Source organism: Carettochelys insculpta, chromosome 28, assembly GCF_033958435.1.
Source record: "Carettochelys insculpta isolate YL-2023 chromosome 28, ASM3395843v1, whole genome shotgun sequence".
Taxonomy (NCBI): Eukaryota; Metazoa; Chordata; order Testudines; family Carettochelyidae; genus Carettochelys; species Carettochelys insculpta.
This window is the reverse complement of record NC_134164.1, coordinates 14,584,005-14,722,078: the sequence shown is the minus strand read 5'-3', so window position 1 is coordinate 14,722,078 and position 138,074 is coordinate 14,584,005. Positions and strand designations below refer to the sequence as shown.

The 138,074-nt window shown below is 61.8% G+C and overlaps 2 protein-coding genes across 2 annotated transcripts; both read left to right on the top strand.

The window, feature by feature from the left end:
• Positions 1-23,025: 23,025 nt before the first annotated feature.
• LOC142002831 (myosin light chain kinase, smooth muscle-like) lies at positions 23,026-46,736 on the top strand. The gene is made up of 9 exons (XM_074979261.1): positions 23,026-23,176; positions 28,566-28,662; positions 30,317-30,520; positions 31,105-31,322; positions 33,662-33,785; positions 33,868-34,020; positions 42,999-43,119; positions 43,368-43,464; positions 44,124-46,736. Exons 1-9 carry the CDS (start codon positions 23,161-23,163, stop codon positions 44,372-44,374), a joined length of 1,281 nt encoding a protein of 426 aa, XP_074835362.1. The 5' UTR covers positions 23,026-23,160; the 3' UTR covers positions 44,375-46,736.
• Positions 46,737-54,635: 7,899 nt separating this feature from the next.
• FMNL1 (formin like 1) lies at positions 54,636-135,645 on the top strand. Its single transcript, XM_074978747.1, has 26 exons — positions 54,636-55,093; positions 78,113-78,196; positions 84,195-84,278; positions 85,735-85,808; positions 87,062-87,145; positions 90,245-90,385; positions 93,194-93,302; positions 94,200-94,276; positions 95,857-95,950; positions 112,318-112,392; positions 113,451-113,561; positions 113,974-114,123; positions 114,593-114,694; positions 115,059-115,290; positions 115,586-115,918; positions 117,275-117,399; positions 117,710-117,912; positions 120,140-120,374; positions 124,924-124,992; positions 125,280-125,360; positions 128,818-128,947; positions 129,105-129,268; positions 129,659-129,760; positions 130,597-130,686; positions 130,975-131,098; positions 133,641-135,645. Exons 1-26 carry the CDS (start codon positions 54,950-54,952, stop codon positions 133,742-133,744), a joined length of 3,321 nt encoding a protein of 1,106 aa, XP_074834848.1. The 5' UTR covers positions 54,636-54,949; the 3' UTR covers positions 133,745-135,645.
• Positions 135,646-138,074: the final 2,429 nt, after the last annotated feature.

Here is a 138,074-nt window from a genome sequence, read left to right as displayed (position 1 = left end):
GCGCCGTCTGGGGCCGCTCCGCTGCTTGGCTTGCTGGGCGCCGTAAAAAACTACAGGTGGGCAGAGGGGAGCAGGCGTTCTGGTGAGCACCGGCCACGGGCTCGCACCACACCGCCGAGCCGACGGTCAATGGCGGAGAGGGGTGGGACAAGTATACAACATGGCCCCGATCCGGGGCACAAACCTGGCCCTGATCCAGGGTACAAACCTGGCCCTGACCCGGGGTACAAACCTGGCCCTGATCCAGGGTACAAACCTGGCCCTGACCCGGGGTACAAACCTGGCCCTGATCCGGGGCACAAACCTGGCCCTGATCCGGGGCACAAACCTGGCCCTGACCCGGGGTACAAACCTGGCCCCGATCCGGGGCACAAACCTGGCCCCGATCCGGGGCACAAACCTGGCCCTGACCCGGGGTACAAACCTGGCCCTGATCCGGGGTACAAACCTGGCCCTGATCCGGGGCACAAACCTGGCCCTGACCCAGGGTACAAACCTGGCCCTGATCTGGGGGCACAAACCTGGCCCTGACCCAGGGTACAAACCTGGCCCTGATCCAGGGTACAAACCTGGCCCTGATCCGGGGCACAAACCTGGCCCTGACCCGGGGTACAAACCTGGCCCTGACCCAGGGTACAAACCTGGCCCTGATCCGGGGCACAAACCTGGCCCTGACCCAGGGTACAAACCTGGCCCTGACCCAGGGTACAAACCTGGCCCTGATCCGGGGCACAAACCTGGCCCTGATCTGGGGGCATAAACCTGGCCCTGACCCAGGGTACAAACCTGGCCCTGATCTGGGGGCACAAACCTGGCCCTGACCCGGGGACAAACCTGGCCCTGATCCAGGGTACAAACCTGGCCCTGAGCTGGGGGCACAAACCTGGCCCTGCTCTGGAGCTGTCGCCGCTGGACAGTTGCCCACCAAAACAGGGTCCTGGACCACGGAGCTCTCCCAGGTGTTGCCCTAGTTCAGGGTTTCCCAGAACCATGTGGGATCCCTCAGCCCCCCTTCCCCCTCCCACCGGCTGTCAGCCCCTCAACTTCACGCCTTGTCCGGGTTGCCAGAGAGAGCAGCAGGTGGCCCCCACCCCTGGGGGATGGGCACCGGCCCCGAAGCCCCTAGGACCCACTGCTCCAGGCCGCAGCTGGGAAGCAAAGCAGGGGAGGCAGCGCTCTGTTCATGGCTGCAGGCACACACGTGCACTCACACGCATGTACGCACATGCACGCACATGAACGCACTCACACACACGTGCACTCACACACTCGCATGCACACACACAAACGCACTCACGCACATGTATGCACATGCACACACAAACGCACTCGCACACACATGCACACACGTACACACACGTGCACTCACACACGTATGCACATGCACACACATGAACGCACACATGTGCACTCACACACGTATGCACACACGCACACACAAATGCACTCACACACATGTGCACTCAAACACATATGCACATGCACACGCACTCACCCACATGTGCACATGCACACACATGAACGCACTCACACACATGCACTCACGTATCCACATGCACATACACAAACAAATGTGCACTCACACACATGTATGCACATGCACACACACAAACGCACTCTCACACACGTGCACTCACACACATGCATGCACATGCACACACATGCACACATGTGCACTCACACACATGTATGCACACACACACGTATGCACATGCACACACAAATGCACTCACACACACGTGCATGTGCACTCACATGCACTCAAGCACATGCTCTCGCACACACGTATGTACTCATGCACATGCACTCATGCACTCATGCACACACACACTCACACACATGCACATGCACACACACGAATGCACTCACGCACACGTGCACTCACATGCACTCAAGCCATGCTCTCGCACGCATGCATGCACTCATGCACACGCACTCATGCACTCACATGCACTCACGCACACACTCTCACATGCACTCGCACACGTGCACTCACGCACACATGCACTCATACACACATGCACTCAAGCACATGCTCTCGCACACACACATGCACTCACACACACGCATTCAGCACATGCACACGCACGGTCCTCCCCTGCTGCAGCTCAGGGGTTCCTTGCACACCGCCTGCAGGCCCTGGGGAAACGCTGGCAAAAGGACCAGCCCTAGACAAATCTACCCCCCATCTGTTGACAAGGTTGCTGCCGACAGGTCCTCAGCTGCATGCGGCGGGTGGGGAGCCGGGGGCCTGCTCTGCTCACAGAGCTCTCTCCTGGCCACCAGCCCCGGGGAGCAGCGCTGGCACTCAGGGCGTGCCGGGCCCAGGCCCTCCGGGCTCTGCGTGGGAGGGCAAGTGGGGCGGGAGGGAAGAGCTCACAGGCGGGCGGCTGAGGGAGGCAGAGGAGCTGGCCTGTTTTCATACCGCGCGGTGCCCTTGCTTGTCAGCTCGACAGCTCAGCCTAGTGGTCAGAGCAGGAGCCCAGGCTCCTGGACTGTGTCCCGCTCTGGAGAGGAGTCTGGCCTAGTGGTTAAGCACAGGTCTAGGCGCCAGCTGTCAGGAACTTGCTGCCAGCTCTGAGGCTGCTCTGACTCCTGCTGGAGCCCGGGCGGATGCAAGCCCAGGGTCTGGCCCAGCTCCAGGCCGGGCTGAGCCGGGCTGAGTGGGCCAGGAGGAGGTCGAAGGCCTGGGGTGTGTTTAGCTAGGGAGCGTGGGGACAGGCCGGCACCCCAGGTGTGTAACAGCCCCCTCAGGTGGCAGCAGAGACTGAGATGGGCCCGGCGCCCGTGTCAGCCACTTCCGGGCTCAGAGGCAACGTGGGGACGCTGAGCAGCGAGGGGCTGGAGGGGCCTTCCCGGGGCAGTCGTGCGGTCCGGCAGCAGGACAAGCCCCTGCCAGGCATGGTCGGGGCGACAGCCCTGCCTCGGGGCAGAGGGCTGGGCTAGAGGCTGTGCCTGGGGGAGCTTGGAGCAGGGCTCGGGAGCCAGAATCCAGAGGCAAGCGGGCTCAGTGCGGTGACTAGCCCCCGCCTGACCAACCCCCAGGGCTCCGTCTGTCCGTCCCTCCCAGGGCGGAGGAGACATCTCAGCGACACGTCTGTGCCTGGGCGCTGGCACGAGGGGGCTGGCGCTGCCGTGCCCAGCTGGGAGCGGGAGCCATCAAAGGCAGGTTTGCAGCTGGGCTCAGCAGCTCCCAGCTCCCCTCATCCGAGCTGGCCCGGCTGCTCCTTGGCCCTCGGCAGGGCCCGAGCAGAGCCGGGGCCTTGCGGGTCGGTTCCCGGCGGGAGGCAGCGGGTTTCTCCGGAGGTCAGCGGCCTCTGCACGTCTGAGGGCAGCACCCGCTTCCGCCCGCCAGCTGGGAGAGGGGAGCGCAGCCAGAGGGAGGCTGGCTCCGGGGCAGGAGCGCGTCCGGGCACTGGCAGTGGCGCCCCATGCCCCGTGCGGCCCCGGCCCCGGCCCCGGCCCCGGCTGCCTCGCCCCAGCCTCAGCCCCTTTGTCCCCATTGGCAGCCCCCATCCGCGTCCCTCTCCACGCCACCTTGGTCATTGGGGCAACACACATCGTAGCTCCTCGACCGCCCGTCTGCCCCCTGCGAGGCCTGTCTGGGGTGCCCCCCTCTATTTCAGAGACTACCTGCAACCCCCCACTGCCCCCTGCCTCCTCCTGCTGGGCTCCCCCCTTCTGCCCCCCGCCCCCTTCTGCCCCCCGTGCTGGGCTCCCCCCTTCTGCCCCCCGCCCCCTTCTGCCCCCTGTGCTGGGCTCCCTCCTTCTGCCCCCATGCCCCCTTCTGCCCCCCGTGCTGGGCTCCTCCCTTCTGCCCCCCGCCCCCTTCTGCCCCCATGCCCCCTTCTGCCCCCCGTGCTGGGCTCCCCCCTTCTGCCCCCCCACCCCCTTCTGCCCCCCGTGCTGGGTTCCCCCCTTCTGCCCCCATGCCCCCTTCTGCCCCCCGTGCTGGGCTCCTCCCTTCTGCCCCCCGCCCCCTTCTGCCCCCATGCCCCCTTCTGCCCCCCGTGCTGGGCTCCCCCCTTCTGCCCCCCCACCCCCTTCTGCCCCCCGTGCTGGGTTCCCCCCTTCTGCCCCCATGCCCCCTTCTGCCCCCCGTGCTGGGTTTCCCCCTTCTGCCCCCCACCCCCTTCTGCCCCCATGCCCCCTTCTGCCCCCCATGCCGGGCTCCCCCTCTTCCCACGATCTTTCTTGCCCTCAGGAGCTGTGTCTACACGTGCACGCTACTTCGAAGTAGCGGCACTAACTTCGAAATAGCGTCCGTCGCGGCTACACGCGTCGGGCGCTATTTCGAAGTTAACTTCGACGTTAGGCGGCGAGACGTCGAAGTCGCTAACCTCATGAGGGGATCGGAATAGCGCCCTACTTCGACGTTCAACGTCGAAGTAGGGACTGTGTAGACGATCCGCGTCCCGCAACGTCGAAATTGTGGGGTCCTCCATGGCAGCCATCAGCTGGGGGGTTGAGAGACGCTCTCTCTCCAGCCCCTGTGGGGCTCTATGGTCACCGTGTGCAGCAGCCCTTAGCCCAGGGCTTCTGGCTGCTGCTGCTGCAGCTGGGGATCCATGCTGCAGGCACAGGGTCTGCAACTCGTTGTCGGCTCTGTGTATCTTGTGCTGTTTAGTACAAGTGTGTCTGGGAGGGGCCCTTTAAGGGAGCAGCTGGCTGTTGAGTCCGCCCTGTGACCCTGTCTGCAGCTGTGCCTGGCACCCTTATTTCGATGTGTGCTACTTTGGCGTGTAGACGTTCCCTCGCAGCGCCTATTTCGATGTGGTGCCGCGCAACGTCGATGTTGAACATCGACGTTGGCAGCCCTGGAGGACGTGTAGACGTTATTCATCGAAATAGCCTATTTCGATGTCGCCACATCGAAATAGGCTACTTCGATGTAGGCTTCACGTGTAGACGTAGCTAGGGTGTCCCGACCGGACAGGCTGTTGGCAGACGGGCAGGGCTGACGTGGGCAGTGTGCTGCCACCACGGGCTCTCCTCGTGGGCCCCCCAGGTCCTGCTGGGTTTGGCCCTCTGAGGCCTACAACACAACCCCCAGCAGCTGATCGGCACCTGCCACCCCGAGCGACCGTAGGCACAGCCAGGCCGACGGGCCCTGCAAACTCCCCCAAGGACTTGCCCATTCCCACCAGCCCCTCAACGGTGCTGCCCATAGGCAATGGGGGGTGCACAGGGGGCCACATGCCCCCTACCGCCCCGCCCATTTGCCGTCAGTGCTGCGCCGCTTCCCGGGGTGCCGGGGCTGCCTGCCCCAGACCAGCATGGCCGGGGAAGAGCACAAGCTTCCTAGCTCTGGCCACGCTGCCCCGGGCCAGGGTGCAGCCCCGCGCGCCCCAGAAGTGGCACAGAACTCTCACAGTGAGAGGCGGGCGCAGGCGGAAGCAGGGCAGGGCAGGCCACGGGAAGTGACTGTCTAGCCGGGAGCACTGCGGAGAGGGACCTGGGGCCAGAGTGGACAACAAGCTACATGTGCGCCAAGAGCGTGATGCTGTTACAACAAATGCAGACGATGTGCTGGGCTGCACTCACGGGAGTGCTGTGAGCAGGGCCCGAGACCTCATTCGTCCGCTCCGCTCCGCTCCGCTCCGCGCTGGCCAGGCCGCAGCTGGAGGGATGTGTCCAGTTCTGGGCACCTCTCAGGAGGGGCGTGGAGAAACTGGAGAAGGTCCAGAGCAGAGCAACCAGAACTACTACGGGTCCAGAACAGGGTCAGCAGCCCCGGCACAGGTCCAGGAGCGGCACACAAGTTGATGTTCCTGGGCACGCGAGGCAGGAGCTCAGCTCTGCACCTCCTCCCCATGCAGCCAGCATCTTGCTCAAAGCCAGGCTGCCTGCGGGTTAGCAAAAGACCAGCTAATGCCACCAACCACCACCTCCAGGGGAAAGCTCTGCACCGGCAGTGATTTATGACTGACGCTGCTGTAAGCAGGACGATTAGTGACTTCCAAAAGGATCACGGGCACTGGGACCGGACACAGAGGTCAAAAGGTCACATTTCGGCCCTCCGCTGCCGGGAGGGTTGCTGACTCCTGGTCTAGAGCACGTGAGCTCTGAGGGAAGAGAGAAAGAACTGGGCTTGTTTAGGCTGGAGAAGAGACGACCGAGAGGGGACGTGACAGCGGTTTTCAAGTACCTCAAAGGTTGTCACGAGGAGGAGGGAGAAAACTTGTTCTCTTGGCCTCTGAGGACAGGGCAAGGAGCAATGGGCTTAGCCTGCAGCTGGGAGGTTTAGGCTGGAATTAGGAAAAACTCCCACCTGTCAGGGCGGTTCAGCAGTGGCCAAGGGAGGGTGTGGAATCTGCATCACTGGAGACATGTAAGGGCAGGTTAGACACGCACCTGTCAGCATCGGGGAGGCAGCCGTGTCAGTCTGCATCCACCACAACAACACGAAGCCCTGTGGCACCTCCCAGACTGATGGACACTTTGGAGCGTGAGCTTTCGTGGGCAAAGCCCGGCTTCGTCAGTGTCGTCCGCCAGCGATGCTCTGGAGCAGCGTTCCAGGCCAGGTGGAACCGTTAGGTCAGTGTTTCCCAATGGGGCTCTGTGAGAAAATTCCTTCACAGTGGCTGACTCCTGTGCAGCTCCTGACCTGCCGCCGCCGGAAGAGCAGAACAACATTTCATTGGTTTAACGGCCGGCAGGGCAGCAGGAGGGATCCGGCCATGAAACCAACAGAGTTTAGTTCCATTATGTCACTGGCGGCAGGGCAGGGAGCCCCAGAGAGCCCCTCGCGCGCCCCGCTACCTGAGCGGCCACACCCCTCCGGTGAGCATGGCTTGGCTCACCCCCACCAGTCGAACGCCTTCACGCCAGCCTGCCTTCCGCCAGCTGCACGTGGTCACCTGCCATTGGCTCCCCAGCCAGCGCTGCGGGTGGGTTAGTCCCAAGGGCTGGTTTGGGGCTGAGGCGGGTTAATCCTGGGGCTGGAGAGAGGGGGGCAGGTCTGAGGCTGAGAGGGGTTAAGCCTGGGAGTGGGGTGCCCCAAAATTCCTTCCAGTTTAAAAGGAGCAAATAAACTTGGGAAACACCGAGCTAGCCAGTGGTCGGACCTGCAGTGAGGGCAGGGGACCGGACTCCAGAGGTCCTTTCCAGTTCTAGTGTCTGTGACTCTACGATTCATTGCTGCTCGGACTTGCACATGACACAAAGGCTGGTGGAATGCCAACTAAAGACAGAGCCAAGTCACCTGTGTAAATTGATCAGGTAATCTGGGCTCACCTGAGCGTGTATTTTAATGCAGCTGAAGGAAAGGTCATTTCTAGAGTCAGAGAGTCCAAGGCCACGGTGATCCTATAGTCTGGCCTCTTTCATAACCCAGGCCACAGAATTTCCTCAAAATAATCCCCTGAATGGAGCTGTCTGAAAAACATCCCATCCGGATTCACAACTCACCACCGAGGGAGGACGGCCCTTGGTGAGCTCTTCCAAAGCTCAGTTCTCCTCATTGCTAGAAACTTATGTCTGTTTTCAGTCTGAATTCATCTGCAGTCAACTTGCAGCCACTGGACCATGCTACACCTTTGTCCACGAGATGGAAGTTATTTCCTCGCATCGGTCCCTATAAGCCGTGATCAAGTTAGTTTCTTAATTTCTCTTTGTTGAGCTGAAGGACGGGGGCTCCTCAGGCCTGTCCCTAGAAGGCAGGTTTCTGAACGCTCTCCCCATGCCTGGGGTTCTCTGAAGCTTCTCCAGTTCAGCAGCACCCTTCTAGAGACAAAGAGGGTAGGTCCACACCTAGGACGGGGACTCTCGTTTGAAAGTCCTGACCCAGAAAAACGGTGTTGGGCTCCTAGAGAAGCCAACAGCACATGAGCGCCTGGTGAATGTGGCTAACTGGCCAGGGTACAAGGAGCGGTTGTTACTTCTGGGTTCTGTGGTCAGTTCTGGTGCTCACACCTCAAACGGATGTCCCCATGGAAGGGGTCTGAAGGGAGCGACAAGGTGATTCTGCCCCACAGGGAGAAACAAGCCACGCTCCAGCCCAAGAGGCTGCCGAAGGGCTCTGTTGGTGGTGGCTGTGGTGAGCTTGCTGCCCGTCTGCAAACCCCTCCCACAGGTCCGGTCCATCCCCATGGGAGCTGGCCACGGAAGTCTTTCAAAATCAAACCCCTCAGGCACAAACCTGGCAACAAAAACCCTACATGCAGTGTTGTTCTGGGGCCGGGGGTCCAGGCACCCCTGGCAGAGGGACGCCAGGGCACCCATGTCCCTCAGGGTCAAAGGCCCACGGGCAAGAACTGCCCACGCCCACCCCAGCGAGAGCAGGAGCTTTCTGAGTGGTTTTCCTGCCCAGGTTTTTGTCTCTGAGTGACTGGGGAGAGCGGAGCCTTGTCAGACCTGCACAGCATGTCTTCTCCTCCAGGCTGTGGCCGTGCCTAGCTCCCACGCTGCCGCTGCACAGCTCCCGCTCTGCAGCCACTGCAGCACCCGCGCGGAGCAGCTTCCGGCAGCCGTGGCTGGGCAGGGAACGTTCCCTCTGCGTCTGCAGTGACCCACCGGAGCGAACCCCAGAATTCTCCCACTGACCCAGCCGCGTCCACGTCAGGGTTGGCTTGCCTGGGCTTCGTGGGGGCAGCTGCAGCTCCATCAACCTGCACGGTGCCATGCAGGGTCCAAGGGCGCTGTGCCAGGAGGGCGGGAGCGGGCAGCAGCCATGCGGACTGAGACGGTGCTCGCTCTCCTTCCTGTGCCCCGACTGCCAGGGGGCGAAGTGAAAGTGCACAGATGGTGAATGACTCCACTGCCCCTCCCCTTCCCCGCCAGCAGCGAGAGGCGTGCTCACAAGCCAGGGACTTTCCCCTCGCTCCCTGGCAGCCGGGGCATCAGAAGAAGAGCCAGCAGCATCCTGGGCCCCACTGCTGCTGCCTCCCAAATTGGCGCCTGTGCCTGGCTTGCCCCAGGACCATTTCCTCTCTACCCACCTCTGCCCCTGCAGTGCCCAGGGTCACTGGTCAGGTGGGTCTGTTTGGAAGAGGGTGACCAGGACCCCATCCTCCCAATTCCACAGGCCAGCCACCCGTGAGTGCCAGCCCAGGAGAGGGTTTCTGAGTGTGCCGGGGACGGTGGAGTGAAGGTAATTAGCCCCTAGGAAAACCTACCTGAGAGGTGGCAGATGCTCCATCTCTGGGGTCTTCAGAGCAAGAGGGTTACAAGGAGGAGGGAGAAAACTTGTTCTTCTTGGCCTCTGAGGACAGGACAAGGAGCAATGGGTTTAACCTGCAGCAAGGGAGGTTTAGACTGGACATTAGGGAAACCTTCCTAACTGCCAGGGTGGTCAAACACTGCAATAAGTTACCTGGGGAGGATGTGGAATCTCCATCCCTGCAGATATTTAAGAGCAGGTTAGACAGACACCTGTCGGGATGGTCCAGATGGCGCCTGGTCCTACCATTAGGGCAGGGAACTGGACGCAATGACCTCTCGAGGTCCCTTCCAGTTCCAGTGTTCTGTGATTCTAGTCTGTGATTTTTCGAAGACCCCTGCTCAGCTCATCCGGAAATGCTGGGCTTCAGGCAGGAACCCCTAATGATCTTTATTGGCCTTAAATAACAGTGGATAGTGCCATTGAGGAGGCTGGAATCAGAACCGCTCAGCTGTGTTCCTGGGCCCTATACCGCCATCCACTATGGGAGAGTCCCTTTTGGCTCCAGCAGGGCGGGCCTGGGGCACATGAAGCTTAACCCCTCGGGCACCAGGTTATTCGGAGTGGCAATGGAGGCTGAGGTTCTCCATCACCAGGGATTTATTATAATAAAAGGCCTGGAGCTCCGTCACCTGCTGGACTTACCTGGAGAGCCAAGTCCTACAGGTGGCACCTGGGCTCTTTTGCTGTGATTGTTCACCCCTTGGCTGGACTTGCAGGCGGTGTCTGGGGGTGCTGGTCATGCTGGCGTAATCAAGCAACGGAGCCCTCATTCCACGGTGTGCCAAGGCTGGGGCCCCGGTGAATCATAGAATCATAGAATACCGGACTGGAAGGGACCACGAGAGGCCATTAAGTCCAGCGCCCTGCCCCAATGGCAGGACCAAGTACTGTCTAAACCATCCCTGACAAACACTTATTGAACCTGTTCTTAAATATCTCCAGCGACGGAGATTCCACAACCTCCCTTGGCAATTTATTCCACTGTTTGACCACCCTGACAGTTAGGAACTTTTTCCTAATGTCCAACCTAAACCTCCCTTGCTGCAGTTTAAGCCCATTGCCTCTTGTTTTATCCTCAGAAGCCAAAAAGAACGAGTTTTCTCCCTCCTCCTTATGACTCCCTTTTAGATACCTGAAAACCGCTATCATGTCTCCCCTCAGTCTTCTTTTTTCCAAACTGAACAAGCCCAGTTCTTTCAGCCTTTCTTCATAGGTCACATTCTCTAGACCTTTAATCATTCTTGTCGCTGTTTTCTGGACCCTCTCTAATTTCTCCACATCTTTCTTGAACTGCGGTGCCCAGAACTGGACACAATACTCCAGCTGAGGCCTAACCAGCGCAGAGTAGGGCGGGAGAATGACTTCTCGTGTCTTGTTCACAACACACCTGTTAATGCCTCCCAGAATCACGTTTGCTTTTTTTGCAACAGCATCACACTGTTACTGATATTCAGCTTGTGGTGCACTATAACCCCTAGATCCCTTTCTGCTGTAGTGGTTCCTAGACAGTCTCTCCCCATTCTGTATGTGTGACACTGATTGTTCCTTCCCAAGTGGAGCGCTTTGCATTTGTCCTTATTAAACTTCATCCTGTTTACCTCAGCCCAGTTCTCCAGTTTATCCAGATCCTTTTGAATTATGACCCTCTCCTCCAGAGCAGTCGCAACCCCTCCCAGCTGGGTATCATCTGCAGACGTAATGAGCGCACTTTCTATGCCAATATCTAAATCGTTGATGAAGATGTTGAACAGAACCGGTCCTAACACAGAGCCCTGCGGAACCCCACTTGTTATACCTTCCCAGCTGGATTGAGAACCATTAAGAACCATTAAGAAGGGTGTACAAGGAGTCCTATGGCGGGGAGACGTCTTTCCCAGGTGCTACCTACAGGCAAGGTGGTGCAATGGTTAGAGAAGGGGCTGGGACCTAGGACTGCTGCGGTCTCCCAAAACCCAGAGGTGAGTGTAGGCTTGTGGAGAGCGGGACTCCTGCGTGGGTGGAGCAGGTGCATTGGCTCCTGCCGTGCCTGGCCCCTATACCCAGCCCTGCCTTGACTTGTGCTGTACCGGGGGCAGGTTGTGCCTCAGTTTCCCCATCTGTACCATGAGGGGAAACGGTGCCTGTTTCCCAGTGGCGCTGGAACGGTCAGGGGGCGAGCAGAGCACGTTGAGCTCCTCTGGGGAGAGGCCCGTGGAAAGGCAGAGCTGTAGCAACGCGGGAGTGAAACTGAAACTCTGGACCTGTGTCCCCTGCAGCTGGGGCAGGGCTGGCTTTGCATTTCCTTGGGCCTCTCTGGAACCAGCCTGGCCAGATGCCTGCGTACGGGTTGAACCTCTCTCATTCAGCTGCTCTCATCCACCAGCACCCGTCCGTGCTCCAGCGTGATTTTAGCCGGACAATCACTTGCCATGGGGCCAAGTTTCCCGCGGTCCCGGGAAGTTTGTTTCCAGCCACGGGTCCTGGTGCTCTGTGTTCTGTGCTGCCACTTCTCTCTCACTTACCCCTCAATGCCTTCTAAGAGCCCAGGAAGTGGGCCGAGTGTTGGTGATGTGCAGAGAGCGTTGACCTCCCACAGTCCAGCAAATTCTCTGCTTCCCCAGGAGAGAGGTTCAACCTGTACAATGGCCTGTCTTAGCGTCAGGCCGACAGTGACACCTGGTGGCCGTCACCCGTGTGCAGCCGTGTTCCTCTCTCGTGGCACGCACGTGGCTCACCTCTGCAGCGCCAGGCTCCTCGTCCCCTCCCCGCCCTGAGCAGCCTCAGGGGGTGCCAGCTTCTGTCGCTGGGAAGGGAGAGAGGAGCTGAGCTTCTTGTCGGGACTGTGCGGCTCACCAAGCCGTGCCTGGCGTGAGGGGGGCAGCACAGCAGCTGTTTAAGAGCACCCAGCGGGGCAGGCGGAAATCCCACCTTTGAACCCGCCGGGGAGCTTAGGGGGCGGGGGACAGGATGAAGTACGGGGCCTGGAGGGACAGGGACGGGTGAGGGAGTTTGGCCTCAGACTGGCTCAATGCACAGAGACCTGCCACCCACCTGCACCCCCCCAGTGCTCCTTGTAAGTTGCCCATCCACCTGCCGGCCTCCTCCCAGCTGTCCCACCCGGGGCTGGCTGTGGGGCTTTGTCCTCCCTGGGACCTGCCCCACAAGGACAGACGTCTGCAGCTGCCAGCTGGGCGCTCTCTCTGGGCGAGTCACTAGCACTGGTGACTGGGAGCAGTTGGCCCCGGCTACTGGCCCACGTGGGATCCACATACAGCCACAAGGCAATAAAGCCGCAGGGCCAAACTGCCTTACAAAAGAATCCTTGATGAGTTGGAGCCGGTGGCCCTGGACGGAGCAGGGCCCTGCCGAGCTGCTGGATGGTTACAGGAAGCTGCTACTCGGTGAATCCATCTCAAGTCACCCTTCCCGTCCAGCAGCGGGGGCAGACTCCAGCCTTCAGCTGGGCCTGGCTGGCCATTCCTGGCGGCTGGCTTGGCAGCACCGTGTGTCCCAATGTCACCATCTGCCGTGATGCTTCGTTAGTCTTGTTTCTACGGTGTTGTGGACGCTCCTTTTGGCTGTGTTACTTCCCTGCCCCTGACACACGGGTGGGCCCCTCTGTGTCTGGCCCACGCAAGATGTGAGTCTGTTACAGTCCCTGCCAGGGATCATTGGCATGTGCTGCAATAGCTCGGAGAGGACAGAATCCGCCCCAGTGGCTCCAGTCCCCACCAGTAGCATGGGGAGAACCACATCCCCCTCTCTCAGCTGCTCCCACCCTGGCTGCTCACCTTAGCTGCGTCTACACGTGCACGCTACTTCGAAGTAGCGGCACCAACTTCGACGTTAGGCGGCGAGACGTCGAAGTCGCTAACCTCATGAGGAGATAGGAATAGCGCCCTACTTCGACGTTCAACGTCGAAGTAGGGACTGTGTAGACGATCCGCGTCCCGCAACGTTGAAATTGCTGGGTCCTCCATGGCGGCCATCAGCTGGGGGGTTGAGAGATGCTCTCTCTCCAGCCCGTGCGGGGCTCTATGGTCACCGTGGGCAGCAGCCCTTAGCACAGGGCTTCTGGCTGCTTCTGCGGCAGCTGGGGATCTATGCTGCAGGCACAGGGTCTGCAACCAGTTGTCAGCTCTGTGTATCTTGTGTTGTTTAGTGCAACTGTGTCTGGGAGGGGCCCTTTAAGGTAGCGGCTGGCTGTTGAGTCTGCCCTGTGACCCTGTCTGCAGCTGTGCCTGGCATCCCTATTTCGATGTGTGCTACTTTGACGTGTAGACGTTCCCTCGCTGCGCCTATTTCGATGTTGGGCTGAGCAACGTCGAAGTTGAACATCGACGTTGCCGGCCCTGGAGGACGTGTAGACGTTATTCATCGAAATAGACTATTTCGATGTTGGCTGCACGTGTAGACGTAGCCCTTGGTTGCTCCTTGGGGCAGGGCCGGTCTGGCTGCACGTTGGGGCTCACTCTGATGTTCCACAGTCGCTCGGGGGAGTCACAAGGTGACAGTCCCACATTTTGGTGACAGGGGAATTCACAAGCCTCCCCTCAGCTGCCCCAGCTAGAGGAGGCCCTGCTTGCTCTGCAGGGGAAGGGCAGAGGTGCGGTGCATGGGGTGGGGGGGTCTGGGAGGGGAGGGAGAGCAGAGCCGAGCCTCACAAGCGCAGCTCCAGACATCCGGGGGCTGGCTTCCGCCTGCCTCTCCCCAGCCTCGCACAGGGAGCCAGGGGCTGCGGGCCGCGCTGGGCAGCACATGTCCCTTATGAAGCCCAGGCTTGGCGCTGCAGGAGCTCACCGGCTGCATGCACCCCACAGCGTGAGCTTCTGCCTGGCTGGGGAGCTCAGCCCTTCAGGGTGAGCGTGGGACCAGCCGTAACAGGCCCACTGACAATCCTCTGAGGCACTGGGTGCACCCTGCACTCACGCTCGCTGGGCCCACGGGTGCCTGCTGGGATTTCCACCCAAGACGCAGGAGGTGGCTCCTTGGCCAGGCCTGGCGAGAGGAGAGGTTCATCCCCCTTACCTGGGTCCCAGGCCCCTCTGGCTATTGGAAAGCGCCTCTCTGGCCCTGTTCTGCACGAGGGCTAGAGACAGGCGGGCCCCAGGCCCCAGCTCTCCCAGAGCAGCGGGCGCTGAGCCGGGCTCTGCTCTGCGAGGGGAAGCTAAGGCTCAGGCTCCAAGGTCACCCAGTTAATCAATGACAGAGCCAGCAATAGCAGCACTCGGCTGCTCTGATTTCCAGTCCTGAGCTTTAACCGCTAGCTGAGGCTCCCTCCTGGGTGCGGCTCTGGGTCGCCAGCTGCAGGGGGAGGGAGGAGGCTTGGCCAGGCCGCTGGGGGATAATTACGGCAGTAGCTTGGCCGTGGCACAGCCGAGGCAGGAGCTGGTTTCCTGGCCTGGAGCCGTCGGCGGGCTCAGCAGCAGGTCAGTGCGGTTTTACAGCAGGATGGGCGAGCGGCGCGGGCACAGCAAGGAGCCTGGCACCCAGCCCTGGGCCTGCCCCTTGCTTTGGCTGCTAGGGCCTCACAGCTCCTTGTGGCTTTTCCGCTGGGGAGCCGGCTGCGTTCCCCGGCACCCTGGGGCTGGGGCTGGGGTGCAGTTGCCGGGTCAGGCCCCTGCTCCAGCAGCTAGAAAGAATCCCCCCGGCTGAGTTCTGAGCTGGCTGCAAGGGCCCTTCTGGGAGCTGCTCCCCTTCCAGGGCCACCCTGGGCTGAGCGCACAAAAAGCCAAGTGAGCAGGGCCTGCCGAGCGGCAGGCGGAGCTGAGCCAGAGCCGGCAAGAGCTGGACGCCCAGGCCTGCAACGCTGGGTCTGACGGTGCTGCCAGCCCAGGGGGGCGCAGGCCTGGCCCCGCTGCTGCTGAGTGAGGAAATAATAGCCAGGACGAGGGGAGCACAGACCCCAGCTCAGGGGAGCCGTATAACCAGGCTGCACTGGGGCAGCAGGCCCATGGCACCCTGTCCTCACCATGATCCTTACCACCAAGGTAGGTTAAAGCTACGGTCAGCGTATTCACCAGCCAGCAGCAGCTGCTCTGATCCCGCCACAAATGGCCATACGGACGTGCTATGTTCCCCGTCCTCCCAGTCACACGACTGGCCGTGCGGACGCGCTCTGTTCCCCGTCCTCCCAGTCACACGACTGGCCATGCGGACGCGCTCTGTTCCCCGTCCTCCCAGTCACACGACTGGCCATGCGGACGCGCTCTGTTCCCCATCCTCCCAGTCACACGACTGGCCATGCGGACGCGCTCTGTTCCCCATCCTCCCAGTCACACGACTGGCCCTACGGACGCGCTCTGTTCCCCATCCTCCCAGTCACACGACTGGCCCTACGGACGCGCTCTGTTCCCCCACCTCCCAGTCACACGACTGGCCCTACGGACGCGCTCTGTTCCCCATCCTCCCAGTCACACGACTGGCCATGCGGACGCGCTCTGTTCCCCAACCTCCCAGTCACACGACTGGCCCTACGGACGCGCTCTGTTCCCCATCCTCCCAGTCACACGACTGGCCCTACGGACGCGCTCTGTTCCCCGTCCTCCCAGTCACACGACTGGCCCTACGGACACACTCTGTTCCCCGACCTCCCAGTCACACGACTGGCCATACGGACGCGCTCTGTTCCCCATCCTCCCAGTCACACGACTGGCCCTACGGACGCGCTCTGTTCCCCATCCTCCCAGTCACACGACTGGCCATGCGGACGCGCTCTGTTCCCCAACCTCCCAGTCACACGACTGGCCCTACGGACGCGCTCTGTTCCCCATCCTCCCAGTCACACGACTGGCCCTACGGACGCGCTCTGTTCCCCGTCCTCCCAGTCACACGACTGGCCCTACGGACACACTCTGTTCCCCGACCTCCCAGTCACACGACTGGCCATACGGACGCGCTCTGTTCCCCATCCTCCCAGTCACACGACTGGCCATACGGACGCGCTCTGTTCCCTGTCCTCCCAATCACACGACTGGCCATACGGACGCGCTCTGTTCCCCATCCTCCCAGTCACACGACTGGCCATGCGGACACGCTCTGTTCCCCGTCCTCCCAGTCACACGACTGGCCATGCGGACGCGCTCTGTTCCCCGTCCTCCCAATCACACGACTGGCCATACGGACGCGCTCTGTTCCCTGTCCTCCCAATCACACGACTGGCCATACGGACGCGCTCTGTTCCCCGTCCTCCCAGTCACACGACTGGCCATACGGACGCGCTCTGTTCCCTGTCCTCCCAATCACACGACTGGCCCTACGGACGCGCTCTGTTCCCCGTCCTCCCAGTCACACGACTGGCCCTACGGACGTGCTCTGTTCCCCGTCCTCCCAATCACACGACTGGCCATATGGACGCGCTCTGTTCCCCGTCCTCCCAATCAGACCACTGGCCCTACGGACGCGCTCTGTTCCCCGTCCTCCCAATCACACGACTGGCCATGCGGACGCGCTCTGTTCCCCGTCCTCCCAGTCACACGACTGGCCATGCGGATGCGCTCTGTTCCCCCTGCTCCCAGTCACACGACTGGCCATGCGGACGCGCTCTGTTCACTGTCCTCCCAATCACACGACTGGCCATACGGACGCGCTCTGTTCCCCGTCCTCCCAGTCACACGACTGGCCCTACGGACGCGCTCTGTTCCCCCTGCTCCCAGTCACAGGACTGGCCATGTGGACGCGCTCTGTTCCCCGTCCTGCCAGTCACACGACTGGCCATACGGACGCGCTCTGTTCCCCCTGCTCCCAGTCACACCACTGGCCATGCGGACACGCTCTGTTCCCCGTCCTCCCAGTCACACAACTGGCCATACGGACGCGCTCTGTTCCCCGTCCTCCCAGTCACACGACTGGCCATGCGGACGCGCTCTGTTCCCCGTCCTCCCAGTCACACGACTGGCCATACGGACGCGCTCTGTTCCCCCTGCTCCCAGTCACACGACTGGCCATGCGGACGCGCTCTGTTCCCCGTCCTCCCAGTCACACGACTGGCCCTACGGACGCGCTCTGTTCCCCGTCCTCCCAATCACACGACTGGCCATACGGACGCGCTCTGTTCCCCGTCCTCCCAATCACACGACTGGCCATACGGATGCGCTCTGTTCCCCGTCCTCCCAGTCACACCACTGGCCATACGGACGCGCTCTGTTCCCCGTCCTCCCAATCACACGACTGGCCATACGGACGCGCTCTGTTCCCCGTCCTCCCAGTCACACCACTGGCCATACGGACGCGCTCTGTTCCCCGTCCTCCCAATCACACGACTGGCCATACGGACGCGCTCTGTTCCCCGTCCTCCCAGTCACACCACTGGCCATACGGACGCGCTCTGTTCCCCGTCCTCCCAATCACACCACTGGCCATACGGACGCGCTCTGTTCCCCGTCCTCCCAGTCACACCACTGGCCATACGGACGCGCTCTGTTCCCCGTCCTCCCAATCACACGACTGGCCCTACGGACGCGCTCTGTTCCCCGTCCTCCCAATCACACGACTGGCCCTACGGACGCGCTCTGTTCCCCGTCCTCCCAATCACACGACTGGCCATGCGGACGCGCTCTGTTCCCCGTCCTCCCAATCACACGACTGGCCATACGGACGCGCTCTGTTCCCCGTCCTCCCAATCACACGACTGGCCCTACGGACGCGCTCTGTTCCCCGTCCTCCCAATCACACGACTGGCCATGCGGACGCGCTCTGTTCCCCGTCCTCCCAATCACACAACTGGCCATGCGGACGCGCTCTGTTCCCCGTCCTCCCAATCACACGACTGGCCATGAGGACGCGCTCTGTTCCCCGTCCTCCCAGTCACACGACTGGCCATGCAGACGCGCTCTGTTCCCCCTGCTCCCAGTCACACGACTGGCCATGCGGACGCGCTCTGTTCCCCGTCCTCCCAATCACACGACTAGCCCTACGGACGCGCTCTGTTCCCCCTGCTCCCAGTCACACGACTGGCCATGCGGACGCGCTCTGTTCCCCGTCCTCCCAATCACACGACTGGCCATACGGACGCGCTCTGTTCCCTGTCCTCCCAGTCACACGACTGGCCATGCGGACGCGCTCTGTTCCCCCTGCTCCCAGTCACACGACTGGCCATGCGGACGTGCTCTGTTCCCCGTCCTCCCAGTCACACGACTGGCCATGCGGACGCGCTCTGTTCCCCGTCCTCCCAGTCACACGACTGGCCATGCGGACGCGCTCTGTTCCCCGTCCTCCCAATCACACGACTGGCCCTACGGACGCGCTCTGTTCCCCCTGCTCCCAGTCACACCACTGGCCATGCGGACGCGCTCTGTTCCCCGTCCTCCCAGTCACACAACTGGCCATGCGGACGCGCTCTGTTCCCCGTCCTCCCAGTCACACGACTGGGCATACGGACGCGCTCTGTTCCCCGTCTTCCCAGTCACACGACTGGCCATGCGGACGCGCTCTGTTCCCCGCCCTCCCAGTCACACGACTGGCCATACGGACGTGCTCTGTTCCCCCTGCTCCCAGTCACACCACTGGCCATGCGGACGCGCTCTGTTCCCCGTCCTCCCAGTCACACGACTGGCCATACGGACGCGCTCTGTTCCCCGTCCTCCCAGTCACACGACTGGCCATACGGACGCGCTCTGTTCCCCCACCTCCCAGTCACACAACTGGCCATACGGACGCGCTCTGTTCCCCGTCCTCCCAGTCACACGACTGGCCATACGGACGCGCTCTGTTCCCCCTGCTCCCAGTAACACGACTGGCCCTACGGACGTGCTCTGTTCCCCGTCCTCCCAGTCACACGACTGGCCCTACGGACGCGCTCTTTTCCCCCTGCTCCCAGTCACACGACTGGCCATACGGACGCGCTCTGTTCCCCGTCCTCCCAATCACACGACTGGCCCTACGGACGCGCTCTGTTCCCCCACCTCCCAGTCACACGACTGGCCCTACGGACGCGCTCTGTTCCCCGTCCTCCCAGTCACACGACTGGCCATGCGGACGCGCTCTGTTCCCCGTCCTCCCAATCACACGACTGGCCATACGGACGCGCTCTGTTCCCCGTCCTCCCAGTCACACGACTGGCCCTACGGACGCGCTCTGTTCCCCCTGCTCCCAGTCACAGGACTGGCCATGCGGACGCGCTCTGTTCCCCGTCCTCCCAGTCACACGACTGGCCATACGGACGCGCTCTGTTCCCCCTGCTCCCAGTCACACCACTGGCCATGCAGACGCGCTCTGTTCCCCGTCCTCCCAGTCACACAACTGGCCATACGGACGCGCTCTGTTCCCCGTCCTCCCAGTCACACGACTGGCCATACGGACGCGCTCTGTTCCCCCACCTCCCAGTCACACAACTGGCCATGCGGACGCGCTCTGTTCCCCGTCCTCCCAGTCACACGACTGGCCATACGGACGCGCTCTGTTCCCCATCCTCCCAGTCACACGACTGGCCATACGGACGCGCTCTGTTCCCCGTCCTCCCAATCACACCACTGGCCCTACAGACGCGCTCTGTTCCCCGTCCTCCCAGTCACACGACTGGCCATACGGACGCGCTCTGTTCCCCCTGCTCCCAGTCACACGACTGGCCATACGGACGCGCTCTGTTCCCCCACCTCCCAATCACACCACTGGCCCTACGGACGCGCTCTGTTCCCCGTCCTCCCAGTCACACGACTGGCCCTACGGACGCACTCTGTTCCCCCACCTCCCAGTCACACGACTGGCCATACGGACGCGCTCTGTTCCCCCACCTCCCAGTCACACAACTGGCCATACGGACGCGCTCTGTTCCCCCACCTCCCAATCACACCACTGGCCCTACGGACGCGCTCTGTTCCCCCTGCTCCCAGTCACACAACTGGCCATGCGGACACACTCTCTGCCCAGCGCTCATTCCCACGCTGCCCTGTCTGGCTGCAGAAGTGCACTGTAGGGGTCAATGGGAGGGCCGTATCTGTACTTCAGTGGTCCCCATAACTGGGGTGCAGGCTCCTTGCTGGGGTCCCAGCTGTCTGGAACACCTGGTCCCAGTGATTCTGAGCAGCCCAAGACCAGGCCATTAAAAGTCCGGTTGGTCCCTGCCCTGCTTCTCAACTCCTGAGAAGTGGCTGGTACATCCCACTAGCTCAGGGGAGACCACAGGGGCTCTGCAGCTCCCATTGGCTGGGGACTGCGGCCGATGGGAGCTGCAAAGGCAGCGTTCACAGCCTCCTTCTGCGCGCCAGCCCTGCCCACAGGATCTCACTACCCCAGTGTCCCAGTACAGCGTCGCTCTGTCAGAGCGCAGGTTGGCTCTCCTGTGCCACACGTGGGCACTCGGGAGAGTTGGCCTCGCTTCTGAGTGCGGTTCCAGCCCCCGGGGTGAGTTCAGGTAAATAACAGCTTTGGCCCTTGCCTCAGTTTCCCCTTCACGGCATGGTGCCTGCTCACCAGATTTGGTGTGGTTTTGGGACTGCTCCAGAGCGTGCTGGACATGCCTCCGCTTCGGTGCAACCTAGAGGAAGAAATGGGAGGGTCTGGAGAGCTCGGCAGCCTGAGGCAGGAAATCACGGGAGAGGGGAGCTGGCAGACGTGGCTGTGGCTTGTTCCAGGGGATGGTCTGAGGCTGCTGGGCCCCATGGGGCCCGATTTTGTCAGGACACGGGCAGATGGCTCCCAGGGTGGGATTTGCACTCCAGCGGGTGAGGGGGCAGGGACAGTCCCAAGACCTCGTGTGCTGCTGTCTCTGGGCCACTGCTCGGTGCTGGAGTCCCTGAGCATGACAGCCGCTCGCCTGCCTGGTGCCCTGTTCTCCCCGGCTCTGCCCCACGCCCTGTCCCCTCCCCGCCAGTGGGGGGCAATGGAGCCCGCTCTTGGCTAGCACAGAGCATCACGGCCCAGGGCTCGGTCCCACAGACCAGCCTGCCAGGGCACTGCTGGGGGCCTGGGGCCTGGGCCTCAGGGGCACCCTCACAAGGGTGGCTGGGCTGCCGTGGTAACCTCCATCGCTGGCGTCTCTCCTAGGCCTCCCGCGGAGGCCGGGCGCTGCGGGGGGACAGTACGTAGCGGGCTGGGGGTGCTGGCTGCCCGCTGCAGAGCTGCTGCAGCACATGGTGGGGAGGTGCCCCCGGTACCCGAGCGGCAGCGGCTGAGGGGAGAGAGGAACGGGGCGAGGACTGGCCAAGCCTTGCAGCCTGGCTGGGCGCTGAGGCGCCCTCCCCCTTGCTGCGTGGGGGCTGTGGAGAGGTTCACTCCCCCCTTGGCAGCTGCCCTGGCACAAGGTGTCCAGCCTCCCCTGCGATGGGCTCCGGCCCCGTGGCCGTCTCTCCCCGGTGACTCAGCTCTCTGGCTGGGACCCGTCTCCCCAGCCTGCCTGCCCCAGTCGTGGCTGTGCCCCGAGCACAGAGAAACCCGTCCACGCTCGCCGGCCCTGCTTGCCTGGAGCCGGCAGGGGAACACGGCCCGTGCTGACCAGCCGTCCACGCCTTGCCCTGGGCCACGCCAGCCCCCCGGCTCTAGGCCACTTTCCTACAGCCTAAGCACCTACACCTCGACTTGGTGCTTCCCCTCGGGCCCCTCTCTGCCCCTGCTGAGCCAGGGTGTCTCCTGGCAGCCTTGCCTGGCGCTCTTCTCCCCCAGCCGTGCCGGGACTTCTCCCAGCCACGCTGCCTCACCCCCTTCTCCACAGCTGCCTGCCCTGTGGCCCGTTACAGGGCTGGCTCAGCCCCAGGTGAAGCCGCGCTCACCCAGGGACGGAGCCTGCAGCAGCGGGCGGGGTAGCACGAATGCCCCTGCGTTCCTGGCTGCACCCATTTCCCTGCCTCTCCCTCCCCAGTGAGTGTGGGTCTCCTCCGAGCCGCAGGGCTGTGCTGCCAGCCCCTGCCCTGGGAGTGGCACGTGCTGTCTGGGTGGCAGGAGTTGACCTAACCGGCCCAGCTCCTCTGCAGAGAATGGGGTGAGAAGCAACGTCCATCACCCGCTGGCTCCCTGGCCCGGGGTGGCGGGAGGAGCCTGTGGCTTGCTGGGCCCTAGCACCAGAGAGACGCGGGCCCAAAGCTCTGTGGACAGCCGCTGGCGGGCAGGGGGAGTGGCAGCCCTGGGGAGTGGTGGGACCAGCTGGACAGCAGCAGGGCTGATTCCCCTGGGCTGCCCTTGCCAGTGGCCCTCAGCAGGCGAAGGTGCCTGGCGGTGTCTGTGCCCGACCTGCCAAGGGAGCCCACTGCTCCTGCGGGTGCCCTGGAATTGAGCCCCCGCCCCTTCTTCTCTGGCTCTGGCTGACCACGCTGGGCGCCCGAGCGACAGGAGCCCCGGGCAGCTGGGACTCGCGTGCGTCTGGCTCTGGCGGCGGCAGACGGTTCGCGCAGGACGCCATCGGAGCAGCCTCGCGGCGGGGGAGGCGCCAGCTCTGCGGCTGTGCTTCCGGGCCTCCGCCTGTCCCGGGCCTCTTTGGCTGTCAGGCTGCTGTGAGCGGGGTCACCTGCCTGCGCGGGGCGAGGGACGGGGCCAGGCTGCTCCGGGGGAGTTCTGCTCCCTGGCACTCGGTGCCCAGGGGTTGTGAGGCGTTGCTGGACCAGAGAGGCTCACGTTGCGTGGGCGGCAGGAGCCGGCTGCACGCGAGTCCCAGATCACCAGGATGCTCCCGTCTCTGGGGTGTCCAGCGTGGGGCGGTGTCGGCAGGAGAGAAGGGGAGCCTCAGTTCCAGGACTGATCCCCACGCCCCCCTCTGAAGGGACAGCAGTGTGACCGCCAGGGCTCGTCCCCTCCGTGGGCTGTCTGCTGGGACCCAGCCTTCCTGGCCCAGCTCGGTAACAGCCGCCTGCCCTCCCTGTGGTTTTTCAGGCGCTCAGAGCTGCCAGCCACCTTCCTGCCCTCCGTCCAGGCACTCGGCCTGCCCTGGGCCGGACCGCACCCCGGCTGGAAGCACAGTCCAGGCGCCTGGGGGACCTGGTGGGACAGGACGTGCCCGAGCAGCGACAGAGCTGCCTGGGCTCGTGAGAGGAGACCCCGTGCTGAGCCAGCAGTGCGTCTGGGCTCTGTGCCCCCCGCCAGGTGCCGCTGGGATGTCCCAAGGAGAAGGTGAGGTGCTGAATGTCTGGGCTGACAGAGTCTATCCCATGGGCTCTCCCCTCCCACCACGTTCTTGGCCGCGGCCGCTGGGGAACGGGCTTACCAACCCGCCAGGCAGCGGGAGAGGTTCCTCGCCTCCCTTCCCCCATCTCCTCCTGGCTCCTGTGTCCATGGTCTCCCACACCCTCTCACTGCCCTGCAGCGCCTTCCCGCCTGGTGCCAGCACTGCTGCAGTGCCAGGGCCCGGGCTGTGCTAGGCACTGCAGAGTCTGTGCAAATATGGGCCCAGCCTCCACACGCCCCGACCCAAGATCCAGGCCCAAACCCAGCTGCATCCTGCTGGCTTCTTTTGATGGGGGAGCTACTGGTCCCAGACAGTGAAGGGTGCACAACACCACACTGCTCTGGGTGGGCAGGGGGCGGAGTACAAAACTTTGGCCCATCCAGTCCCCTGGCAAACCCACCAGACGCGTCCTGCCCACCTCCGGGCGCGGGCGGTTCCCCAGGACGAGGGAGAGACACAAACCCACCAGACGCGTCCTGCCCACCTCCGGGCGCGGGCGGTTCCCCAGGACGAGAGAGAGACACAAACCCACCAGATGCGTCCTGCCCACCTCCGGGCGCAGGCGGTTCCCCAGGACGAGGGAGAGACACAAACCCACCAGACGCGTCCTGCCCACCTCCGGGTGCAGGCGGTTCCCCAAGACGAGGGAGAGACACAAACCCACCAGACGCGTCCTGCCCACCTCCGGGTGCAGGCGGTTCCCCAAGACGAGGGAGAGACACAAACCCACCAGACGCGTCCTGCCCACCTCCGGGTGCAGGCGGTTCCCCAGGACGAGGGAGAGACACAAACCCACCAGTTGTGTCCTGCCCACCTCCGGGCGCGGGCGGTTCCCCAGGACGAGGGAGAGACACAAACCCACCAGACGCGTCCTGCCCACCTCCGGGCGCGGGCGGTTCCCCAGGACGAGAGAGAGACACAAACCCACCAGATGCGTCCTGCCCACCTCCGGGCGCAGGCGGTTCCCCAGGACGAGGGAGAGACACAAACCCACCAGACGTGTCCTGCCCACCTCCGGGTGCAGGCGGTTCCCCAAGACGAGGGAGAGACACAAACCCACCAGACGCGTCCTGCCCACCTCCGGGTGCAGGCGGTTCCCCAAGACGAGGGAGAGACACAAACCCACCAGACGCGTCCTGCCCACCTCCGGGCGCGGGCGGTTCCCCAGGACGAGGGAGAGACACAAACCCACCAGACGTGTCCTGCCCACCTCCGGGAGCAGGCGGTTCCCCAGGACGAGGGGGAGACACAAACCCACCCGACGCGTCCTGCCCACATCCGGGCGCGGGCGGTTCCCCAGGACGAGGGGGAGACACAAACCCACCAGACGCGTCCTGCCCACCTCCGGGTGCAGGCGGTTCCCCAGGACGAGGGAGAGACACAAACCCACCAGTTGTGTCCTGCCCACCTCCGGGCGCGGGCGGTTCCCCAGGACGAGAGAGAGACACAAACCCACCAGACGCGTCCTGCCCACCTCCGGGTGCAGGCGGTTCCCCAGGACGAGGGAGAGACACAAACCCACCAGGTGTGTCCTGCCCACATCCGGGCGCAGGCGGTTCCCCAGGACGAGGAGAGACACAAACCCACCAAACGCGTCCTGCCCACATCCGGGCGCAGGCGGTTCCCCAAGACGAGGGAGAGACACAAACCCACCATGTGTGTCCTGCCCACATCCGGGCGCGGGCGGTTCCCCAGGACGAGGGAGAGACACAAACCCGCCAGACACGTCCTGCCCACATCCAGGCGCAGGCGGTTCCCCAGGACGAGGGAGAGACACAAACCCGCCAGACGCGTCCTGCCCACCTCCAGGCACAGGCGGTTCCCCAGGACAAGGAGAGACACAAGCCCACCCGACACGTCCTGCCCACCTCCGGGTGCAGGTGGTTCCCCAGGATGAGGGAGAGACACAAACCCACCGGTTGTGTCCTGCCCACCTCTGGACGCAGGCGGTTCCCCAGGACAAGGAGAGACACAACCCCACCCGACACGTCCTGCCCACCTCCGGGTGCAGGTGGTTCCCCAGGACGAGGGAGAGACACAAACCCACCGGGTGTGTCCTGCCCACCTCCGGGCACGGGCGGTTCCCCAGGACGAGGGGGAGACACAAACCCACCAGGTGTGTCCTGCCCAGCTCCGGGCACGGGCGGTTCCCCAGGATGAGGGAGAGACACAAACCCACCAGTTGTGTCCTGCCCACCTCCGGGCGCAGGCGGTTCCCCAGGACGAGGGAGAGACACAAACCCACCAGGTGTGTCCTGCCCACCTCCGGGCATGGGCGGTTCCCCAGGACGAGGGGGAGACACAAACCCACCAGGTGTGTCCTGCCCACCTCCGGGCACGGGCGGTTCCCCAGGATGAGGGAGAGACACAAACCCACCAGTTGTGTCCTGCCCACCTCCGGGCGCAGGCGGTTCCCCAGGACGAGGGAGAGACACAAACCCACCAGTTGTGTCCTGCCCAGCTCTGGACGCAGGTGGTTCCCCAGGACGAGGGAGAGACACAAACCCACCAGACACGTCCTGCCCACCTCCGGGCGCAGGCGGTTCCCCAGGACGAGGGAGAGACACAAACCCACCAGACGCGTCCTGCCCACCTCCGGGCGCAGGCGGTTCCCCAGGATGAGGGAGAGACACAAACCCACCAGACGCGTCCTGCCCACTTCCGGGCGCAGGCGGTTCCCCAGGACGAGGGAGAGACACAAACCCACCGGGTGCGTCCTGCCCACGTCTGGGCACAGGTGGTTCCCCAGGACAAGAGAGACACAAGCCCACCCGACACGTCCTGCCCACCTCCGGGTGCAGGTGGTTCCCCAGGACGAGGGAGAGACACAAACCCACCGGGTGCGTCCTGCCCACGTCTGGGCACAGGCGGTTCCCCAGGACGAGGGGGAGACACAAATCCACCAGGTGTGTCCTGCCCACCTCCGGGTGCAGGTGGTTCCCCAGGATGGGGAAGAGACACAAACCCACCAGGTGTGTCCTGCCCACCTCCGGGTGCAGGTGGTTCCCCAGGACGAGGGGGAGACACAAACCCACCAGACACGTCCTGCCCACATCTGGGCGCAGGTGGTTCCCCAGGATGAGGGAGAGACACAAACCCACCAGGTGTGTCCTGCCCACATCTGGGCGCGGGCGGTTCCCCAGGACGAGGGGGAGACACAAACCCACCAGGTGTGTCCTGCCCACCTCCGGGTGCAGGTGGTTCCCCAGGACGAGGGAGAGACACAAACCCACCAGGTGTGTCCTGCCCACCTCCGGGCACGGGCGGTTCCCCAGTACGAGGGGGAGACACAAACCCACCAGGTGTGTCCTGCCCACCTCCGGGCACGGGCGGTTCCCCAGGACGAGGGGGAGACACAAACCCACCAGGTGTGTCCTGCCCACCTCCGGGCACGGGCGGTTCCCCAGGATGGGGAAGAGACACAAACCCACCAGACGCGTCCTGCCCACCTCCGGGCACGGGCGGTTCCCCAGGACGGGGAAGAGACACAAACCCACCAGGTGTGTCCTGCCACCTCCGGGTGCAGGCGGTTCCCCAGGACGAGGGAGAGACACCGGAGAGCAAAACCTAAAAGCACCTGAAGCCAAGACTGAACGAAATCAAAGCTGCAATCTGCAAACCAACTTCATCCAAATTCCTGCAAGTGCCCTGTCCCAGACCCCAGGGTCAGTGCTGCTCCCCATCTCGCACCCTCCTTTGGAAGAGCCTCTCTGTGTGCCTGGCACCCCTGGGGTCCTGCTCGGCCCTGTGGTCAGGCCTCCAAGCCCGGGCCTCCTAGTGCGCTACATCTACACTACAGAGTTATTTCGACATAACTTTGTTCATCTATGCTACGCACGCTAGTTCGAAGTGGGGAGCCCTCTTTGCAGGAGGCCCAAGGCCTCTCTTGAAGTAGACACATGATGGGGTTCAGGGTTCCCAGGCTCTGCATCCGTCCGCAGGCAGGAGTGACTCTCACGCAGCAGGAGAACAGCTGGTTTATTAGCTGACAGGGCACAGCGTCGTACAGAGGAGTCAGTGCAGCCGGCAGACAGCCAGTCCAATCCACGTTGGAGGGAGGAGGCCCCAAGGGGCCCCCAGAGCCGGGGCCTGTCCCCCTCTTTTGTCTCTCTCTCTCCCAGCCCAGACTCTCTGCTTCCAACTCCCAGTTCCAATTCAAACCCCTCAGGCTCCACCTCCCCCTTTGTCTGCAGCCCAGAGGCGTCACCTGGGCGCCATGTTGCCGTCAGCAGGAGCCCCCCACCCTGTGTGAGACACGCACACACACGCGCACACATGCACAGGCATCTCCCAGTCCATCACAACCCGGCCTGGCGCTAGTTTGGAATAAGCCGTGCCGGCAGCACCCGCACTAGCTCAGAATCGCGCTGCGCTGGGAAATGCTGCTTTGAAAACCGGCTGCTGGTTCTGCCTGTAGCTGCGTGAGTTTGAAATGAGAGATTTCAGCGTCTCTTATATCGAATCATATCCGTGGTGTAGCCGTAGCCGGGGTGAGCCCTTATTGGGGTCAAGCTGCTCCTCCGCCCCAGCACCAGACCAAGCCGCTGCTCCCTGAGCACTGGGCCAGCCTGAGCACGTGTCTGAACCAGCGGCTTCCCCCAGCGCTGGGCCAGGCTGCCGACAGCCTCCCCACGTGCAACGCAAACGTGGTACCTGCTGCCCACGCCAGGTGTGACAAAGGAGGCTTGTGGGGCTGTTAGGCCCCGGTGAGGCTGTGTGTGGTTCTCACTGTCATGTGTGGGCGCCTCGGTTTCCCTCCGTACAGCATCAATGCATGGTGGGGATGGGAGTTTCACTGTGATTACTTCTCACAGGTACACAACGCTTCCCCGCCCCAGGGCCTCTGTAACCCAGGCACCCAGGTGATGCCTTTTCCCTGGGGAAATGGGACAAAGGCGGGAGGAGGGGCCTGGCCGGCTGGAATTGGAACTGGGCGGCTGGGAATGGGGCAGTCTGGTCTGGCTGGGGAGGGAGGAAGGGGACCAGGACCTGGCTCAGGGAGCCCCTCTGGGCCCCTCTCCCCAGAGGGATGGTACCGACGGCTCCTGGTTCTGAGCTGACACGTCTGTTCTGTGCTGTGTCCCTGTCGCCCCAGAACCCAGCTGCTCTCCCTGCTCTCTGCCTGCGGCTGGGGGACAGGGCCAGAGACCCCCCTGCTCCATGACCCCAGGCAGCCTTTCCAGGCCCAAGCAGGGCTTGCAGCATCAGCTAGAAGGTGTCAGCGGCGGCCCGGGACAGGAGTTGCACGCTGCCCCCATCCCCGTGCAGCTGTGCCTCTGCGTGACGTGTGTCACTCCGCTGCCTGTGCCCCCCGTCTCTCTCCCTTCCCTGCAGGCGGCAGGCGCGAGGGGGCCTTCGAGCATCGCCACGTGACAGTGAGCACCGAGCAGACGGCGTCGGACCTGTACACCCAGCTCGAGAAACTTGGGGCGTAAGTCGCTGGAGGGGCTCCCCTGCAGCTCCGGGACGGTCCTGCCCCAGAGCTGCCCTCTGCTCTCGCCTGCGCTCCCCTGTCCCAGCTCCCTGTGTCCCCCGAGCTTCTGGCCTGGGCGTCGGGAGACCTGGGGTCGATTCCTGGGTCCTGTCCTGGAGGCACTTCCCTCTCTGGCCCTGCTGTTTTCACCCTCCGTCCGTGTGAGCTCTCTGGGCAGAGGCAGTCAGCGCAGCCAGGGGCCGGTGCGGTGCGGTGCGGTGCAGTGCCTGGAGGCTGCCATGGTGGCCGGCAGGCTGGGCCTGGCCGTTTGACCTGGTGGGAGGCTGTAGCTCCTGGATTTGCCTGTATTTCCTCTGGGCGCTGTGACTGGCAGGAGGGAGGTTTTGGGATGAGCTCCCGGGGTGGGACCGGCCCCCATCACCTTTCAGGAAGGAGTTGCTGCCTGATCACAGCTGCCCGAGTGCTGTTTACACTGAGGATCAGGAGTAGCTGGGCCCTGGGCGCTCGGCGAGTTTGTTCCCTCTGTGGCAGCCTGCCGGGCAGAGCCCAGCGCAACATGGGAGCTGAGGCTTCTTGCAGCGCAGGCAAGTCCCTGGCGGCTCACCCCACGGCAGCACAGCACCTGGGGTGAGACCAGGCTGCTCTGCTCTGGTGCTGTGGTCTCCCAGCCCTTGCCGCCTTCAGAGCCCCTCTCGCCGGCTGGCCAGGCAGGGGTGTGAGGGAGGCAGTGCCGTCCCTGCTGGGAACGGTGAGCCCAGCCCATGGGTGGGCAGGGTATGGCCCGGGTCCTGACCTGGCCCATGGTACAGCACAGGCGACCTGCCTGTCCTGCCCCTGCCCGCTGCTCAGAGTGGTTGCCTGCCGGGGCCTGTGCGTCTCTGAGCACCGCCGTGAGCTGGGTCGGGGACAGAGTTTGTGCACTGCTCTGGCCCCCAGCACCATCTCGTCGCTCCCGTTGGCCAGTAACCAGCCAATGGGGGCGACCAGGTTGTGCTGGGGGCGGGTCAGTGTGCCCCTCCCCCACGGCTCTCTGTGGTCAGAGCAGCACTTGGCCCCTGTGCGTGGGGCACGTGGGAGTGGGGCAGGCAGGCAGCCTGTCTGACGGTGCTGCTGGGAGCCGCCTGGACAGGCACTTTCCAGCCAGCATCTGCCCTGGGCTCCCCGGCCCCTCCCTGCATCCGAACTCCCTTCCAGCCCGTTCCGCTGCACCTCCGTGCCAGGCCCCGTGACGACTCCGTTAACGGCATGGAAGAGTCTGGCCCTCGGCCACTTGCCAAGTTGTTGGCATGCGCCCGCCCCCCCCCAAACGATTGCCCAGCCCGGCTTCAAGCGGTCCCTCGGAGACAGCACACGCTGGGAGCGGGAGCCAGAGAGAGCCACGGGGCCTGCCTGTGTTCAGCACAGGCCCCCACCCCACCCGCCTCAGGACCCTCCTGTTGGGCCTCACTTTCCCTGCAGCCCCACCCCGAGGCGGGATCCCACCTGGAAGCAGGGCTGTGGCTGGGATCTGGGGCCACGGCTGGGGAGGCAGGGCTGGAGCTGGACTGGGGACGGAGCAGAGTGGGGAGCACGTCCTCCCTGCCCGCTGGCTGGGGCCCTGCTGCACCCCCAAACCGTGCTCCACCTACCCCCCGTTCCCGTCTGTCTCCAGGGGGAAGTTCGGGGTGGTTTACAAGCTGCAGGAGAAGGCCACTGGGAAGATCCGGGCGGGGAAATACTTCCAGACGCGGACCGCCAAGGAGCAGGAGGCAGCCTACAGGGAGGTGCAGCTGATGAATCTGCTGCATCACCCCAGGCTGGTGCAGTGCCTGGCAGCCTTCCAGAGCCGGGAAGAGCTGGTCATGGTCATGGAGTAGTGAGTAGGGTGTGCCGGGCAGGCTCCGGGCGGGGGCCTGGTTACTGCATCCTCAGGTGACTTGCTCGCTGCCAGGCACTTGGCGCGGTGGGCACGGGGCACTGAGCTGGGCATGAAGGGGGTGGCAGACCTCCCAGCTGCACTGGCTCTGGCCCTGCTGCCCTGGGCTCATCGTGTCCTGGGGCACGTGCCTGGGGGCTCGCAGGTGATCGCTTGGCATCAGGTGAGAGGCTGAACCCCGGCCCCTCGCTGGCATTTGTTGGTCAGGGTGCGGATCCAGGCTGCTGGCTCTGGCAGAACCCCCGGCCTCTCCCTGCCTGAGCCCCTCCAGAGTGGGCCTGTGCCCTGGGCAGCTCCTCCTGGGAAGGGTGGGATCGGGGCTGGGCCAGGGCGGCTCACACGGGTTCCCATTTCAGTTGGGATTGGACCTGCTTGGGGTCTTTGCTCCCCACCCCCAGCCCTGCCCATCCCAGGGGCATCCCCCATACCTCTCCATGGAGTTTAGAGCTGGTGATAGGTCCCTGGCTGGCGCTGCCCTGGGCACAGAGAGTGAATCCCACCCAGCCGCCCTGTGCTCCTGGCAGTGTGGCCGGCGGGCAGCTCTTCGAGAGGATTGTGGATGATGACTTCGAGCACACGGAGCCCACCAGCGTGGTGTACATGCGGCAGATCCTGGAAGGGATCTGCTACGTCCATCAGCAGAGCATCGTCCACCCGGACCTCAAACCCGAGAACATCGTCTGCGTCAGCCGGGGCAGCCACTGGGTGAAAATCATCGACTTCGGCCTGGCCCAGAGACTGGGTGAGAGAGGCCTGCTGGAAGCTGTCCCCACGGCCCCGATTCAGCAGAGCGTGTGCTTCCAGCCTTGCTGAATGTGGGCCAGCAAGCAGAGACCCCCAGTGCCAGGCATAGGGGTGGGCAAAGGGTCCCAGGAAATCACCAGCCTGAGGCCTCGGCCAAAACTGCAGCCAGTCCTGCCTGGCTGGCGAGTCTGGGTTGGGTGCGCCCCCCTCCCCTGTCCCCAAGAGGCCCCCGGTTTCTGGCTCTCCAGGGACTCTGAGCACTTGCAGTGGCAGCCGATGTCGGAGCAGCCCTTCTCCACATACCTGCAAACCCACAGACTTCCCAGCTGCTCTGCCAGCCCAGACAACAGCCCCCGACTTCAGGTGAGCCATTATCAAACCTGTTTCACCAACTCCGCACAGAGTCTTCCAGGCCCTGGGCAATATACGTGGGGGTCTTACCCAAATCACCACGCCGATGCCAGTCCTTCAGATCGAAAAGCTAAAGGGTTATTCCCAAAGAAAGACAGAGCCGGGCGAGCAGGAGAATGATAAAGTGACACGTCACCCGAGGTCCCTTCCAGCGCTACGAGATGTGTATGTGTGTGTATACATCAGTCACAGCTACTGATGCAGCCAGCCACGTTCTCTGCAGAGAGTCTCTAAAATCACCCTCCCCCCGGGGGACAGCCCCAGCCTGGACAGGCTTAGCTCACAAGGACTGAAAGAACAGAATGGCCCCTGCCAGGGCCCTGCTTATAATTTTTCTAGTGGAAGGAAGAATTCAGGCACTGGTGGCCAGGGTCACCTGAGCCCGGCAGGCAGCTCTGGGACTCTGCCACTGGATGCATCCCAGGTGACAGTCCCACACTCCTGAGGGGTGTGTTGGCCGTCAGGGACTCTGGTCCTGTTTAGCCCATAGCCCAGGCTGGCGAGGGGATCACGCCTCCCATTGTGCACTCGTGGCTCTGAACGTTTCCACTGAAGCTGTAGAGCCAATATCTCTGACGGCGCAGAGAGTCAGGGTGCAGACAGACAAGCAACACAGACAGGGTCAGTGCGTCATCAGCTTTCATTAGACACCCCACTTGGGCCACCTAGCACAAGGTTCAGTGCCGCTCTGTGCCGTGGTGACAGAAATGGCTTCCATAGCCTAGTTAAAAACCCAGTCACACCACACGGGCTCCTTCCAAAGCTGGCACTTCTCAGGCACGGAGGCGGGGTGCCCAGCCTGCCCCCAGCCGCAGGCAGAGGCGACTCTCGCCCAGCGGGGAGAGCAGCTGGGTTCTGGGGTGACGGGGACACATCACAGAACAGAAGTTTATTAGGCGACAGAGGCCCAGCTCAGCACAGAGGTGTCAGTGCAGCCGGCAGAGACAGTCATTCCCCCCCACCAGGGAGAGGAGCCCGAGGGGGGCCCCTCTGGGGTGTAGCCTCCCCCTAGCCTGGGCTGGCTGCCTTCCCTCTCCCCAGCTTCCAACTGCCCCTCTGATTCAAACCCAGCTCAGCTCCTCCCTGCTCTGTGTTCAGGGCAGAGGTGTCACCTGCCAGCTTAGGTTACAGCCCCACCGGCAGCTGCTCCGCCTGTCTCTCTCTCTCTCTCTCTCTCTCTCTCTCACACACACACACACACACACACACAGAGCCTGACTCTCTCTCTCTCTCACATGCACACACACACACAGCCTGACTCTCTCTTGCGTGCATGCACACACACACTCTCTCTCTCTCTCTCTCTCACACACACACACACACAGCCTGACTCTCTCTCTCTCACACGCACACACACACACAGCCTGACTCTCTCTTGCGTGCACGCACACACACACTCTCTCTCTCTCTCACACACACTCTCTCTCTCTGACACACACACACTCTCTCTCTCTCTCTCTCCATCACACTGATTTCCCAACTCTATTGCAAGTGAGCTGCTGGACTCTGCCTAGGCACTTGGCATGGGAGAGAGCCAAGCCAGCTGCTGCTGACGCCGCCTGCAGTCCTGTCTCCCCCGCAGCGCAGCCCCCGGTCACATTCCATGTCAGTGCGGCTGGCTCTAGGGCAGAGCTCAGGAGCATGTGAGCAAGAGCAGACCAGCGCTGTATCCCGGGGGCCCTGGGGGAGTCTCCCCAGGCCTGTTTCCTCTTTGGCCCTTTGTGGATTGAGGCTGCCAGCTCTTTGGGCAGGGCCCGAGCAACGGGCTGCAGTATTGGTTGTGGCCTCTCAAAGTTGCTCCCCTGCCCACGGGAGTAGGATCTGCAGCCACACGTTGCCATGGGGATGCCAGGGACCTGGGCACTGGGAGGCCGTCCTGCCCCCTGCCTTGCTGGATGCTGGACCGCTCTTCTCTTGTCCCTCCAGACCCCCACGCCCCCGTGAAATTGCTGCACGGCACCCCGGAGTTCATGGCCCCGGAAGTGATCGCCTTTGAGCCGGTGGGATTCACCACGGACATGTGGAGTATCGGCGTGATCTGCTACATGCTGTAGGTGGGCTCCCCACTGCGAGCCTGTGTGCCAGAGATCCCGGCTGAGTCACTAACAGCCTCATCTCTCCCCTGCCCCCAGGCTGAGCGGGGACTCCCCTTTCCAGGGGGACAGCGACATGGAGACACTGCACAACGTCACAGCAGCCCAGTGGGACTTTGACGAGGAGACCTTCTCCGAGATCTCCGAGGAGGCCAAGGACTTCATCAGCCAGCTGCTGCAGAAGGACAGCCGGTGGAGTAGCTGAGGCTGGGGCAGGGGGCCTGGTGGTGGGTGGAGAGGGTAGAACAGCACCAGACAGAGCATGTTGGGGGGCTGTGACTGAGAGGCTGCCCCCTTCTCAACACACACAGCACCTGCCCCAGACATCAGCAGGGGGCTGAGAGGGACACCCCCCTGGGGAGACAGGCCTGGGTGGGGATGAGTGCCCAGAAAGTGAGCAGGGGCATTTGCCAACTCCTGGGAGAACGGGCGACACCGGACAAGAACATACAAATGGCCACAGTCCACCTGACCCGGCAGCCTGGCTGCTGGTGGTGGCCAAAGCCAGGTGCCCCAGAAGGAATGAACAGGGTGGGCAACCATGAAGATTGTCACCCGTTCCCAGCACGTGGCACACGCCACCCCTGCCCATCCTGGCCAACAGCCGCTGAGGGACCCCTCCGCTACGAGTTTGTCTCGTCCTTTGGTGAACCCCGTTGAAGTTCCAGCTGTCACGACGTCCTGCGGCGAGGAGCTCCACGGGCTGCCGGTGACTGTGGGGATGGTCACAGTACAGTCGACTCCAGACATCAGCGACCATGAGTCAGAACCCTGGAAGTCCCCAGCATCATTTAGAACCAATCAAGTAGCGGGTGTTAGTCCGCCTGCACGTTCTCTCCTACTCCCCAGTTGATAGCAGATGGAGAGAGAGAGTCAGGGTGTGCATCCTGGAGGGGCTCAGATCATCCTCAGAGAATTAGAAGAGAGACGAAGCAAAACGTTTCAGCCTTGTTTTACTTGGATTAGTCATAAGCAACAAGAGCAGCATTGCCTGTGAGCTGAGCACTTGGGCAGCCTCCAGCAGAGATTCAGGTGCTGCCAGCTGATTAGCAGAGCCACCCAGGCGGGCAACACGTGTTTTCGTTGGCGGTGCACATCCACACATGCCTTAGCGCACAGAACAAAAATTATTCCACCAACAGATGGAAAAAATTAGAGGGAACCTTGGACAAGAGACTTATCTCAGGATCATTGTAATGCTCCTGTTGATGGCTACAGCTGTGGCTTGTGACAAGTGGTGTCACTGATAGGGAGCTATGGAGGGAAAAGACCATTTCCTAACTCACAAAGGCAAGAAAGAAAACGAAGGGGAAAGAGAGCCCATTGGCTCCTGTTAGAAATAAATGTGGGATGAGGAGAACTGGCAGAATGAGAACATGGCAGCTAAACTGAGGGGCGTTAGAGCAGGCGGGAGGCAGGCACTTGGAGGAGGAAGAAAACCAGGAGGACCCCTGTGCCATACGACTCATAGAATCCTAGGGCTGGAAGAGACCTCAGGGGTCATCGAGTCGGAGATGGCGGAAGTCAGATTCCAGATTCCCACAGAACTGTAACCCCATTGGTACCTAAGCTCCTACTTGCCACAGGGGGCTACAGTAGTGGTACCCTTCACGCCCCCAGCAATATTGCCAATCTAGCCAAGCACATGCTCCGCCCAGCAGAAGCGTTGGCCCTGTCTCATAGAATCATAGAACAATAGAGCTAGAAGAGACCTAACAAAGCCATCAAGTCCAGTCCCCTGCCCTAGGCAGGACCAAACTCATCAGATCAGCCCAGCCAGGGCTTTGTCGAGGCGAGACTTAAACACCTCCAGGGATGGAGACTCCACTGCTTCCCTGGGGAGACCATTCCAATGCTTCACCACCCTCCTAGTGAAAAAGTTTTTCCTGTTGTTCAATCTGGACCTTCCCAACTGCAACTTGAGACCATTGTTCCATGTTCTGCCATCTGTGACCACTGTGAACAGCTTCTTTGCAGCCTCCCTTCAGTAAGCTGAAGGCTGTTATCAAGTCCCCCCTCAGTCTTCTCTTCTGCAGACTAAACAGGCCCAGTTCCCTCAACCTTTCTTCATAGGTCATATGCTCCAGCCCCCTAATTATTTTGGTCGCCCTCCCCTGGACCCTCTCCAGTGTATCCACATCCTTCCTATAATTGGGGCCCCAGAACTGGACACAGTACTCCAGATGCAGCCTCACCAAAGCCCAATAAAGAGGAACAATCACTTCTCTGGATCTACTGGCAATGCTTCTCTTGATGCAACCTAATATGCCATTAGCCTTCTTGGCTACAACAGCACACTGTTGACTCCTGTCCAGCTTCTCATCCACTACAACCCCCAGGTCCTTTTCTGCAGAACTACTCCTGAGCCAGTCGGACCCCAGCCTGTAACAATGCTTGGGATTCTTCCGGCCCAAGTGCAGGACTCTACACTTGTCCTTATTAAACCTCATCAGATTTCTTGCAGCCCAGTCTTCCAATTTGTCTAAGTCATTCTGGATCCTGTCCTTACCCTCCAGTGTATCTACCTCTCCCCCTAGCTTAGTGTCATCTGCAAATTTGCTGAGGGTGCAATCCAACCCCTCATCCAGGTCGTTGATAAATACGTTGAACAGAGCAGGACCCAGAACTGAACCTTGGGGCACTTCACTAGAAACCGACTGCCATCCCGACATCGAACCGTTGATCACTACCCGCTGGGCCAGACCTTCTAGCCAGCTTTCTATCCGTCTTACCGTCCATTTATCCAATCCACATTCCTTTAACTTGCCGACAAGAGTATTCTGGGAGACTGTGTCAAAAGCTTTGCTAAAGTCAAGATAAATCATATCCATTGATTTTCCCCTATCCACAGAGCCAGTTATCTCATCATAGAAACTAATCAGATTGGTCAGGCATGACTTGCCCTTCATTAATCCATGCTGACTATTCCTGATCACTTTCTCCTCCTCCAAGTGCCTCAAAATGACTTCCTTGGGGAGCTCCTCTATGATTTTTCCAGGGACTGATGTAAGACTGACCAGACTATAGTTCCCTGGATCATCCTCCTTCCCTTTTTTAAAGATGGGCACTACGTTTGCCTTTTTCCAATCATCCGGGATCTCTCCCAATCTCCACGACTTTTCAGAGATAACGGCCAAGGGCTCGTCAACAACATACGCCAACTCCCTCAGAACCCTCAGATAAATTAGGTCCAGGCCCATGGATTTATGCATGTTTAGCTTTTTCAGATAGCTCCTAACCTGTTCTTTCCACATCAAAGGCTGTCCACCCTCATCCCACAGTGCATCACTTATCGCATTAGTCCGGGAGCTGTCCTTGTCCGTGAAGACAGAGGCAAAGAAAGCATTAAGTACTTCAGCTTTCCCTACCTCATCTGTCACTGGGTTACCTCCCTCACCCAGTAGTGGCCTCACACCCTCTCTGATCACCTTCTTCTTGCTAACATGCCTGTAGAAACTTTTCTTGTTATCCTTCACATTCCTTGCGAGTCGCAATTCCAGTTGCGTTTTCGCCTTCCTGATCACTCCCCTGCAATCTCGAGCTATACATTTATATCCCTCCCCAGACATCTGTCCAAGTTTCCACTTTTTGTAAGCTCCCTTTTTGTGCCTAAGTTTTCCAAGGATTTCCCCAGTAAGCCAGTCTGGTCTCCTACCATATTTACTTCTCTTGCTGCGCATTGGGATGGTTTCTTCCTTCACCTTCAATAGGGCTTTCTTAAAATACTGCCAGTTTTCCTGGACTCCTTTTCCCTACATGGTAGTGTCCCAGGGGATTCTGCCCATCAGGTTCCTGAAGGAGTCAAAGTCTGCTTTTCTGAAGTCCAAGGTGTGTAATTCGCTGCTCTCTTTCCTTCCTTTGGTCAGGGTCCTGAAGTCTACCATCTCATGATCACTGCTTCCCAGGTTGTCACCCACCTCGACCTTCCCTATTAGTTCCTCCCTGCTTGTAAGCAGCAAGTCGAGCTGCGCACAACCTCTGGTCGGGTCCTTCAGCACTTGTACCAAGAAGTGATCCCCAACATTCTCCAGAAATTTCCTGGACTGCTTGTGTACCACGGTATTAGTCTCCCAACAGATGTCAGGGTAACTGAAGTCCCCCACGATAACGAGAGCCTGCGATCCAGAAACTTCTCTCGGTTGTCCAAAAAAAGCCTCATCTACCGCAACATCCTGATTTGGCGGCCTGTAGCAGACACCAGCCACCACTAAGCTTGACCCATAGATTCTCAACAGGCTTTTCTCCTTGTGTGTACTGGAGTTCCAAGCAATCACAGTGCTCTCTTACATACAGTGCAACTCCTCCTCCTTTTCTCCCTTGCTCGTTCTTCCGGAAACAGTTTATACCCTTTCATGACAGCGCTCCAGTCATGCGAGTCATCCCACCAAGTCTCTGTTATCCCAATCAAGTCGTGGTTCTTGGACTGGGCCAGGGCTTCTAATTCCTCCTGCTTGTTACCCAGGCTTCTGGCACTGGTGTACAAACACTTTAGATAACCAAAAAAGCAGTCAAGTAGCACTTTAAAGACTAGCAAAATGGTTTATTAGGTGAGCTTTTGTGGGACAGACCCACTTCTTCAGACCATAGCCAGACCAGAACAGACTCAATATTTAAGGCACAGAGAACCAAAAACAGTAAGCAAGGAGGACAAATCAGAAAAAGATAATCCAGGTGAGCAAATCAGAGAGTGGAGGGGTGGGGGGGGAAGGTCAAGAATTAGATTGAGCCAAGTATGCAGACGAGCCCCTATAGTGACTCAGAAAGTTCCCATCACAATTTAAACTATGTGTTAATGTGCCGAATTTGAATATAAAAGCCAGCTCAGATGTTTCTCTTTCCAAAACGGAGCGATAATGTCTCTTCAGTAACACACATACCTTGAGGTCATTGACAGAATGCCCCATTCCATTAAAATGTTGACTAACTGGTTTGTGGATCTGGAGCGTTTTGATGTCTGTTTTGTGCCCATTGACCCTTTGTCTAAGGGAGTTAGAAGTCTGTCCAATATACAAAGCACCTGGGCATCGCTGGCACATCATGGCACATATGATGTTAGTAGAGGAGCATGAGGAAGTGCCCGTGATTCTGTGAGTAACCTGGTTAGGTCCAGTGATGGTATTTCCAGAGAAGATATGTGGACAAAGCTGGCAGCAGGCTTTGTTGCAGGGAAAGGTTCCAGGACTGGTATTCCTGGGGTGTAGACTGTGGCTGTTAGTGAGGATCCTCATGAGGTTGGGAGGTTGTCTGTAGGAGAGAACAGGCCTGTCACCCAGGGCCTTCTGGAGTGTGGCATCCTGATTAAGAATAGGTTGTAGGTCTTTAATATCGTTGCAGTGGTCTGAGTTGGGGGCTGTAGGTGATGACCAGTGGTGTTCTGTTCTTGGCTTTTTTGGGCCGATCTTGGAGTAGCTGGTCTCTGGGTATGCGTCTGGCCCTGTCGATTTGTTTTTTTACTTCTCCTGGTGGGTAATTCAGGTTTATGAATATTTGGTAAAGTTCTTGTAGTTTTTGGTCTCTGTCAGTTGGATCAGAGCAAATGCGATCGTACCTAAGAGCTTGACTGTAAACAATGGATCTAGTCACGTGTGCAGGATGGAAACTAGAAGGGTGTAGATAAGTATAGTGATCAGTAGGTTTTCGGTACAGTGTGGTACTGATCAGGCCATCCCTGATTAGTACTGTAGCGTCCAGGAAATGTATCTCTTGCATGTTGTAATCGAGGCATATAGTGTATAGACTAGCACGGCTTCCTCTTTGTTACTTTAGATAATCAGTCGATCTCCCTGCCCTCTCTACTCGAACCAGGGGTCCACTTTTGTTGTAGATTCCTCTTTTCATTTCTTCCCAATCTCCAAGTTCCTTTCTCCCCTCAGGGTTTTGGTCAACGTCTCCCAGCAAACCTAGTTTAAAGCTCTTGTCACTAAGTTTGCAAACCTACTTGGGAAAATGCTCCTTCCTCTCTTGGTTAGGTGGACCCATCTCTTCTCAATAATCCTTGTGCCCAGAACAGTGTCTTGGAGACTCTCTTTTTGCCCCACCACCCCCACAAACTTGATACAGTTTTGTGAGGATCTGGAAGCCTACTTTCACTGTCTCCAATTTAAGGAATACTTCCAACATGAGACTGAACAGCGCACTGACCTACAGGTACCTCCCACCTACGCTGCAAGAAGAATTCTTCATCGACTCCCCCTCTGGGCAACATGACAAACTGGACCTATGCACAGAATACTTCCGCCAATGTTCACAGGCAGAAATTGTGGAAAAGCGGCATCGCCTACCCCATAACCTCAGCCGTGCAGAATGCAACGCCATCAACAGCCTCAGAAACAACTCTGGCATTGTCACCCAAGAGGCCGACAAAGGAGGTGCTGTTGTCAGATGAATAGGACAGACTACCAAAAGGAGGCTGCCAGGCAACTCTCCAATGCCACATTCTACAAGCCTCTGTCCCAGGATCCCTCTGAGGAATACACAAAGAAACTACAGCATCTGCTCAAGACCCTCCCTATAAAAACACAGGAACAAATCTACACAGCCACATCCCTAGAACCCCAACAAGGTTTATTCTGCCTTCTACCCAAGATCCATAAACCTGGGAATCCTGGACCCCCCATCATCTCAGGCATTGGCACTCTCACTGCAGGACTCTCTGGATATGTGGACTCTCTACTCAGACCCTATGCTACCAGCACTCCCAGCTTTCTTCAAGATACCACCGACTTCCTTAGGAAACTACAGGTCATTGGTGACCTTCCTGAAAACACCATCCTGGCCACCATGGATGTAGAGGTCCTTTATGCCAATATCCCACATGAAGATGGACTTCAAGCTGTTAGGAACATTATCCCTGATGAGACCGAGGCACAGATGGTTGTGGAGCCTTGTGACTTTGTCCTCACCCACAACTATTTCAGATTTGAGGACAATTTATACCTTCAAATCAGTGGCGCTGCTATGGGCACCCACATGGCCCCACAGTCTGCCAACATTTTTATGGCTGACCTGGAACAACGCTTCCTCAGTTCTCGTCCCCTAGCGCCCCTCCTCCACTTGCGCTACATGGATGACATCTTCATCGTCTGGACCCATGGGAAGGAGGCTGTAGAAGAGTTCCACTGTGATCTCAACATTTTCCACCTCACCATCAACCTCAGCCTGGACCAGTCTGCACAAGAGATCCATATCCTGGATGCTGCTGTGCAAATAAGTGATGGTCACATAAACACCACCGTATACTGGAAACCCATGGACCGCTATGCTTACCTACATGCTTCCAGCTTCCAGCTCCCAGCTCCCAGCTTCCATCCTGGGCGCACCATGCAATCCATTGTCTACAGCCAAACACTAAGGCACAACTGCATTTGCTCCAATCCCTCAGACAGAGACAAACATCTACAAGAACTTTACCAAACTTTCCTGAAACTACAGTACCCACCTAAGGAAGTGAGGAAACAGATTGACAGAGCCAGACATGCACCCAGAATCCACCTTCTACAAGACAGGCCTAACAAGGCAAATAACTTCAAAAACAGACTCCAAAGAGAAACTGCAGAGCTGCAATTCATTTGCAAGTTTGACACCATCAATCAAGGGCTGAACAGAGACTGGGCATGGCTGGCCACCTACAAAAGCAGTTTCCCCTCTCTTGGTGTTCACACCTCCACATCAGCTGCTGGAAGTGGGCCATATCCTCCCTGACCGAATTCGTCTCATCAGCTCTGGCCTTCCTGGTGCCTGGTACTCCCTTCTTTTCATGAACCTGTGTAATTAGACCTGCCTCTGGAATCTCCATTCCAATGATCTGACGAAGCAGGTCCTTGCCCATGAAAGCTTGGGCTCCACAAAAATTCTGTTAGTCTATAAGGTGCCACAGGACTTCTTGTTGTTTTTGTCTTGTCCAGAGCGCGTACGGTGGAGATACAACCCACAGCTATAAGAGAATGTCCAGTAACAGCTGCCCCAGACCAGGGGTCACGCTGTCCTTTAGGGTGTGCTGATACTCTAGGAAGGGAGCCCTAGACTATGCTATTTGCTCATGCCAGAGCAGTGTGTGCTGAAGACTGGGCAGCTGTGCAAACCACCTTCTGAATGGTGGCAACCCAGTTTTGAGGAGGCTGGACTTAGGAACATCTGGGAGACTTTGCCTGTGATGGCAGGGGAGCAGGACTTGCCAAGGAGGATGCTGCAGACAGAGAATGAAACCCCCAAGCACTCTCTCTCCGGCTCACCTTCTCCTAACATTTTTCAGCCAAAGTTTATGTGAGTGGCCAAGGTCACTCCATGCAAGAATACCTTTCCAACCGTGCCCTTCCCAGAGCTCTCTGTAAGTCAGGAGCCAGGCACGGTCTGGGTTTAGAACCCCCAAATGTTCTTAGTTTTTAAAATATTCGATTCAGTCGCAATCAAAGCATTTTTAAAACAACACCCGAGTGCGTATACCTGCTTCACCCAGCAATTGCGACATGTTATTTAGTTTGGAATAAAATCTCAAGTTGTCCAGGTCACTGATCGGTCCCACGCACAGATCGTGCTGATCAGGCCATACACGAGCCAAACAGCTAAAAATAATTTGGTTGCATTTTTAATTCTTTTCCCCTCTCCCCTCTGCCTCCTCTCTGCCCCTCATTTCCCAGGGCAGCTCCCTGGGCTCCTTGCCCGGCTCTGTCCTTTCCCAGGCTGGTCTGGGGGGAGGGTGATCAGCTGTGGCCCTTCCTGCCCTGCTTGCTCACTGGGGAGCAGAGGAGCTCTGAGCTGCTGGGCTTTCTGCTCCCTTCCCCACTCCCTCCAGGGCCGATGCTTCCAGCAGGGCTGAGCTCTGGGAGGGCCTGGGGCTTCTGGCAGTCTCTCCTTATGGGCCCCAGGCTCCACAAGTGCTGGCAAGTCTGGGCTAAAGGGGAGTGTGAGCTGGCGTGTGGGGCCTTGTGCTCAGGGGGCCTCGGGGGCAGGCAGGGCTGCTGAGGGGACAGGACCTGAAGCTGCAGGTATTGCCCTGCCCTGCTCAGACCGAGACCACAGCACCCCGCAGAGGGGTCCGTGAGGGGGAACCTCCTCCCAGGTCGGAGCCTGGAGCTCACCGCAGAGGGGGCTGCCTGTCCCCAGAGGGCAGCGAGTTCGGGCCTCTCTCCTGCACCAGGCAGTGGTACTAACCCCCCTGCTCTCGCCCCCAGCCGCCGGCTGCCCAGCGAGGCGGCCCTCGCGCACCCCTGGCTGCAGAGGACAGAGCAGAGCAGTGCGAAGCCACTGCCCAAGGAGAGGATGAGGCGATTCCTGGCCCGCCAGAAGTGGCAGGTGCGTCTGGTGCCGGCTGGGCGGGCGTGGGCATATTGCGCCTGCTGGACAGGTGTGGCCTGTGCCCCTGTTGGGAAGGGGGCTTCTGGAGAGAGCCCCCCAGAGCCAGGGCTGCCCAGGCTGCTCTCCCGGGGGAGCAGGGAGCCCCCGGCCCTTTGGAAGGGGCTGGGGAGGGTGGGAGCGCGAGGGCTCGCTGCCAGCTGGCTGGGTGTTCAGTGTGCAACCTTCGTGCCTTCTCTCCTCACCAGAAAACAGGCAATGCTGTGCTGGCCCTGCGGAGGCTGTCCGGGTTGGCCCACAAGCAGCAGGCCCCAGTGCCCAGCCCTGGCACCCAGGAGCAGGGAGGTAATGGCCCAGCCCCTCAGAACGTGTTACCCTCCACGACACAGCCAGCCCCTGGGGCCCTCCCCGTCGCATCCACAGGCTCACACAGCCACGGCTCCCGCCTCCTCTGGCCACCCGCCCGCTCCCCCAGCCTCTGCCTCAGAGCCCGGCATGGCAGTGCCCCAATTCCCCACCCCACCGGGGCTCCTGCCCCACTCCCTTGTGACCTGAGCGCTGGCAGGGGCGCAGCTCCCCCGAGGTCTCTGAGTGCCTTTGCAGGAAGCTCTGGAGGAAGCTCCGGGCTGCAGCTGTCTGAAGCGACTGCCTCGGAGAGCCTGCCCTCCCCGCCATCCTCGGCATGACCCCGGGGCCCGGCCCAGCGGCCGCTCACACACGGGCTCTGCAGGGTGCAGGGGGGCCTGGTACCCGAGTGGGGCTGCACGCCGGTCATCCAGTCCCCTGCTGCAGCCCGACGGCCGTGTGGGTCACACCCTGGCCAGCTAAGCAGCGTCCGTGCTGGGAGCAGACTTTGGCGGGCCATGGGGCGCTCTGGGCAGGAGCTGGGCTGTGCAGCGGTGGATAGGGAGCGGAGGCCATGGTGGCACACCCCACGTGGGAGACATCGTCCCCACAGCCACCGGTGGACGCTGGCCCCTCACCGTCGCCTTCTCCCCCGGCAGGTCATCCCCAGCCAGAGGGGACGTGGCCGTGGACCGACACCCCTGGCCAGGGACGTGCTCGGCGCCACGGGGCCCGTGAGGAGAACGGAAGCTGCTCCCTCGCCCTGGCAGGGCTCTCGCTGGAGGACAAGGGGCGCGCCGTAGGCAGTGCCCTCGGGGAGACGGCACCCGGTGCCAGGCTGACCGTACTGCGAGGCAGCAAGACGCAGGCGCTGGGTGCGGAGCAGGGCCCTGGGACTGAACAGCCATGAGAGCCGCGGCCATGGGCTCGCTGCCTGCAGGGTCCGCACGGCCTGTGGGAGGCGCTCTGCTCTGCTCCCAGGCCTGCTCCTTCTCTTCTCCAGCCTTCCTTGTGGGTGCAGCGCTGGGCGGCAGGCGCGAGTGCAGCTGCCCTCTGCCTCCTGCTGGGCCGCCACTGGGCAGGTAGCTGCAGAGCAGACACCCTGCAGTCTCCAGCCAGCCAACCCCCCGCACTCCAGCTCCGGGGCAGGGAGCTGGGTCTTCGAGAGGGCCGCAGCATCGAGCCCTAAGTGCTTGGACCAGCCGCTTGCAAGGCTGGGAACTTGGGGCTCAGCTGCAAGGCAGCAGGGGGGCGGTTCCCAGATCTCTGCAACCTCCCTGGGCCGTGGGTCCCACTAAGCTTGGGGCAAAGTGCAAAGCCGAGGGGCCGGTTGCTCCCCTGCCCTCCCCGGGGTTATAATAAACTCCTCTGTAGCTCTCGTTAAATCCCAGTACCCCGGCTTCGGCCACAAGTGTATCGGGGTGTCGCTAAAGTATCCAGGCTGGTGGTAGAACAGCCCCACCCTCAAGCTGTGTGAGGGACTGACACACACACCCCGAAGGCTGCACAGCCTGAGCAGTGCTGCTGGCGCCTCTGGCCGTAGGTGTCCCTTTGTCCTGCCAGGTGCCCACAAGCCCTCAGGCCTGCTCTCCCTGCCCACAGTCCGGCCACTCCCGCCGGCGCGCATGCAATCCCGCTTGGGTCTGGCGTCGCCAGCAGCAGCTGCTTCGCCGTCTGTCTTACCTGCTCCTCAGCTGGCTCCTGCCCACCTGCAGAGACATAGCTGCAGCGCCCACAGTCTGCAGGAGCCCTCAGCTCACTGGGCTCTTGCAGGGATGCTGGGAGCACGACAGAGTGAGGTTTACCCTGGGACTGAAGACGCAGGCCCCCGGCAGGGCCAGAGAAACGGCTGGGCCTGGCCTGGAGCAGGGCAGGCCATTGGCTAGAGCCCAGTTTGAGAGGTCTGATGAGGGCTGGTGCTGAGTCCATCCTCCACGAGCTGCTAGGCCTGAGCCTGGTCCCCAGGGGAGATAGCTGGGCTCCCCATACTGTTAGGCTCCATTCACCCCGCGGGGGGGACATGCAAAGCCCGGCAGGAGCCGGGTGGCCAGGATAGCCCTGACAGGTGGGTGAGCAGCAGGGGGAGAATGCCATTAAGCCAGTTCGGGGATGGGGGAGCCATTTCCACACTGATGATGAAGGGCTCGGGAAGAGCCCCATGTTATGGAGGGTAGGGGTCCCCAGCCCCTACCCCTGTTAGATGTTGGGGTTTCTGGGCACAGCTATAGAACTCAAACCAGGTTATCTTTGCTTAAAATTCTGCCACTTCCAGCCCCAGGCTGGGATTTCCTTCTCAATAAGGCAAATCCAACCAGACACAGAAATACTTCTGCCAGCCCCACGGACCTCCCAGCTGCTTTACCCACTCGGACCAAGAGCCCCAAACTCAGGTGAGAAGTTCTTAAACCTGTTTCACCCAACTGCACAGATTCTTCTGGGCCCCAAAGGGTCCAGCCACAGTCCCTGGACAATATATACTTGGATCTTACCCAAATCACCAGGCTCGCCAATCCTACAGATCTAAATATCTAAATGTTTATTAATAAGCAAGAAAGAACAGGGTTAGAGAGAAAAATGGTTAAAGCAACACTTCATATGCATCGACCGCAGTTATTGATACAGCCAGCAATGTTATTTGCTGATTCTTGCAAGTCTCTGAAAGTCCATTTCAGATTGCAGAGTTTCAGTTACTGGAGCATTGTAGATCCGGCTGCTGGGGTCCACACGCTGGACACGGACCCCTGGAGACAGGCCCAGGTGCCAAAAGACAAAAAGATCCCAGATGGGCATTGCTCAGGCCACATCACGGTTCCCTCTCTGTGTTCAGGGACAAAGCCCTTTCTTCTTCCCATAGACCCTTGAGGGGCCGCCCCTACCTGACCCAGTTGAGCTGTGGGGGCAAACTGCCATTGGATGAATTCTTAGACGTGTATTGTCCTGTGTCTCGGTCAAGTCCCCTGGCTGGGCTGGCAATCACACCTCCCATTGTGTACTTCGGGCCCTGAATATTCCGAATACAACTAGAGAGCTAAAACCCATAACGCTACCTACAAACATGACCCAGATGTATAAGTAACACACGCAGATTCGGGGCATCCTCAGCTTTCATTACACGCCTCACAAGGCCTCCCTGGCCCAATGTTTGGGGTTAATTAGACACACGGGGCATGTAAAATGGCTTCCACATCCAATATAAAAACCCAGTTGTGTGACACCCTGCATCCGCAGTCAGATGTGACTCTCACTCCGCAGAGGGAGAACAGGTTTATCAGGCGACAGGGACGCAGCGCGGAACAGACGTGTCAGCACAGAACCAGGAGCCGTCGGTACCATCCAGCTGGGGAGAGGGGCACAGAGGGGGTCCCCAAGCTGGGCCCTGGTCCCCTTCTTCCCTCCCCAGCCAGACGAGACTGCCCCCCCCTCAACAGCCCTGTTCCAATTCCAGCCCTCCTCCCGCCTCTGGGCTGTTCCCCTGGGAAAAGGTGTCCCCTGGTTGCCTGGGTCACAAAGAACCTGGAGGGCCATTGTGTGTGACACGCCGTCGCACCAAAACTCCCATCCCCCATGCACTGACGGGAAACTGAGGCACCCACCTCTGGTTGCTACAGGACTGTAGGAAACACCTGCAACCGAACCAGGGGAATCAAACCCTCACCCCGCACTGCATCCCAGGGGATGTGGGGGCTGGGAGGGAGTGAGAGTGCAGGCCGGGGTTCTGAGCGGGACAGGGCACTGGGGAGCTGGGCTCTGGCCAGGCAGCGGTAAGGTTGCTCCTTGCCTGCTCTGGCTCCACACTGCTCCGGAACCATTTAACACACGAGCCCCAGGCAGAGGTGCAGTTATGGGGCTCTTTGCAGTGTGGCCCTCGGGAGAACCCCCCCGCAGGAGGGAACTTGGGGACCTCGTCCTGCTTCCAGGCCTCAGAGTCCCATGCCCCAGGGTCCAGCATGTCACCCCCAGCTGCCTGCAAAGTCGTTCCCAGTGCCACATGCTCAGGCCATAGAGCTCTGTGTCCCCCGGTGGTCCAGCACCCCCAGAGCCCTGCCTGTGCTCTGTCCTGCTGCTTCTCAGCACAAGGTCACCTGTGGGTGCGACCCTGGGGAAGCTGGGGGGCAGGAGGAGGGGGCGAGCTTGGCCCTACTTTGAGGCAGGTGCTGTCAGCTACCTACTTTGTCTGGGGGCAGAAGAGGGTTTATATTTTCTTCTTTCACTGGCAGAGGCCCCCACCCCAGAGTCTGGGGCAAAAAAGCTTCTAAAAGCGGCTTTTTGAAAAAGCTCCCAGAGAACACCTGGGCAGGCCAGAGCATTCCCAGTCGCTAGCGCTGGTCCCTTGCCGAAACCAGCTGAAACAAGTTGGGAGAAAATTGGTAAAAAAAACAACAACTAACAGCTTTTGTAAAACCTGGGAAATTTTCACTTCAAAACCTCAGCAAAGCCTGAAGCTTGAAGGGACCCCTGTCCCTTGCTTTCAACCCTCCAGACACAGGCTGCAGAATCACCAGGCCGAAGAGTGAGTCCAGGGCAAAGCGCTCCCTTCAGCAGTCCTGCAGGAGAGAGGCCCAGGCAGGCCTGGACACAGGGAACACTGAACCAGTGCGCACAGTTTGGCTCTGAGATTTGGAGGAAAGAAGGGCAATCCAGGAAACTAGAGACCAGTCAGTGTTACCTCAATCCCTGGGAAACTCAGCCTCAAGGAATCCATTTTGGAGCACTTGGAAGAGGGGAAAGTGCTCAAGAGTAGTCAACATGGATTCATCAGGGCAAGTCCTGCCTGACCAAGCTTCTATGATGAGGTAACAAGCTCTGTGGACATGGGGAAGTCAGTGGATGTGATACACCTTGACTTCAGCAAGGCTTTTGATACGGTCTCCCACAACATTCTTGTCCATAAGTTAAGGAAATATGGATTGGATCCTTGGACTATAAGATGGATAGAAAGCTGGCTTGATGGTCGGGCCCAACGGGTAGTGGTCAATGGCCCAATATCTGGATGGCGGTCTGTTTCAAGCGGAGTGCCGCAAGGCTCGGTTCTGGGGCCAGTGTTATTCAACATCTTTATTAATGACCTGGGTGAGGGACTGGATTGCACCCTCAGCAAGTTTGTGGATGACACAAAACTAGGGGGTGGGGTAGATTTGTTGGAGGGTAGAGAGAGAATCCAGAGGGACCTGGATAACTTGGAGGACTGGGCCAAAAGAAATCTGATGCGGTTCAATAAGGAGAAGTGTAGAGTCCTGCACCTGGGGCGGAAGAATCCCAAGCATTGTTACAGGCTGGGGACCGACTGGCTCAGCAGCAGTACGATGGAAAGGGACCTAGAGGTTATGGTGGGTGAAAGGCTGGATATGAGCAAACAGTGTGCCCTTGCAGCCAAGAAGGCTAACAGCGTATTGGGGTGCGTTAGGAGGAGCATTTCGAGCAGTTCTAGAGAGGTTGTTGTTCCCCTCTATTCGGCACTGGTGAGGCCACATCTGGAATATTGTGTCCAGTTTTGGACCCTGCAGCGCACAAAGGATGTGGATGTGCTGGAGCAAGTTCAGCAGATGGCAATGAAAATGATTAAGAGGCCTGGAGCACATGACCTGTGAAGAGAGTCTGAGGAATTTGGGCTTATTTAGTTTACAGAAGATAAGAGTGAAACTTCCTGAAGGGGAGCTCTAAAGAGGCTGGAGAGAGGCTGTTCTCGGTGGTGACAGATGGCAGAACAAGGAGCAATGGTCTGAAGTTACAGAAGGAGAGGAGTAGGTTGGATATTAGGAAAAACTAGTTCCCCAGGAGAATGGTGAAGCACTGGAATGTGTTGCCTAGAGAGGTGGTGGATTCTCCATCCCTGGGGGTTTTCAAGTCCCGGCTTGAGAAGGTCCTGGCTGGGATGACTTAGTTGGGGTTGATCCTGCTTTGGGCAGGGGGCTGGACTAAATGGCCTCCTGAGGTCCCAGGGTTCTAGGATTTTATGATTGTGTTCTGGGGCCCAGCCTGGCTGCCCTGCTCGCAATGGGAAGGAGCAAAGAAAAGTGATCCAAAGTCCTTCTCGCTGAGGAGTGGTTGGTTCCACGACCTCCAGCCTTGGGGTCGTTGTTAGACGGGGGATGAACCCGGCGAGCAAGTTCCATGAAGGGGAAGAAGTTGCCAGACTTGCCCCTGGTTGCTGACCCCTCTCAGCCTCACTTGCCCTTCCTGCAAGCTGGGGAAGGACACACTCACTGCCTCTTCAGCTCAGTGCAAAGACCCCTTTCCTGGGGGCTGCGAGGGTTGGTGGGTGATGTTTGAAGTTGCTGGATTTAGGATGAGCCAAAGTTCAGCAAACTCTCTGGCCAAAGCAGGCAGCCGGCCCAGGAGGCCACATCCCCACCACTCTGATCGGTGGTCGGAGCCGGCAGGCAGGGCTCTGGCAGATGGAGCCATGTGCAGGTGCGCTCCAGCACGAGAAACACAGGCTGCTGGGCACGGGCACTGTGGGCGCTTGGCTAATCAGCTGGCCCACGACTCTCTCCTGGGTGGCCGCCCAAGTGCCCAGCTTGCAGGGAACGCAGTTGTCAGGGGACGTGCATGCTGTGAGTCCCTGGTGGCCCCCGTCGGAGCTACCCATTGTGCCATGCCCAGAACAAGGCTTGTTCCCGGCGTTTCTCTGGCCCTGCTCTGCCCAGGGCTGACTCCCTCCGGAGAGCTCTGCCCCCGCTGATCACCTCTTGCAGCCAGCCCCGACCCACGGAGCAGAGGCCCAGCCAGAGGGCTGGCTGGGGGCTTTGCTGTACCTCACCCACAGGCCCAGCAGGGGGCAGTAAGATCTCACTGCACCATCCCCACCCCAGGGCTCCAGCCTGCCCTGCCCGGGTGCCAGGAGCGCTGGCTGTCCCTGTGCGCGGGGGTAGCGTGGGAGTCGTGGCTTTTGTCACACACTACAGGGCGAGCAGCGCCCGGCGCTCCCACCCAGGCCTTGCCCTAGGAAAGCAGGGGCAGGATGCAATGAGGGCTTTAGAAGTGACCATCGACTAATGCCAGGCCTGAACCCTGCAAGGCGACAGGGCAGCTCCTGCACACACACCCCTTGCTGGCTGTGGCCCACTGGGGCTGTTTGCTAATGGAGAAAAGCAGCCGAAGGGGGAGTTGTTTGCTGGGCTGCTCGTTAAATGGGGGTTGAGATATGATGACTAACGAGGTCTCACCCCAGCCATGGCCAGACAGAACCAGACACTGGTCTGGTCCCTGCCCCAAGGCGCTGCCGGCCCTGCAGATTCTTTTCTGTAGCAATATCAACTTGTAGCTCCCAGGGTGACAAAGTGGCTCCCAGAAAGCCTAGGCTGGAGGCTAAGCCAAACTCCGAGACTCCCCAAAGCAAAGGCCACTTTTGACCGGCCCCTTGGGCCCAGGGCGTTTACTGCTGGGAGACACCTGCTTCTGGCACTTGGACGCTGGTATTGTGCTGCCTCAGCTCCTCCAGGGGGCGCCAGCACTGCACCCCATCACTGAGCGCGACTGCGCGCACTGGGCAGGTGGGAGTGAAATGCAGAGAGCGCCAGACACAGAGGGCCGCGCAGCCCTGGCCTGCAGCCCCCAGCCGTGTGCACAGGCCGCTCGGTGCCACAGACCTGGAGAAGTCAAACAAAAAGCAGCCCAGTAGCACTTTAGAGACTAACAAATCATGTACGAGGTGATGAGCTCTCCTGGGACAGGCCCACTTGTGGGTCCCAGCTGCTCTGCAGAAGTGGGGCCGTCCCACGAAAGCTCATCACCGAATAAATGATTGTGTTAGTCTCTGAAGTGCTACTGGGCTGCTTTTTTGTTTTGATAGTCTATAGCCTAGCGTGGCTCCCTCGCTGTTACTGGATAAGTCAGTGCCCCTCTCTGGCTTGGCTGCCCTGTCTGCGGCATGGGGGGGCTGGCAGCTCTGGCGGGCTGAGGAAACAAGCCCCTCTGTGGGCGCTGGAGACCCTCGCAGCACTAGGGGTGCTGTGCCTGCTGGGATCTTGGCACTGCTCAGTGCTGGAGGAAGGGAAGTGTAGTCACAAGCCCTCACGCCTTCTTGTGCCTCTCTTTGTTCCCAGCTGCCGCTGTAGCAATGCATGTTTCTGGAAGTGACTTTCCAACAGCCCTTGGCAAATGGGAGCCCTCCCCCTGCTCCCAGGGCAGGGGGAATTGCCCTCCACCTGCACGCGTGCCGGGAGACACCAGCTGCAGTGGCTTGCTCAGGCTCACAGCATGTGGCAGGATGAGAGCCCAGGAGTTGTGCCAGCCTCCCAGGCCCTGCTCAGGCCGCTAACAGACCTGCCCTCCTCTCCCCTTGGGCTGAGTGCTCTGCTGCCGAGGGGTGGGTGTGCCCAGGGGCCAGGCTGCATGGCGCTGACGGGAAATGACAGGCAAGCGGAGGCAGCTAATAGCCTGCAACGTCTGGGGCAGAGATGGAACAAGCCTTCGCCGCTCCTCCACTTGACACTGCGGCCAGGCTCAGAACCTGACAGCGTCCTCGCGGCTGGGCAGCCAGGCCGCTGCAGGGCAGCTGGCTCGGCCGTTAGCCCAGCAAGGGCGGGGTAGGTTGGCGGAGCTCCCTTAGCTCACACATCCCCTGACCTCTCTGGCACTCCACTTGCGCCTCCCCCTGCCGGCCCCCCCGGAGGACCGCACAGCCCAACAGGCCCTGCCGCCTCCGGGGCAAGGCATCTCGCCTGGGAGGAGCAGCGTGCATGACCCTGCAGTGCTCCAGAACTAGACCCCGCGGTCCTGGACCAAGGGATGTGGGGTGATGCAGAACCCCTGGCTTGAAGGGGCTGCCGTGATAGACAAGATTTAGCGTTTAGGTCAGCGGGTCTCTGCACCCCCTACAAAAGCTGTTCTAGCCGCTGAACAGACCCTTCAAAGCGCAGGCCGCTACCCGGAATGCGATTGCTCCATTAGCTGGCAGCCTGCCCGAAGGCACTGGGCAGGGCCGGGCCTGAGGCACCCCCTCCCCCACCACAGGCCTCACCCCTCCCCTGCTTCACCCCTCTACCACCTCCCCCAGGGCACTCATTCTTTGTTGTCCTCAGGACCCCCCTTCCTTCAGGGTGCTGGAGTGACGGTGCTGGAGGAGGAAGAGGCAGAGCTGGGGAGCGAATGGGACCTCTTATGATTCAGGGCTTCACACCCGTCTTCCCTTGGGCACCAGCCAGCTCCTCCACCATCAGGCCTTTAGGCAAAGACCTGCCTCTCTCCCATGTTCCCAGCCGACCCAGCTCCCGGCCAGGGCTGCCCACGCCTACTGCTTTTACTTTGCTCCCAGGGACCAAAGCTGGTGGAGCTGCCCAGCCCTTTCTAAGCAAGCCCATTTATTCCTCAGGTAAGAGCACTGCTGAGAAAAGAGATTAAAACCAGTGACAGAATCGGCGTGCCAGCTAATAACTTAGCAGACACCACCCCATCCACATGCACAACTGCGTCGTGGTGCTGGCAGGAGCCAGGTCTTCAGACCCCCCTGCCCCCGGGGTCACAAGCTGATAACAGCCCCAGCTCAGAACAAGCAGCGTCAGGCTCGTGGGACCGCGTAGGCCAACGTGTCTCCAGCCTGCTGAGGAAGGCCTGGGAGCCCTGGGACATGGGCCTGTCTGTTTGCTGCATCGGGAGGGAGGCCCACAGGCAGTTTGAACCAAGGCCATTTCCCCACAAGTGTGTGGGCGGCTGGTCTCTGGCAGGGCTGGCATTAGACACACTGGGGCGCAAGGGGGAGACTAAGGATCGGGCCCTGCCCTGCTGGAGCTGAGCCCTGAGGTGCCTGGTGTGACTCCGCTGGCCTCCCGCAGTGCAGAGCGGGCCCCGGCGTCTGGAAAGCTCCGTGTGATTTGTTTCCTCTTTTCCAGGCGCAACGACAGCCGGCCTCGCGGTGCGTTTCCCACCGGCTCGCGAGAGATGATGTAACTTCGCTTCTCAGAGCCGCCTGGGCCCCAGTCCGTTGCCTGCTTGTTACCCTGCGCACCGGCCCAGCTCGCTGGGGAGTCCAGCCGGAGCCAACAGAGGCTGGGAACTGGGACGTGCCAGAGGGCGCTGGCATGGTGGCCTGGCCTCTAGTCGGTTACCGAGCACTGCAGGACGCCTTTCCTACCTCTCCCTGGGGCTCTCTGATAGGTCTCCAGAGGCCCACAACCTTTGCACTTGGCAGGCCGCTTACCATGCAGTTCTCCTGCTCACCACAAGCACTTTGCAGCCCCAGGGCCAACCCCAGCCCGGCGGCTCCTACAGGATGGCAGTCCCCCCCGTGACCCCCACTCCATGTTCCCACTGAGCTTTGCCATCCGTGTGCGGAATAAGATTTTCCATGTGCACCGAGGCCTGCGCCGATGTGCTCCACCGGCACAAACACAGAGCTGCGGGCACACGGCTCGGGAGCTGGGCGGCTTTGGAATCTCCCCCGAGACGCCAAACAAGCGCCCAGCCAGCCGGGAGGGCTGCCCTCAACGAGACGGACACGTAGCGCCACCGGGGTGGCCAGGGCAGCGCTGCACCAGGCGCGGCTCTGTGCAGGACGCGTGCCCCACTAGCTGTAGAGCCTGGGGTGTGGGTGGGCAGCAAGGCAGGCGCCAGCAGCAATGTGATGCCAGGCGGCAGGGCAGCAGCTGGGCAGCTTGGTCCTGCCACGATGGCCGGGACTGGACTCGATGGCTCGCGAGGTCCCTTCCATTTCCAGTGTTCTGTGATTCTAGGTGGTGCCGCTCAGGGCCGGTGTCCCCAGAGCCCGGCTAGCCGCAGCAGAAGCGTCTCTAGTGCAGGGTTCCCTGCCAGCTGAGTGCTTGGGTGTCTCCCCAGGACAGTCAAGTGCTGCCTGGTTAGCAGAGCCCGTGTGTCTCCCGGTGGTGCACTTCCGCCCAGGCCTTGGTGCACGCAACAAAATTCATTCCGCCCACGGATGCAGAAATTGGAGGGGCTGCTCGTGTGCCGCCCTGACCCGCCCCTTTGCCCGGGGACAGTCAGGCTGCGGGGCGGGGGGGGGCAGCCGGGGGGAGTGAAGGGGAAAATGACGATCCCCCAGGGCAGGAGGCGGGGGCAGCTGTTTCGGGAGCAGAACCGGGGCCTTCGCTCGGACCTGGGCTGTAACGGGCCCCGCAGCGCCAGCCCCGGGGTGAGATGAGATTGTCGGGTCTCAGCTCCCGTCTCGGGCCAGCCCCGGCCCTGAGCCGGTTCGGCTGCAGCGCCGATGGGCGCTGGGACCCCGCGGTTCCGGGCAGCCGCAGGTGCCTGGGCTGGGCTGGGCCGGGCCGGGCCCCTCGCAGGGCGGCGCAGCCCCGCCTGGGCGGGGAGGGGCCCGCGCCGGAGCGCCCCGAAGGTGCCGCGGCTGCAGCTGCGCTTCCTGCCGAGCGAGCGAGCGCCCGGGGACCGCAGCCCGCAGCGCCGCGCAGCGCCCCGCCCGGCCGGCCATGCAGCCCCGCGCCAGCCCCGCCGCGCCCGGCCCGCGCTGCTGATCCGCTCCCCGCCCGGGTCCCCGCCCGGCTGCGCTCTGGCGTTGGGCAGGAGCCGCACCATGGGCAACGCGGCCGGCAGCGCGGAGCAGCCTCCGCCCAAGAGCCCCCTGCCCGCCGCGGCGCTGCCCCCCAAGCAGCCCGCGCCCCCCAAGCAGCCCATGCCCAGCGCCGGCGAGCTGGAGGAGAGGTTCACCCATGTGCTGGTAAGTCGCAGGGACCCTCCCCCTGCTCCCCGGGGCCGCCCGCCTCTCCGTCCCCAGCACGGCGCCCCAGGGCCTCCCGGCACCCGCCTCTCCGTCCCCAGCCCCTCCGTCCCTAGCATGGCACCCCAGGGCCTTCCGCTACCCACTGCTCCGTCCCCAGCATGGCACCCTGGGGCCACCCGCCCCTCGGTCCCCACCACGGCGCCCCAAGGCCTCCTGCCATCTTCCCCTCAGTCCCCAGCACGGCGCCCCAGGGCCTCCCGGCACCCGCCTCTCCGTCCCCAGCTCCTCCGTCCCTAGCATGGCACCCCAGGGCCTTCTGCTACCCACTGCTCCGTCCCCAGCATGGCACCCTGGGGCCACCCGCCCCTCGGTCCCCACCACGGCGCTCCAAGGCCTCCTGCCATCTGCCCCTTGGTCCCCAGCACGGTGCCCTTAGGGCCGCCCGCCACCCACCGCTCCGTCCCCAGTGGGTCCCTGCAGGGAGCGCGGAACAGTGACAGCAGCTGGTGCTCTGCTGCCCCCCTGTCTGGGGCTGCACGTAGGCAGGGGCCGGCGGCCTTCCCTCTGCTGGGCCTGCACCACACCTGTCTGGAAGTGCCCAAGGAGCAGGGCGGGCTGGTGGCTCCATGTCACTGTGGCGGTGGGGCCAGCCCAGGACCGGCCAGCCCAGCCCCATTTCAGTCCCAGCAGGAGGGTCCTGGGTGCTATGTCCTTTGGCTCCCTCCCCCGAGCTGTGGGGTGGCCCCTCTCACGCTCGGGGAGGGGATATCGGCTGTCCGGAGGCGTTGTTCTGTGGGCGGCCGGGTGAGAGCAAGGGAAGAGCCGGCTGGCAGCGTGGCACCTGTGAGGAAGGCCCACCGCCCGCCTACCCCATAACTTTTCACTCCGGGGTTGGTGCCGCACGACCGTTGCTGGCTGGGAGGGCCCACGCCTTGCCGGCGGAAGCAGCTCGCTCACTCTGGGCTCACAAATAGGAGAGCCGGGCTGGCTCACAGCGTCAGTTTAAAATGGACGGGCGCTGGCTGGGGGAATCCCCAGATGGGCTCCAGACTCCTCGCGCCTCTTTTTATGTGCAGTTTGGTTCTGTGCCTTGACCTGGGAGGCTGTGGGGAGACAGGCCTGGGCGGAAGGGGTTAAATCCTAACCCCAAGGTTTAGGGCGTGGGCGTTTGGGGAGCCATTGTTTGCCAGGTTGCAGCATTGGTCCTGCCTGGCCCCGGCGGTTCCTGGAAGATGCTTCTCTGTGCACATGTAACGTTTGCAAAGCCGCATGGCAGAGCGGAAGCGCTGTTCCTTTCTGACCCCGGCCTCCAGCAGCTCACGGCCTGGGCTTGCATGGCTGTGCCTCGCTGGTGTTTGGGATTTGATTCTCGGACCTCCTGCGGCAGGGAGTTCCACACGTTCTGTATACGCCACTTCAATGCACTGTCCTCTCGTCTAACTGCTTGGCTTCCCAGCCCTGCATCCAGCTGTGGGCCAAGCACCCGTGAGAGCTCTTTGAAATCTTCCACCTCTCAGCCAAGCTCCTGCCGGCCGGGTTTTGGATTCCCTGTTTTGGAGGGACCTCCCAGTTCTGCTCTTGCCCCAGCTTTGCAACCCGGGCTCTGGGCCAGTGCAAGGGGCCAGAAACAGCCCTGAGCTGCTGCCAGGGACCCGCTCATGCTGGAATTAGGAAGCCATAATTACACGAGACTTTTCCCCATTGAGCCTGTTCAGTTTCATCTGCTGCTCCCTAGTCCTTCGCTGGGATTCTCCTAACCTGGGCACGTGACATTTGCTGCTGCAAGGGGAGCACGACCGCAGGCGCGGGGCGTGTGTGTGACGTTTTCAGAAGGGCCTAAGGGAGGCCTACGTCCCTTTGCAAGTGGGAGTTTGGCTCCTCACCCCCTGGGACTGAGCTGCGTGCGATGCCCGTTGCAGGGGTGGTGCTTGTGTTGCGCAGACCTGCTGGGGCCAGGTGCCTTAAGCACTCCCCTGAGCTGCTCCTTCCCCCCCGTCCAGCTGCCCGGTCCCTCGGGATGCTCCCCTCCTCTCCCCTCCCCTCGCTGTTTCTCACCATCTCCTGTGTTGAGCTGGTTTGTATTTTTAAAGGCTGTGGAGACTTGTAATGAGGGCACAGGGCTGGGAATGAGCAAAGGGTGTGTGTGTGTCTGTGTGTGTGTGTGTGTGTAAAGGGTGGGGGGAATGAGCAAAGGGTGTGTGTGTGTCTGTGTGTGTGTGTGTAAAGGGTGGGGGAATGAGCAAAGGGTGTGTGTGTGTGTGTGTGTGTGTAAAGGGTGGGGGAATGAGCAAAGGGTGTGTGTGTGTGTAAAGGGTGGGGGAATGAGCAAAGGGTGTGTGTGTGTGTAAAGGGTGGGGGGAACGAGCAAAGGGTGTGTGTGTGTGTATAAAGGGAGGGGGGAATGAGCAAAGGGTGTGCGTGTGAGTGAATGTGTGTAAAGGGTGGGGGAATGAGCAAAGTGTGTGTGTAAAGGGTGGAGAATAAGCAAAGGGTGTGTGTGTGAATGTGTGTAAAGGATGGGGGAATGAGCAAAGGGTGTGTGTGTGAGTGAGTGTGTGTGTAAAGGGTGGGGGGAATGAGCAAAGGGTGTGTGTGTAAAGGGTGGGGGGAATGAGCAAAGGGTGTGTGTGTGAATGTGTGTAAAGGGTGGGGGGAATGAGCAAAGGGTGTGTGTGTGTAAAGGGTGGGGGAATGAGCAAAGGGTGTGTGTGTGAGTGAGTGTGTGTGTAAAGGGTGGGGGGAATGAGCAAAGGGTGTGTGTGTGAATGTGTGTAAAGGGTGGGGGGAATGAGCAAAGGGTGTGTGTGTGTAAAGGGTGGGGGAATGAGCAAAGGGTGTGTGTGTGTGAGTGAATGTCTGTGCAAAGGGTGGGGGAATGAGCAAAGGGTGTGTGTGAGTCAATGTGTGTGTAAAGGGTGGGGGGAATGAGCAAAGGGTGTGTGTGTCTAAGGGTGGGGGGAATGAGCAAACGGGGTGTGTGTGTAAAGGGTGGGGGAATGAGAAAAGGGTGTGTATGAGTGAATGTGTGTGTAAAGGGTGGGGAGAATGAGCAAAGTGTGTGTGTATGTCTAAGGGTGGGGGGAATGAGCAAAGGGTGTGTGTGTGTGTATAAAGGGAGGGGGGAATGAGCAAAGGGTGTGCGTGTAAGTGAATGTGTGTAAAGGGTGGGGGGAATGAGCAAAGTGTGTGTAAAGGGTGGGGAATAAACAAAGGAGGTGTGTGTGAATGTGTGTAAAGGGTGGGGGAATGAGCAAAGGGTGTGTGTGTGAGTGAGTGTGTGTGTAAAGGGTGGGGGGAATGAGCAAAGGGTGTGTGTGTAAAGGGTGGGGGGAATGAGCAAAGGGTGTGTGTGTGTAAAGGGTGGGGGAATGATCAAAGGGGGTGTGTGTGAGTCAATGTGTGTGTAAAGGGTGGGGGAATGAGCAAAGGGTGTGTGTGTGTCTAAGGGTGGGGGGAATGAGCAAAGGGGGTGTGTGTGTGTAAAGGGTGGGGGAATGAGCAAAGTGTGTGTGTGTGTAAAGGGTGGGGGGAATGAGCAAAGGGTGTGTGTGTGTAAAGGGTGGGGGGAATAAGCAAAGGGTGGGTGTGTGTGTAAAGGGTGGGGGAATGCGCAAAGTGTGTGTGTGTGTGTAAAGGGTGGGGGGAATTAGCAAAGGGTGTGTGTGTGTAAAGGGTGGGGGAATGAGCAAAGGGTGGGTGTGTGAGTGAATGTGTGTGTAAAGGGTGGGGGGAATGAGCAAAGGGGGTGTGTGAGTGTGAATGTGTGTGTAAAGGGTGGGGGAATGAGCAAAGGGGGTGTGTGAGTGTGAATGTGTGTGTAAAGGGTGGGGGAATGAGCAAAGGGGGTGTGTGAGTGTAAATGTGTGTGTAAAGGGTGGGGGGAATGAGGAAGGGGGTGTGTGAATGTGTGTAAAGGGTGGGGGGATGAGCAAAGGGGGGTGTGAGTGTGAATGTGTGTAAAGGGTGGGGGAATGAGGAAGGGTGTGTGTGAGTGTGAATGTGTGTGTAAAGGGTGGGGGGATGAGCAAATGGGGGGTGTGAGTGTGAATGTGTGTGTAAAGGGTGGGGGAATGAGGAAGGGTATGTGTGAATGTGTGTGTAAAGGGTGGGGGGAATGAGAAAAGGGTGTGCATGTGAGGGAATGTGTGTGTAAAGGGTGGGGGAATGAGCAACGGGTGTGTGTGTATGAATATGTGTGTAAAGGGTGGGGGGAATGAGGAAGGGTGTGTGTGAATGTGTGTAAAGGGTGGGGGGATGAGCAAAGGGTGTGTGTGTGTGTAAAGGGTGGGGGAATGCGCAAAGGGTGTGTGTGTGTGTAAAGGGTGGGGGGAATTAGCAAAGGGTGTGTGTGTGTGTAAAGGGTGGGGGAATGAGCAAAGGATGTGTGTGTGTGTAAAGGGTGGGGGGAATGAGCAAAGGGTGTGTGTGTGTAAAGGGTGGGGGAATGAGCAAAGGGTGTGTGTGTGAGTGAATGTGTGTGTAAAGGGTGGGGGGAATGAGCAAAGGGGGTGTGTGAGTGTGAATGTGTGTGTAAAGGGTGGGGGAATGAGCAAAGGGGGTGTGTGAGTGTGAATGTGTGTGTAAAGGGTGGGGGAATGAGCAAAGGGGGTGTGTGAGTGTAAATGTGTGTGTAAAGGGTGGGGGGAATGAGGAAGGGGGTGTGTGAATGTGTGTAAAGGGTGGGGGGATGAGCAAAGGGGGGTGTGAGTGTGAATGTGTGTAAAGGGTGGGGGAATGAGGAAGGGTGTGTGTGAGTGTGAATGTGTGTGTAAAGGGTGGGGGAATGAGGAAGGGTATGTGTGAATGTGTGTGTAAAGGGTGGGGGGAATGAGAAAAGGGTGTGCATGTGAGGGAATGTGTGTGTAAAGGGTGGGGGAATGAGCAACGGGTGTGTGTGTATGAATATGTGTGTAAAGGGTGGGGGGAATGAGGAAGGGTGTGTGTGAATGTGTGTAAAGGGTGGGGGGATGAGCAAAGGGTGTGTGTGTGTGTAAAGGGTGGGGGAATGCGCAAAGGGTGTGTGTGTGTGTAAAGGGTGGGGGGAATTAGCAAAGGGTGTGTGTGTGTGTAAAGGGTGGGGGAATGAGCAAAGGATGTGTGTGTGTGTAAAGGGTGGGGGGAATGAGCAAAGGGTGTGTGTGTGTAAAGGGTGGGGGAATGAGCAAAGGGTGTCTGTGTGTGTAAAGGGTGGGGGAATGAGCAAAGGATGTGTGTGTGTGTAAAGGGTGGGGGGAATGAGCAAAGGGTGTGTGTGTGTAAAGGGTGGGGGAATGAGCAAAGGGTGTGTGTGTGAGTGAATGTGTGTGTAAAGGGTGGGGGGAATGAGCAAAGGGTGTGTGTGAGTGAATGTGTGTGTAAAGGGTGGGGGAATGAGCAAGGGGTGTGTGTGAATGTGTGTAAAGGGTGGGGGGATGAGCAAAGGGGGTGTGAGTGTGAATGTGTGTGTAAAGGGTGGGGGATGAGCAAAGGGGGTGTGTGAGTGTGAATGTGTGTGTAAAGGGTGGGGGATGAGTAAAGGGGGTGTGTGAGTGTGAATGTGTGTGTAAAGGGTGGGGGAATGAGGAAGGGTGTGTGTGAATGTGTGTAAAGGGTGGGGGGATGAGCAAAGGGGGGTGTGAGTGTGAATGTGTGTAAAGGGTGGGGGAATGAGGAAGGGGGTGTGTGAGTGTGAATGTGTGTGTAAAGGGTGGGGGATGAGTAAAGGGGGTGTGTGAGTGTGAATGTGTGTGTAAAGGGTGGGGGGAATGAGGAAGGGGGTGTGTGAATGTGTGTAAAGCGTGGGGGGATGAGCAAAGGGGGGTGTGAGTGTGAATGTGTGTAAAGGGTGGGGGAATGAGGAAGGGGTGTGTGAGTGTGAATGTGTGTGTAAAGGGTGGGGGGATGAGCAAATGGGGGGTGTGAGTGTGAATGTGTGTGTAAAGGGTGGGGGAATGAGGAAGGGTACGTGTGAATGTGTGTGTAAAGGGTGGGGGGAATGAGAAAAGGGTGTGCATGTGAGGGAATGTGTGTGTAAAGGGTGGGGGAATGAGCAAAGGGTGTGTGTGTGTGAATATGTGTGTAAAGGGTGGGGGGAATGAGGAAGGGTGTGTGTGAATGTGTGTAAAGGGTGGGGGGATGAGCAAAGGGGGTGTGTGTGAATGTGTGTGTAAAGGGTGGAGGGAATGAGCAAAGGGTATGTGTGAGTGTGAATGTGTGTGTAAAGGGTGGGGGGAATGAGAAAAGGGTGTGCATGTGAGGGAATGTGTGTGTAAAGGGTGGGGGAATGAGCAAAGTGTGTGTGTGTGTGTGTGAATATGGCTATGTCTACACGTGCAGCCAACATCGAAATAGTCTATTTCGATGAATAACGTCTACACGTCCTCCAGGGCCGGCAACGTCGATGTTCAACTTCGACGTTGCTCAGCCCAACATCGAAATAGGCGCAGCGAGGGAACGTCTACACGTCAAAGTAGCACACATCGAAATAGGGATGCCAGGCACAGCTGCAGACAGGGTCACAGGGCGGACTCAACAGCAAGCCGCTCCCTTAAAGGGCCCCTCCCAGACACAGTTGCACTGAACAACACAAGATACACAGAGCTGACAACTGGTTGCAGACCCTGTGCCTGCAGCATGGATCCCCAGCTGCCGCAGAAGCAGCCAGAAGCCCTGGGCTAAGGGCTGCTGCCCACAGTGACCATAGAGCCCCGCAGGGGCTGGAGAGAGAGCGTCTCTCAACCCCCCAGCTGATGGCCGCCATGGAGGACCCGGCAATTTCGACGTTGCGGGACGCGGATCGTCTACACCGTCCCTACTTCGACGTTGAACGTCGAAGTAGGGCGCTATTCCTATCTCCTCATGAGGTTAGCGACTTCGACGTCTTGCCGCCTAACGTCGAAGTTGGTGCCGCTACTTCGAAGTAGTGTGCACGTGTAGACGCAGCTTATGTGTGTAAAGGGTGGGGGGAATGAGGAAGGGTGTGTGTGAATGTGTGTAAAGGGTGGGGGGATGAGCAAAGGGGGTGTGTGAGTGTGAATGTGTGTGTAAAGGGTGGGGGGATGAGCAAAGGGGGGTGTGAGTGTGAATGTGTGTGTAAAGGGTGGGGGATGAGCAAAGGGGGTGTGTGAGTGTGAATGTGTGTGTAAAGGGTGGGGGGATGAGCAAAGGGGGTGTGTGAGTGTGAATGTGTGTGTAAAGGGTGGGGGGATGAGCAAAGGGGGTGAGAGTGTGAATGTGTGTGTAAAGGGTGGGGGGGATGAGCCAAGGGGGGGTGTGAGTGTGAATGTGTGTGTAAAGGGTGGGGGATGCGCAAAGGGGGCGGGTGTTGCTGTGCAGCAGTCCCTTTTCCTTCCCAAGCCTGCACTTCCCCATCTGCGGCCTGGGGATAAGCTTCCCGGCAGCAGGGCAAGTTGTGCCCAGCACCTAGCGCAGGCTGCTGCTACTCGGGCAAGTGACCTTTCCTCAGCCAAACAAACCACCTTGGGGCCCCCTCAGTGAATGGGATGGTCCAGGCCTGTGCTCTCGGTGGCTTCCCTCCCTCTGCGGTGCAGCTGCTCACGGTGACCCTTTGTTTCCTGTCAGCTAACCAGAGCCTAACGTACAACGGCAGCTTTCCCCTTTGCTGGGCTATTACTTCCCGTACTGCGCTCTGTGGAGTCGTGGAGTCTGAGGCGAGAGCCTTCTAATCTGACCCCCTAGGCCTCAGGCAACCTTGTCCAGGGAGTCTGGAACTCTGGCCTGGGCTCCGACACAGGAAGGATCCTTGCAGGGGCTTGTTTTGATCTGATTTTGACAGGAGCCCTGGCTGTGCACCTCCCAAAGATGGGGAGGGAGCACCACTGCCATTCCGTGAGACCAGGAGCGTGTAGGCAGCTTAGGTTTGCAGTCCCTGTGTGCCTGGGAAGAGCCATTTTCTCACTTCACCTGGCTTGGGGAGCCTCTAATTTGTCCACCTTGTGCAGAATAAATTTTGTTATGCGCACTGAGGCAGGTGCTGATGCGCACCACCAGCTGTGGGCACTCTGCCGAGCAGCTGGGCAGCACCCGAATCTCTCCTGGGTGTCCACACAGGTGCTCAGCGTCCAGGGAACACTGCCCCTGGCCCAGCCTTCCAGTCCTGCTGCTTTTGCTGTAAACATACAAAGCTCCTGGCAGCTACCGACGGGGAGCAAAGATTATACCCGAGCCCCTGGTGCCACCCAGCAGGGCGCTGGGATGTCCCTCATGCAGAGCCCAGTGAAGCTGACGGGTCTGTGGTCCATTTTCTGTCTTGCTGTTCAGCACTGGGCAGCCCTGAAACTGACTGGGCTCCTGTAGGTTTCACTCTGTCACAGGTGAGGAAAGTTCTGGGAAGAGCTGATTGATTCCTTTCTGTGCTTTGCTGTTTCTTAAACTGATTGTGGGAGGGAGCAGGGCTTTGCGAGCAGCACCAGGCCCGAAAATGCCTGCCTGGACTGGAACCCAGCCTGCGTTCCAGGCAAGGCAGGCATTTCGGGCCTGGTGCTGGTCACGGAGTCCCCAGACCATTTGTTCCCTGGCTCTGCCATTGGTCCCTGGGATCTTGGCAATTGGGAGCGTGTGTCTTTCCAGTGGGACCTGCTAAAACAAGGCACTGCCTGGAGCACTGCTCCCTTGGATGTGGGGGTTGGCCTCTTCCTTCAAAACTTGCTTTCCATGGCTGGAAGGGATGCATTCCTACGGTGCTGGGTTCGTAGGGTCTGCGTGGCTGGGGAAGGGGCAGGGTAAGCTGAGGGTAAGATGACTGGCTCAGCAGCAGTACAGCAGAAAGGGACCTAGGGGTTATGGTGGACGAGAGGCTGGGTATGAGTAAACACTGCCCTTGTAGCCAAGAAGGCTAACGGCATCGTGGGGTGCATTAGGAGCAGCCAGTTCGAGCAGATCTAGCGAGGTTGTTGTTCCCCTCTATTCAGCACTGGTGAGGCCACATCTGGAGTACTGTGTCCAGTTCTGGGCCCCCCAGTACAGAAAGGATGTGGATGTGCTGGAGCAGGTTCAGCGGAGGGCAATGAAAATGATTAAGGGGCTGGAGAACATGGCCTGTGAGGAGAGGCTGAGGGATTTGGGCTTGTTTAGTTTACAGAAGAGAAGAGTGAGGGGTGATTTAATAGCAGCCTTTAGCTTCCTGAAGGGGAGCTCTAAAGAGGAGGGTGAGAAACTGTTCTTGGTGGTGACAGATGGCAGAACACAATGGTCTGAAGTTGAAGAGGGAGAGGAGTAGGTTGGATATTAGGAAAATCGACTCCCCCAGGAGGGAGGTGAAGCCCTGGAATGCGTTGCCTAGAGAAGTGGTGGAATCTCCATCCCTCGAGGTTTTAAGTCTTGGTTTGGCAAAGTCCTGACTGGGATGATTTAGTTGGGACTCATCCTGCTTGGGGCAGGGGGCTGGACTCAATCCAGCCCTGGGATTCCATGATTCTGTGGTTACGTCTACAGTGTGCTCCTAGGGTACATTGCTCCAAGCACTGAAGGCTGAGCACCGCCATCTGGTTACATCAGGGCCTGGGGGTCAGGATTTCTGTCTTCTGTTCCTCCCTGGCTGGGGGGCTGCGGGCTGCTGCTGGGCCCTCCGAAGGCTGCACGGGCTGGACTGGCCCGCGAGGTGATGGAATGCCAGGGAAGCAGTTGGAGATGCTGGCCTGAAAGCTGTGTGATTAGAATGGCCGGTCTGGGTCTCCGCTGGGTCCCCAGCCCCAGCCCTGCCGGCGGGGTTGGCAGTCAGGTGCCGGCAGCTGTCACGTGGGAACGCCACACTTGTGAAAGGTTGGCGATGTCTCAGTCGCTCTTCCTCCTTCCCACGGACTCTCCCAGGCCGTTTCCGATGACCGAGCCTGCCCCAAAGCTGGGCTGGGTTTCACTGCCCAAGCAGGGGTTGGGCCTGGGCCTGTTTTTTGTCTGGGCCTCTGTCATTCCAAACCTGCTTGTGAACATTCTCAGCTCTCTCTAAAGGCTCCTCCATACCCATCAGTCCAGGGGTGCAGCGTGGCCCTCCGTGCAGTGGGCCTGCCTGCCGGTCAGAGCGAAGCTTGCTCTGGGGAGCTGCTTTGTGAGTGCAGTTCATGTGCGTACCACCCTGGCTCTCGGGCAGCTCCCGATGGCTGTAGCTGCCTCAGCAGTCACCTGGTCACGTCTGGAGGTGAAAATGTTGGGGTTTGGCTGTGCAGTGCTTTGCCAGCAGCTGCAAGGGTGCTACAGCCTCGTGGACGAGAACCAGCCAGGCTTTTGGGTAGACACAGAGAGATTTTGCCCAGTGTGGGCTAAGCACGTGGCTCTTTCAGCCGGATGCATCCGCCTTTCACCCCAGAGACCTGGGCTGTAACTGGAGTGAGGTCACTGGCAGGGAGCGGCTGACCCCCTCTCATGCCATCAGACATCACTTAGGAGGACAAAGCTCTGCCACCCTTGTCTGTGTTTGTCCTCTCGGTGCGTCCCCAGTGCTGGGAAGTCCCTCATGGGGACTGCCCCTCGACGCTGGGAAGATTTGTGTGTTCCCATCACCCTGCAAGCTGTAATTCCTTAAAGGTCTGCAGGCCAGACAGGGCCAAGGGTAGGGACCGGGACCAGGCCCAGGCCCAGACCCGTCACGTCACAGAGGCTGAGGCCAGGGCTGAGGTCATAGTCACTGTGCAATGTGAGTGCACCAGGGGGCAGGAGCAGCCAGGCCTGGGAATTGCAGGAATCCTGCAGGAGATGGCAAAGGGACAGGCTGAACTGGGGGGAGGGACTGAGGACTGGGGTAGCAAGGGGATTGGACCAACGTTCCCTCTTATTTGTTTCCATCTGTGGGTGGAATAAATTTTGTTATGTGCACCAAGGTATGTGGATGTGCACCACCAAATAGAGCCATGTGCTGCCGACTGTAGGCCCTCTGCTAATCATCTGGGCAGCATCTCCTGGGGGCTCTCCTGGGGCTGCCCAAGTGCTCAGCTGATGGGGAACAGTGGCTAGGACTGTAGGTCCATGGGCGGTGCCTGCATTTGCCCCTGCCCCGTGTTCGAGGAGGCTGGAACCCCGTCCTGCGTCTTCACCGCGAGAGGCAGTCCCGCTCCAGCCTTTCGCCCTTCTGGCCAGCTGGTGCCCAGAGAGGCCCCGATCCCCAGCCGGCACCGGGATTGGTCCAGAGGAGCTCCGAGTCAGAGCTGGCTGGCCAATGCTGAGCCCTGAGCCTGGGCCATCCAGAGGAGCTCTGAGCACCGCCCCAGTCTGGCTCCAGGGCTGCGGAAGCGAACGTTGGCTTGGCCTTCTCCAGCCTCTGTTACACACCGCCCATGTGTGGCTCTGCAGTGAGATTCTTTGGCAGAGCTGGAGGTGGGATCCTCTGGAAAACTGGCTCTGATGCCCACAGCAGGGGCTGAGCCCTTTGGAAAATCTGCCCCAGGGCAGCTCTCTTGAAAGCTGGCTGCAGGCAAATGGGAAGATCAGCACCGCACAAAATAGCGCAGCCAAAGCGGGCCAGCGGATCGCTCTCCAGCAGAAGCTGTTACGGTGACAGCCTCCGGCCGGGGTGTTCGCAGTGGGGCCCACTGCATTGGTCCTTGGCTCATGGCTGCTCACTGGCGGTGTCGATGACCTGGGAGAAATGACACAGCCTTAGTCAGCTGATGAGAGACGTCGGGGGGCACAGAGTGATGTAGACGGGTTGCTGACGCAGAGCGAGTGGGGTCGCATGGTAGGATGGTCTCACCTGGACAGCCTGTCTGAATGCAGCCTGCTGGAAGGGGAGACCCCTCAGAACCAGGAACGTATGTCATGCTCACGAGACGGGGCTGTGCTCTGGCGCCAGTGATGCTGCAGAGGACTGAGGGGTTGTGGTAGAAACCACCTGAACAGGTGCTCCCAGTGCTGGGCCCCATGGCCTGCTCTGCCCAGGCGTTTACTGGCATGGTGTGTCCGGTGGGAGTGCGAGAAACCTCGCAGCTAACCGACCTCGCACCCCTGGCAGAAGCCCCCGGGGAGACACCATTGGAAAACGTCCTTCTCCCAGCACAGCTCGTTCTTGAGGGGTCAGCCGAAGCCGCATCTGTCCCGCTTGCCAGAGAGAGGGTGAAGAGGTGATGTACGGGCACGTGGCGGGGAGCCGCGCTGCTGCGGTGGCCGAGTGGTTACGGTGATGGATTGCTAGCCTTGTGCGCTGTTTGGTTGGATCCAAGGGCCATCTTCATCACGTGCTTATGGTTGGTGGCAGTATGAGCTAGTGGTTAGAACCCTGGGTCAGGAGCCATGGGTTCTGTTCCTGGTTCTGCCACTGGCCTGCGGGCTAAGCCTTTGCGATGGTTTCTGTAGTGTGGTGCTTTACACATAAAAGCTCCTGGGTTCCAAGCCAGGTGGAAATAGTGTTGCTCACTCTCATTTGGGGGCTGGACACAATGACCTCCTGAGGTCTCTTCCAGCCCTTGGATTCCAAGGTTCCTGATAGCAGGAGGTGCTTTAATTTTGTACAAGAAGTTTGCCTGGCAAGGAGCTGGAGCCAGGTAAAAACAAGGCACAGCTGATTAATATTGGCCGTAGCTAACCATTGGGGCAACTGAGGGAGGAGCCTGTGGCCTGCAGCCACACATCATCACATGTCTCCTTCTTCTGGCTGGCTGCACTGACCCCTGGTCAGGTTCTCTAGGCTGGGTTATGCAGGAGACCAGACCATTCTGGCAGCAAGTCCAGGCAAATTTCTGTTCCAGGCAGTGGCCTGTTCCCAGTGTCCTTTTATACAACTCCTCCATAGCTGGGTAGTTTGACTCATGAACATAAGAACATAATGGCCATGCTAGGTCAGACCAAAGGTCCATCCAGCCCAGGGTCCGGTCTGCCCAGTGTCCAATGCCTGGTGCCCCAGAGGGAGTGAACAGAACAGGGAATAATCAAGTGATCCACCCCCTGCCCCCCAGTCTCAGCTTGGGGCCCCATCCCTACCCACCCTGGCTAACAGCCGTTGAGGGACCTGCCCCCTGGCACTCACCTAGCTCTTTTTTGAACTCCGTTGTAGTCTTGGGTGTCACAACGTCTTCTGGCAAGGAGATCCGCAGGCCGTCTGTTTTGTTTTCGATCTACTGTCTGTGAATGTCATTGGGAGACCCCAGTTCTTGTGTTACGAGGAGCAAATAGCACTTCCCGACTTAATTTCTCCACGCCAGCTGTGATTTCAGAGCCCTCAGCCACGTCCCCTTTAGTTCTCCCTTTTCCAGGCTGAGAACTCGGCATCTCACTGACCCCTCCTCATGCAGAAGCCCATCCGCACCCCGACCAGCTTTTGTTGTCCTTTTCTGCTTCCAGTCTCGGTTGAGATGAGGTGACCACATCCCCGCGTGTTACTCAAGAGGGTTTGGAGCTGTGTAGAGGCCATCTGATCTTTCCTGGCTTCTCCCTCCCTTTCTCAGTGATCCCAACATGCAGGTCACACGGGTTTGACTGTTGCTATACACCGAATGGATGTTTTCAGAGAACCGTCCCCAGTGACTCCGAGATCATCCTCTTCCGCTCTTGAGCAGTCACAGCTAGTTCAGACCCCAGCACTGTAGGTGTACAGCTGGGATGCTGGTTTCCAACGTGCATTACTTTGCATTGATCGACATTGAATTTCATCCGCCATTTTATTGCCCAGTCACCCAGTTTTGTGAAATCCTTTTGACGTGCTTCACAGTCTGTTTTGGATTAACTATGGCGCGTGGTTTTGTATCATCTGCAGACATTGCGCCCTTTCTGCGTACCTCGTTCTCCAGACCACTTACAAATAGGTCAACTGGGACTGGTGCCGGTATGGGCCCACTGGTTACCGCTCTCTGGTCTGAACACATTCCATGGATTCCCCCTTTGTTTCCTGTCTTTAAGCAGTCACCAGGCCAGGGACGACCTTCCCTCTAATCCCATGACCACTCTCTTTGCTTAAGAGCCTTTGCGGGACCTTGTCAAAGGTGCTCTGGGGCCTCCCACTGCTATCGCTCCCCGAAATGACTGAGCAGGTTAGAAGCACCTGCCCTCCGTAAGATCCCACCCTGGAGCAGAGCCGAGCCAAGTGGGAAGAGGCCGTGCTCCCCAGCACCCGGACTGGAGCGAATCCCTTTGCAGCGGCCCCTGGCCACTGTCCCTGCCTCGTCTGCCCCCTCCGCACAACTTCCCCTCCCGTGTGCCCGTGCGCAGCCGCACCCTGAGCTGTGGGCGCACGCGGCCTCGGCAGCATCCGCAGGCCGGGAATCGGGGCCCGGGAGCCCCGGGGGATGTGGGGAGTGAGTGGGAGGCTGCGACTCGAGGGCGGCTGAGGAACCAAATTTACCCCGTGCAGAGAGAAGCTGCAGCTCTCTTAAAATAGAGCTGGGAGGCTGCTCAGTCCCAGCAATGTGCAAAGCAGCCTCCACTTCCTGGTGCTGCGGCAGATGGAGCGTGAGCGGCGGCGGCTCGTTCTGGCGTCAGCAGCCCGGGCAGGGCGAGGGGATGCCAGCGCTGGCGCCGTCGGGGGAGGGCAGCGCTCCAGGCCGGGGGACCCGCTTGCCTTGGAGGGGAGGGAGACCTGATCCCAGCCTTGGCTTTGGAAATCCCCTAGGCTGGCTGCCTGCACCCTTTCCCCCAGCCCCACCCCTGCCCCACCTCTTCACTCCACTTCTGCCCCATGGCTGCTCTCGCTCCAGGGCCTATTCCTGGCGCAGAGGGGTCCGTGGTTTGGGGTGTGGAGGCTGCTTAGCTGAGGCCTTTGGGCACAGAAATAGGCCCCCAGCAGCCCTTCTGCGTGCTCGGCACCGCGCTGAGCTCTGGGACAGCACCTGGGCTTCTGGGCGTCTGGCCTGGGGTTAATGCACTTCCTACCTACTGAACTGACTCTGAATTTGGGAGGGGGCTGGAGGCTGTTTCTGCTCCCCCCAGGCAGGTTGGGGGGTGCCCCTGCAGGTCTCAGCCCAGAGCCGCAGGGGTTTGTATTACAGTAGCACTAGAGACCCCAGTGTGACGGGGACCCACCGTGCTGGGTGCTGCAGACACCGGCTGCGTCCTAAAGAGCTGGCCCCTGCCCCAGCGGCTGAGTGTTCAGCTCAGGAGCAGGAGCCTGGTCAGTGGTGGGCAGCCTGGGCTTGTGGCGACCACGCTGTCTGCCGGGACAGGGCGGCACTGGCAGAATCGTGGGCAACAATAAGCAAAGGGCCACACCCGGACCCCAGGGCTGCAGGTTACACGTCTCGCGGAACTGGAGGTCACTGAGTCCAGTCCCCGGCCTCTTGGCAGGTTGCTCACCGCTGGGCTGGGCGGCTCTGACCCTTGTGTGGCCGTGCGTGCAGGTGGGCTGGAGAGTCCCTGGGGGCCCCCCAGAGGTGCTCAGAAAGGTAATCCTTCCTCCTCTCCCTCTTGGCGTTGGTGCAGCCACGTGGGTGCTGAGTGGCTGTAACCAGAGTGCCTGTGGCTCTGTGCCGTGGCTCTGGGCTGCCCCGAGGGTCAGTGGGGCCCAGGACCCAGCACGGCAGCCAAGTGCTTCCCCAGGTCCCTGTCCTCGGCACCATAGCAGGAGGGCGGGCAGCACGTGGGGAGTGCGGCGCCTCCCTCTCCCTGCAGCGGGGCGCCAGTGGGGGCCAGGCGGCTGCCTCTGCTGAGCGACCCTCCCTCCCTGGGGGAAGGACTGGACCTGGGGCCCCATCAGTGCTGCATCGACAGGTGCGACTGGCTGCTGCCCGCCCCAGGGCCAGGGCTGGAGGAGCTCGAGGGAGGGCGGGGAGGGGACCGCACGGGCGATGAAGTCCGTGGGGCCTGTTGAGTCTCTGCAGGGGTGGGCAGGCCGGGGGTGGGGCCCTCGGACACCAGCGTCTCCAAAAGGCAGCACGGGCTGGGGCGGGGGAGGGGACCCGTCAGTGCCAGGAGCTGGGGATTCCCCCAAGGAGCCCACACTGGGGTTGCCCCATCCGGGTCCCCTCCCTGCCGCTCCCACCTCTGGGCACCCTAGGGTGCTCCTGCATCCGCCCTCCTGCACCCCTCCCCCCCGAGCCGCCGGCCGCCGTGCGCACGGCTCGCAGCAGGAAGCCGAAGCCACAGGGAGGGGCCCAGTACCTTCGTGCTCAGCAGCTTGGCCCACGTGGCAGCTGCCGTTCGCTTCCTGCCCCCGCTGCCAGGGCAGCCCTCGGCGAGGGGGGGAGGGGGATCCCCAGCTGCCACAGCCCCGGCCCAGCTGCTGCCCAGCCGGCTCCAGCTCCGGCCCCGATGTGGAGAAGGCCTGGGCTGGTGCCGAGCAGCCTGACCCACGGCCGGGTCTGCTCCCCATGGGCTCAGGGCACCGCGCGCGGCTGTTGGCAGCACGCCGAGCCTGGCTCTCCATCGTGTGGCTGTGCCTGGCCCTGGCGGTGGGGAGGGCTGGTCAGAGCGGGGCCTCTCGCAGCTGCAGCCACACCAGCAGGAGCACGCCCACGGCTGCGCTTCCCGCTGTCCCCTGCTCCACGGCCGGGCGAAGGGAGCTGGCCTAACCCGCCTGCAGCGGGGCTCTAGCTGAACGCCCCGGCAGCCGCTCGCTGCTGGAGGTTGCAAGCCACACACGAGCCCCTCTGTAGGGGACGCAGGGCTCAGGCAGGTGGGCGTCAGTGGACCCAGCACCGTCACGCGCTGGTCCCAGATCATCATCATGTCACAGAGCTGGAAGGGGCCCACCCAGCCCTCGTGGCAGGGCCAAGCGCCGTCCCTGGCAGGCTTGGTCTTAAATCTAACCTACCCCAGGCCCTTGCCAGGCCTTCGCAGGAACTGAGCTCCCAGCTCTGGGTTCACAAGGCCGGGGCTCTAACCACTGAGCTCTCTGCCCTGAGCTGCAGCTTGGCCTCTCTCCTGGTCTCGGGTCCCCTCCACCAGCAGCTGATGAGGCTCAGTGGACGAGCTGGCCCAGGGCGGACTAGCCTGACCCTTATCGGGCAGGGTGATTGCTCTGAGGCGGGGGGTGTCTGGTGCAGGGCAGGATCATGAGGGGCCGCTCCTGGCCTGAGCCGGGCGGGCGTTGAGTTGGGCTGCGGGGGGAGCCCGGAGCGACAAGTCCAATTACAGGATCGGAACCAGGAGCCCAGCTCTGATCCCCAGCACACCCCCGCCCAGAGCACAGCAGAGCTGAGGTGCACGTTGTCTGCCATGCCCGGCTGGCAGCCGAGGGGAGGCCGTGCCAGACGCGCGCACAGCCCTGCCCAGCACAGGCTGGTGCTTCTCTGGCTCGGCTGTGGGACAGGGCCAGCGCCCCTCGTGAGCCTGCCCCCAAATGGGCGAGAGCTGCCAGCCCAACCACGCGCCCTTGTGCCAGGGGAACAGGGAGCTGCCGCTCCTCCCTGTGTCTGGCTGAGCTGAAGTGCGAGGGAGGTGCTGTTGCTGCCAGAACTAGGACAGGCTTCTCGGGGGAGGCAGCTGCTGCTCGCAGGCCTCAGGCGACTGCGCACCATGCGGCTCAGCGCAGAGCTTCTGGGGGTGGGATCTGGGGCGCTGGAGGGCCCTTGCCACCGCCCCCCAACACACACTACGGCCTGAGGAGTGGCAGCAGAGCTCCCAGTGCAGGGCAGCCCCTGCTTGTGGGAGAAGCTGTTTCAGGCTCTCTGCAGACTCCGGCTGTCACACTGAGGTCACGGTTTCAACCTTTTTTTTTGTCACACCTGCCAGGGCTGGAAATGTAATGTTGTCAACCGCCAGCAGAGGTGCGGGGAGCCTCGCCACGGGGCTGTGCACCCTGCGGCATAATCCCGGTCCGGCTGCAATGGTACTGAGCACCTGGCTGGTTCTGGCTCCTCGCCCTGGTGAGCCACTGCCGTGCTGTGCCGAGTGGTGCGGGGTGGCCTGGAGCTGTGGGTTGCACGGGCTGACCGGCGCCGAGAGGCAGTGCTCGCTCACGCAACCGACAGCTGACTGGTGGCACTCATTGCTGGGGTGTTTCAGAGGCCAAAGGTATAAGTGAGTGTTTAAAAACTTGGATAAGTTCTTGGGGGCTTGTTCCACTCGTGGCTATTAGCCCAGACAGGGATACAGCCCTGTGCTCACTTGGGGTGACCCTACGCTGCTGGCTGCCAGGAGAGGAAGACGTGGGGTGGGGGAGTCACTCCAGAATTGCCCTGTTCTGTACACTGCCCTGGTGCTATGAAGCTGGCTGCTGTTGGACAGAGGACTGGGGCTGGGTGGACAGCTGGTTGGACCCCGTGTGGCAGCTCCGACGCTCTTCTATTCACACCCCGCCGAGGTAGGGGCCCTGCTGGGAATCTGAACCCCTAGGCTGGAGTAACCCACAAAGGCTTGCGCCCCAGAGCTATCAAATGTCTGGACGGCACGTACAGATGTTGCCAGGAGTGCTGATGTGCCGGGGGCGTGGCCCTGGGGCCTGGCAATTCAGAGCCCTGGGCCCTTTAAATCGCCACGCAGAGCTCCTGGGGTAACTCTGAGGACCGCTGTGTGCGGGGACAGAGTACTCCAGGGGGCACAGCACCGCCCCTTCTGTTCACCGCCCTGCCCCTTCCAGGAGCGCAGAGTCGCTCCTCCACGCGGTGACCAGAGACCCAGTAAGACCGTCAGCGCCGCGGGCTGTGGTAATTGGCAGGCAGTTCACCGGCATTTGCTTCTGTTGCAGCTCCTTGTCTGACTTCCACTTAGAGGTCTCCTTTGCTCCCACAGCGCTGCGCCTGCCATTCACCCAGCACTGAATGCAGCTACCTCTGGGCTGGAACAGGGGCAGCCCTTAGTTTAGAGCAGGAAGTCAGGGAGGGTTCCTGGTGCAGCCTCCACGGCCAGGAAGTTGTGGGGGCTCAGACATAACCCAGCAGCCTGGAACTGGGCCAGGACAGCAGGTTCAAATGACCCTTCCCCTTGCCACAGGCCCAGGGCGTCAGCCTGCATCCCTTGTGAGCTCTGACCAGTGGCTGGCTGGGGTAGAGGGTCGGTGCGTTCACTGCCCTCTGCTTGGGGAACATTCTCGGATCCCCCATCCTCTGTTCGGCATCCACCTGCCTGGGCACAGACACCCGGAGCACGTGCCCGGGGCTGCCTGGCCTTCCCAGGGTGCCCTGCCGTGCCATGCACCCTCAGCCCATGCGAGAGGTGCAGAGGTGCTGATAGTCCCAGCATAGAATCCTAGGGCTGGAAGGGACCTCAGGAGTCACTGAGTCCAGCCCCCTGCCCCAAGCAGGACCGACCCCAACTAAACCATCCCAGCCAGGGCTTTGTCAAACCGGGACTTAAAAACCTCCAGGGGTGGAGAATCCGCCACCTCTCTAGGCAACGCATTCCAGTGCTTCACCACCCGCCTGGGGAAAGAGTTTTTCCTACTGTCCAACCTACACCTCCCCCTCTGTAACTTCAGACCATTACTCCTTGTTCTGCCATCTGACAACCCTGAGAACAGTTTCTCCCCCTCCTCCTTAGAGCTCCCCTTCAAGAAGTTGAAGGCTGCTATTAAATCACCCTCAGTCTTCTCTTCTGCAAACTAGATAAGCCCAGCAGGATGGAACCAAAGCAGTGCTGAGCTGGAGGCATGGGGAGGCCTCAGACTGTGTGCTCCTCTGCTCCTGAGGTCACAAGCTGGTGAACTTCAGGACCAGGGACTCCTTTGTTGGGGGCTTTCAGACCATGGCTGTCCCAGGCAGCAGAGTCTGGGCCAGGGGCCGGTGAGGAGCTGGCAGCTCAACTGGAGTTGCGGGAGCACGGCCGGCTGCTCTGGCGGGGTGAGCCAAAGGGGGGCAAGCGCCAGGTTGCACTTTGGGACCTGCACGAAGCAGCAAGCGAGCTGCCCACGCGATTGTCCTGGGGGACAGAGCCCAGGAGTGGCTCCAGCCTGTCCCTGGAGAGGCCAGCCTGGGCCTGTGTCTGCACGCCGGCACTCTGTCCTTCCCGGGCGCCCCAGGTGCACTGAATGGGACAGTAGGCTGAAGTGGGGCTCCCTGTGTCACAGAGTGGGGGGGTCCCCCAGCCCTGCACCCCACCCGCAGTCTGGTGTGGCTCCCAGCCAGCAGGGAGAGCAGCCAGGTTCTGGGGTGACAGGGACACAGCACAGAACAGATGTGTCAGCACAGAACCACGAGCCATAGGCACCATCCAGCTGGGGACGGGCGCAGAGGGGACCCTGAGCCGGGCCCTGGTCCCCTTCCTCCCTTCCCCAGCCAGACGAGACGCCCCCCGCCCCCAACAGCCCGGTTCCAATTCCAGCCGGCCAGGCCCCTCCTCCTGCCTTCGTGCTGTTTCCCGGACAAAAAGTGTCACCTGATTGTACAAACAGCAGGGAGCCCCATTGCTGAGGTGTGAGAAGTCATCACACCGACTCTCCTGTCACCACTATGCACTGCTGCTGTGCCTAGGGAAACTGAGGCACCCACCGGGGGTTACTGCAGGATGGTGGGAACCACCTGCGACGTTAGCTGGGGAAGGAAACCCTCCCCCACCTGCTGCATCAAAGCCTGCGTTGCTGGGACTTAGGGACCCAGGCTTCCTGAGGGCCTGGTTGTGGCTGGGGCTTTGGGAAGCCATAGGCAGCCCTGCCAACCGCAGAGCTCTGTGCCATGAGTTAACAGACCTACTGCACTGGCCTGTGTACCCGCAGTTCCCTGGGACAAGGCGGCACCGTGCGTGTAACCCACATCCCCTCTGGCCCGGGGGGAGGCGCCTTCCTTATGGCAGTGGCTAGCGCAGGTGCTGCTTTCCTGCTCCCACCCTGGGCCGTGAGCGGCGGAGCTGGCGACTGGGCTCAGGGAGGCTATTTCTGTTTCTAGCTTCACAACCTAATTTTAGCCGCCCTGCTGGGCTCGGCTCTGCACAGCTGCGGGAGGGGGAGGGATGGCCCAGCCAGATGCTCACTCCTCTGTTTCCAAAGCGAGTGGGCCGCGTGAGCCAGTGGGATGGGATGACCTGGAGGAGTGCATCCCATGGGACCCGGGTCGACCCAGCGGTGGCAGGAGCGAGGTGCTCCCCCAGCCCGGGGCTTCCCCACTGCGGGAGGATCCCGGAGCCCTCTTGTGCGGTGGCTGCAGGTCCTCGGCGGGATCTTGTCTCCTCTCAGTCGCACACGTGGGCTCTGACAGCCTCATTCATCCCGACTGCGCCACGGTGGGCACTGAGGTGCAATTAGCGGGTGCTGAGATTTCCGCTCCCTGAGTGCATCTGGCTTGGCAGGTCTCCTGGCCGCCTGGCTCCCAAGTGAGGCAATTGGTTTATTCTTGAGCAGTTTGGTTTTAAGCCCAAAACCCTCCGGGAGCTGGTTCTGGTGATCTCTGCTCCGAGCCTGCTCTGCCTGTCTTGCCCGGCTTTGTCAGGGAGCTTGATGATGCAGGCCATGAGTGCTAGCTGCCCTCTGCCCGAGCCGCAGGAGACATCCACAGGCACTTCGCGCGTCACTGTCACCACTGGGTCATGGCGGCAGAGGAGCTAGAACTCAGCTCTGGCTGCCCCCAAAGCAGAAGCCCAGCACCCTTGTTGATGGTGAGAATCCCTCGGAGCAGTGTGGAGACTGTGACTCACAATAGAGCAGTTTTCAGTCCAGCCGGCAGAGGGCAGTGGTTCACATTCGATGGTGGTGCAGCCCATGAGCACCATCTGCCATTTCTCCTGCCTGCCCGGGCCAATGGAGCGTGTCAGCGAGGGCTGCCCCGGGCTGGGGCCCTGGTTCCCAGCTTCTGAGCGGTTTGGGGGAAATGTGACGCTTTTCTCGAGAACCAGGAAAATAACTAACCTGCCTGTGGGAACTGTTGGGCTTCGTATCCGGAGCAGGAGCTGCGTCTGCCAGCCATGTGCCCACGGCTCCTTTCCTGGCTACAGCCCCATTGCCCCCTCCCCCGAGTCGGGAACCCAAGGGTGGGCCGGCTCTGCTCACGTGCCGTGGCTGAGCCTGGCACGCTGGGAGCCACAGGGTCCGTGGGGCCTGGGGAGCAGTACTTTGGCCTGATGGGTCCCTGGCGTCAGCACTCAGGGAGAGGCTGAGGCTATTGGGCCCGAGCCCTCCCCCAGCCGCCGAGCAGAAGGAGAAGTAAAGTCCTCTGTGCTCCCTGTTTGGAAAGGGGAAGTGATGTCACATCCCATTACGGACTCGCAAGCCCAGGGCAACCTCGGGAGAAGCCCGCCACATGCAGCAGTTACCACACAAGGGGCCCTGGGACACGCAGAGCTGCCCCGGCCCACGCTGACTCCCCATCTCTCTGGACGGGGCCCTAACTGCCACTGCCACCGCCACCGGACAGGGAAGCAGGAAGTAGCTGGGTTGAGCAACATCAGTGCTGAGAACACCACATCATGCAACATCCTGCCGCTGAGATAAGGCCTCCAAAAAGGCACTGATTTCATGGGCCGAGGCCCATCACGCACCTGTCAGCTGCCGTGTCTGGTGGGGAGAGCACCAGCCACTCTGAACTCAGCCTTTGGGGGCAATGTCCAGCAGCAGTTGCTGGGGGCCGGGAGCCAGGACTCCTGGGTGATACACCCCGCCCTGTTCATTATGTGCACGTAGGCGACTCACGCCCTCACCTGTGCCTCAGTTTCCCTGTTGATAATATGGGTGATAGCGACACTGACCCACCAGGCGGGGCCAGCTGCAAGGCTTGAGACTCCAGCTGCAGTTCGCCCTGTCCGAGGTGTGGCCTTGTTGGGTGTTGGCTGGGGGCCTGGAGGAGGCTGGACCCAGCTTTGTTGACCCTGTCTGTGCTGCGGAGGCATGTGGGGGTTCTGGCCTGTCCCCTCCTACACTGTGCGTAGTGTGGATCCCGAGGGGGGCTGCTGGCTCCGGTGTGGTGCTGACGAGTACTGGGGGGGACCTTGTGCTGCAGCCGTGTCCGAGGTCACCACCTGTGTAGGGCGGACTGGCTGCATCTGTGTCCCCGGGGCTGGGCAGGTCTGGCTGGTGGTGGAGCAGCCTAAGCACTCCCTGAATTGGAGCTGGCACTCGGGGTCTTTGGAGGTGGACGGGAGGGTGGGGCGTAGGGGCGCAATGGTGGGTGGAGACCTGCATCCTGCCCCTTGGTACGGGGCACTGGAGGAAGGTGAGGAGACATCACCTGTGAGTCCTGCATGGTCTGGGATGTAACTCATGCTACCCCCCACTCCAGTCTCATCCCGTCTGTCTCCCCCCAGGACTCGATGAACCTGCCGCCTGACAAGATGAAGCTGCTGAGCCAGTATGACAACGAGAAGAAGTGGGAGCTGATCTGTGACCAGGTGAGGCTGAGGTGCCCGGTCGTGGGCAGTGCCCAGGGGCTGTGGGCGCCCTTGCGCCCCTCTCCCCAGGCTGCGCTAGAACCTGCTGCAAGACTCTCAGCTTCCTCCCTTGCCTGCTGCTCACGCCAGCACCCACTGCAGGAAGCTCACACCCAGCCACTTCCCCCCAGCCTCTTCCTGTGTTGCTCAGGTTGGTACCTGAGTGACTCATGCTGGCCAGGCCTGAGCAGGGGGAGTCACGCTTACGGCTCCAGCCCACTGAGGTTCCCAGTGCCGAGGGGACGTGAGCCCGGCAGGCACAGCTCCCTGGGGATGGTCCGAGGACTGGTTCCGTTCCCTGCCAGTGCCGTGCCCACCTCGTCCGAGGCGCCCTGCTGAGGAGTGAGGAGCCGAGGAGGGTAATCCTGGCACTGCCTCCATGAGTCATCTCTCTCCCCTTCTGTCAGTCAGTTCCTCATCAGCAGAAAGAGTCACTTTGCTGCAGGGCTGGGCCGGCTGCCAGAGGCATTCGCTGGGCCTTGCCCCAGGCCGGCTGTTGGTGCTGAGAGGCCTGTGGGTGCCCCCGTTCTAATCTCCCAGGGGAAGGGATGGGGCATGTGGGTGCCCCTGTTCTTATCGCCCGGGGGTGGGGAAGAACCAGGGCCCGCTCCATGCCCTTAAAATCAGCCAGCGTCTCTGAGGCTGCAAATGCAGCACAAATGCTGAGTGTTGCTAGAAACCAGAGAAAGCTCAAACGCCTCGGCAAACCCTGCAAAGGATGCAGCTCACGGGGAGGGGCCGGTCCTTGGTGATAGCGCTGGGCATTTGAACCAGCCTCTGCGATTGCTGTGGTGACTCCAGATTTTGCTTTTGGGGGTCAGTGTTGAGCAAACCCCTCAGGCCTGGTGGGGGCTCGGGGTGAGGGTGGAGGCCGAGCGTTAGAGCCGTGAGGCCCTGGGCTGACTTGGGTTGGCCGTGGCTGCTGGGCAGTGCTGCCCCAGACTGCCTTGGCTCCATCTCCAGGAGACACAGAGGAGATGATGAAGCGGCCTTCTCACTACCAGGGCTGCGGCTGAAGACAGACCCAGTGGAGAGACCTGGGAGCCTGAGCTCCCTGGCCCCCTGGGGCTGTCCCTCCACCCGGAGTTCAGCTCGGTGCCCTGAGAGTCGAGCTGTCTGTGTGCTCTGAATACATGGGGGCTGTGGGGTGTCACTGCGACGGACTGTGGGGTCCCCAGGCCCTGCCCCCATCCTCAGCCAGATGTGACTCTCATCCAGCAGGGAGAACAGACGGGTTATTGGGAAACGGGGACAGCATAGAATAGACTTGTCAGCACAGAACCAAAAGCCATCGGTACCATCCATCCTGGGGACAGGAGGCCCAGAGGGGGTCCCCGAGCCGGGTCCAGGCCCTTCTTCCTCCCTCCCCAGCCAGACGAGACTGATCCCTCAACAGCCCAGTTCCAGTTACGACCAGCAAGGTCCCTCCTTCCACCTCTGTGCTGTTTCCTGGGGATGAAAGGTGCCCCTGGTTGCCTGGGTCCCAAAGAACCTTGAGCACCATTGTGTGCGACAAACCATCGCACCGAAACTCCCATCAACCCACGTGCTGATGCTGTGCCTAGGGAAACTGAGGCCCCCACCTCTGGTTGCTCCAGGACACTGGAAAACACATGCAACCAAACCAGGGGAGTAAAATCCTCACACAGCCACGTCACGACACTCACCCAGTTCAGGATTCTCCAGATCTGATGAAGTGGGTCTGTCCCATAAAAGCTCATCGCCTAATAAATAACATTGTTAGTCTTTAAGGTGCTGCAGGGCTGCTTTTGTGTTTTGTGAAGACACAGAATCACAGAGCTGGAAGGGACCTCAGGAGGTCATCTAGTCCAGCCCCCTGCTTCAAGCAGGATCAACCCCCACTAAGTCATCCCAGCCTGGACCTTGTCCAGCCAGGACTTAAAAACCTCAAGGGATGGAGAATCCACCAACTCTCTAGGCAACACATTCCAGTGCTTCACCACCCTCCTGGGGAAGTAGTTTTTCCTAATATCTAACCTACATCTCTCCCTCTTCAACTTCAGACCATTACTCCTTGTTCTGCCATCTGACACCACTGAAAACAGTTTCTCACCCTCCTCTTTACAGCTCCCCTTCAGGAAGTTGAAGGCTGCTATTAAATCACCCCTCAGTCTTTTCTTCTGTAACCTAAACAAGCCCAAACCCCTCAGCCTCTCCTCATAGGTCTTGTGCTCCAGACACTTAATCATTGTTGTTGCCCTTTGCTGAACCTGCTCCAGCACATCCACATCCTTTTTATACTGAGGGACTCAAAACTGGACACAGTATTCCAGATGTGGCCTCACCAGTGCCCAATAGAGGGGAATAATTACTTCTCTAGATCTGCTTGAAATGCTCCTCCTAATGCACCCTAGTATGCCGTTAGCCTTCTTGGCTGCAAGGACACGCTGTTTACTCATATCCAGCCTTTCATCCACCATAACCCCTAGGTCCCTTTCCATCTTACTGCTGCTGAGCCAGTCGGTCCCCAGCCTGTAACAATGTTTGGGATTCTTCCACCACAGGTGCAGAACTCTACACTTCTCCTTATTGAACCGCATCAGATTTCTTTTGACCCAGTCCTCCAAGTTATCCAGATCACTCTGGATTCTCTCTCTACCCTCCAACTTATCTACCTCTCCCCCTAGTTTTGTGTCATCCCCAAACTTGCTGAGGGTGCAGTCCAGTCTCTCATCCAGTTGAATAACACCGACTCCAGAACTGAGCCTTGTGGCACTTTGCTTGAAACCGACCGCTGTCCAGATATTGAGCCATTGACCGCTACCCGTTGGGCCCGACCATCAAGCCAGCTTTCCATTCATCTTATAGTCCAGGGATCCAATCCATATTTCCTTAACTTATGGACAAGAACGTTGTGGGAGACCGTATCAAAAGCTTTGCTGAAGTCAAGGTACCTCACATCCACTGACTTCCCCATGTCCACAGAGCTTGTTACCTCATCATAGAAGCTAATCAGATTGGTCAGGCAGGACTTGCCCCTGGTAAATCCATGTTGGCTACTTTTGATCACTTTCCCCTCTTCCAAGTGCTCCAAAATGGATTCCTTGAGGATTCCCTCCATTATTTTCCCAGGGATTGAGGTAAGGGTGACGGGTCTATAGTTCCCTGGATTGTCCTTCTTTCCTTTTCTAAAGATGGGCATCACATTTGCCTTCTTCCAGTCATCCGGTATCTCCCCCGATCTCCAAGAGTCTTCAAGGATAATGGCCAAAAGTTCAGCAATGACCTCTGCCAATTCCCTCAGTACCCTGGGGTGCATTAAGTCCAGACCCATGGACTTGTGCACATCTAGTTTTTCTAGATAGCTCAGAACTTGTTCCTTCCCCACAGATGGCTGCCCTCCACCTTCCCATACTGCATCGTCTAGGACTGTCATGTGGAAGTTGACTTTGTCCATGAACACTGAGGCAAAAGAGGTGTTGAGTACTTCAGCTTTTCCTATGTCATCTGACACAGACTAACCTGGCCAGCTCTCTCAGACTATTCACCCAGCACCCTCCTCTTTGGCCCTTGTCCAGAGCTGTCCTCAGGTCCCAGAGCTGCACAAGTCCTCACTAAAGCGGCCTGCCTGTGGCCTGGCCATGGCCTATCGTTCCCGGTGCCTGAGCCTTGCCAGAGCTCACCAGGCTGGCTGGCCCACACTTGCTCCCTGGGGAGACAGTGCAGGGCAGGTGCCATTGCATGCTGCTGAGGGTACCCCGCAGTTCTGCAGCCAGGGCCGCAGGCCTGGAGTCTGGCCATTTGCCCTCATAGCACAGCCCGGGACAGCTGCCAGGAGACCAGCACCTCCAGGGCGGGGTGGGGGGGCGCGGGGCAGGGCTGTGTATTCTGAGGGCCCAGGCCAGAAGGGACCATGGTGATCTTCCAGCCCGACCCTGCATAGCACAGGCCAGAGGCCTGGCCTGCCCCACAGTCATCCTGAGGGCCAGGCTTTTAGAAGCCCCATCTTGATCTGGTCTGTGATGGAGAATCCACTGGTGAGGTTGTCCCAGTGGGCTGTTTCCCTCGCTGTTAAAAGGTCCACCGGGTTTCCGGGCAGAATTCGTCTGGTTCCCGCTTCCAGCCACTGGAACGAGTTACCCTGTTCTCTGCTGGATCCAAGAGCCCCTCAGCAGGCATGTGGGGACCAGCCTGTGCCCCAGGGCTGTCATGTCCCTTTCTTGTGCCCATTGCCCTTGCAGTGCACCTGGAAGGAGAGGTGTGATGGGGTTCAGGGGTCCCCCTGCACTGCACCCCGTCTGCTGGCAGGAGAGACTCTCACTCAGCAGGTACAACAGGAGGTTTATTAGGCAACAGAGACCCAGTTTCTCACAGAAGCGACAGTACAGCAGCCAGAGACAGTCCTTCCAACCCGTCCTGGGGAGAAGACCCCGAGGGGTGCCCCTCTGGGGTGTAGCTTTCCCCTCCTCAGGCTGGCTGCCTTCCAGCTCTCCCTTTTCCTCGCCTCTAACTGCCGCCCCCAATTCAAAACCCCTCTCAGCTCCTCCCTCCTCTTTGTTCAGGCAGAGGTGTCACCTGCCAGTTGTAGCCCCAGGGTCATCCTTAGCCACTGGGAGCTGCTGCTTGCCTCAGACATCCAGCCTGACTCACATGTGCACTCCCCCCACTCCATCACAAGAGGTCCCGCAGGACTCGGAGGGAAGGGGCCCCAGGTGCCCTGCCTGTGCCAGCACAGCACTCAGTGCAATCCCATTAGAGAAAGGGGTGTCCCTGCCGCTACGGGCGATGCCACACTCAGACTGCCTCGGTGCTCCAGCGGCAGGGGAGACGGCGATGGGGCCCCCGATTGGGCACAGCCTCCCTGCATGGTTAGGTGGACACAGGCTGCCTTGCCACCACCTAGGCGCGGAAGGGTCCTCACTTAAGCCCACGTCCTGCTGACACCAGCGCAGCTCTGTGACGAGAGCCCCGGTCGCTGCCGTCAGGTGGGCAGGGCAGGCGCTCCATGGCTTGCGTGGGCTGGTGCTGGCTCTCAGGGCCCGTCCCACCGCGTCCCACCCTGATGATCCAAGTGCTCCTGGAGAGCTCATGCGCGGCTGGCGGCTAACACCGGCGGGGGCTGTGCCGTGTCAGTGAGATAGCAGTGAGTGGATCCGAGCCTAGTTAAGCTGCTTCCCCGCAGGGTGGCAGCAAGGCTAGCAGAGAACTGCCCCGTGGGCCTAGCAGTCCAGCCGGCGTGGGTCTCACGGCAGCACCTGTCAGCTGCATGCGCGTCTCACACCCCTGCTTCGTGGCTAGGCCCCTGTCAGCTGCCAGGGCAAACCGAGCAGCTCCCGCCAGTGAGCAGTGTGCCTGGTCTGAGGGACGTGAGGACACGGCTGAGTGATGGGGGCTCTGCTCACCGCCACTCAATCCCTCTGGCACGCTGTGATACCAGGGGGCAGGCCCAGGGCTGTGCCATAGGGCAGGCGCAGGCCCAGATCTCTGCCCGTGGGGGACAGGTCCAGCGCTGTGCCATGCAGGGTCTGGGTCTGGTGCCACGTCAGGTGGTGGGGAAGAAGCAGGGTCTGTGGCTGGGCCCAGGGCTGGACACCACAAGAGCTGGGTTCTGACTTTACCAGGGCCAGCACTTGGCTCCCTCTGCTCTGAGCAGTGGGGATGGCACTGCCCGGGGCCGGGGCCTGTGGGGCTGGCAGCGGGGGCGAAAGCGCTGGGGCAGGCTGGCCGGGAGGGTTTCCACGCTTGTCCCCAGCTGGGCAGCAGCAAGGGCTGGCGGTGGTGAGACACGAGGCAGGACCGGAGAGCGCCGGGCTGTGCCCTGGGGCAAGGGGACAATCAGGGGCAGCTTCTGGTCACCTCCACGGCGGTGGCTCCCGCGCTGGGGCGGGGTCCCTGTGCCGTCTGCCCAGCCTCCCGCGGGCGCCGAGGGGCACACGCATTGCACGAGTGCTCAGGGCTGTGTGGAGCAGGGTCTGAAACTCTCCTTCTCGCCCCACAGGAACGGTTCCAGGTCAAGAACCCCCCCTCGGCCTACATCCAGAAACTGAAGAGCTACCTGGACACGGGCGGGGTCAGCAGAAAGGTGACCTCGCATTGGCCAACTGTCTTGGTGTTCTGGTCCTCCCATTTTCATGGCCAGCTCCCCTCCCCGGCCCACTGAGGGCCCCACGCTGGGGGTTGTGCACTTCAGGGGCCTGGAGCTGTCGGAAGTGGGGCAGTGCCGCAGGGTGAGGAGGAGGCGAGCCTGGCGTGGACAAGCCCTTTCCATGCCATGACCCCTAGAAGGACACAGGTGTTGTCCTGGGATTGGGTCAAGTGTCCATCAGGCGGTACCGTCCTGACTCTGCAGCCCACCAGCCAGCTGACCCCCAGCCGAGGGAGGGCAGGAGGGAGCCTGCCTGAGTCACAGCCCAGCCCCCAAGGCTTGGCTGGGACCCCAGAACCAAGGGGAACAAACAAGCAAGTCCCAGACCAAGGGAGGCTCTGGGGGGTGGTTCTGGCACCTGGATGTCTGTGGGCTGGGGAAGCCGGCCTGAGTCACAGCCCAGCCCCTAGGAGAAGGGCTGTGGCGTCCCTTTGCCATGGGAAAGGGGTTGAGTACGGGGACCAGGGCAGAGGGAGACCCAGGGAAGGTGCTCCAGAGAGGACAGGGGCTGAAAGAGCTGCTTGGCCCAGAGCAAAGGGAAGGAGCCCTGGGATGAGAGTGAACCAGAGCTGGAGCTGCCTGATGCCAGGTGTGGCGTCCTCGCTTCCAGCCTGGGCTCCTTGTCCCTCCCCTCTGAGGCCCACCCCTCGCACCCCCCAGTGCCCTCCCCTTGGTCTAACCTCCTTAATGGGCTTCCCAGCTCACCACACTGTTCCTAACTTCAGGAACTTTCCCCTTCTGCACTGGGATGAAAGTGACAGGCTCGACATTTCTCACAAAACCCTCAGCACGACCCCCCCAACCCTGCGGTGCCCAAACACTCCTCAACAGCCAGGAGCCTGGCGTCAGGGCACGCCCCTGGGACGTGACAGCCCCGGGGCTGTTCTCAGGCTGCGCGGGGAGGGCGGGGGGGCTGCGTCTCCCTCACGCTGTAAATGGAAATTCCGCCCAGGGCCTGAGGACCCTCACGAAAGGTTCGTCAAATGTGGAACATTCCTGCGGAAAGTGGGGGATTTACCAGTTTGGCGTTTTCTGATGAAAACCCATTCAGGCAAAAACTTGCCAGTCCCCTCTGAGCCCACGCCTGCAGCCCTGGCCCCGGCAGCCCCAGCCAAACCAGGCAGCTGTGAAACTTACTTCCTCTTGGCTCTGTGAACACTTAAGCCTGCTACGGCCTCCAACACCTGCGCACAAGAAGGCGCTGCCTGCCCGAGGGATGCCAGAGCGGGTGGGACGTGCGGGCTAGTGCCTGGGGTGGCCAGTGGCACTGGGCCCCTGTTGGGAAGGCTGGGAGCCCTGCGGAGGTGTGGCGATCGCTGCCCTGAGGTGAGGCTGCAAGGCTGCTGGTGCCACCGCGGCCCGGCCTGACTGCCCTTTGCTTTCTGAACCACAGTTTAAGAGGCGAGTGCAGGAGTCCACGCAGGTGCTCCGAGAGCTGGAGATCTCGCTGCGGACCAACTACATTGGGTGAGTGTCTGTGGCCCACGAGCCCCTCTCCCGGGTTAGAGCAATCGGCGCCGAAGTCTCTCTGGGAGTGGGGGACAGGGGACAGGGGACAGGAGCTCTCGGTCAGCGCGTGCGGCCCGGGAGTAACTGTGCCGTGGGAGAAGCCGGAAAAGAGCCTCCTGGCTGTCCCTGGGGGTGCAGCCCCGCATAGGCCCCAGCTGGAAAGTGAACCTCTCGGCTCCTGTGAAACCTGCACGCACACCCCAGCATGCTGGGCCAGGCCGAGCTGCCACCATCCACAGCCTCCAAAGGCTGGGACCCAGTTCTGTCCTCCCCCCATGCTGTAGGGGCCTAGGCCAGTGGGGAGAGAGCTGGGCTGTGGGGAGACGCAGCCCTGCCCCACAGCTCAGGTTGTGGGGGGCAGATGACTTAATCCCAGCTGCTGTGAGCGGTGTGTTGAGGGGCAGAGCCAACGTGTGTCCAGCCTGCTTTGCCCCTACCCTGCCCCTGGCTGGAGTGGGGCAGTGCTGGGGGAGCCGCTGTCACGGAGTGTGGGGTGCCCAGGCTCTGCCCCCACCCGCAGGCAGAGGCGACTCTCGCCCAGCAGGGAGAGCAGCTGGGTTCTGGGGTGACAGGGACACAGCGCAGAACAGACGTGTCAGCACAGAACCAGGAGCCGTCGGTACCATCCCTCTGGGGACAGGGGTGCAGAGGTGGTCCCTGAGCCCCTTCCTCCCTCCCCAGCCAGGCCAGACTGCCCCATTCCCAGCCACCCAGTTCCAATTCCAGCCGGCCAGGCCCCTCCTCCTGCCTCTGGGCTCTTTCCAGGGAAAGAGGAGTCCCCTGGTTGCCTGGGTTCCCAATGGCACACAGGCCATTGCCTACATGTGAGATGTCAGCACACTCAAGCGCCCCTCGCCGCCATGTGCTGGTGCTGGGCCCAGGGAAACTGAGGCACCCACCTGGGGTTACTGCAGGACAGTTAGAAACACCTGCGACCGACACAGGAAATCAGACCCTCGCGCACATGGTCACAGCTGCCCCCGTGCCCCCCATCATTCAGGCTGAGCAGAGGTAGCCTTGGGCAGGGACGCTGGCACCCTGGGCGGAGCGGGGGAGGAGGCGCCAGCCTGCAGCGGGGGAGGTGCTGTCACAGGAAGCCAAGGGGTGGCGGATGGGCTGTGGGGTGGGGAGGCGAAGGAAGCGGGGGGGCGGGTGCAGCAGGGCCATCCCTGCTGCCCCCCGGCCCAGGCTGAGGCTCTGGGTCTCCCCAGCTGGGTGCAGGAGTTCCTGAACAAGGAGAACAAGGGGCTGGACGTGCTGCTGGAATACCTCGCCTTCGCCCAGTGCGCCGTCACGTAAGTGGCCACCGAGCTCTGCTTGTTCCCGGTGCCGGGAAAGGGGGATGGAATGGCGGGACTTTGCCCGGCGCGTCCGCTGCTTGCATCAGCCCTGCTGCACAGCAGCGTGGAGAGGCGGAGCCGTAAGCACGCCCGTTGTGCCCGTGATGTTGTGCCTAAAGCCAGAGACCTCGTGTGCCCCATGCCACACGGAAGCCCTGCTCTGCAAGGACAGGCCTGGCTCCCACCCTAGGCTGCTGGAGGGTCGCAGGTCGTGCTGGCAGGACTTCGGGAGATGGGCCCCCATCCCATGCTAGCAGCCAGTGGGGCCCACCAAGGAGCAGGGGCGGGTGGCCCAGCCAGGAGCCACAGTCTGGAGCAGTCGTCGCAGGGCAGGAGCCTTCTGCCAGGGCAGTGGGGTTGTGTCCTCTGGCAGCGAAGGCCTGGATGTAACACGGGGAGCGCCAGCCCCACTGCTGGCAGCTTCCAAGCAGGGGCCTGGATCCCAGAGGCTGGTCGCCCGCTGACGAGGGACTTTCCCACACAGGACAGGGCCATCAAAACAAAAACGCAGTCCAGCAGCACTTTAAAGACTAACAAAATAATGCATTAGGTGATGAGCTTTCATGGGACAGACCCACTTCGTCAGACCAGAGCCAGACCAGAACAGACTCAATATTTAAGGCACAGAGAACCAAAAATAGTAATCAAGGTGGACAAATCAGAAAAATTATTATCAAGGTGAGCAAATCAGAGAGCAGAGGGGCAGAAGGGGCCGGGGCGGGGGGGTAGTCAAGAATTAGATAAAGCAAAGTATGTGAAGAAGTCCTTATAATGACACAGATAATTGCCATCCCGGTTCAAACCGCAGGTTAATGTGTCGAATTTGAATATAAAAGAGACTTCAGCAGTCTCTGTTTCCAAAAGGCTGTTAAAGTTCCTTTTCAGTAAAACACAGACCTTCAGGTCATTAACAGAATGGCCCGCTCCATTAAAGTGCTGGCTGGCAGGTTTGTGAATCAGGAGTGTGTTTGTCTGTTTTGTGCCCATTAACTCTTTGTCTAAGAGAGTTAGAAGTCTGTCCAATATACAAAGCTTGTGGGCATTGTTGGCACGTGATGGCATATATGATGTTAGTTGAGGAATGTGAAACTGTGCCCGTGATTCTGTGACTAACCTGGTTAGGTCCAGTGATGGTATCCCCAGAATAGATATGTGGACAAAGCTGGCAACGGGCTTTGTTGCAAGGAAAAGTCCCAGGACTGGTGTTCCTGCGGTACAGACTGTGGCTGGTGGTGAGAATCCTCATAAGGTTGGGCGGTTGTCTATAGGAGAGAACAGGCCTGTCACCTAGGGCCTTCTGGAGTGTAGCATCCTGATTTAGGATACGTTACAGCCTACAGTTCTTTAACGACGCGTTGCAGTGGTCTGAGTTGGGGGCTGTAGGTGCTGACCAGTGGTGTTCTGTTCTTGGCTTTTTTGGGCCGATCTTGGAGTAGCTGGTCTCTGGGTATTCGTCTGGCCCTGTCAATTTGTTTTTTTGTTTCTTCTGGTGGGTAATTCAGGTTTATGAATATTTGGTGGAGATCTTGTAGTTTTCGGTCTCTGTCAGTAGGATCAGAGCAAATGTTTTATAGATTTCTTGTCTCGTATAAGTAAAGTCTTGTTCTGTGGGATCTCTTTGATTTGCTCGCCTTGAAAATATTTTTCTGATTTGTCAATCCAGATTACTATTTTTGCTTCTCTGTGCCTTAAATATTGAGTCTGTTCTGGTCTGGCTATGATCTGCAGAAGTGGGTCTGTCCCACGAAAGCTCACTTAATAAATTATTTTGTTCGTCTTTAAAGTGCTACTTGACTGCTTTTTCGTTTTGATAGTGTACGGACTAGCACGGCTCCCTCTCTGTTACTATTCAACATGACAGGACTGTGTGTGAAGGGGAGGTGCCACATGAGCCTGGCTCGTGCAACGGGAGGGCTGGGGCCCGGCTCAGCAGGGGAGGCCGGCAGGGTCTCGGGTTGTGGGAACTGGGCTCGCTTGGCGCTGCTTGCCCAGGAGCGGGTTTCTGAGAGCAGAGGAGCCTGGGATGGAGCAGCCAGGCAGAATGAGGCCCGAGGGTGAGGAGTGGAAGCCAGGCAGTGCTGACTAGAAAGGAGGTGCTGGCTGGTGGCTGGGAGGGCGATGAACCAGGACCAAGTCACTTAGATCCAGACGCCTCCTTCGGAAAGCTCTGCTCTAGCCTGGCATTATGCGCAGGGTTCCCAGCCCTGGGGCAGCACAAGAAGCCGCCTGGGGCCCTGAGAGACTTGGTACCATCCAGAGCAAAGGCTTGTCCCCACCCAGGCCCAGTGCACCGTGCCAGCCTCTGGGAGCACACAGCCAGCAGCACCACCAGGCCAGGGGGCACCGCAAGGCCCCTGACCTCACCCCTGCGAGCTGCAGGCTGGGCTGCCCGTGGCTGGCGTGGAGACCGCTGGGGGAGGGGGCTGGGGCTGGGCTAGGTGGGAGGACAGATGGGGACTCCAGCCCCACCGGCAGAAGGCAGTTCCCTCTCTCCTGCCCCTACTCCCTGTCCCTGTCCTGGGTGCTGAAGTCTCAGCCACAGGCAGCTGCTGTCCCTCACAGCCGGGACGTCTCCGCGCCTCAGCCTGCTGCCACAGGGCTGGCTGCTCTTTCCTCCACCTGCGCAAACCTCCTTGGCCTCAGAGCTCTGTGCCCGGGTGCTGTCTGCGGGACACGGTGTGCGTCCTGCACCTCGGAGCCCGCGGCAGCCTGGGGCAGCATCGCTGGCCCTAGGGCCGGGCAGGGCTGTGACGGTAGCAGCCCCGTCCTGAGGAGCGAGTGGTAGCACTGGGCTGAGGCGGGCTGGGAGCTGGCTGGGGTGGGCCTGTCTCTGCGCTCCTGGAGCAGTGAGAGCAGCTGGGCTGCCTCGTCCCGCCCTTGTGCTGCAGTGGCGGGGCCTCCGCTGAGTGCGAGGTACTTGTGAGGGGAAGCTCTGTCACTGTGCTCTGTCGCTGGGCCTGCCCTTCGCCCCGCACTGGCCGGGATCCTGCCGCCTCGCACGAGGCCTCACTAGATTGTGCTGACTCGCACGTCTCTCCCCGCATGTGGCTCCAGGTACAGTGTGGAGAGCGCAGATAACGGGAGCCCAGGCTCTGAGAAGGGCAAGTCCCCGGACAGATCCATGGAGGACCTCAGCAGGAGCAGCTCCTCGTCCCCGACTCAGGGCTCCTCCAAAGCGAGGCACATGACTGTCAGGTAACACACGCAGCCGGCTGGGATGCCCCCGGCTCACAGCCACTCAGCGCCCCCAGCCCACTCTGCTCAGAGAGGCCGCTGAGGGAGCGCCCCTGTACGCTCCAGCACCCTCCACGCCCGATGGCAGCACAGCTCGTGGGCCTGCCTCTGCCCCGGGGAAGAACTGCACCACACACACATCAGGCCTCCTCGCGGCACTGCCTGTGGCACCGCTGTGCTGGCCGCACGCTGCTTTGCCTCAGCTGCTCTGGCGCTGGCGCTGCCCGCGGGAGCTGGGCTGAGGACCCCGCACCCTCCACCGGCTTCCCTTGCTTGCACACTCTCTGTTCCGCTCACGGCGCTCCCTGCTGCAGGAGGTCGCCGAGGCTGAGGGCTTGGTGGGCGTCAGGGAAGAGCAGAGCCCAAGTAACAGAACATTTTTCACAATTAAAATCAAATCTTTTAAAAAAACGCACCAAGAAATGAACGCCAGCGCCACCCTTGGCGTGCTGAGTGTACTGGCCGTGGCCGTGGCCGTGGCCGTGGCCGTGGCGTGCTTGCGCAGCAGGGTCAGGGCTGGAGCCACTGTCCGACCCCCAGAAACGGCCGTTAGCCAGAACGCCAAGGGTGGTAAATGCACGCCGTAAGCTGATAGGCATGGAGCTTGGTGACCCAGAGAGCAGCTGCAACTGAATCGGTCCCCACAGGACCCACGGCCTGGCTAATGCAGGGGCCGAGTGCCAGGAATCCAGGTTCTGTTCCGGAGAAGCTCTCATAACTACTTACCTGTGACCACTGGCCTCTTCTAATGCAGTTCTCTGCAGCCTGCGCTGGCCATTGCCCCCAGCTTGGGCACAGAGACTAAGTGATTTGCCCAAGGTCATGAAGTAGCTCTGTAGCAGAGCGAGGAATCGCCCCGAATGCCCTGACCACTAAAAAGTCCCTCCTGCCCAACTCTGCTCCTGACTTGCCGTGTGATCAGACAGAGCCCGGCCCATCCTGTGCCTCAGTTTCTCCCTGAGGATGCTAGCTCTGGGGTGGGTTGCGAGGCCCAAAGAGGTGTGGGTTTGAAAACAAGGTGAAATGTAACCGTGGCCAGTGAGGAGCTGGGCCTGCCCCCCCCCGCAGGCGGCTTCAGCCTGGGTTAAAGCTGGCTCCCTCCTGTGTCCTGGGGGTGTCCCCTCCCCTCCATGGTGCTAACCACAGTCTTCTTTTGCACGCTTCCTGCGGGCCATGTCTCACGGTAGGTCCTCGCTCTCGGGAAGGTGGAGACCGGCTCTGCCGGCTGCCCAGCCTGCCAGCTCTGGCGTCCCTTCCCGGTTCTCTTTCTAGCCGTGCCACTTCACTGAGACTCGGCTGAGCTGCTCACCGCACACGTGCACTCAAACCTGCTGACTCAGGGCTACAGGTGTTCTCTCCTGCCAGCCCAGTCACGCGGGGGCGGAGTCTCACCCCCGGGGGCGGGGCCAGCCCAGCCATGGGGAGGGGAGCCAGAGTCTGACCCCAGTGGCCCATTGGGATCTGTCTAGTCAGGGCAGAGAAGACTTTTGTGTGTCCGTAGACTCCCAGACCCGCCTCCTTTGGGCACCAGCTGGTGCCTCCAGAGGCAGCCCCAGGGATGCGCAGGTGGTGCAGAGGGCTGGGGTTGGCCTGCAGAGCTGTGGCTGCTCACGGCGATGGGCAAGGTGGAAAGAGCCAGGCATGCCCTCCTGCTCTGGTGTATTCGTAGGGCTGGCAGCCAGCAAATCACCTGCTACCCACAGCCTGCTGGGTGCAGAAACCAGAGACCATAACTGTGGGTAGCTGAATGCCCTGTAAGACTCAACAGGGACTTGCCAAGTTCCTGGCTCTCCCGCTGCAATCTGCAGCGACTGCTCCAGACCCCACACCAGACTCCCTGGCTGCCAGCCTGTCCCTGGGCCCCTGGAGCCCACGCCCTGCAGGTGTCAGCGCCTGCTGTCCGGTTGCAGGGGCTGGGATGTGGGAGCAGTGTTGGTGCAGGGACTGGACAGGGACCCCCTTCAGGGCCTGGCTGTTTTGAAACGTGCCCGTGGAAAGGAGAAGGGGCGCGCTGCATGCCCAGCTCCGCGCTGTGCCGAGCCGGGCTGGCGGTAGAGCCAGGGGTGATCCTGGCCTGGGGCCTCCTGGCAGCTGATAGGGAGCGTGCGCTGCTGAGCACGTGGCCTGGCCTTGCTCCGCTGCTGCGTGCTGGGCGCTGGGGCCTCCTGGCCATCTGCCTGCACCCGGAGAGGCTGCCAAGCCCCCGCTGTTCCACCCCCCGCCCCAGCTCGGGGGCTGCCCCATGAAGCTCTTTCTCCCTCCTGTCCTGCAGGCTGTAATCCGCCTTCAGCTGCTGCCACTTGAACCCGCAGATCCACTCATTCTTTCAGCAAGTGCACCCAAGCGCCCCGTGGAGCGAGCAGGAGGGTAGCCCACCTAGGAACTCCTGTGCGCCCCGGTGAGCCTCCTGCAGCCATCCGATATCCCCCGGTGCCTGCCGCTCTGCCCAGCCAGCCTCGATGCTGGCGGGCCGCAAGCGAGCGCAGTGCTGTGGCAGCCCGGGGGCTAGGCCCCTCGCAATCCCCCAGCAGTTCAGCAGCTTCCCCGGTTGACCCATCGTGGCGCCTCCATCCCGTCCTGGCATGAGCTTGAGCCCAGCCCTCTGGGTCCCTGGCCTGTGGGGCGGTCGGTTTGGGGCTTCAGACTGCGGACGGAGCAGAGGCCACCCCACTCCCAGTCTGAGCCAGCCAGGCCCTGGCCGGTGCACTGTGCGGCTGGGCTGCCCGCCCAGGCCTTCCCCAGCGTCACCCGCTCTCTCTTTTGGCCCAGGCTGAACCCGGTGCACAGCAGGAAGGCGATGCGCAACTCGCGCATCATCAGCCAGAAGGACGACGTCCACGTCTGCATCATGTGCCTGCGCGCCATCATGAACTACCAGGTGGGGGAGGCTGGGCCGGAGCCGCTCCCCAGCCAGCAGTCCCTGGGGCCGGGACACCGGGGCTTGTCTGTTCTGTGCAGCAGTGCTGGGCGTGGGGAGCCCGCTGGGGCTGGGGCTCCCACCTGGGTGCCTCTGGGCTGAGCCCCAGACCTCCCCAGCAGCCAGGCTGGCATCAGGAGTTCCCTGAGTGGGGCTGCTAAGCCGTGAGCTGCCCCAAGGGCCCCCCTGGCCCAGCATTGGCGCAGGCTCCACCAGCCACTGGGAGCATGGGAACGGAGGGATGCGTGGGGTCCCAGCGCAGGACAGTCCAGGGCGCAGACCATGCTGGGGACCCCTCACCTGGCCTTGGGGCTGCGAGCTGTTTGCGTCTCTCCCGCCAGGCTGAGGACAGGGAGCACCCAGCGGCATTCCTGGCCGGCTGTGCTGCCCAGAGGGTCAGTCCTGCTGTGGGGCGCAGGGGAGGGGGGGGACCTTAAACCTGAGCAGGCTTGTGACTGAACAGCCTCCTTCCCACTCTGCCCTGCAGCCCCTTCCCCACATCCCCCTCCCCTGCCCCCGCTGTCTTCCCTGCAGACCCCCCCACCCCAAGGTCTGGGCTGCAAGCCTGGCCTCTTGTGGCCCTGGACCTGGGGCTTGGTCTGTGCTGGGGATTCCTAAGCACCGTGTCTCTCCTCAGCAGCCATGAGCACCGTCATGCCCCTGGCATTGGCTGTTCCTCCCCGGGGCCTGGCAGGGCGGGGAGGGGAGGGGCGGGGCAGGCCAGCAGCTGGGGCAGGCTGGGTCTGAGGTCCAGGCCCCTCTGGTCCTGCACAGGCAGTCTGTGCCTTAGAGCCGCCCCAGGGGGATGGGCGAGGGCTGGATCTGCCCACCGGGTGCTAATGCCCGCCTCTCCCCTAGTCTGGGTTCAGCCTGGTGATGAACCACCCAGCCTGTGTCAACGAGATCACCTTGAGCCTGAACAACAAGAACCCCAGGTACGCTGCAGGCTCCGGGCGAGCCGACAGGGAGAACCTTGCCTGGGATCTCTGGATACCCAGCGGATGGAAAGCCAACAGGGCTCTGCTGACAGACGGGTGGGGCAGCACACGGCAGCCGCCAGCCAGGGCTGGCCAGCGTGACATGCCGAGGCTCAGCACCGTCCAGGCCCCTGGCTGAGGAGGGACTTGCCGAGGGCCAGGAGGCGGCTTTGCTGATCGTCACGGGGCAGCGGGCCTGGGCGATGGAGGCCGGCAGTGGAATGACGGAGCTGGGGACAGGCTGTTGGGGGCTGCACGTCAGGATAAGCGGCCAGTGGCTCATGCCACAAGGAAGGGGTGTGGTAGGATGGGGTTTCTGGGCACAGCTAGAGAAATCAAACCAGGTACCTCTGCTTTAATCTGGGCTACTCACAGCCCCAGGCTGGGATTTCCTTCTTACTAAGGCAAATCCAACCAGCCACAACAGCACCTCTGCCAGCCCCACACAAGCAAACGCCTGGCTCAGCACCTGGGCCAGCCAGAAGCCACACAAGCAAACCCACAGGCTTCCCAGCTGTTCTACCAGCCCAGACCAGCAACCCCCAGCTTAAGTGGGCGAGGCTGTTTCACCCAGCACCACACAGATTCTTCCAGACCCCAAAGGGCCCAGCCCCAGACCCCGGTCAATATATACCTGGATCTTACCCAAACCAACACGCTCACCAGTCCTTCAGATCTGAATACATAAAGGGTTATTAATACCAAAGAAAGAACAGAGTTAGAAGGAAGAATTGTCAGAGCAATACTTTACATCCATCAATTGCAGCTACTGACGCAGCCAGCCATGTTATTTGCTGATTCTTGAGAGTCTCTGAAAGTTCTTTGCAGGTTACCAGGATTTAGTTCTCAAAGCATTGTAGTTCCGGCCCACTGGGCGCCACATGCTGGGACATGGACCCTGGGAGACCACGAGACAAAAGATCCAAGATGGACACTGCTCAGTCCACATCATCCCTCTGAGGGATGGGCCCCAGCCCAGACAGGCTTATCTCCTGAGGGCTGTAGAACACTGAAAGTCCCTGCCAGGGCCCCTCTTACACCTTTTCTTAGGTGGAGGGAGAGTTCCTTTCTTCTCCATAGGCCTCGGCTCACCACCTGCCCTGGTGGGTCACTGTGCTGAGGTTCCATTCGTTGCAGTCCCAGTGGGAAAACCCACCACCACTAAATGGGTGGTGGCCATCTGGCCCGTGCTCAGTCTATTGTCCTGGCTGGGCGGAGCCCCACCTCCCTCTGTGAACCTCAGCCCTGAGACGTTTCTCACACAGCTGCAGAGCTAAAATCCATACCTTGCCATACAAGCAAGGTACAGACATATAAGCAGCGTACACAGATTCAGGGCACCGCTGGCTTTCACTGGGCGCCTCCCACAGCTCCCCTGGCACAATGTTTGGGGCCAGTTGCCACACTGGGCATTGAAATGGCTTCCAGACCCGATGTAAGAAGCCGGTCACGTGACAAGGGGCAGCCAGCGGAGGGAGCCAGCGGAGTGACGTGGCCAAACAGGCAGGCTCCTCTCAGACCCTGTGTTCTCCCCGCAGGACCAAAGCCCTGGTCCTGGAGCTGCTGGCCGCCGTGTGCCTGGTGCGAGGAGGCCACGACATCATCCTCTCTGCCTTTGACAACTTCAAAGAGGTGGGTCCCCAGGCGGGGGGTGCGGGGCTGGCTGGCCCTGGGGCTCTGAGACGGGGGCATGCTGGGGTGGCGGGATCCGAGGCCTCCTGCCTGCTAGACCCAGCAACTCTCTGCCAAATCCCGGCCCTGCCTTGTGCCTCAGTTTCTCCATCTGATCCCCAGCTCCCTTCTGGGGCTGTGCCGGGGCCCTGCTGAGGAGAGGAGAAGCGCCAGGATTGGGGCAGCCAGGGGAATTTGTGCCCCACGACTGAGCAGCCTGTTTCTGGTCCCCCTGGAGTCTGAGCTTCCACCCAGCACACACAGGCAGCCTCGTTTCCCTGCGCCCCACGGGCTCCCATACGCCAGCCCACCCCTTGCCAGCTCTGTGTGTTCCAGCCCACGCTGCCTTGCACAGCATGTCCCGGCTGGCACAGCTGGGGGCCCAAGGACCTCCAGCTGTAGCCAGAGCGGGCAGAGGCAGGGCACCCCTCTGCTACCAGTGCCAGGGGGATTGCCCACCCTCCTGCCACTCCTGCCTTCTTGTCGTCCGGTGCGGGCATTGGGCCAGAACAGGACTTCTGCCCTCCAGGGTCCCTGCCCAGTGCTGACAGCTGGCATGTGGGTGTGCTGCAGGCTGTTGGCTGGCTGCTGTACAAAGGGTCCCCATCTCCTCCTCTCTCGGCCTGCCCTCAGCTGCCCCCTTCTGCAGCCCCTTCCACCGACAATCTCATGGTGCCTTCCATTCACTGGGGTACGGACCCTGTAAACCCCGTGGAGGGAGGCCACAGTTCCTCACTGTGATGGAGTGGGGGGAGTGCATGTGTGAGTCAGGCTGGATGTGAGAGGCAAGGACGACCCTGGGGCTACAACTGGCAGGTAACACCTCTGCCCTGAACAAAGAGGAGGGAGGAGCCGAGCTGGGTTTTTGGATGCGGGGGGGGGGGGGGGGGGGGGGGAGGAGGGGCGGCAGTTTGAGGCTAGGGGAAGAGGAGCTGGAAGGCAGCCAGTTGGAGAAGGGGGAAGCTACACCCCAGAGGGGCACCCTCGGGGTCCTCTCCCCAGGACGGGTTGGAAGGACTGTCTCTGACTGCTGTACTGTCGCTTCTGTGAGAAACTGGGCATCTGTTGCCTAATAAACCTTGTGTTGTACCTGCTGAGTGAGAGTCACTCCTGCCAGCGGACGGGGTGCAGTGCAGGGGGACCCCTGAACCCCATCACACTCACCCTGCTGCGCATGGGGAACTGTGACACGGAGTAGGCAAAGACTCACCTGAGGCTCCTCAGTGAGTCAGTGGCAGAGCCGGGAGTGGAGTTTGGGTTGTCTGCTCCGTGTCTTGACTGGGGCCGCGGGGCCTGGCCTGGCCTGGGAAGCGGTGCCGCACCACGGTCTCTCCACCTGTACGCCGGGGAACCTGTCCTGCTCTGGCCCCACACGGCCAAGAAGGGGAATTCTTTTAGAAGATCCTAAGAGAGTTAGGAACGCAGTCCCATTGGCTGTCAATGGGGGTCGTGCTCCTAACCCCCTTAAACATTCTTTAAAATCTCCCCAAAACAACCATGGAGCCAGCCCACAATTCTTCCGTCCCTGCAGTGCTCAGCCGGCCCGGCGGGACAGCCTGCCCAGGCCAGGACTGCTGCTGCCAGTGTTTGGAACCTCCCCCTGTGGCCCGCTGCCCTCCTGGGGTGACCCCGCACACCGACGAAGTAATGCCAGCTCCTCTGCCAGGCTGGTTGTGCAGGTCCTGCCACCAGCAGGGGCGCAGCCGGCACCCAGCGACCCTCCCTCTGGGCTATCTCAGGGATGTTCTAATGCAGCACAGGCTGGGACGGGGCATTCAATGGGCCTGTGGAAATGGGTCTCGGGGGAGGCAATGCACATGGGGAAGCTCCCTCAGTGTCTCCCCACCCAACGAACTCTGTGCACTCCTGGTGAAGAGGGGCGGGTGGTGCTGGAGTCCTGGGTACCCTGCATGGGCTCTCCTGCTCTCCAGATCGTCGCCCTCTTGTGTGTTCCCCTGGACCCGAGAGCGATGCCGCAGGGAGTCTCGTGATCCCAGCAGGGCCACTCGCGGCGGCAAGGCCAAAGGGGATGGCCCAGACAAAGCACAACCCTAACAGTCCTCGACAGCGGCACAGGCGGAGGACAGCCCAGGTAATGCTCCAGCGGCTGTGAGAGCAGGTGAAGGCTGCAGCAGACAGGAGACTCCCAGCTGTCGTGGATTCCTGCCATCGGACCCGAGCCTTCAAGCCGGCAAGAGCCATGTGGTGGCTGCGGTGCAGCACTCCCCCCACATTAAAGAAGTCACACACAGGTGTCTTCCCCATGTGCTGCTCTCCTAGACTTGCGCCCTCCAGTGACTGACCAATGGCGACGGAGCAGGTTGTGAAATCTGGAAGGGTTCAGCCATGAACCAGCAGGTCGGCGGTGGACGTGTGTATCAATTGTTCCATTTCAAGGACTGAGGTGGCATCTGCGACGGAGCAGCCCCGTTCAGGATCCACTCTGCTCACCCCACGTGGGGCGGGGCTAGAAAAGGTGCCCCAAGCATTGTCTATCTCAGCCCCCCGACTGGATAACCAGCTCCGGGGGGGTTCACCTCCACGTGGTCAACACTGAACAGGAAACGTTGGAATGTGGAATATTCAGGCTCTGATAGACAGCCCAGACAGTGAGCGACCCGAAAGACTCACGGCAATTGTTGCCCACGAGCTGCGACGACTCAACATCCATATCGCTGCCCTGGCAGAAGCCCAGAGCCCAGGATGGCTAAGAGAAGACAAGAAGGTGGAGGGGACACATGTTTCTGGAGAGGACCCCACAGGGAGCAAAACGAATACATGGAGTAGGATTTGCCATTAGAAACGGACTGACAGAGATCCCCTCTCAAGTCCCTGTCAGCATCAATGAGACTCTGCTTGAAGCTTGACAAAACCCAGCAGGCAACTGTCATCAGTGCTGATGCACCAACTCTAGACACAGAAGATGACACGAAGGAGAAGTTCTACGCCCAGCTGGACACAGTTCTGAAAGACATCCCCAAAGAAGCCCAGATGACTGTCTCGGGGGATTTCAGTGCCAGGGTCGGGATAGATGCAGATCTCTGGCAGACTGCCACTGGGAAAGGAGGAGTCGGCAACCGCAACTCCAGCGAAGCGCTCCTCCTTCCGCAATGTGCGGAACATGATGTGATGGAGTGGGGGGAGTGCCTGTGTGAGTCAGGCTGGATGTCTGAGGCAAGCAGAGCAGCTCCCAGTGGCTAAGGATGACCCTGGGGCTACAACTGGCAGGTAACACCTCTGCCCTAAACAAAGAGCAGGGAGGAGCTGAGCTGGGGTTTTGAATCGGGGGCGGCAGTTAGAGGCTAGGAAAAGGGAGAGCTGGAAGGCAGCCAGCCTGAGGAGGGGGAAAGCTACACCCCAGAGGGGCACCCCTCGGGGTCTTCTCCCCAGGAGAGGTTGGAAGGACTGTCTCTGCCGGCTGTACTGTCGCTTCTGTGAGAAACTGGGCTTCTGTTGCCTAATAAACCTTGTGTTGTACCTGCTGAGTGAGAGTCACTCCTGCCAGCGGACGGGGTGCAGTGCAGGGGGACCCCTGAACCCCATCACACTGGTGTCAGAAGTGGGATGCACTGCACCCACGGAGGAGCTCCCAGCAGTGGCTGACTGAGCACAAGAGAAGGAACGAGTCTCACAAGAGCCAGAGGGGGAACAGAGCCATTCCTGCAGCTGCTGCTGGTGAGTGGATACCCCGGGAGATAGCGGGGAGATGGATTATACACGACTCCTGAAGGCAGAGCTAGCGGGGCTGTGCAGAGAGAGGGGCCTGACCGTGGGGAGGGCGACCAAGGCTCAGCTGATTGCCCAGCTGGAAGAGAATGACCGATCTGGGGGGGCAGAGCCTGTCCTGGCAGAAAGTGGCTGGTCAGCCTCGGGAAGCGTTTCGGATTCTCCGACAAGAGCGGGGGCTCGACGCCGTCCGACAGACGCGGTGCCCACCAGGTCGCGCTCAGCTAGCGGTGGTCCATCGCGGGCAGAGTCCCCCGCCACAGAGCTGCGACGGCTGGAACTCGAGGTGAAATTAAAGGAACTGGAAGCCCAGGAACGGCAGAGGGAGCACGAGCGCCAGCTACAAGAGAGACAGTGGGAGGAAAGAGAGCGAGAGCGGGAGGAGAAAGAACGAGAACAGAAGGAGAGAGAGCGAGAGCGGGAACATGAGCGAACCATGGCAGAGGCGAGACGCCAAGAGGCCCCAGCTGCGGTAAGCGGGGAGAGGGCCAGACGGATCGGGGTGGCCAGTCACTTGGAGACGCGTGTGCTGGCCCAGTGTCAGGACCCAGGGGACATGGACGAGTTCCTTACCGCCTATGAGCGAGCCTGTGAGTTGCATGAGGTTCCCCCAGATGAGTGGCTCCGGCACCTCACCCCCTTGCTGGGCCAGAAGGTCGCAGCGGTGCTCAGCCGGCTGGAGGGGCTGCAGCCTGGGGACTGTGAACGGTTCAAACAGGCCCTGCTGCATAAGTTCGGGCTGACTCCGGAGATGTACAAAAAGAAGTTCCAGGAGGTGCAGAAGAGGCCAGAGGAAACCCATGTAGATACAACCGCCCGCCTGAAGCAATACTACCAGAAGTGGGCGTTCGGAATGGGAGTCCAGTCCGTAGAGGACCTGATCGAGCTGGCGGTCCTGGAGCGATTCTGTGAGATGTGCGCACCTGACCTGAGGGTGTGGCTCGTGGACCAGAAGCCAGGGGACTCACACGATGCAGGGAAACTGGCAGATGACTTCACAAACAGCCGGGCCAGGTTTGAAAGTGAACCCCACAAAGAGAGGGGGTCCCGGAGGGAGAGGGAGTCCCGGAGAAACCGAGAATCTCAGAGAGACCGGTCCCTAACTGTACGACAGAGGGGACCACCTCTTGGGCAAGCCCAGGAAAGAGGGGCCAGCCACCCACCCCCCAGAGAGCCAAACAGAGCCCGGACAGAGCAGCCGGCCCGAGGGACACAGCAAGACCCAGGCTGTTATCGCTGTGGGCGAAAGGGGCATAGAGCAGCCCAGTGCCCCAGGCTCCCAGACAGGTTGAGCAGGCCGGGGGGTCATGGAGTCAACTGGGTGGAGTCCCAGAAGCTAGAGGGGCTGGCAGCCAAGGCGGGTGGTGCTGACAGTGGGCACTCGGATTGGGCCGAGTCCACCCCACAGACCAGCTCCTCAGGGGGACCAAATGCTCAGAGGCCAGTTTACAGAGTGGGGGCAGCACTACCTCTGTGGAGCAAGTGTCTCAAACACCTCGAGGTAGACGGGAAAAAGGTCACGGGGTTCTGGGACACAGGCGCTGACGTGACGCTGGCCCGACCCGGGGTGGTGGCACCGGGCTGCATGATACCCGATTCCCACCTGACGATAACAGGAATTGATGGGACCCCTTTCAAGGTGCCCATGGCGAGGGTGCACCTGAAATGGGGGAAGAAGGAAGGCCCCAAGGAAGTGGGCGTGCACAGCCATTTGCCGGCGGATGTACTGATGGGGGCTGACCTGGAGAACTGGCCAGGTGAACGCCCTCGTGCCCTGGTCCTGACCCGTAGCCAAAGAAAATGAGGGGTGCGCTCCCCAGATTCAGGGGTACAGGCCCAGCCAAAGTCGCAGGAGCCACAGGGGCCAACCCTGAGAGAAAGGGGGCCCCCAAAAACCAGATCTCACAGGCCAGGGGTGCTGGAGCCAGGCAGGGATGGGGGAGTAGCATCCGCCCCTGCCCCAGCGGAAGAATTCCAGGCAGAGCAGCAGAGAGACCCCTCCTTGCAGAAGCTGAGGGAACTGGCCAGTCTCAGCCCAGCTCCCCAGCTGGGGGAGGGCTGCAGGGAGAGATTCCTGTGGGAAAAGGGATTCCTGTACGGGGAGTGGGCTCCCAGATGCAAAGCGGAGCCATGGAAGGTCCAGAGGCAACTGGTGGTCCCCCAAAAGTACCGGCGCAGGTTGCTGTACCTAGCCCATGATGTCCCACTCGCGGGACACCAGGGGATCCACCGCACCAGGAGAAGGTTGTTACAGAACTTTTTTTGGCCAGGGATCTTTGCAGCTGTCCGTCTGTATTGCCTGTCCTGCGATCCCAGCCAGAGGGTGGGGAAGACCCGGGACAAGGGGAAAGCTGCCCTGCGGCCACTGCCCATCATAGAGGAGCCTTTCCAGAAAGTGGCTATAGACATAGTGGGCCCCTTCAGCAAGGCAACGCGTTCGGGGAAGAAATATATTTTGGTAGTGGTAGATTTTGCCACGCGATACCCAGAAGCAGTGGCCTTGACCTCTGTCGACACTGACACCGTGGCAGATGCACTGCTGTCCATTTTCAGCAGAGTGGGGTTCCCCAAGGAGGTCCTCACAGATCAGGGGTCCAACTTCATGTCGGCCCTACTGCAAAGCTTGTGGGACAAGTGTGGGGTCCGGCACAGCTGGGCCACAGCCTACCACCCGCAGACCAATGGGCTGGTGGAGAGGTTCAATGGGACTCTGAAGCAGATGCTGAGAACCTTCATGAATCAATACCCCCATGACTGGGACAAGTACTTACCCCACCTGCTGTTTGCAGACAGGGAGGTGCCCCAGGAATCCACAGGGTTCTCCCCGTTTGAGCTGCTGTACGGAAGGAGGGTACGGGGACCCTTGGACTTGCTCAGAGAAGAGTGGGAGGGGACGGCCTCTCCTGAAGGGGAGTCAGTGGTACAGTATGTACTGACCTTCCGGGAGAAACTCACCGAGCTCATGGGCCTGGCCAGGGAGAACCTCTCCATGGCCCAAAGGAAGCAAAAGGTCTGGTATGACCGTAACGCCCGGGCCCGAGCCTATGCCACCGGGGATCAAGTGATGGTCCTCGTACCTGTGCGGCGGAACAAGCTGCAAGCGGCCTGGGATGGGCCCTTCAAGGTTGTCAAACAGCTAAATGACGTGAATTATGTGGTGGAACTGTCGAACCGGGCCCACAGCCACCGGGTCTATCATGTGAACATGATGAAACCTTACTGGGACAGACAGAACTTGGTGCTGGCCGTGTGCAGACACTGGGAGGGGCAGGGGGATGATCCCTTGGTGGATTTGCTCACTTGGACTGGAGCCGGCTCCTTGCTGGAGTCTATTCCCCTCTCAGACCAGCTGACCCCTGCCCAGCAGACGGAGATCAAGGAGGTGCTGCATTCGCATCAACAGCTGTTCTCGGACAGACCCGGACGCACTGACCTGGCTGTCCACCGAATAGAGACAGGCTCCCACGCCCCTACCGAGTGTGTGCCATTCAGAGCCACGGGGAGGACGGCTCAGGACATAGAGGGGGAGGTTGAAGACATGCTGGCTCGGGGGGTGACCCAACCCTCCTCCAACCCCTGGGCCTCTCCCGTGGTGTTAGTCCCTAAAAAAGATGGGTCTGTTCGGTTTTGTGTGGACTATCTCAAGCTTAACGCCATCACTGTATCGGACGCCTACCCCATGCCCAGGCCTGATGACCTTTTAGACAAGCTGGGGGGAGCCCGTTACCTCACCACCATAGACCTCACCAAGGGGTACTGGCAAGTGCCATTAGACCAAGATGCCCGGCTGAAGTCGGCTTTCATCACCCCTGTGGGGCTCTACGAGTTCCTGGTCCTGCCCTTCGGCCTCAAGGGGGCACCCGCTACCTTCCAGCATCTGGTGGACCAGCTACTGAAAGGGATGGAGAGCTTTGCCCTGGCTTCCATGGACGACATTTGCATCTTCAGCCAGACGTGGGAGGACCATGTGTCCCAAGTCAAGCAGGTGCTGGACCGACTCCAGAAGGCCGATCTGACTATCAAGGCAGGGAAGTGCAAGGTGGGTATGGCTGAGGTGACCTACCTGGGCCACAAGGTGGGCAGCGGCTGCTTAAAGCCAGAGCCAGCTAAAGTGGAAGCTGTCAGAGATTGGCCAACAGCCCAGACTAAGAAGCAGGTCCAGGCCTTCATTGGGATGGCGGGGTACTACCGGAGGTTTGTGCCCCACTTTAGCTCCATCGCAGCCCCCCTCACGGAGCTGTGTAAAAAGGGAAAGCCTGACAAGGTGGTCTGGACCGAGCAATGCCAAGAGGCCCTCTGCGCGCTGAAGGAGGCTCTGGTCAGGGCCCCAGCGCTGGCAAATCCAGACTTCAACAAGCCCTTCCTGGTGTTCAGCGATGCCTCAGACGTGGGGCTGGGCGCTGTGCTAATGCAAGTGAATGACAAAGGGGAGAAACACCCCATCGTGTACCTGAGTAAGAAGCTGCTGCCCCGGGAGCAGAACTACGCGGCCATAGAGAAGGAATGTCTGGCCATGGTGTGGGCGCTGGGGAAGCTGCAGCCGTACCTGTTTGGACGGCGTTTCACCGTGTACACCGATCACTCACCCCTGACCTGGCTGCATCACACGAGAGGGGCCAACGCCAAGCTCCTGCGGTGGAGTCTGCTCCTGCAGGACTACGACGTGGAGGTGGTCCATGTGAAGGGGAACAACACCACCATAGCCGATGCCCTGTCACGCAGGGAGGGCCCCGAACTTCCCCAGGTCACTGGCTGAGTGACCCCGCTCAGTGCGGTCTGGAAGGGGGGAGAGATGTGATGGAGTGGGGGGGAGTGCATGTGTGAGTCAGGCTGGATGTCTGAGGCAAGCAGCAGCTCCCAGTGGCTAAGGATGACCCTGGGGCTACAACTGGCAGGTGACACCTCTGCCTGAACAAAGAGCAGGGAGGAGCTGAGCTGGAGTTTTGAATCGGGGGCAGCAGTTAGAGGCTAGGAAAAGGGAGGGTTGGAAGGCAGCCAGCCTGAGGAGGGGGAAGCTACACCCCAGAGGGGCACCTCTCGGGGTCTTCTCCCCAGGACGGGTTGGAAGGACTGTCTCTGGCTGCTGTACTGTCGCTTCTGTGAGAAACTGGGCTTCTGTTGCCTAATAAACCTTGTGTTGTACCTGCTGAGTGAGAGTCACTCCTGCCAGCGGACGGGGTGCAGTGCAGGGGGACCCCTGAACCCCATCACACATGAGCTCGTCATCACGAGCCCCCGTTCCACCACAGCAACAAATTTCAGACCTCATGGCAACATCCTCGGTCGAAGCACTGGCACCTCACAGACTGTGTCACCCTCCGCGCTCCGGACTGACCTGATGTCCCTCCCACCTGTGCAGTGACTTGTGCTGCTGACGCTGCACTGATCTCTGCCTTACTCGATCCACGCTGGGGATTACGATCATCACCAAACAGAGAAGTCAGTGGAAAGAGATCTGATGGAAGATCAGTGTACAAGGCTTGAAGGACCCCATCAGGCAAAGTGGCTTCTAGACAGGATCCAAAGGAAGCTGCCGACAATACACCCTGAAGATGTGGAAGAACACTGGTGCCAACTGAAAAATGCCGACATCGGAGCTGGTGGAGAAACCATCGGCTCCCAGACCAGTGAGCTTCAGGACTGGGTTGATGAGAAGGATGTGGAAATTGAACGCTTGAGTGAGGCAAAAAGGGGAGCCTTTGGGGCCTGGCAAAGTGACATCAACTGCACACTGAAGAGAGAAGTGAATGCCGAGGCCAAGGCAGAAGTGCAAAATAAAACAAGGACTCTGAAAAGCCAGCAGTGAATGAGAAGGCGCGAGAACTCCAGCATCTCGCAGATATCAACAATACAAGAGGTTTCTTCATTACTGCCAAAGCAGTTATGGACTGAGAATCCATGGAGTCCATCCCCTGAGATCAAAGGGTGGTACCCAACTGTTGAAAGACACTAACGCCGTTGCTTCTCGCTGGAGGGAACTCTGCAGTGAGCTCTTGAACAGCCCCTCCGCTGTGATCCCACAATCTCTTGACCAATTCCCTCAGCAACCGCCTGGAGATGGTCTTGCAACTCTTCATACCCTGAGTGAGGTCCAAGCTGCCATCAAAGCGATGAAATACAGCAAGACAATCGGACTAGATGAAACCCCCACCAAAGTCTTCGCAGAAGGTGGGTCAGAGCTCCACAAACAGCTCCGCCTCCTGTTTCTTCAGACCTGGGACAGGGAGCAGAAGCCACAAGATTTCAGGCACGCTGGTCGTCAGCCTTTTCAAGAAGGGCGACAAGTCGGACTGTGGAAACTATCGTATCGTCTCCCTCCTGGCAGCAGCCGGGAGAATCTTAGCTCGAATCCTCGCAGACCAGCTCCTGCCGCGCTCGGAAGACGTCCTCCCAGGATCCCAGCGCGGTTTCCGACGGTTCCAAGGAATAGCGGACATGATCTTCGCTGCCCGGCAACTGCAAGAAAAGCGTCGTGAACACAACCAAGCCTTGTATGCGAGTTTCATTGGCCTGACCAAAGCGTTCGACAGGCACTCGCACTGCCCTCTGGACCATCCTCTCAATGCTCATCAGCCCCAAAATTTTCATTAGCATTTTAAGGCTGCTTCATGACGTCATGACTGCCACAGTGTTGAGCAAAAATGGATCCCAGAGCATCCCCTCTGAGGTCAAAACAGGAGTATAGGGACCAGGTGTGGCCACTCCCTGGCACAGAAGGGGAAGAATCCCTCCCTGCACCCTGCAGAATGGAATTATCTCCACTCCCTTACCTGCCCAGAAGACAAGGGGCAGCGCTGCCAGTATGAAAACCCCAGCCCAGAGCTCAGTAGGGCCCCAGCCTCAGGGAGGCCAGATGGAAGCTCTGAGCTCTCGGCTGGGAGGAGGCTCTGTCGCTTCAGGAGGCCGAGGACTGGCCTGGACCCCTGGGACCCCTGCCAGACGATCCCGAGGAGGAGTTCCCTATTGTGGCCAAGGCACCGCAGCCCCCAGAACCCAGAGGAGCCCAACCAGTACCTGCCCAGGAGGCTGAGGACTGTCCTGGACCACCGGGAGCCCTGTAACGACTCCCTGTGGTTCCTCGCCCAGCCCAGAGAAGCCAACCGGCGTTCCAGCAACTATGAGGGGGCAGAGATGGAAGTGTCCCGGGGTGGCAGGGGTCAGCGTGGTTCAGTCTGGAGCCCTGCTGACCCTGGGAGCAGACCACTGCCACCAACAGTGCCCTGGGCTGGGACGCAGTGGAGTGGGAGGGCCTGTGTACCCCCCAACCTGTGGGTGGCAGTCTCCCCGCCTCACTAGTCCAGGCACATGCCTGGGTGGCCCCACTCTCGCTGCTTGTGAGAGCCTGGGTCTGCTGTGTATATTGACTGGTTGTTTGCTGCCCCACCCTGCATCGGGGCCTGGGCTGTTTGACTTTGGGACTAGACTAATCGTGAGGCCTGCCCAAGGAGCTGGGCATTGGTCCTCTGAGGCCTAATCACAGGACTGCGCCCCAGGACCACATCCTGTAGGGAGCAGGTGTGGCCATTTCCCGGAGGCAACTCGTGTACATGTGTGATGTTGTGAAGTGTGTGCGTGTGCGTGTGTGTGTGTGTGTCTCACAGAGGGTGGGGCTCCTGCTGAGGGCAACTGAGGTGACCAGGTGACACCTCTGGGCTGCAGACAAAGGGGAGGTGGAGCCTGAGGGGTTTGAATTGGAACTGGGAGTTGGAAGCAGAGAGTCTGGGCTGGCAGAGGGAGCGAGACCAAGGAGGGGGCCAGGCCTCAGCTCCGGGGGCCCCTCAGGGCCTCCTCTCCCCAGCATGGATGGGACTGGCTGTCTCTGCCGGCTGCACTGACTCCTCTGTACGACACTGTGTGCTGTTGGCTAATAAACCTGCTGTTCTCCTGCTGAGTGAGAGTCACTCCTGCCTGCGGATGGGTGCAGAGTCTGGGGGCTCCTGAACCCCATCACAACAGAGAGTCAAGCAAAGCTGCGTTATTGCCCCATCACTGTTCTGCATCTTCATTGCCATGACCCGTCACCTCACGGATGGCAAACTTCCAGATGAGGTGATGATTGTCTATAGAATGAGCGGGAAGCTTTTCAGTATCAGGAGACTGCAGGCTAAAAGCAAGACCTCCACAACTTTGATCATGGAGCTCCGGTACGTGCATGACAATATGGCTGCTGCTTTTTCTCCCACAGCCCTTCAGACCATCTTAAGTGCCTTCGCTGAAGCACACGAGAATCTCAGCCTCACACTGAACATCGTAAAGACCAAGGCTGTCCGCCAACCTTCACCGACAGAACAATCTCATGCAGCTTCTATTGAAGTCAAAGGAGAACTGCTGGAAAATGTGGAGCACGTCCTCTACTTTGGAAGTCGTGTTTCTGCTAAAGTCGACATTGACGTGAAAATCCAGCATCATGTGAGCTGTGCAAGCTCTGCTTTCACCTGCCTGAGACAAGGAGTCTTTGAGAATCAGGACATCTATGCCAAGACAAAGCTCCTTGTGTACTGTGCAGTGGTTGTGAACGATATCATCAGCGCTGCCTCAGGAGAGTCCTAAAGATCTCTTGGGAGGGCAGGCGCACGAACACCAGTGTCCTGGAAGAGTCGTTCATGGCCAGCATTGAAGCCATTATCATTCGTCAGCATCTTCACTGGACTGGTCACATGGCTGGGACGTCTGATCAGCGCCTACCACAACAGATTCTGGTTTCCGAGTTGGCGGAAGGACAGTGGGGCGTTGGGGTGATACAAGGACGTGCTGAAGGCCGACGTGAAAAAGTGCGGCATCGGTGTCGACACTTGGGAGAACCTTGCTCAAGACCATCTCCAGTGACTGGCAGTCCTTGAGGGGGAGGCAGACTTTGAGAGTCCGGCTGCAGTGCAGATGGGGAGAGGTGGTGAAGAAGAAAAGAGCATCAAAAACTTCCCCATGCCCCTCCAACAGCTACCAACACCTGCCCCTTCTGTGGTGAGATCTGCGGCTCCAGAACTGGGCTGGTCAGCCACCAAGAGCCGCACGAAGAGCAGGGTGGCGTGAAGACGTCCTGCCCATTATTGGGTGACCGCCTAGAGTAACAACCCTAAGAGGAAGCACAGACTCTGGCAGTGCCCTGCCCTCCGTCCTCCCCTGCCTCACCCTTTGCTGCTCTCCTTTTCCCCAGGTGGGAGAGAACCAGTGTGCTGAGGGCCCTGCCCTATGGCTGCTCCGGCACAGGCAGCGTGCGGAGGGCTGGCGCCGTTCCATCAGCAATGTGGTGCTCAGGCAGGGCTGACAGTGCCTGCCAAGGAGCTGCTCCCAGCTGTCACTTTGTGGCTGCTGTGACCCTACAAGGGGCTCCAAAAAGGGACCGGCTGGGGGCACGGGCTGTCGGCTGGATTGAATTCCCAGCGCAGCAGCTGGCAGCTGGGCTCAGGTGAGCAGAAGGTGGGAAGCCAGGCTGACACCTGAGCTGTGAACGGAGGGGCCCGGCTCTGATCCCTCATGCTGCAGCCAGGCCAGCAAGCCGGAGCGCAGACTGCAGTAGTGGGGCTGTGACATACGAGCGCCATCCACTCAGTGACAGGTTCCAGCTTGCTAGCACGCCGGTTGCAGCAGCTGCCTGGGCTGTCTGTCCTACCACTGCTTCCAGCCATGGCTGGGCTTGGAGCCCGGACACCTGGGTTCTGTTTCTGCCTGTGCTGCTAGCATGCTGGTTACCCTCAGGCAAGTTGCTTCCCGGCGCCGTGCCTCAGCTGTCCCAGCTGTATAATGGGAGTAAAGAGCCTAACCTGCCTGGAAGGGGGTGTGAAGCTCTGGTGCCTGCAGAGTTGGTTTAAGAGCCTCAGCTGGAACGTGCCTGCCAAGAGGAACTGGTGTTAATTAGTGCACTGGCAGTTCTCTGAGCCCCTGCTGCCACTGCAGACTGGGCTGCGTAGGGAGGGGGAGCCACAGCCTTTTCAGGAGGGGCCCCCTTTCCTGGCAACAGGGGGAAGGGAAAGCCAGGAGCAGCTGGAGGAATTTAATTGTCCTCAATCCCCTGGCCGGTGGGCTGGGGCTGGGGTCCTGTGGCCCAGGGCTGGCCCCTGCACGGCACGAGGGTAGGATGGTGCTGGACGCTGGCCATCGCTCACCAGAGAAGTCCCGTCTGGCCCAAAGCCTGTCCCTGCCCATGCCCTCCTGGTGCCTTGGTGCGAGGCAGAGCCCTGCCACTGGACCCCAACACCCAGACTTCGCAGGGCCCCATGTGAGCTGCAGCCTCCCTCCTGGTTGGGAAGGGGCCTGGGCAGGGCTGTGCTGAGCCAAGCAGACTGCTGGACCCAGACCCACCCGTGCTCTCCGGCTTTTATTCCCAGCCCTTGCTGCCTCCCGTGCCCACACTGTGTGTAATAGGACAGGGGTTCTGGGCACAGCCAAGGGAACCAATCCTGGGCACATTGGTTAAACCCAGGCCACTCCCAGTCCAGGCTGGATTTTCCTTCTCACCGAGGCAAATCCAACCAGCCTCCACAGCATCTCCGCCAGCCCCCCTGCCCAGCCAGAAGCCACAACAGTAAACCCACAGACTTCCCAGATGCTCTGCCAGGCCAGGCCAACAGCCCCCGAAGTCAGGTGAGCAGCTATTAAACCTGTTTCACCAGCACCACACAGATTCTTCTGGACCCCAAAGGGCCCAGCCACGTCCCCAGGTCAATATAGACCTTACGCTGGGATATTAAGAAAGAAAGGAGTGGGGAGAGAGTGGAAAATTGTTTGAGTGGTACATTACACACACCGGTCACAGCTACCGATGCAGGATACAGCTGATGATATGTGCTGCTTTCCTGGGAGACTCTGAAAATACATCCCCTGAGGGACAGGTCCCCCACTTCACACAAGCTTACTTCACGAGGGCTGGAAGAACAGAGATGGCCACTGCCAGGGCCCTCTGACAGCTTGCCATGTGGGGGGAAACATTCCTTTATTCTTCCATAGACACTGGAGGGTCACCTGACCAGTGGGCTGCTGAGGCACTCTGCATTGGCTGCATCCCAGAGGACAAGTCCCAAATTCCTGAGATGTGTGCTCGCCATCTGCGTCTCTGTCAGCGATCCTGGCTGCGAGGCGACCCGCCTCCCCTGGGGAATCTCAGCACTAAAATACTTCTGATAGAGATACAGAGCGTCACATACAGACATGCCGCAGACGTACAAGTAACAGCCAGACTCGGCATCATCAGCTCTCCTTAGACACCTCAGCTGGCTCACCCCACATAAGATTTGGTTCCAGCTTTATACGACGGTCACAGAAGTGGCTTCATCTTTATGTTTCAAATCCAGTAACATTGAACCAGATCCTCCCAGTCCTGGCCCGGCCTCCACCAGCCTCCTGGAAGGGGCTGCCTGCTGCATGGCTGGCTGGTTTCTGTCTGACTGTTCCAGGGGTAGTTGCCCCACACTGAATGTTTACGCTGCCTGCGCTTCAGCCCTCTGCAGCTGGGATTCCAGAATGACCATGTGGCTGTGTGATGGAGTGGGGGATACCTGTGTGTGTGTGTGAGTGGCTCACAGAGGGTGTGGGGCTCCTGCTGAGGGTAACCCTGACAACCAGGTAACACCTTTGTACGGCAGACAAAGGAGGAGGTGGAGCCTGAGGGGTTTGAATTGGAACTGGGAGTTGGAAGCGGTTGGTCTGGGCTGAGGGAGAGAGAGACAAAGGAGGGGGCCAGGCCCCAGCTCTGGGGGCCCCTCGGGGCCTCCTCTCCCCAACATGGATGGGACTGGCTGTCTCTGCCTGCTGTACTGACTCCTCTGTATGATGCTGTGTCCTATCGGCTAATAAACCTGCTGTTCTCCTGCTGAGTGAGAGACTCTCCTGCCTGCGGACAGGGTGCAGAGCTTGGGGGACCCCAGAACCCCATCACAGGCTGTCTGCGGGAGTGCCCTGGCCCTGGCCCTGGCCCCGGCCCTGGCCCTGGCTGCCTGCAGGCCTCTCCCTCCCCCTCTGGGTCTCTGCCACCACCAGTCCCACAGGACAGCCATGCACCAGCTCAGTCAGGTGGGGCTGGCACTGGTGGCCAGTTCCTGGAGTTCACCATGGGCCCGAGCTGTTAGTGATTTGTGCTGCACAGGGCCCCACTGTGCACAGACCAGAGCCCCGCTGGGCAGGGCACTGCATGGTCCCTCACCTGTCTTTGACTTACTACCGCTCCCCGCTGCCTCTGGAGTTCTAAGCGTGTGTGGGAATCTCAGCTCCAGCAGCCCTGGAACGGAAGACGGGCTGCCGGGAGTTTGTGCCGTGTGTGCTGCATGCTGGGCTAGTGCAGGCTGCGGTGAGGGGCGGGGGTCACCCTGGGGGGGCTCAGGGAGTGGGGGGGTCTGGGTACCGGTGATGTGAGAGACGTTGCTCTGGAACACTCTAAAATGCATGTGTGCCCCTCGCACGTCCACGCACATCCCCCCACCCCGCTGCCAGGCTCACATGTTCCAGGCACGACCTGTCACACTGCAAGGCACCCACCCTCCTTTGCGCTGCGCCTGGCAGCAAGGCAGTCACCACGCTGCTCTCGAGGGCAGCGCTGGCTGGTCTCCCTGCAGGAGCAGCCTGCGGCACAGAGCCTGCCCCTGCTGAGAGGTCTCTGGTCCCGCCCGCAGGTCTGCGGAGAGAGGAATCGCTTCGAGAAGCTGATGGAGTATTTCCGAAACGAGGACAGTAACATTGACTTCATGGTGAGCATTGGTGGGGGGAGGGGAGCCAGGGCGCCCCTTGGCTGGCCCCACGCCCCAAACCATCCGTAACGCGCCGCTGCTCCCAGCGTGTGCAGGGCCTGTGTGACAGGCACTTGGCTGGTTTCCCCACCTGCTTAGCGCAGGCAGGAGCCGTTTGCCCCCTCGCCCCGTCCCCCCGCTTGCTGAAGGTGGCAAGTCCCACGGCCCCGGATGGACCCAGGCTCCGCAAGCAGCCGTCAGCCTTTGTTGAGCTGGACATGTAGCGCTGAGGAGAGACCCGGTGATTTTGCTCCCTGGCCTCTGCCACTGGAACGACAAGGGAATCCCATTTGGTGTCAGGGCTTTTACTGGGCTTTGGCTCGGAGCACTAGAGGGCCATCACTTATCCGTTGCACTCCCAGCTGTGTGAAGCCTGGGGTGTCTCTCTCAGAGCTAGTGGGGGGCTCTTCCAAGTGCCAGGAGCCCCACTGAGCCGGTGCTTGAGGCTTGGTTAGCAGCAGGGTCGGTGCTGGCCCTGCCGCGTGGCCGTGTGAGCGGTGCAACAGGCTGACACCGTTGTGCCAAAGAGCAAATCGACCCAGACAGTCATTGGCTTCGGGCTGAACCACAGTGAACCCCACAAGCCCAAAAGATTTGAGAGACCCCAGAGCAGCCGTGGTGCTGGGGATGTCGCAAACGGAGCTAGTGAAACGCTTCCTGTGCCTTGTGCTTCATTGAGAACAAACGGGATAATGCAGCTTTGGTTTGAAGCACCAGGGTTTGTTTATTTGTGTGGGATTAAACCGGCGGACGAACAAACCGACGAAAATCGGGGCTGTCCTCTGCTCTGACTAGGGGCTGGCGGCAGTCAGGATGGCAGGGTGCTTATTGCAGCTGCTGACTTGCTGGACTGTGGGCCCCTCTGCAGAGGCATTAGTGTGCCAGTGGTCCCCTGCGTACAGCCGTTGTGCGCTGGGTTACGTGCACAGCACCGGAACCTCTAGCAGCGAGGTCCCAAGAGCTCCTGGGGCTCTGGTGGAAGGGGAGGCCTTGGCGCTAACCTGCCGGCTCCTCTGCAGGTGGCCTGCATGCAGTTCATCAACATCGTGGTGCACTCGGTGGAGAACATGAACTTCCGCGTCTTCCTGCAGTACGAGTTCACGCATCTGGGGCTGGACGAGTACCTGGAGGTGAGGCTGCTGTGACCTACCGGGGCTCTGAGAAGGGAGAAGGGGCTGCTCTGTGCACCCCCATCCCTGGAGGTGTGAGCTGCTGTCCTCTCAACATCCTGAGTCTACAGCTGTCCCCGCAAGCCATCTCTAATGGGCTCGTCCGCCTGTGCCATGGCGGCATGCCAGCCTGGGCTACTGGCCATGCAGTCCGGAAATGCTGGGCCGGGGCTGGGGTCTGCTGGCTCTCCTTGGCCGGAGGAGCAGGCCATTCGTGGAGGCTGCCCGGATACCCCCAAGTGCCAAGGCGGGAGAAGGAGGGGGCAGGTGCCCAGTTGGCTGAGAACAATAGACTCAGGACACGTGACTCCCAGGGGGGTTCAGAGCTGGGCTGGGCCTGGTTTGAACAGGGGCCCTTGCTGTCTTGTGGCAGAGTCTGCGTTACACGGAGAGCGACAAGCTGCAGGTGCAGATCCAGGCATACCTGGATAACATCTTTGATGTGGGCGCCTTGCTGGAGGACACAGAGACCAAGAACGCTGTCCTGGAGCACATGGAGGACCTCCAGGAGCAAGTGGTGCAGGTGAGGGCCTGGGGCCCCCAGGCAGGGAGTGAGGAGCCCGGCTGGGGATGCGCAGATGCTGGCAGTGGCTGCCAAGTGCTGTGCCTGTGAGCTGAGCAGGGAGGTGTTCCAGGGCCGCTCCTCTGTGCCCTGGTGCCGCCTGCTCCAGGAGGGGTGGGCAGGTGAGTGGCTCCCTGCTGCGCTGACACTGCCACGTACCCCAGGGATTCCCCATGGGCTGGGCTTGCTGGGCTCCTGCCATAGGCCTTGCTGCCCTGGGCAGGAGTTCTCCCAGCCCCAGTCGGCTGGGGGAAAGGCACTGGGCCTTTCCTCTTGGGCAGGGGCTCCAAGCAGGGCAGTGGGGAGGTGGTCTGCACACACCTGCTCCTGGATGCCTGGCACTGGGGCTGTGCCATCTGCAGCTCCCCTCCATGAGCTGGGAGCTGGGCCCATGGGTGGGGGACTGGCTGAATGCCGGCACCTCTCACAGCTCACGGAGAAGCTCCAGGATGCGGAGAACGAGTCCATGGCCAAGATTGCGGAGCTGGAGAAACAGCTGAGCCAGACGCGCCAGGAGGTGGAGACGCTCAAGGTGAGGCCGGCAGGGAAGGGGGGTGGGGAGCTCGGCTCACAGTGGGGTGAGGCCCGGGGGGGCAGCAAGGGAGTTGTCGGGCAGAGTGGGGAGGGGCTGGTTCTGGAGCATGGGGGCTGCTGTAGGGGGAGAGTCCTGCTCAGAGGTGGCCCGGCGGTGCGAAAGTGTGAGGCTGCTGCCAGAGCGGCGGGGCTGGGACCGCGGCAGGCGGCTTGCCAGGGTGGTGCCTCTTGGTTTGTGGCTGGCCCCAGCCGCCCGGGCCTCAGGCAGGACGGTCCCTGTTGGCACCTGTGTGGGACACAGGAGATGGGGCCCCTCTGCCTGGGCTTGGATGTGGCAGTGACGCCCACGTGGGTCTGCCCAGGAGCGGCTCAGTGAGGCCAGCAGCCAGGCCAGCGCCCCCCCGCCGGCGCAGCAGCACAGGCCGGTGGATGCCCATTCCTCGGCCCTGGAGCAGAAGCTGGGGGAGCTGGAGGAGGAGGGCTTAGTCCGGATCCTGCGTGGGCCAGACGGAGACGTTACCATCGAGATTGTCCCTGTTGCCGTGGAGACCGCAGCAGTCCCCGTGGTTACCATAGAAGCCTCCACCAGCACAGGTACCTTCGGTGGGGCAGCGCAGGTGGGGGTGGGAGGGGACGCAGGCTGTGGGGAGAGCCCAGGGCTAGAGCCCGTGTTGGGGGCAGGCTCTGAGGGCTGGGTTTCTGTGCGCTATCCCTTCTTCCTCCCCTCTGGCCTGTCCCGACGGGCTTGCAGACCCTGGAGCCCCCCGGGGGGCTGGATCTGCCTGTGCTGCCCGTGGGCCCAGGTCAGTGGCCGAGCTGGGGCCAGGCCTCCTCCCTGCCCCATAGCCAGTGGGGTGCACGGCTGACACTTCTCTGACTCGCTTTGCAGATTTCCTGTCTCCTCCCTCTGGCCCCCCACTGCCGCCCCCTGCTGTTGCCCAGACGACGCCTCCGCCTCCGCCTCCGCCTCCGCCTCCCCCACCACTGCCCCACACCGACAACGCCGGCTCTGCCAACCTGCCTTCTCAGCAACAAGCCCCCCCTGCCCCGCCTCCGGCACCACCCCTTCCTGAGACTGATGCCCCTCCACCTGCCCCGCCCCTGCCTGCGGTCGGCATCCCCCCACCACCTCCCCTCTTCGGGGGTGATGGCCCACTCCCTCCCCCACCTCCGCCTCCGCCTCTGGGAATGCCGGCTGGCGGGGACACAGCGGCCGGTTCAGGTGAGTCACAGGGCGCAGTGAGTGTGGGTGAGAGCTGGGCCCGGGGCCGTGGGAAGACGGGTCCCTTGGTTATCCCCAGACCAGGTGCAGCTGGGTCAGCATTGCTCCCCGAGACATTTGTGCATGGTGTGGAGAGGGGTTACAGCCACCCCCACACAGCTGCCAGCTGCCAATGACTGGGGCTGAGCCAGCCTAGCAGTGAACGCCCGCTGCCAGCCTGGCTCAGACCATCGCTCTGTCTAATGCGGGATCACATTGGCGGCCATTCCCGGCATGCTCGGCCCGGTACCTGCCCTCCCGCCAGCCTGGCTCAGACCATCGCTCTGTCTAACGCGGGATCACATTGGCGGCCATTCCCGGCATGCTCGGCCCGGTACCTGCCCTCCCGCCAGCCTGGCTCAGACCATCGCTCTGTCTAACGCGGGATCACATTGGCGGCCGTTCCCGGCATGCTCGGCCCGGTACCTGCCCTCCCGCCAGCCTGGCTCAGACCATCGCTCTGTCTAACGCGGGATCACATTGGCGGCCGTTCCCGGCATGCTCGGCCCGGTACCTGCCCTCCCGCCAGCCTGGCTCAGACCATCGCTCTGTCTAACGCGGGATCACATTGGCGGCCGTTCCCGGCATGCTCGGCCCGGTACCTGCCCTCCCGCCAGCCTGGCTCAGACCATCGCTCTGTCTAACGCGGGATCACATTGGCGGCCGTTCCCGGCATGCTCGGCCCGGTACCTGCCCTCCCGCCAGCCTGGCTCAGACCATCGCTCTGTCTAACGCGGGATCACATTGGCGGCCGTTCCCGGCATGCTCGGCCCGGTACCTGCCCTCCCGCCAGCCTGGCTCAGACCATCGCTCTGTCTAACGCGGGATCACATTGGCGGCCGTTCCCGGCATGCTCGGCCCGGTACCTGCCCTCCCGCCAGCCTGGCTCAGACCATCGCTCTGTCTAACGCGGGATCACATTGGCGGCCGTTCCCGGCATGCTCGGCCCGGTACCTGCCCTCCCGCCAGCCTGGCTCAGACCATCGCTCTGTCTAACGCGGGATCACATTGGCGGCCATTCCCAGCATGCTCGGCCCGGTACCTGCCCTCCCGCCAGCCTGGCTCAGACCATCGCTCTGTCTAACGCGGGATCACATTGGCGGCCATTCCCAGCGTGCTCGGCACGGTACCTGCCCATCCGGCACCGGGGTCAGAGCACTGGCCTGTGTGCCCCCTTGCCTCAGGCAGCAGATTTGTGTTGTGGGACAAAGGGGTTCCCCAGATTGCACCGGGCCAGTGGGGCTGGTATGTCCTGGCTGGGTGTAGGGCGCTCCTGCTCTGCTGTCCTGCCTGACTCGCCCTCCCTCTCCCTGCCAGCTGTCAATATCAAGAAGCCAATTCAGACCAAGTTCCGGATGCCTGTCTTCAACTGGGTGGCTCTGAAACCCAACCAGATCAACGGGACCGTCTTCAAGGAGCTCAACGACGAGAAGGTCCTTCAGGTGTGGTACCCCAGGCCCTGTGGTCTGCAGGCTGGCCTGGCGCCCGGGGCCATGAGGGCAGCCAGCCCTCCCCGGCCATCAGCGAGGGGAGAAGGGGCGGCAAGTCTGGCAGCAGAGGAGGACACCCTGGCTGCAGGAGGCTGTTCAGCACCCTGGAGAGGGGCTGTCTAGTGTGTGGCCATCGCTGCTGAGAGGCGGCCTCCCGCAGGCCGCCCAGCCCTATGGTGACGGGTTCCCCTCTCTCCTTGTGCCCTGGGGCTCCCCTCCCTGCTCCGTCTCCTGCTGATTCCTGCCTCTGCCCTCCTGGCAGGAGCTGGACATGAACGACTTCGAGGAGCACTTCAAGACCAAGGCACAAGGCCCCAGCTTAGACATCAGCACCCTGAAGGCCAAGGCCACTCAGAAGGCCCCCAGCAAGGTGACGCTGATGGAGTCCAACCGGGCCAAGAACCTGGCCATCACGCTCCGCAAGGGCAGCCTCAGCATCGACAGTATCTGCCAGGCCATCCGGACGTGAGTCGTCATCGTCGTCCCAGCCCCCGCACAGAGCGACAGGGAGCTCGCCAGGGGGGTGCGGGCGGACACAGCCTGGCTGGAGGCTGGAGATGCCCAGTGAGGGCTGCGGGGCGAGGGGAGCAGAGAGGCTGGGGGGACCCAGAGCTCAGCTGAGCTGAAGTCGCTGGCTGCGAGGCCAGGAGCTGAGGGGTGGGGCTGCGGGGAGGGGAGCCCGGTGACGTGGGCGTGGATGGTGCTGGCTGAGGGGGCCCAGCTGGCAGGGCACTGCTGGGGCAGTGCAGGAGAGCGCCAGGAGGATGGCAGGGAAGCAGGGAGCTGTTGCTGGGTGGCCGAGGTGGGGCCCTGGCACGAGGCCATTTGACTTTGGCTGGGGGGAGCACAAGGGCCAAGAAGGGCCATGGAACTGGTGGTGGAAGTAGCACTCGGGGAGCGCCGGCAAGGCTGGAGGACTGTGGGGGGCTCGGGGAGGCCGGGCCGGGCCGGGCAGGGCTGGGGAGTGTGGCCAGCGAGAGGAGAGGAGGGGAAGAGGTTGGCAGGGGCAGGTCAGACTGGTTCTTGTCGGTCCCCTCTGGCCGAGCCCCTGGCGTTTGTGGAGAGGGGATGGGGGAGCTGAAGCCGGCAGCACGTCTGGGCTTCAGGCGGGATGGCGAAGTAGATGGAAAACCTGGAGAGGTCGCTTGCCCCGGGAGTCACCAGGGTCTCAACAGCCGGGCGGGGTGAGGGCACTGAACCAGGGCCGCTGAATGACAAGCAGAGCAGGTGCGGGGAAGGGGCAGAGGAGGGAAACGGGAGGACGCTGAAGCCTTCAGAGAACCAGCTGCAGGGCCGTGGAGGGGAGCGGGAGGGGAGGGGAGTCCGGACTGAGTCCTGGGAGGGGCAGGTGAAAGCAGGGGAGCGGGGCAGTGGGGGCAGAGGAGGGGGTGTCAGGGGGCGGGGGAGGGGCAGGGGAGGGCACGGAAGCAGGGCAGTGGGGGCAGAGAAGGGGGTGTCAGGGGGAGGGGGAGGGGAGCAGGGCAGTGGGGGCAGAGGAGGGGGTGTCAGGGGGAGGGGGAGGGGAGCAGGGCAGTGGGGGCAGAGGAGGGGGTGTCGGGGCGGGAGAGGGGCAGGGCAGCGGGGGCAGAGGAGGGGGTGTCAGGGGGCGGGGGAGGGGCAGGGGAGCAGGGCAGCGGGGGCAGAGGAGGGGGTGTCAGGTGGTGGGGGAGGGGCAGGGGAGCAGGGCAGCGGGGGCAGAGGAGGGGGTGTCAGGTGGCGGGGGAGGGGCAGGGGAGCAGGGCAGCGGGGGCAGAGGAGGGGGTGTCGGGGCGGGGGAGGGGCAGGGTAGCAGGGCAGCGGGGGCAGAGGAGGGGGTGTCGGGGCGGGGGAGGGGCAGGGGAGCAGGGCAGCAGGGGCAGAGGAGGGGGTGTCGGGGCGGGGGAGGGGGAGGGGAGCAGGGCAGCGGGGGCAGAGGAGGGGGTGTCAGGGGGCGGGGGAGGGGCAGGGTAGCAGGGCAATGGGGGCAGAGAAGGGGGTGTCGGGGCGGGGGAGGGCACGGGATTGGGCAGTGGGGGCAGAGGAAGGGGTGTCAGGGGGCGGGGGAGGGGCAGGGCAGCGGGGGCAGAGGAGGGGGTGTCAGGTGGCGGGGGAGGGGCAGGGGAGCAGGGCAGCGGGGGCAGAGGAGGGGGTGTCGGGGCGGGGGAGGGGCAGGGGAGCAGGGCAGCGGGGGCAGAGGAGGGGGTGTCGGGGCGGGGGAGGGGCAGGGGAGCAGGGCAGCGGGGGCAGAGGAGGGGGTGTCAGGGCGGGGGAGGGGCAGGGGAGCAGGGCAGCGGGGGCAGAGGAGGGGGTGTCGGGGCAGGGGAGGGGCAGGGGAGCAGGGCAGCGGGGGCAGAGGAGGGGGTGTCGGGGCGGGGGAGGAGCAGGGCAGCGGGGGCAGAGGAGGGGGTGTCGGGGCGGGGGAGGGGCAGGGGAGCAGGGCAGCGGGGGCAGAGGAGGGGGTGTCAGGGGGCGGGGGAGGGGCAGGGGAGCAGGGCAGCGGGGGCAGAGGAGGGGGTGTCGGGGCGGGGGAGGGGCAGGGCAGCGGGGGCAGAGGAGGGGGTGTCGGGGCGGGGGAGGAGCAGGGCAGCGGGGGCAGAGGAGGGGGTGTCAGAGGCGCAGGTGGGCATCGCTGGGCGTTCAGTCGGTGATCGGAGGGGAACTGGGCAGCGGTGGCCGATCGGTGCCAGGGTGTGAGGTGCTGCCCCACCCCCAGGTACGACATGCAGAGCCTGAGCCTGGATTTCCTGGAGCTGCTCCAGCGCTTCCTGCCCACGGAGTATGAGCTGACGCTGATCCGCAAGTACGAGAAGGAGCAGCGGCCGCTGGAGGAGCTGTCGGACGAGGACGTCTTCATGATCAAGTTCAGCCAGATCCCTCGCCTGGCCGAGCGCATGGACATCATGACCTTCCTGGGCAACTTCAGCGACACCGCCCAGCTGCTGATGCCGGTACGGGCCAGAGCGGGCGGCCGCCGGGCCTCGTCCCTCCTCCGGCACTCAGGGAGGCCGGCAGGCAGGGCCTCGGGGCGCTGGGAGAGAGCTGGCCCCGGAGCAGGGCACGGTGCGGGGAGTGGGGCGTTCACTCCTCGGGGAGCTGCCTTCCAGTCTGCCCTGGGAGGCCCCGGGAACAGCTTTGGTACATCACAGGCTAGTTCACTAGGCATCCGAGCTGCCGGGCCACTGGGGACCCTCTGCATGGTCAGCTCACCCCTGGGGCTGCTGTAGCAGGGAGGGCAGTAGGCCAGGACACTGTGTCTCCACCGAGCTGGGCGAGCCCAGAGCCGGGGCCGGGGCAGGGGCAGGAGTGGGTGAGCCTGGGGCTGGGGCTGGGGCAGGAGTGGGTGAGCCAGAGGCCGGGGCAGGAGTGGGTGAGCCAGGGGCCAGGGCTGGGGCAGGAGTGGGTGAGCCAGAGGCAGGGGCAGGAGTGGGTGAGCCTGGGGCCGGGGCCGGGGCAGGAGTGGGTGAGCCTGGGGCCGGGGCCGGGGCAGGAGTGGGTGAGCCTGGGGCCGGGGCTGGGGCAGGAGTGGGTGAGCCAGGGGCCGGGGCCGGGGCCGGGGCCGGGGCCGGGGCAGGAGTGGGTGAGCCAGGGTCCGGGGCCGGGGCAGAAGTGGGTGAGCCTGGGGCCGGGGCCGGGGCAGGAGTGGGTGAGCCTGGGGCCGGGGCCGGGGCAGGAGTGGGTGAGCCTGGGGCCGGGGCCAGGGCAGAAGTGGGTGAGCCTGGGGCCGGGGCTGGGATGCCTGGGGCCGGGGCAGGAGTGGGTGAGCCTGGGGCCGGGGCAGGAGTGGGTGAGCCAGGGGCCGGGGCCGGGGCAGGAATGGGTGAGCCAGGGGCCGGGGCCGGGGCAGGAGTGGGTGAGCCAGGGGCCGGGGCAGAAGTGGGTGAGCCTGGGGCCGGGGCCAGGGCAGAAGTGGGTGAGCCTGGGGCCGGGGCCGGGGCAGGAGTGGGTGAGCCTGGGGCCGGGGCAGAAGTGGGTGAGCCTGGGGCCGGGGCAGAAGTGGGTGAGCCAGGGGCCGGGGCCGGGGCAGGAGTGGGTGAGCCTGAGGCCGGGGCAGAAGTGGGTGAGCCTGGGGCCGGGGCAGAAGTGGGTGAGCCAGGGGCCGGGGCCGGGGCCGGGGCAGGAGTGGGTGAGCCTGGGGCCAGGGCAGAAGTGGGTGAGCCTGGGGCCGGGGCCGGGGCAGGAGTGGGTGAGCCAGGGGCCGGGGCTGGGATGCCTGGGGCCGGGGCCAGGGCAGGAGTGGGTGAGCCTGGGGCCGGGGCCGGGGCAGGAGTGGGTGAGCCTGGGGCCGGGGCCGGGGCCGGGGCAGGAGTGGGTGAGCCAGGGGCCGGGGCCGGGATGCCTGGGGCCGGGGCCAGGGCAGGAGTGGGTGAGCCTGGGGCCGGGGCCGGGGCAGAAGTGGGTGAGCCTGGGGCCGGGGCCGGGGCAGGAGTGGGTGAGCCTGGGGCCAGGGCAGAAGTGGGTGAGCCAGGGGCCGGGGCCGGGGCAGAAGTGGGTGAGCCTGGGGCCGGGGCCGGGGCAGAAGTGGGTGAGCCAGGGGCCGGGGCCAGGGCAGAAGTGGGTGAGCCAGGGGCCGGGGCCGGGGCAGAAGTGGGTGAGCCAGGGGCCGGGGCCGGGGCAGGAGTGGGTGAGCCTGGGGCCGGGGCCAGGGCAGAAGTGGGTGAGCCTGGGGCCGGGGCCGGGGCAGGAGTGGGTGAGCCAGGGGCCGGGGCCGGGGCAGGAGTGGGTGAGCCAGAGGCAGGGGCAGGAGTGGGTGAGCCAGGGGCCAGGGCTGGGGCAGGAGTGGGTGAGCCAGAGGCAGGGGCAGGAGTGGGTGAGCCTGGGGCCGGGGCCGGGGCAGGAGTGGGTGAGCCTGGGGCCGGGGCCGGGGCAGGAGTGGGTGAGCCTGGGGCCGGGGCTGGGGCAGGAGTGGGTGAGCCAGGGGCCGGGGCCGGGGCCGGGGCCGGGGCCGGGGCAGGAGTGGGTGAGCCAGGGGCCGGGGCCGGGGCAGAAGTGGGTGAGCCTGGGGCCGGGGCCGGGGCAGGAGTGGGTGAGCCTGGGGCCGGGGCCGGGGCAGGAGTGGGTGAGCCTGGGGCCGGGGCCAGGGCAGAAGTGGGTGAGCCTGGGGCCGGGGCTGGGATGCCTGGGGCCGGGGCAGGAGTGGGTGAGCCTGGGGCCGGGGCAGGAGTGGGTGAGCCAGGGGCCGGGGCCGGGGCAGGAATGGGTGAGCCAGGGGCCGGGGCCGGGGCAGGAGTGGGTGAGCCAGGGGCCGGGGCAGAAGTGGGTGAGCCTGGGGCCGGGGCCAGGGCAGAAGTGGGTGAGCCTGGGGCCGGGGCCGGGGCAGGAGTGGGTGAGCCTGGGGCCGGGGCCGGGGCAGGAGTGGGTGAGCCTGGGGCCGGGGCCGGGGCAGGAGTGGGTGAGCCTGGGGCCGGGGCAGAAGTGGGTGAGCCTGGGGCCGGGGCAGAAGTGGGTGAGCCAGGGGCCGGGGCCGGGGCAGGAGTGGGTGAGCCTGGGGCCGGGGCAGAAGTGGGTGAGCCAGGGGCCGGGGCCGGGGCCGGGGCAGGAGTGGGTGAGCCTGGGGCCAGGGCAGAAGTGGGTGAGCCTGGGGCCGGGGCCGGGGCAGGAGTGGGTGAGCCAGGGGCCGGGGCTGGGATGCCTGGGGCCGGGGCCAGGGCAGGAGTGGGTGAGCCTGGGGCCGGGGCCGGGGCAGGAGTGGGTGAGCCTGGGGCCGGGGCCGGGGCCGGGGCAGGAGTGGGTGAGCCAGGGGCCGGGGCCGGGATGCCTGGGGCCGGGGCCAGGGCAGGAGTGGGTGAGCCTGGGGCCGGGGCCGGGGCAGAAGTGGGTGAGCCTGGGGCCGGGGCCGGGGCAGGAGTGGGTGAGCCTGGGGCCAGGGCAGAAGTGGGTGAGCCAGGGGCCGGGGCCGGGGCAGAAGTGGGTGAGCCTGGGGCCAGGGCCGGGGCAGAAGTGGGTGAGCCAGGGGCCGGGGCCAGGGCAGAAGTGGGTGAGCCAGGGGCCGGGGCCGGGGCAGAAGTGGGTGAGCCAGGGGCCGGGGCCGGGGCAGGAGTGGGTGAGCCTGGGGCCGGGGCCAGGGCAGAAGTGGGTGAGCCTGGGGCCGGGGCCGGGGCAGGAGTGGGTGAGCCAGGGGCCGGGGCCGGGGCAGGAGTGGGTGAGCCTGGGGCCGGGGCCGGGGCAGGAGTGGGTGAGCCTGGGGCCAGGGCCGGGGCAGAAGTGGGTGAGCCAGGGGCCGGGGCCAGGGCAGAAGTGGGTGAGCCAGGGGCCGGGGCCGGGGCAGAAGTGGGTGAGCCAGGGGCCGGGGCCGGGGCAGGAGTGGGTGAGCCTGGGGCCGGGGCCAGGGCAGAAGTGGGTGAGCCTGGGGCCGGGGCCGGGGCAGGAGTGGGTGAGCCAGGGGCCGGGGCCGGGGCAGGAGTGGGTGAGCCTGGGGCCGGGGCCGGGGCAGGAGTGGGTGAGCCAGGGGCCGGGGCCGGGGCAGAAGTGGGTGAGCCAGGGGCCGGGGCCAGGGCAGGAGTGGGTGAGCCAGGGGCCGGGGCCGGGGCAGAAGTGGGTGAGCCAGGGGCCGGGGCCGGGGCAGAAGTGGGTGAGCCTGGGGCCGGGGCCGGGGCAGGAGTGGGTGAGCCTGGGGCCGGGGCAGGAGTGGGTGAGCCTGGGGCCGGGGCAGGAGTGGGTGAGCCAGGGGCCGGGGCCGGGGCAGGAGTGGGTGAGCCTGGGGCCGGGGCCGGGGCAGGAGTGGGTGAGCCAGGGGCCGGGGCCAGGGCAGGAGTGGGTGAGCCAGGGGCCGGGGCCGGGGCAGAAGTGGGTGAGCCTGGGGCCGGGGCCGGGGCAGAAGTGGGTGAGCCAGGGGCCGGGGCCAGGGCAGAAGTGGGTGAGCCAGGGGCCGGGGCCAGGGCAGGAGTGGGTGAGCCAGGGGCCGGGGCTGGGGCAGAAGTGGGTGAGCCAGGGGCCGGGGCCAGGGCAGGAGTGGGTGAGCCTGGGGCCGGGGCCGGGGCAGAAGTGGGTGAGCCTGGGGCCGGGGCCGGGGCAGGAGTGGGTGAGCCTGGGGCCAGGGCAGAAGTGGGTGAGCCAGGGGCCGGGGCCGGGGCAGGAGTGGGTGAGCCAGGGGCCGGGGCCGGGGCAGGAGTGGGTGAGCCTGGGGCCGGGGCCGGGGCAGGAGTGGGTGAGCCAGGGGCCGGGGCTGGGGCAGAAGTGGGTGAGCCTGGGGCCGGGGCCGGGGCAGGAGTGGGTGAGCCAGGGTCCGGGGCCGGGGCAGAAGTGGGTGAGCCTGGGGCCGGGGCCGGGGCAGGAGTGGGTGAGCCTGGGGCCGGGGCAGGAGTGGGTGAGCCAGGGGCCGGGGCCGGGGCAGGAGTGGGTGAGCCTGGGGCCGGGGCCGGGGCAGGAGTGGGTGAGCCCGGGGCCGGGGCCGGGATGCCTGGGGCCGGCAGGGCCTGGTGCTGGTCGGGCAGGCTGCGTGGCAGGTGTTTTGCCCCCAGGGGCTGGGCCAGGCCGTCTCACCCACCTCTCTGTCTTCAGCAACTCAACGCCATCATCGCCGCCTCCATTTCCCTCAAGTCCTCCACCAAGCTCCGGCACATCCTGGAGGTGAGGGGCCGGGCGCCGAGCCGGCCGGACGAGAGGGGCTCTCGGGGCAGGGCTGCGGGGGGGAGCAGGAGGGACGAGGCCGGGCTGGGTGCAGTGCCTGTTCGGGAGAGGACTCCCTCAGCCAGCCCTGCTGCCGACGGGCGGGGTCCTGGGCTGCAGGCCAGGCAGCGAGTCTCTGTCCGTGGCAGCACCCCCACACCAGGGGCTCCCCGGGGGCTGGCTACCGGTGACGGGCACGCTGGGCTTGGTGCCCTGCCTGCCGATCATCAGCACTCGTTTTCCTGCAGCTCGTCCTGGCCTTCGGGAACTACATGAACAGCAGCAAGCGTGGGGCGGCCTACGGCTTCCGGCTGCAGAGCCTCGACGCGGTAGGTTGTAGGCAGCTTCCCTCCATGTGTGCAGGAAACGTGGTTGTGCGCCGAGGCATGTGCACCACCCACAGAGCGCCAGGCTGCCGGCCGTGGGCACCCGCTCCCATAGAGCGCCAGGCTGCCGGCCATGGGCACCACACCCATAGAGCGCCAGGCTCCCGGCCGCGGGCACCCGCACCCTTAGAGCGCCAGGCTGCCGGCCGCGGGCACCCGCACCAGCAGAGCTCCAGGCTGCCGGCCGCGGGCATCCACACCCATGGAACGCCAGGCTACCCGCCATGGGCATCCGCACCCATAGAGCGCCAGGCTGCCGGCCGCGGGCACCCGCACCCATAGAACGCCAGGGTGCCGGCCGCGGGCACGTGCAGCCATCGAGCGCCAGGCTGCCGGTCGCGGGGCACCCGCATCCATAGAGCGCCAGGTTGCCAGCTGCGGGCACCCGCACCCATAGAGTGCCAGGCTTCCGGCCACGGGCACCCGCGTCTGTAGAGCACCAGGCTGCCGGCCGCAGGCACCCGTATCAGCAGAGCGCCAGGCTTCCGGCTGCGGGCACCCGCTCCCGTAGAACGCCAGGCTGCCGGCCGCGGGCATCCGCTCCTGTAGAACGCCAGGCTGCCGGCCGCGGGCATCCGCACCCATGGAACGCCAGGCTGCCCGCCGCGGGCACCCGCACGCAGAGAGTGCCAGGCTGCCAGCCATGGGCACCCACACCCGTAGAGCGCCAGGCTGCCGGCCGCGGGCACCCGCACCCGTAGAACGCCAGGCTGCCGGCCGCGGGCACCCGCACCCGTAGAACGCCAGGCTGCCGGCCGCGGGCATCCACACCCGTAGAACGCCAGGCTGCCGGCCGCAGGCACCGGCACCCATAGAGCGCCAGGCTGCCGGCCATGGGCACCCGCACCCGTAGAACGCCAGGCTGCCGGCCATGGGCACCCGCACCCATAGAGCGCCAGGCTGACTGAGCTTTGGCCCTTTGGGTGCAGGAGGTATTGGGGGGGCAGAGGTGACTCAGCATTGGCCCTTTGGGTGCAGGAGGTGGGGGGGAAGAGGTGACTGAGCATTGGCCCTTTGGGTGCTGGAGGTGTCGGGGGGGCAGCGGTGTCTGAGCATTGGCCCTTTGGGTGCAGGAGGTATCGGGGGGGGGCAGAGGTGACTGAGCATTGGCCCTTTGGGTGCAGGAGGTATCGGGGGGGGGCAGAGGTGACTGAGCATTGGCCCTTTGGGTGCAGGAGGTATCGGGGGGGCAGAGGTGACTGAGCATTGGCCCTTTGGGTCCAGGAGGTTGGGGGGAAGAGGTGTCTGAGCATTGGCCCTTTGGGTGCAGGAGGTATCGGGGGGGCAGTGGTGACTAAGCATTGGCCCTTTGGGTGCAGGAGGTATCGGGGGGGGGCAGAGTGACTGAGCATTGGCCCTTTGGGTGCAGGAGGTGTTGAGGGGGCAGAGGTGACTGAGCATTGGCCTTTTGGGTGCAGGAGGTATCGGGGGGCCAGACGTGACTGGGCATTGGCCCTTTGGGTGCTGGAGGTGTTGGAGGGCAGAGGTGACTGAGCATTGGCCCTCTGGGTGCAGGAGGTATCGGGGGGGGGCAGAGGTGACTGAGCATTGGCTCTTTGGGTGCAGGAGGTGGGGGGGAAGAGGTGACTGAGGATTGGCCCTTTGGGTGAAGGGGGCAGAGGTTTCTGAGCATTGGTCCTTTGGGTGCTGGAGGTGTCGGGGGGGGGGCAGAGGTGACTGAGCATTGGCCCTTTGGGTGCAGGAGGTATCGGGGGGGCAGAGGTGACTGAGCATTGGCCCTTTGGGTGCAGGAGGTATCGGGGCGGGGGCAGAGGTGACTGAGCATTGGCCTTTTGGGTGCAGGAGGTATCGGGGGGCCAGACGTGACTGGGCATTGGCCCTTTGGGTGCTGGAGGTGTCGGAGGGCAGAGGTGACTGAGCATTGGCCCTTTGGGTGCAGGAGGTATCGGGGGGCAGAGGTGACTGAGCATTGGCCCTTTGGGTGCAGGAGGTATCGGGGGGGCAGAGGTGACTGAGCATTGGCCCTTTGGGTGCTGGAGGTGTCGGGGGGGGCAGAAGTGTCTGAGCATTGGCCCTTTGGGTGCTGGAGGTGTCGGAGGGCAGAGGTGACTGAGCATTGGCCCTTTGGGTGCAGGAGGTATCGGGGGGGCAGAGGTGACTGAGCATTGGCCCTTTGGGTGCAGGAGGTATCGGGGGGGCAGAGGTGACTGAGCATTGGCCCTTTGGGTGCAGGAGGTATCGGGAGGGCAGAGGTGTCTGAGCATTGGCCCTTTGGGTGCTGGAGGTATCGGGGGGGCAGAGGTGACTGAGCATTGGCCCTTTGGGTGCTGGAGGTGTCGGAGGGCAGAGGTGACTGAGCATTGGCCCTTTGGGTGCAGGAGGTATCGGGGGGGCAGAGGTGACTGAGCATTGGCCCTTTGGGTGCAGGAGGTATCGGGGGGGCAGAGGTGACTGAGCATTGGCCCTTTGGGTGCTGGAGGTGTCGGGGGGGCAGAAGTGTCTGAGCATTGGCCCTTTGGGTGCAGGAGGTATCTGGGGGCTGAGGTGACTGAGCATTGGCCCTTTGGGTGCTGGAGGTGTCGGGAGGGCAGAGGTGTCTGAGCATTGGCCCTTTGGGCTCAGGAGGTATCTGGGGGCAGAGGTGACTGAGCATTGGCCCTTTGGGTGCTGGAGGTGTCTGGGGGCAGAGGTGACTGAGCATTGGCCCTTTGGGCTCAGGAGGTGTCTGGGGGCTGAGGTGACTGAGCATTGGCCCTTTGGGTGCTGGAGGTGTCTGGGGGCAGAGGTGACTGAGCATTGGCCCTTTGGGTGCTGGAGGTGTCTGGGGGCAGAGGTGCCTGAGCATTGGCCCTTTGGGTGCAGGCGGTGTCGGGGGGAGAGGCATCTGGAAGTGGGCCCTGGCGGTGTCAATGGCTGGACAGGACAGGGTTGTCTGGGCAGTACCTGTGTCGACAGCTGCCGGCTACGCCTCCAGCCTGGAAACAGTCGCTCTCATTGGTGCGAGGTTCCAGGGGATGCCCAAGCTAGGAGCGGAGGTGGGGTCTCTCACATCTCTTGTGGTACTGGCAGTGATGGATTTAGCCATTGGGCCAATGGGGTGTGTGCCCAGGACCCTGGAAAAATGGGTTCCCCTTGCACCCGTACCTGCTGCTCCAAGCTGCCAGTGCTGGAGCTGGGTGTGGGCCCGGGGGCTGACCCTGCTCCACCAACCAGCACTCCAGCCTGTGGGGCAGGCAGGCAGAGCAGGATAAGTGCTTGTTCCCCAATCCTGTTCCCTGTCTGCAGCCCTGGGCGGCACCTGAGTCTCTGCAGGGTGGTTGCCCAGGTGCTCGTCTGGGTGTGGTGTTTGAGGAGGGGGAGCAGGGCAGACCAGGTGAGGGCAGGCTCTGGGGCGGACGCCTGGTCACAGTTCCACCCTGACTCTGCCCCCCCACACCAGCTGCTGGAGATGAAGTCGACAGACCGGAAGCAGACGCTGCTGCACTACCTTGTTCGGGTGATCGCGGAGAAGTACCCGGAGCTGACGGGCTTCCACACCGAGCTGCACTTCCTGGACAAGGCGGGCACAGGTAGCAGGCGCAGCCGGGCTCCGGGTGGCCGTGGGCAGGTGGTGCTCGAGGGCTCGGTCCCTGGTCTGGGCAATGGAAGGGCTCTGTGCTCAAGGAGGCCCCAGCTCTGCAGCCCTGCCCCAGCCACGCTCACGCTGCCTCCCCTCTCCCCACCCAGTGTCTCTGGACAGCATGTTGCAGGACATGCGGGCCCTGCAGCGGGGCATGGAGCTCACCCGGAAGGAGTTCATGAGGCAGGACGACAGCCGGGTGCTCAAGGACTTTCTCAGGGCCAACACGGAGGTGATGGAGAAGCTGCAGGCTGACAGCAAGACTGCCCAGGTGGGTGGGTCCCCCCTGCGTGCGGGGCTGATGCATGGCAGGGGGCTGAGCAGAGGGCACACAGATGGGCAAGTGCCCCGGAATGGGGGGGTGCTCTTGGCCTGACGCTGGCGGTGCAGTGGGAGGGCACGGGCCGGGTTGCTGAGGGTGCTCTGCCTCTGGAGCAGGCTTCTGCTGGGAAGTGTGGCTGGAGGGAGGCCGAGGGAGGGGGCCTTAGTGCTGCTGTGCAGCAAACGTGGTGTCCTCCTTGCACAGCACCAGCCACTGCAGAGGGGCACTGCCTGGAGCCCGGCTTCTCGAGCCCAGTGGCTGATGCCAGTCAGGGTGCAGGGAGATGGGAGGGAGGCGGGCAGGGCCTGGGCTGTGCTAATGGGTCTCCTCTGCCGGCAGGAGGCCTACGAGTCGGCTGTGGAGTACTTCGGGGAGAACCCCAAGACCACCCCCCCCACCATGTTCTTCCCAATGTTCATGCGCTTCATCAAAGCCTACAAGGTAAAGGGGCAAAGATACAGGAGGGTTCCTGGGCACTCCTGTGAGAACCAAACCTGGGCAAATCACTTAAAACCAGGCTGCTTACAGCCGCGACTGGGGTTTCCTGCACCTTAAGGCACCCGACCAGTCACACAGGCACCTCTGCCAGACCTGCCAGGGGTTACCCCATAAATCCCTCAAGCTCTCCAGCTTCCCTTGTGCTACAGCCAGCACCCTCCTTGCACAGGTGAGTGGTTATGAGAACCAATCTCACCAAATCCACACGGGTCTTTCCAGGCCCCAGAGGGACCAGCCCCTGTCCCAGGTCAGCGTGTGCTTAGATCTCCCCCAAACCAGCACGCTGGGCCGATCCTTTAGAATCTAACATGTAAAGGTTTATTAATAAAAGAAAGAGAGACGAGGGGGAGAGAAATAACTGTTAAAGTGGTCGGATTCCACCCGGCAGTCGCAAATCCTCGGAGCGGCTGCAGCAGACGGAACAGGCGGCGGCTGTCTTAACAGGCTGGAAATCCATCCTTTGTAGGATGGGCCACCGCCCAGGCAGGGGCAGTGCAGAGCAGAGATGTTCCTGCCAGCTGCAGCCTGGAGACTGCCAGGGCCCTCGTTACACCTTTGCCTGTGTGGAGGGACATTCCTGCCTGGGATCATGTTCGCGTGATACGGTCACCTAACCCCTGGTGCGTTAGCTGCGCCGGACTGAGCCCAGCTCTGCACTGGGGCCCATCCCAACCTGGCTGCAGGAGCTCTCAGTGGGGCCATGCGTGTGGGGCTGCCGGGGCAGGGTGAGGTGGAGCGCCCTGCCGGGCTAACCAGTGCCGGCTCCAATCTCTCCCCAGCAAGCAGAGCAGGACATCGAGTTGTGGAGGAAAGAGGAAGCAGCCGCCAAAGAAGCAGAGTCCAATTCCCCCAGCAAGCAGGAGCCAAAGGTAGGTGTCAGACCTGGGCCCCGCTCCCTCCCCAGCCTCCCAGCCATGTGCTCCTTCAGGAGCCTGGGTGCCTTTCTCAAGAGGCGTCTGTTAGCACCAGCTGCCTCCCGAAAACCTCCCTGGCCCTTGGAGTCTTTCCTTCCACGCCGACCCCATGGTGACGTCGCTGCGTTCAGGACCACAGCTGCCACGCTCCACCCCAGAGGTGGCTGCCGCTCTGTGGCAGGTGAAGTGACTGTCGGAGGCGGGCCAGGCACTAACTTGTCTTCTTTCCGCGGGGGCTGCCAGTCACCTGTCCACAAGGTGAAGCGCCAGCAGATGGACATGATCGCAGAGCTGAAGAAGAAGCAGATGGTGAAGGAGCCGCTCATTTACGAGGGAGGAGATGGCGCCATTGAGGACATTATTTCAGGTAAGGGGGCACAGACCGAGACCAGCAGCGTCTCCCGGGCGTGGCAGGTGAACCCACAGACCTGTGCCCAGGGCCTGACGCCCTGTGCTGCAGCCAGTTGGCCAGTGGCAGAGCCATTGGCGCTGAGCAGGGTCCTGGCCAGGGGATACCAGAAAGAGCCACTGGCTGTTGATGAGTTCTCTTGGGGTGCTGCATGTCATGTGACTGCCAACACCTTGCCGTGTGCTGCAGCCTGCGGCCAGCGCAGCGCTGTGCTTCCTGCCCCCCCGGCACCAGGCTCCGCGTTCCCCTGCCCGACAGGCAGCGTCCCTGGGGCCCAGGGAGCGCCCGTGGGACGGCACAGCTCAGAGGAGTGTGTTTGGGAGCAGGGAGTGGCAGGCAGGAGTCCTGGGCCTGGTCCCTGCTCCGAGCGTCTGCTTGGCAGCTGCAGCTCACCGTGGGGCTCCGCTCTCACCGTTCTGTAACACCCCTGGATCTCCCGCACCCCACCTCTCCCACGGCGGCCACCCCCTGCCCTGGGCTGAACTGGCCCCCTGGCCGCTGTGGGGTGGCAGGCTTGAATGATCTGCCCCAGGGGCTCATTGCTCCTCTGCTGATGCACTATTGTGGGAGGTGCGTGCGGCCCACAACGTCTTAGTCTGCCAGGCTGAGACCCAGAGTGCGCCCCACCCAGAGCCCCCTCCACAGAGCCCAGGTGGGGGGTTGGGCAGTTGACTGGCAGCTCCGACCCCAGACCCCATGAGGCCGCACGACAGCCGGGTTCTGCTCCCGGCCGCAGCCCAGGCAGCCTGTAGCACACCGTGGGCTGCAGCTCACTGGGCCACCGCCTGAGCATGAGGCTTTAGAGCCGTGCCGCTCCAAGTGCAGTCTGTGGACCACTCGCGGTCTGCAACTGCCTGCAGATGAGCTGCGGGCTTGGGGCTTAGCCCCCCAACTGCAGTGGGGTGCCACTGCCCCTCCCCCCACAAGAGCAGAGCACCAGTGCCAGCTTCCCACTGTGGGGCGGCAAGCCCCAGCCTCCTGGGCCAGATCCGACTCCCTGCGGGAGGCAGCAGCTCTGTGTGCGCCCCCCAGCTGGGGGGATTGCGGGGAAGGAAACAACTTGTGGAAGGGTTTCCCACCTGCTCCCCATTGTCAGGAATCGTCCCACCCCACAGCCCGGGTCAGCCCACAAGATCTGCTAGCCCTGGGACTCCAGAAGTGAGACTCTGGCCTGGGGGGAGCCCTGAACCTCGGCCTTTCCTCTCCTGCCCAGTGGGGCTGGCGCATGAGGGGAGGGCAGCGTCGCAGTCGGGGGCCACAGCAGTGAGGCTTGGGGGTGGCTTTTGTTTCTCACCTTTGTGCGGCCCCAGCTTGATGGCTCTGTGGGTCAGTGGCCCCCAGCCTAAAAAGGTTCCCCACCCTCCCCCAGAAATAAACACCAGGTTGTACCTATTTGCTTCCAACACAAAATAACGTGTTCCTTTATTTAAAACAAAGTTGGCTAAACTACCCCGGGCCGCACAGTCTGAGCTACACGTCCACCCTCATGTCACAGCTGTGTGTTGGCGTTCTGGGCCCTGGGGCCCTAATGTGCCAAATTTAGGATTTGCCGTATTAGAGACAAGCAAATGCATTGTGCCGCTGAAGGCGGGCGGGCTGCAGAAAGGCCTGCACCGAGCTCGGTGGGTGCGGCGCTCGGGCATTGCTGCTGCTCCAAGCAGAGCTCCTTGGCAACCTGCAGCACTGAGCTCACCTCTGCACCTGCTCTGTCTCTGCTACATCCCCGGCCTCACCTCCTCGCGCTGCTCTCTCCTCTCTCCCCTGCTGCCTCTTGGCGGGTCGCTCGGCTCAGCTCTGAAGACGGTTCCTTTCACAGCCCGGACAGGCAAGCGCTCGTCCCGGCTCTTTGCTGAGGCCAGCTTCGCTGAGGAGAGCCCTCTGTAGCTCCTGGCTCTAGGTAACCCCTGCCTGCGTAGCTGCGGTCCAGAGGGGTGCCCAGGCCTGGGCCATGACCCAGGTGAAGGGGCTGGGCGGGGCTGGGGACCCAGCTCTGCAGCTGCTGCAGAGGGCGTCAGGCTGTGTGCACCTGCTGGGAATCCAGCTGGTCCCCTCAGAGCTGGCCGTGCTTTGGGCAGACTGGCACCTTGCGCCTCTCCGCAGCAGGCCAGGCCAGGCCAGGCCAGCTGGCGGGAGGCGTCCGTCTGTCCATCACTTCTCTGCTCCGGTGCTTTGTGCTGAGCTCTTTGGCTCCCACTCGGTAGGTTTGGGCCTGGCCCTCGACGCGCTGCGGGTGCGGCCCCGGGTGCCAGCACAGACTGGGGAGGACTGGGGAGGGGCGAGGGCCCCTCACACTGGGCTGGTCAGCCAGCGTTGCACTATGAAGCCGGCGTCCCCAGCTCGAGTGTTCTGCCTCGCGGGGTCGGCTGCCTGGGAGAGCCTCTTCCTCGAGGCAGCGGCACGGGTGGGTGCATCGCACCTGCCCCCCAGCCAGTGCCCAGAGCTGCCTGGTGCCCCTCGCTGGCCAGGCCCCGACACCGCTTCCTGTTTTCTCTGGGCGCAGGCCTGCGGAACCAGCCGTACAGGCGCGGCGACACCGGCCGGTGCAGCAGCAAGAAACGGCCCCCGGGTCAGCCCCTCCAGGTGACCGCTGACATCTCGCTGTGACCGCCCCGCCTCCACCCGGGCCTGGGCGAGGAGGTGGATGGGAGCCACTGGGACTGGACGAGCACGGCCTCTGGCCTGAACCAAGGACTCGCATGGAGGGAGGAATTCCTCTTCGCAGCTTCCAGCTGCTTTGCTGCTCAGCGTTCAGCACATCCCCCCCCAGCGGCCGTGGATCTGTCCCGCCAGCGCCGGGCGTCCCCTGGGTGTAGGGGAGCTGCTAGTGCTCCGGGGGGGGACCAGAGGGGGCTTCAGAGCTACACAGCAAGCGCCAGCCCTCCTCGCCCCCTAGCGATCCCACATGCTGGGCCGGACCGCAGCCACCCTGGGGACCCCAGTGGGGCAGGCTGCCCCGTGCTGCGCTCGCCTGCAGGTGCCGGCTGCCAGGGTGATACAGTCCACAGGCTGCAGCCGGTAGCGCGCTCTCCCCTACCTGCGGTGTTAGGGCTTCCCCGGCTCCACTGCCCGTTGGCCAGGCTCTGGCATGTGCCATGGGGAGAACCAACTAGTCCCGGCTGCAGGTGGCCCTGTAGGGCAGCGCCGGGCTGAGAGGAGGGAAGAGGGTGGCTTCTGTGCCAACCCAGTGGCTGGCGGGAGGGACCAGGGCAACCAGCTGTCGCCCTCCCCAAGGCGTTGTGTGACAGAGGCACCTGTATGCCCCCAGGGGTGCCAGCTGTCAGCCGGGAGAGCTGGGGATGGGCTGGGAGGTGTCGTCCTTGGCTTTCTGCAGGAGTCGGGGGTGGGGGGGGACACCAGTGCTCTTCCTCCCGGGGCGCAGGATGGGAGCAGCCCCTCTCTCATCCCCCCACCTTGCACCAGGGAGGCGCATGACAATCAGCAGGGGCAAAGCATTGCCATTCCTCACAGCACCACAAGGTGTCACCCCCCCCCAAACACACACACACACTCACTCACCAGGTGGTGCCACAGAGCCAAGCTGGTGCCGCTCGCTGTATGGCTCAGCCCTGCCCGGGCAGCTGAGTGACGATCGGCCCAGCTGGCTCTCGGCTGCCGGGTTGGGCGTGGCCCAGAGCTGCCCGCCAAGTGCACAGGATTGTATTTTCAGAACGGTCTCGGCCATAGGCCGGAGCAGGGCACCTGCGCTGTGGGGTGCAGGGGCCAGGGGCGTCTGGGCCACTCAGTGGGGGCCTGGTGCAGGCAGCAGCAAGTGACCTGGCCCCAGCCCACCCCGCTCGGCTCTGCCTGTGCCCAGCATCGCAGACGGAAGCTACGGCCGTTCCTGCCCCCGCCCACCTCTTTCTGCCTTCTGCCCCCTCAGGCTTCCTGGACGCCTCATCCGCCGGGGGGGGGGGGGGGGGGGGGCAAAAGCAGTGCCTGGGGCAGTTGCCCCAAGTCACCCTGTGGGCAGGACGGCTGTGCCTGTGCTCATGCAGCGCAGGGCCCCCAGTCCTGGCGGCTGTGCCAGGCTGGCTGCAGAGCAGACCTGGGGCTCCGAGCCAAAGCCACGTCCACAGGCGCAGGGGTGTCAAGCATGGCTGGGTCCCAGCACCAGCACGGCCTGGGTCCTGCCCCCTCCCCACATCCAGCCCCCTGAGTGTGACACCTTGGCCCTTTGCTGCTGGAATTAAGAGGTCCCCAGTGCTGGCTGGTGCAGCGCTGCTGGGGGGAGAGTGGAGCCCCAGGGCTCAGGGTACATTGACACTGTGCTAACCCCTCATCACACCCTGGGTCTGGGCATGCAGCACCGTGTGCCCCCTGCGAGGCTGGTTTTTCCCACCGGCCCGGCCAGTGCTGCAATCGCTTCCTGCTGTAATTAACGCTGGCGGCTGCCCTCACGCGCACGCAGCAGGGACTGGGGGACCGAATGTGTAATTTAGCCTCTGCCTTTCCGCCAGCCTTGTAAGAAACAGGAAGTGCGACTTTGTATACAGTATTTTTATATCCTGGCAGCGAGGCCTGGTTTAATCCTGCACCCATAGGGCATCATCACCTGGCTGCTGCCATGAGGCCCTGGAGCCACACACCCCCCCCCGCCCGGCCTATGAACCCCAGGGCGACCACCCCGGCGGCACACATGGCTGGGGAGCAAGGTCGGTCCCCAAGGGGGTGGGAAACTCACTGCTCCAGGCAGTGGTGCAGATTGGGTGAGTGGCAGAGACACTCACCCGCTCCCAGCCACGGCCCTGGCCCCCAGCGCCAGTTCCCAGGAGAAGATCTTGCCCCCCCCGGCTCTCCCCTGTAGGAAGGGGTGGGGGGGCGACACACCAGCTCACAGGGCTGGGGCAGCTCAGCCAGAGGCCTCCCCCGGCCCCCGGTAGTGGTGGCTGTGATGGGGTTCAGGGGTCCCCCTGCACTGCACCCCGTCTGCGGGCAGGAGTGACTCTCACTCAGCAGGTGATACACAAGTTTTATTAGGCAACAGATGCCCAGTTTCTCACAGAAGCGACAGCACAGCAGCCAGAGACAGTCCTTCCAACCTGTCCTGGGGAGAAGACCCCGAGGGGTGCCCCTCTGGGGTGTAGCTTTCCCCCTCCTCAGGCTGGCTGCCTTCCAGCTCTCCCTTTTCCTCGCCTCTAACTGCCGCCCCCCCCCCCAGCTTTAAAAACCCAGCTCAGCTCCTCCCTGCTCTTTGTTCAGGCAGAGGTGTCACCTGCCAGTTGTAGCCCCAGCGTCATCCTTAGCCACTGGGAGCTGCTGCTTGTCTCTCACATCCAGCCTGACTCTCACATGCACTCCCCCCGCTCCATCACATCTCTCCCCGCTTCCAGACCGAACTGAGCAGGGTCACTTAGCCAGTGACCTGGGGAAGTTCGGGGCCCTCCCTGCGTGACAGGGCATCGGCTATGGTGTTCTTGTTCCCCTTGACGTGGACCACCTCCATGTCGTAGTCCTGCAGGAGCAGACTCCACCGCAGCAGCTTGGCATTGGCCCCTTTCATGTGATGCAGCCAGGTCAGGGGTGAGTGATCGGTGTACACGGTGAAACGCCATCCAAACAGGTACGGCTGCAGCTTCCCCAGCGCCCACACCATGGCCAGACATTCCTTCTCTATGGCTGCGTAGTTCTGCTCCCGGGGCAGCAGCTTCTTACTCAGGTACACAATGGGGTGTTTCTCCCCTTTGTCATTCACTTGCATTAGCACCACCCCCAGCCCCACGTCTGAGGCATCGGTGAACACCAGGAAGGGCTTGTTGAAGCCTGGATGTGCCAGCACTGGGGCCCTGACCAGAGCCTCCTTCAGCGCGCAGAGGGCCTCTTGGCATTGCTCGGTCCAGACCCCCTTGTCAGGCTTTCCCTTCTTACATAGCTCCGTGAGGGGGGCTGCGATGGAGCTAAAGTGGGGCACAAACCTCCGGTAGTACCCCGCCATCCCAATGAAGGCCTGGACCTGTTTCTTAGTCTGGGGTGTTGGCCAATCTCTGACAGCTTCCACTTTAGCTGGCTCTGGCTTTAAGCAGCCGCTGCCCACCTTGTGGCCCAGGTAGGTCACCTCAGCCTTTCCCACCTTGCACTTCCCTGCCTTGATAGTCAGACCAGCCTTCTGGAGTCGGTCCAGCACCTGCTTGACTTGGGACACATGGTCCTCCCACGTCTGGCTGAAGATGCAAATGTCGTCCATGGAAGCCAGGGCAAAGCTCTCCATCCCTTTCAGTAGCTGGTCCACCAGACGCTGGAAGGTAGCGGGTGCCCCCTTGAGGCCGAAGGGCAGGACCAGGAACTCATAGAACCCCACAGGGGTGATGAAAGCTGACTTGAGCCGGGCATCTTGGTCTAATGGCACTTGCCAGTACCCCTTGGTGAGGTCTATGGTGGTGAGGTAACGGGCTCCCCCCAGCTTGTCTAAAAGGTCATCAGGCCTGGGCATGGGGTAGGCGTCCGATACAGTGATGGCGTTAAGCTTGCGATAGTCCGCACAAAACCGAACAGACCCATCTTTTTTAGGGACTAACACCACGGGAGAGGCCTAGGGGCTGGACGAGGGTTGGATCACCCCCAGAGCCAGCATGTCTTCAACTTCCCCCTCTATGTCCTGAGCCGTCCTTCCTGTGGCTCTGAATGGCACACACTTGATAGGGGCGTGGGTGCCTGTCTCTATTTGGTGGACAGCCAGGTCAGTGCGTCCGGGTCTGTCCGAGAACAGCTGTTGATGCGAATGCAGCACCTCCTTGATCTCCGTCTGCTGGGCAGGGGTCAGCTGGTCTGAGAGGGGAATAGACTCCAGCAAGGAGCCGGCTCCAGTCCTTGTGAGCAAATCCACCAAGGGATCATCCCCCTGCCCCTCCCAGTATCTGCACAAGGCCAGCACCAACTTCTGTCTGTCCCAGTAAGGTTTCATCATGTTCACATGATAGACCCGGTGGCTGTGGGCCTG

Coding starts and splice junctions, on each gene's coding strand:
- LOC142002831 (XM_074979261.1), top strand. Junction 30,521..31,104: donor CTGGTCATGGTCATGGAGTA/GTGAGTAGGGTG, acceptor TGCTCCTGGCAG/TGTGGCCGGCGGGCAGCTCT. Junction 34,021..42,998: donor CTGCTGCAGAAGGACAGCCG/GTGGAGTAGCTG, acceptor TCTCGCCCCCAG/CCGCCGGCTGCCCAGCGAGG.
- FMNL1 (XM_074978747.1), top strand. CDS start 54,950: ATGGGCAACGCGGCCGGCAGCGCGGAGCAGCCTCCGCCCAAGAGCCCC. Junction 93,303..94,199: donor GCGCCATCATGAACTACCAG/GTGGGGGAGGCT, acceptor CCTCTCCCCTAG/TCTGGGTTCAGCCTGGTGAT. Junction 95,951..112,317: donor CCTTTGACAACTTCAAAGAG/GTGGGTCCCCAG, acceptor TCCCGCCCGCAG/GTCTGCGGAGAGAGGAATCG.